Source organism: Spermophilus citellus (assembly GCF_964194105.1).
Source record: "Spermophilus citellus genome assembly, chromosome: 1".
In the NCBI taxonomy this organism is placed as follows: Eukaryota; Metazoa; Chordata; class Mammalia; order Rodentia; family Sciuridae; genus Spermophilus; species Spermophilus citellus.
This window is the reverse complement of record NC_138182.1, coordinates 131,610,894-131,755,072: the sequence shown is the minus strand read 5'-3', so window position 1 is coordinate 131,755,072 and position 144,179 is coordinate 131,610,894. Positions and strand designations below refer to the sequence as shown.

General features: G+C 35.0%; 1 protein-coding gene across 1 annotated transcript; it reads left to right on the top strand.

Annotated features, from left to right (window-relative positions):
* The first annotated feature begins 40,336 nt into the window (after positions 1–40,336).
* On the top strand, positions 40,337–94,276 carry GABRA1 (gamma-aminobutyric acid type A receptor subunit alpha1). The gene is made up of 10 exons (XM_081308049.1): positions 40,337–40,631; positions 42,934–43,022; positions 46,327–46,439; positions 59,680–59,747; positions 64,689–64,909; positions 67,446–67,528; positions 74,696–74,839; positions 84,505–84,657; positions 89,456–89,658; positions 91,463–94,276. The coding sequence occupies exons 2-10, from the start codon at positions 42,949–42,951 to the stop codon at positions 91,772–91,774; spliced, it is 1,371 nt and encodes a 456-aa protein (XP_081164175.1). The 5' UTR covers positions 40,337–40,631; positions 42,934–42,948; the 3' UTR covers positions 91,775–94,276.
* The last annotated feature ends 49,903 nt before the right edge of the window (positions 94,277–144,179 follow it).

Below are 144,179 nucleotides of genomic sequence, written 5' to 3'. Positions count from 1 at the left end.
CTTAATCAAAACCCCATTCTGATGCAAAATATAACGATGGAGAAAAATTTGGTAGAGAGAAGAAAGAATTTATACCAATAAATGTAAATACTTAAAGGATATTTAGATGTATGCTAAGTTCTGATTCTATTCTCCATTCAGGCTGCTCTTAGCAATATAGATCTGATTTCCTTAGAAAAACAAATGTTTTCCCCCTCAGGCATTTGCTATATTATATTTTTTATCTCCCCAAAGAGAGCTTGGATATTGTGATACATTGCACAAGCCTCTGGCACTCCTGTGTCCTGTGGGGTGCAGTCTCCTGTGCATTCTGGTTGCATTGGGCCCTTACTGACTGTGGGAATGCTTAGTCTGGGCAGAATACCAAAGGGACAAAAGCACAAGCCTGAGCCTTTTCCATAAACTATTCCATCCGTGCAGCCCTGGCACCAAAGAATGAAATATCAATTATTATAAACATATTCTGAGCACTTTAGAGTCATTGCTTATTCTTCGATGTGCAATGGGAATTTGTGTTTTTAGGAGAAGAGAGGAAGTTGGCAGGTGCAATGAGAAGTATTCCAGTCAAAATTTCCTTTTCAAAGAGAGATGATGTGTGTACAGAGCATGTGCAAAACCACTTGCATTATTTAATCCATTCCTCTTGGGGTGGGGAAGCCAGTTTACATTTTCTGGAGAACCATATACATTGACGACCTCTTTGATTTCATTGTACAGGAAACTTAACAAACAGCCGACGGATTTATGTTTTAATGGAAAGCATAGCATAACCTTCAGCAGAAAACCTCCTTCAGAAAGAATCTATGTGCTTAGACTGCCAAGTGCATTTAAATGTTGCAGACAGTATAAGAAAAAAGGACATCTGTGTTGCATGTTCTCAGGCTGAGTGTCCTCTGAATTACCCCCTTGGGGACAAGTCTGTGCACAGCAGCACGCACATGCTCCTCGACCTCAGCTCCTTGAGCATCTCTCTTGTTGGTGCTGTAAAGGCTGGGAGGAGGCTTTTTGATTTTAAGATGTTTTTTTCCCCTCTGAGGGATTAATGCAGTTGAGAGACATTCCTATTCGATTCACATATTTTTTTTTTTCCTGTGGAGGGGAAAAGCAAAAAAATAAAAAATAACTGGTTAATACAACATATCATGTAAAAAGATTACTTTCCCTAATTGTAAAATTGAAATTGTGAGCTATATAAATTGGAAAACTGCAGAAGATTAGGACAAAGAATAGCTATCAAAAAGTTACCTGCAATTTCACTACCACAGATAGTTTTACTTCCTTAATGCATGTGTGCTTGTCTCAAAATTTGTACATTTCTATATAATCTTCTTATATAAAAACACAAGAGTATGTATTTATTAAGACACACCACATTATATCATGCTTACTTTACTTATCCTTATGCCTTGGGCATTTTCTCTTGTTAAGGTATCTGCCAATGTCCTTATGATACTGCATTATATAGTAAGCCCAAATATCTTAACCATAAGTTTTTCCTAGAAGATTCTGGCATTCTCAGTGCCCTTGTTTAAGTGCCCATGGGGGGGGGGGAAGAATGAAAACAGCATGGGAACTGGACATTGGTGGTGAATGCTTGTAATCCTAGCAGCTCTGGAGGCTGAGGCAGGAAGAACCCAGCTTTGAAGCCAGCCTAAGCAACTTAGTGAGGTACTAAGCAAGCAGCAAGACCCTGTTTCAGAATAAAACTTAAGAAGATCTGGGGATGTGATTCAGTGGTTAAGTGCTCTTGGGTTCAATGGTTCAGTGCCCCCATCCCCAAAAGGAAAATAACCAGCATGGGGTTGGGGGAGTTTGGATAAGTTTTGGGTTGCTTTTGTCCAGGAGCTCAGCTTTTTATTTTAAGAGTCCAGGATAAGAGAGAGAGAGAGAGAGAGAGAGAGAGAGAGAGAGAGAAAGAAATAAACAAACAGGAGGGAAAGTAGCCTACCATATGCTTCTCCCCAAATTCTTTTCTAGTAACCAAGGGACTTGAGTTTCTACATTAAATTTTTGACCACCTGTTAAGACATCAATCCATAAAAGAGATACTGTTTGAAGAGCTAATTTATATTTTATCGAGAATGACTTTTCAGGGAGCAGGCTTAGATGCCTATCTCTCAGGTCCGAAAAGGATTAGGGAGAAAGTGAGAGGGGTGTGAAGTTCAGAATCCCAAGCAAAGGCTTCCATGAGAGACTACACAGAAGCTGCAGGCTTTGGTTGACAGAATAGCATGATCTGAAGCTCCGAGCCTCTCGGGGTGTATGGTACTTACTAACTTGCATTAGATACAACCGATTTTTAGTTTAAAGGGTGTTATAAAAAAGAAGCAGAAGGAGTAAATAAAGACCTAGCTTTGTTCAATTTTATAGTGAGAAGAGAAAATTGTTGAAATAACCGCCTGGTTATCTTGTCAACTGAGACTGATGGGATCTTTTGCTTGCTTGTATTATATGGATAGCATCAAAGTGGTCTACTGCATTTTTTAAGCAGGGGTTCCACCTTGGAGCAGTGTTGAGAGCCACAGCCCAAGGGGCCCCAGCAAACTTCCAGCTGCCAGCAAATTTCCAGCTGCCAGCTGATGATTGGCTCACAGTGCCCAAGCAAACTTCTAGCTGCCAACTGATTGGCTCCTCTGCGGTGATGCTCATTGGGCTGTTTCCCTGACTTTTCAGACCACGGAGCTGCTCATTGAGGGACTTTTTTTGGCTCCGCCCATGTGACTCAGCCAATCGGCCTCAAGAGCAGGAGGAGGGGGGGGAGGTTGAGAGGCTTGTGGGAAGCAGGTGGTGGCAGTTGGGCTCTGAGGGTTTTCCTGAAGAGCTGTGTGGTCGTGGTCGTGGTCGTGGTGGGTGTGTTTTCTAAAAATAAAGTTCGTTTCTTTGGACAAGTGGCACCTGAATTGTGCCCAGCCAGACTGCAGCAGAGCAGTACCAAGAAAAACATGTGACCAAATAACAATGCCCGTGAGTCACATTACTTGAATGCAGTATAGATGCAAGAGAAGAAACCTGAAGAAAAGAAACAGAAAATATAAGCTGTTGGTCCTTGATCTAATTTACAAATGCTTGTCTTGTAATTAGGATTTGTAAACTTAATCTGAACTTTACTTCTCCATCAATGGGTGTAAATTAAAAGCCACTTCCCCTATCAACCTAAGACACTTCTGCACAGTAAAGAAAATTATTAACAGAATTAATAGGCAACCTACAGAATGGGAGAAAATATTTGCAAACTGCTCATCTGAAAAAGGGATTGATATCCAAACTATATGTGAAACTCAAAAAGTTGAAAACAAACAAACAAACAAGAAAACCTAAAAACAATTCAAGTAGAAAAAAAAATGGGCTAAAGAACTAATTGTCAGAGAAATGCAAATCAATAAGACAATGAAATATCATCTCACCCTGGTTAGAGTGAAGAGTATCAAAAAGGCAAAAAGTAATTTGGTTTAGTGGAGCAGGCCTAAAAATCCCAGCTACTCTGGAGTTGAAGCTGGAGGATTGAAAGTTTGAAGTCAGCCTTGGCAACCAAGTGAGACCCTGTATTTAAAAAAATAATAATAATGAAGATGTCAATCTGTGCTAGAGTGCTCCTGAGTGTAATCCCCAATACTACAAATAAATAACACATGCTGGTGTGGATGCAGAAACAAACAAACAAACAAAAAGGGAAATTATAACAATATTGGTTGGAATGTAAATTAGTATAGCCATTTTGGAAAACAGTATGGATATTTCTCAGAAAAATAAAAAATAGAATTGCCATAAGATCCAGAAGTTCCACTAGTAGGTATCCATAGTCAATGGAGATGAAATCATTACATCAGGAAAATATGTGAACTACCTTGTTATGATAGCACTATTCACAATAGCCCAAAGATAGAGTCAACCAAGATGCCCTTCAGTAGCTGAATGGATAAAGAAAATGTGGCATATTTACACAATGGGATAATATTCAGTCATAAGAAAGAATTAAATACTGCCGTTTATAGCAACATGTGTGGACCTGGAGGTCATCAGTTTATGTGACTCAGGTCAGACAGAGATAGACAAATATCACTCGTTCTCATTCATTTGTAGAAACTAGTAAGTGAACCTTGCAGAAGAACAAATGGAACAGTCATCACTAGGACTGGAACAGGCAGAGGGAAGAGGGACAGAAAGAAATTAATTAAGGAGCAATAGAACACAGAGTAGAATAATTACTTTTGATTCTTCTTCAGCACAGTTGGGTAACTATTGGTTAAAACAACCTATAATGTATCTAGAAATGACTAGATAACAAAAGCACAAAATTTCCAACACATAAAATGATTAATTATTGAAAAGGTGGAAATGTTTATTATCCTGATTTGACTATTGCACATTGTGTATATGTATTGAATTACTATAATGGAAACCAGAAACATGTACAAATAAAAGTAAATGAATCAATAAAAGTGATTATTCTCTATTCTTGTGGCATTCCAATATAATATTTGGAGATAGCTGTGGGCATCAATGTCATTCTATCTCTAAATATTGTACTATCAAGTGCCACAAGACTTTTTTCCACACTTTAATGTGTGCTCTGATGTCATCTTCTCAATAGGGTCTTATAGCTCTATTTAAAATACCAAGCTCAGCAAGGTGGCACACTCCTATAATCCCAGAACAGGAGGCTGAGGAAGAAGGATCTCAAGTTCAACATGTGTGGACCTGAAGGTCATTAGTTTATGTGACTCAAATCAGACAGAGATAAACAAATATCACTTTGTTCTCATTCATTTGTAGAAACCAGAAAGTGAACCTTGCAGAAGAACAAACGGAATAGTCATCACTAGGTTGAGAGCCCCTGAGTTCAATCCCCAGTGCTCCCCAAAATTAAAAACTAAAATAAATAAATAAATAAAACATCAGGTCCTTATCTGAACTTCCTCTCCCTTATCCTTGCTATATTTTTCATTCTAGCACTTAATACCTTACAACATTGAATTCCATTTTTGTATCATTCATGTGATTCCTTCCATTTGGATAAATTTTCCAAAAAAAAAATGCAAATATTTTCTCCTATATTACCAGCACCTAGTACACAGTCTCACACATAGTAGGAATGCAGACAAATATGTTGAGTGACTGTCACTAATTCAAGGTTATCTATAGATAGCTAACTGAATAAGGTTTAGATTAATTTAGAAAACTGCTCATGATCTGGGACTCTAACAGAAGTGATAAGATAAGGCAATCCTTTCAATCTTATAATATTCTAATTTCAGATTTAGACAATTATTTTAAAATGTACCTGACTGCATTCATGTCAAACTGAGTAATTTGTAGTAGATGTGGCTATCAGTTTCCAAAGCATTTCAAAATTTCTTTTTTTGCAAGATTTATTTATTAGAAAGGATGTTTTTTCTTGCAACATATTTTCTCCATAACAAAGGGATTTTTCCCCTTTTGCTTTAAAAGAACACAAAGGAAATTTTGATAGAGTTTTATCTAGTTTCAGTCTTTCACCAGAAACACCTGAAACAGGAAAATCAAAAACAAAAAGAATTAGATCCTGAGAAAACTACAGCATGTTAATCTCCGATTTCAAGGCTTTCTCTTTTCTTTCTTGGTTTAGCATTCTTTATGCCACCTGTGTTTATCTGCCTGCATTTATTGTCAGTGGGCACAGATTCATAAAATTTGTTTTCAGAGATATTTTATCTACCTTAGCAATCAAAACTGTTGTATGAACTTGTTTTTCACTTCAAATCTGAATAGGAATGAAATGCCAAATAATGGATTGTGCATTTCACTCAGTTATTCATCCTGCATCTTTGTGTGTATGTATTTAGTGAAAGCCCACCATGTAATAAATCTATGCTTAGCTTGCGCCATCTTCAAGGCAAATAAAGAATCTTGGTCCTTAAGTAACCTACAGTCTATAGTAGAGAAGCACTTGAACCTCTGGCTGTGCATGACAGTACCCTGCAAATTCCCTTTGTACCTCTCCTAACACTGCTCTCTCCGTGGAAATACTGGACTATGAAGTCAAGTCGTGACTCTCTGTGGTCCTAAGGGGCAGCTGTGGTGGAAATGATTTTTAAATAAGGCAGGAGACCGTAGGTGCTCTTGGAGAAAACCAATTAATGTGCTGTGGGAGTAATTAACTAGACAAAATCCAAATGGTGGGATGGAAGTGGCAGGAAGTGAAATGATGAGATGTATTTTCTCAAAATTTCAAGAAGATTATTTGGTTTAAGGACACTGTTAAGAGTAATTGGAAAGAAAAAAGTAGAAATATTTTAAGACCATTTCTTCTTCAATATGTTTGTTTTAATTTTTTTTTAGAGAGAGAGAGAGAGAGAGAGAATTTTTTTTAATATTTATTTTTTAGTTTTTCGGCAGACACAACATCTTGTTTGTATGTGGTGCTGAGGATTGAACCCGGGCCACACGCATGCCAGGCGAACGCGCTACCACTTGAGCCACATCCCCAGTCCAATATGTTTGTTTTATTGATCAAGAAACAAAGCTCAAAGGAAAGAAGTGAATGAAGAGCCCATGGCTAGATAAACACAGTACAGAGTTATGACCTCTTTTATTAGCTAATATTTATTATTAGACATTACTTTCAGGAGAGAATTTTTGCTTTACTTTTTTCAACAAAACTCATTTTAAGAACAATTTCTTGATTTTTTTTTTTTGGGGGGGCGGTTACTGGGGATTGAACTCAGGAGCACTCATTGAGCCACATCCCCAGCCCTATTTTGTATTTTATTTAGAGACAGGGTCTCACTGGGTTGCTTAGTGCCTTGCTTTTACTGAGAGGGCTTTGAACTCGAGATCCTCCTGCCTCAGCCTCCTGAGTCTCTGGGATTATAGGAGTAGGCCAGCACACCTGGTCCAATTTCTTGATTATTTAAAGTGGTTTTGGAACATAAGAAAATTATAAGGTGATGTGGTATGAAAAATTTGTAAGTAAAATAACATTTTAAAAATCTGCTCAGGAAAGAAACTATTAAAATAAATCCTTATTCAGTTTTTCTTTACTAAATAACCTATACTAGGATTTTATATTTTTATTATATATATTTTAAAATAATTTAACTAAGGCAGAAATTGCATACCATATCAATACTGGGGGAAATCATTTTAGTTATATAAAGAGAGTGAAAAACTGTTTATTTTTAATACAAATAGACATTACTTTAAAAACGTTGTGTCTGCTGTGACAAAAAAGAATCAGAGCCAGAAAAGTTTTTCTCACTATATTTACAGCAATGATTAGAAAGCATACGGCTTCCATTTATTTCCATGTCTTATTTCTTCCTACCTCCCTGTCCCCCATATGGCAGAAGTCTACAGGGGAAAATATTTTATTTCAATATCTCATCATTTAAAAGCCAAAGAACATTTAAGTCACTTTTTGAATACCAAAAATAAATAAATATATAGATAGAAAAAAATAAAACAAAAAAACACCTCAGTTCTTCAATCTTGAATTTACCTTGGCTATGTGTGTAGAATTCCAGAGGACTTTTTCTACGCACAGGAATTTTATTTTAAAAACTTCATTATCTCAATACCAATAATATTCATGGATGCTGCGTATCCATTTTTGTTCTCATGACCATATAAATCACAAATCCGACTCATTGATTCATTCAAGAAACACCTTGAGCCCCCCACCCCCACTAAGGAGCAGGGAGAGAGCAATTTGCTCCTACAGGTGGGCTCTCGAACAGCCTATACCTGCGGTGCTTGCTCAATTTCCACTCACTTGACTCCACACCCCACTTCAACTCACCCTTTTAAAGATAGTAATGTGTTGGGAAATTATGTGTTTTTTTCTTTTCACACAGAAATACAATAGAGTCCTGTGAATAATGCCTCTTCTTTGGAGACTATCACTGGCTGCAGGCAAAACAATTCCCACTTTCAATCTCAGCAATACAGTGTATGAATTACTGTAGGTAAATGAAGTGACCAGGTTTGTGTTTCGCTTATTTATTTTTTTACCAAAGCTTAGCAATTTTCTGTTATTTCACTGCTTTGTTGGCACCTAGCTTGCCTTGCCCACAATGTTATAGACTTATAAGAAAAAAACAGATCATGTTTTATATTTAATTTGTATCTTCTTGGGAAGCAGGTAGAATTCATCTATTAAATGGAATCAAGAATGCTATTTGAAACAAATGTTAAATGGGAGATTTTATAGTTGTTTTATTGTTACATGGTTTTCAACTTTTAGATTTCCAAAATTTTCATTAATTTAGGTTAGGTCAGTTTGTATTTATTATTTAGAGAAACAATCATGACTGAAAAATAGACAAAACAACAACAATTAAGACAAAAGAAAACTCACAGATTTTTTTTAACTACATGTGATTCAGAACCAGATAGGAAAGGACTGAGGATAAACAGTAGCAGAAAAATGTCAAAATATTTTAAAATGATTAATTTAATATAATAATTGTTAAAGACAACAAGTTTGATGTCCTAACTGTACACTGAAAGAACCCCCATGTTCCATCAGGTCTTTGAGCTTTGTGAGATTCTAAGTATCCCACATCTTATTCTTCCTGTTTTTCTTAATTTCTTTTTTTTAATTTAATTTGTTCTAATTAGTTATACATGACAGTAGAATGCATATGGACACTGGACACATCATGCATAAATGGAATATAACTTCTCATTCTTCTGGTTGGGCGTGATACAGAATCAGACCAGTTCTGTAATCATATATACATAGGATAATAATGTCCGAATCATTCTAATACCCTTTCCACCACCATACCTCCTCCTCTCCCTTCACTCCCCTCTATCTAATCCAAAGTAACTCTATTTTTTTCTAACCACCCCCTTTATTGTGAATTAGCATCTGCATATCAGAGAAAACATTTGGCCTTTGGCTTTTTGGGAAGGACCTACCCCACTTAGCATTATATTCTCCAGCTCCATCCATTTACCTGCAAGTGCCATAATTTCATTCTTCTTTAAGGCTGAGTAATATTTCATTGTGTATACATACCACATTTTCTTTATCTATTCATGTGTTAAAAGGTTGGTTTCATAGTTTGGCTATTGTGAATTGAGCTGCTATAAACATTGAGATGGCTACGTCAGCTATACTATGCTGATCTTAAGTCCTTTGGGTATAACTGAGGAGTGCGATAGCTGGGTCAAATGGTGGTTCCGTTCCAAGTTTCTGAAGAATCTCCATACTGCTTTCCACAATGATTTCAACAATTTGCAGCAATGTATGAGTGTACCTTTTCCCCCACATCCTCACCAACATTTGATTTGCGTTTCTCTAATTGCTAGAGATGTTAAACATTTTTTTCATATATTTGTTGATCATTCGTATTTCTTCTTCTGTGAAGTGTCTGTTCAATTCCTTAGCCCATTTACTGATTGGATTATTTGTGTTTTTTTGGTGTTAAGTTATTCTTTCTTATGATACTAACTCAACTTCTCATCATGAAGATGAACCAAAGAAATTGATATTCTTGAAGTAAAGTTATGAATCTTTAATGTCAATGATAGTAAAAAGACTGCAGTTCTGACTTGTCCTTAAAAATATAAAGATATTTTGAAACTATCAATTAATTATAAATTTTCATTAAATTGCCACATATCTCAAAAATATGTTTCTTGTTTATGGGATATTGAATTAATTTTAAAGGAAAATTACTACATTGCTTATTAACTTAGTTCTGGATTTACAGAAGTGCCCATTATTTTAAGATATTTAAAAACAGGGAAAGAGATTATTTGTGTACATTGGTATTTATTTTGCTGTTTGCAGAAAACATTAAAGAAAACAAGAAATAAAATATTAATGGAAAACATACTTCAACTGTGAGATTATTGTTACATGTTTTTCAAGTTTTAGATTTTCAAAAGTTTCATGATTTTAGATTAAGTATGTTTATATTTATTATTTGGAAAAACAACCATGACTGAAAAGAAGATAAAACAACAATTAATAAAAAAGCTAACTCAGCAATTTTTGGGGGGTTACAATGAATTGAATCCAGGGGCACTCAACCACTGAGCCACATCCCCAGCTGTTTTTTTTTTTTAATTTTTCACTTAAAGATGGGGTCTCACTAAGTTGCTGAGAATGGCTTTGGACTTGCAATTCTCCTGCTTCAGCCTCCTGAGTCACTGGGATTATAAGTGTGCACCACTGTACCCGGAATCAACAGATTCTTTTTTTTTAGACTGGGTGTGATTTAGAACCACATAGTAAAGGACTGAGGATGAATTGTAAAAGAAAAATATTGAAAAACATTTAAAACTATTTAATTTAATAAAACAATTGTTAAAGTTGACATGTTTAATGCCTAAATGTTCACTGAAAGAATTCCTGGCTCATCATGATTTTGAGCTTTGTGAAACTCAAAGGTACCACACAATCTTATTCTATCATTGGCAGTCTCTATATATTAATCTGAAAAAAATAATATGAATTAGCACTAATTCAGCTGACGGCACTCATGTCCTTAGGTCTATTCTTGAGTCCACTCTCTCAAGATGTTATCCTCACACTCACATATGGAATTCATGCTCTAAAATGATCCATTGTAATACCAGCAAGGGCTGCAAGTATTCTTGAAGGTGGGGTGGAGAAATGGGATGAACAAGATCAAATGATTTTCAATGAAGAAATGCTTTGGTTAAAAGTATAAATGACCCCGAGTCTAAGGATGTTGCATAAACTGTCAGGAACATCCTTCACAACTCTCTCTGCAAAGCTGGCAATTATCATCATAGAATAAGTACAGTTCCCTGTGGTTCAAAACATTTTTCAAGATGTTGACACTTTCAGATTCACACTTCATCTTATTTCTCCTGAGATACTCCACAAGTACATATTTGTGGCAGTATCCATACAGGGTGATATTGTTGGGATAGAATAGACCTAAGGACAATGCTTGTTTTTACTCCATCAATCTTATACACTAACAAAACTTCTCATCACATGGTTGGAAGCTATAGGAAGATCCTGAGGGAGAAAATCAGAATTCACGCTATTTCTAAAATAAATGTTTTGTTTTGCTAAAGCACAGTAATAACTATTCCTCTGCTTTGGGTTTCAGAAATTGCATCGAGTTTTAGATTATTTGGTCAGAATAAAATTTAAAGCTTTCTTATTCATGATGTGCCAGTGTAAAGCTGTTAATACACACAATTTGCTAAGGGATTGTGTTCTAAAAACACTCCAATAACTCTGAAATTTCAAAGTCAGAAAAGCTTTTAAAAAGCACATTTTCTTTCTGCACCTTATGCCATTCAAATTTACTAAATGCTAATGAAATCATTTCAGGAGTTGAGAATTGTATTTATATTCTAACAAAATACCAAGTAGCATCATTCAAAATTTTAGTCACATAAAGGTTTTGACTGTACAATACCCAGTAAATTGGAAAGACTAGAACACATAGTCAAGATTCTGTTTGAAGGAGAGAAATCTTCCTCACTCAAGGAAAGAAAAAGGAGCCAAGAGTGTACTTGTACAGCGAATGAGAGTCCAACAGAGGTTGTAACTATGAGGCTATTCTATACTCATGGAATCCACATTTAGAATCTTTATGAAGTGACCATATGAACTTCATAAAAATATTGGTCTCAGATGTATGGATCATGTTATTACATATGTGGTGTGGAAGACATCATAACATAGTGGTCAAGAGCTTAACCTCATGTTCTGAACCTTTAGAATCTGGTTGAGCTAGACATAGCTATGTGACCAAGGGGAAGTTAAATTTCCTCTCTGTGCCTCAGTTTCCTTAGCTGTGAAGTGGGATCATTTCACCATAGTGTTGACATGGAATATTTAAAAAGTTAATATTTATCAAGTTTTGAACACTTTGCCTATACATAGTCATTTTGCATTAATTTGCTAAATAAAATACAATGGAACAAAGTTCATATAGCAGCTCCCTCCTCAATGTCATAATGTATGAGTGTACTTATTAAAAGTTAAAAAACAACATAACAACTCTGTTGTGATAATAAACAATGAAAAGTATCAAGAGTTTTCAACATCACTTATTTTCCACTCATGTTATATGTAGGATGGCTTCCAATTTTGGTTCTGACACTTATCAGAAAAATGGCCTTGGGCAAGTGACTTAAGTCATCAGGTTCCTCACCTGTACCCTCGGAATAATGACAGCTCACGTGAATCAGAAAGTGATTACAAGGAACACGTGCCAGCACATGCAACATCCTTAACACAGTGACTGGGACACTCTAAGAACCCCGCAAGTTAACTTTAGGATGAAAATCCTTTTCTCATTTTACAAATGAAGAAACTGAGTCTTAAAAAGTTGAGGTGACTGAAACAAATGTCACACAGCTAACAAATGATGAATCATAGACTTACAATAAGATTGGATTGAATTCAATTCTCTTTGTTTTGCTTTGTTGGACCATGCATTGCATTTTGGGAACATTCTAACTCTGAGCAACACCTACCATTATGCCATTAGAAAATGTGATCAAGAATATGGGAAGAATTGGCTTTTCCCCTAATGTGTATGTCTCAGTGAGACTTTTAACTGACCACATTCACGTGCACAGAAACAGTGTGAGAGAATGAGTTTGCAAAAGGTAGCAATGCTGGTCAATACCAGTGAGCTTTTATCTATTCCTCAGTTCTCTTTAATCTTAGGCAGTAGGATGGAGAAAAGAAAAGCAGGGTAGGAGACTAATATTTTCAAGTGCTAAGCTCCCTGAATTGTACAGCATACCCTACACTTCACTTATTCTCCAGAACAGCAACTCTGAAAAATAGGTCTCAGTATCTACACATTTTAATCTTTAAGTATGCCAATATTGTTCCTGGACTGATCATCACTGATGTTTTCTCTATAAATCTTTCAGTTTACACTGTAGTAGAAGCAAAAAATGCTATTTTCCACTTTGCTAAAATGCCATTTCCTAAGAAAGACCTTTCTTATTCAAAATATGCAAAAGACGCTCCTTCCTGCTCATCTCATCCATCACTCCTTGAAATTGTAACAGATATCTACAACTTGCATCCTGAAAGCATTGTAAATGCAGGGTTACTATTTTTCTTGTTCACTGTTTGTTCCCTGATGTCTAGAACAGAGCCTGAGTGAAGGAATGAAGGAACGAGTGTAAGATTTTTCAGGAATGTATCCAAGCACTCACAGCTTGCATGTTGTATAACTGGAATTTGATTCCAAACCCTGTGGGTATCCCATTGTGTTAACTGTTCCCACCTTGCTTCCAATAGTTCATGTCATTGGGACCATGGAGTGCAGCATGATAGTATTAAGTTGAACCATATGGAATGTTTTTCTGAGTTGAGTGGCATTTAATCTATAACATGAAGTCTATAAAGGAGCTACCCTGCTAATGGGAAGGATATTTTTGTGCAGAAGAGTCAGTAAGTTCAAAGGTTCATATGTTAGATAAGAACAATGGTTATTCTAGAAACTGTTTTAGTCAGTTTTTCCATCAATGTGACCAAAAGCCCTGAAGATAACAACTTTAGAGGAGAAAAAAAAATAATTTGGTGCTCATGGTTTTAGAGGTCTCAGTCCATAGACAGCTGACTCCATTGCTCTGGGTCCAAGGTGAGGCAGAACATCAAGATAGAAGAGTGTGGAGGAGAAAAACAGCTCAGGACATGACAATCAGGAAGCAGAAAACCAGATTACCCTCACCAGGGACAAAATATAAACCCCAAAGTCATGCCCCCAGTGACTCATCTCTTGTAGTCACATCCTGCCAGCCTGCAGTCACCACCCAGTTAACCCATTCAAGTGGATCACACCAATTTTGTTAAAGCTCTCATAACCCAATCATTTCACCTTTAAACTTCCTTGCATTGCCTCACATAAGATCTTATATTTAAACCATAACATTGACTGAAGGCCAATATTGTCAGAAGTTAGCAAGTGACTAAGAAAGGGTTTGAAATGAGATTGAAGAAACTGGCAAGCTGGGCCATGTAAGGAACTCAGGTTTTATTCTACATGAAGAAGGAAGGCATTGGGGATCTTCAATAGAACAATAACATAATTGGATATGAATTTTTGAAAGGTCACTCTGGCTATTGGACAGAAAATGGCAAATATAAATACAACAATTATGTATATGTGCATACACCTTTGTACCACACACACTGCTGTTGCAGGAATATGCAGAATAGGAAAAGGAAGTATCTTGTATATCTAGGCATGGTAACAGGGAATTTGGCCATCACGGGATAGCATCTCAAATCTCTGACAGCAGATGTTATTGTCTCCTTCTATCACTGCCCCCCTGCCTGCCCTCTGAAGTAGTGTGAATGACTTCACATTGAAAGCCACCTCGCCTGCAGACAGTAACTGCAATGTGAGTGGAACTCTACTTTAGCAATAATTTTGTATGTTAAACAGAGTCAACAGCAACTTGTATACTTCCTATGGTTAAAATGCAACTTTTCCTGTATGATACTGTCCTGTTGCTAATGATGGCTTTCATCAGCAATTGCTACTCATCACACACACACACACACACACACACACACACACACACACACACACACAAACACATGCACACAGTACTGAGGCAATAATGAATGTATTTACCACATTCTATGATTTTTCCCTGTGATTTTGGATCATTTGAGACTTTTCTTTCTTTTTAAATTTTGTTTGGCAAACTTTCTTAAAGTCTTAAAACGGGTCATCATCCTCTTCCTGAGAAAGCCATTCCTGGTACTTTCTTTGATGGAGGCAATCCTGCTTTCCTCTAAATTTTCTCTATACCTTAATCATAGATATATCAATGCACCTGTTTATTGAATTATGTTTACACAATACAAAAGTGAGCCTTCTGTGGAGGAACTGCATTTCTTTTGTTTTATGTTTCATGTGGGCTCCAGGTGGTCTAGCCATTAAACAAACTTATTCTAAGCCAGGTGCAATGGTATAAACCTATAATCCCAACCACTTAGGAGGCTGAGGCAGGAGGATCACAAGTTTGAGACTAGCCTGGACACTACTTAATGAGACCCTTTCTCACAATAAAAAAGGTGATTGGGAGCTGGATAGATAGCTAAGAGGTAGAGTGTTTGTCTAGCTCATATGAGGTCCTAGGTTCAGTTCCTGATAACCAGGAAAAAAATATATACACATACATACATATACATGTGTGTGTATTTGTGTTTTTTAGGTTAAATTCCTAAATCTAGATATTCTAAATAAGTAATATACACAGGGAACTAAAACAAATTCATATTATGCATGAAGAGTGAAGCCAAATTAACTATTTTTAGTCTTTTGTCAAATCCCTGTTATAAAAAAGGAACTGGATCTTCACAAAACAAAACCCAGATTCTCAGCTGAATTGCTACATTTTTTTGTAGCTTTTAGAGTTCACATTTCTGGCATGTATAAGATAAAGGATAAATTTCATAAAAAAAAAGGTTTATTGTTTTAAAGAGAGAGTTGGGAAGCAACGTGCCAATGTCCTGTGGATACTTCCTTCTTTATTGCTTTGGTTTAAGCAATTTAAAAATACCATTTCTACTGAGGGCCCCCACCACAATTTATAAGGGTTTGGTCTTTATTCTTTTATTCAGAAGGCTGCTGACCTTTGAAATTTAAGAAACTATGAGTTGAAAGGAAGAAAATGCAGTATTTATGATTTGAGAAAGCAGAGTGCTATCAGAATGCTTGCAGCTCTCATAAATGAGATCCTCCTTGTGAAAGTACTTGGGAAAGATCTTTTAAAAATCTCCATTCATAATCCAGGTTATAGGAAATACCTCTTAGGCTCAAGTTCCAAGGAATTAGGAAATAGCATAGGTTTGCCATAAACAGCTTGAGTTAATGTATTTATTATTCAATTGAAGGTTGTTATTTCTTTTCAGATTTCCTCACCTCTTTTCTTGAGGCCACAAAAATGTCTTAAAATAATAAAATGAACATAGTGTTCTAATGACTTAATTACTTTAGAAAATAACTAAAAGAATTTGACTGTGATTATGTGAATTCTGCTAGAGACTTAGATATGTGTAGGCCGTGTGATTGAATTGTTCTTCTCTGTTCAATTCTGCATCTAAAACATTGGAGCAACCCTAGTGAAATCTCAGCATTCATTGGGGGTAATGAATGATGTGCTATATACCAACTTAAATTAAACGCAAGAGACTATAATCTTATTAATAACTATGTTACCTTAAGTTTCAGTATATGCACATACATACTTCATTCTAAGTTTTTTTTTAAATTCCAATAACCACTTCTATTTATCCTATCCAGATCCTTCAATTGTTAGAATTTTTGTAACCACTATCTCTTATTTTTTCTTCACCTTTTCAAGAGTAAAATGTAGACACAACATTTACTTATCTTAAATAGTATGGTCTACATGTTTCTCACCAAAATACTCTTTTGGACAATTATGCAATAATCCCCCATATCAGGAAATCAAAATTGGCACAGTAGGACCATTCATCCCAAAGTTTCCATTCCAACAGTGTCAATTGCTCCAACAGTAATTTTTCTCTTGGTGGTTTTTGTTCTACCCAGGAAACAACGTTGCATTTGATTGTCCAGTGTTCTTAAATTACTGCCTGCTGAAGGAGTCCCTCAGGATTTCCCTGCTTCTCATGTCCTTGGCAGGTTCAAAGGGAACAGGCCTTAGCTTCTGGATCCCATCTTTCATCCTGGGTCCATCTGACTTTTCTTCCTGTCCTGACTAAGGTTAAGTTTCTCTGGTAGGAGTTTCATAAAAATTATATCGTTCCCTTCTTAACTCAGTTCCATTAGGAGGCAGAGGATGCGGCGCCAATGCTTTCTCTGGTGACTTTAGCATGAATTACTTAGTGGTACTAGACTCTGCCAAGAGCTTACCTCTTCCAGTCTCCAGTTTCTCATTTTAATGGACTAGTATTTTGAAGTAAAGAATTCTATAATTATGTTATTAAACAGTTCCTTATCAAATCACCACCAAATGGCTTTAATATCCATTGATAAGCAGCTGCCTTAATTAACCGTTATTTTTCATAGTTACCTAAATGGCAACTCTCTTATTTCCATTATTCCTTCTAAATTCATTGCTAGTCTATGTAAGAATTTTTTTCTCTACTTTTTAATTTATCTATCCATTTATAATAACACTAGATTATATCCATCTGTGATGAAAGCCACGAGGCTATTAAGTCACTCATTTATTATATAAGTCTGTATAAAAGTCACAGTTTCCTATTTTATTAATAAGGCCACAATCCATTGCTATTGTTATTGATTTTGATGCCCAAGTCATCCTATTCAAACTAGCACCAGTTTCATTTTGACGTGTCCCAGTATTTACTGTATGCTACTTTAATGGCAGGTACAATGTGATGTATAAAACTCATGTCATACATTCCCAGCTTTTCATCAGCTTTTCATCCCTGAACAGGGACAAATATACCTGAGAAAAACACTCAGAGGAGGAAAGACTTAGTTCCATGCCTGGCTGACTCCACAGCTTTGTGCCTGAGGTGAGGCAAAACCTCATAGAAGAAGGGTGTGGTGGAAGATGGAGAGAGGCATCCAGGGACAAGATAAATAATTCCAGGTACAGTCCCAGCAATCTACCTACTCCAGCTAAGCCCCCATGTGTTGTTAATCCACTGATGTGGCTGGAGTCCTCATGATCCAGTTACTCTAACTCTGAACCTTGCTGCATTGGTGATTGCAGAAACACAAAACCTGGAAGGTGGTGAGCCCCACTCTCACAGGGAAATGCAGAGAGCCAGATGACACCATCCATGGTCATCTGTAATGGGATCCATTTTCTTTCCCCTAAACTTCATCTTTACCATACTGAACAGCCCTTTGTTCCAGAAGGAGACATTGTACCTGTGAAACCCATTTATTATACATGCATCCTTGTAAGGATCATGAGAAAAAAAATTTTCTAAAAAATCTTATGGCTGCAGCACTTAGAGTAATTCACTAACCATTAGGAAAATGAACAAAACTACCTGCACTTGAATTTCAGTGTTGATTTAGCAAATCAGTAATATCATCATGGACCCAGAGACAATATTTTTGTACTCTGTTCTCCTCAGCAATTTTTTTTTTAGTGTTTTTACTTATGGTTGCAAGATGTTTGCATCAGTTTTTTAAATATAATATTGGCTTACGTGCATGTATCAGTCAGCTTTTGTGTTGCTAAAACATAACACAACTTATAAAGAAAACAGGTTTATTTAGCTCACAGTTTTAGAGGCTCAAAGTTTATGATCAAGTGGGGAAGGCCTTGGTTTAGCTTCTGGTGAGGGTAGTGGACTGCAGCACATGGTATGAGGGCATGTTTGTGGAAGAGTGTGCAGTGGCAAACAGAGAGAGAGAGAGAGAGAGAGAGAGAGAGAGAGAGAGAGAGAGACAGAGAGAGAGAGAGAGAGAGAGAGAGAGAGAGACACACTAGTGTCCCACTAGTGTCCCACATTCACTTTTTTTTAACAAAATAATTTTACTTTATTTTTATTGATTTTTTAAAAATACACAGCAGTGGAATGCATTACAATTCTTATTACACATATAGAGCACAATTTTTCATATTTTTGTATATAAAGTATGTTCATGCCAATTCATGTCTTTATACGTGTACTTTTTGTTTGTTTGTTTGTTTTTTGCATTATATACCACAATCACTTATCACTTTTGAGGGCCCATTTCCTGACCTTAAGATATCTCACTGGGCTATACTTCTCAAATGTTCCAGTATCTCCACAGAGGACCAGCCTGGTGTCTAAAACTTTAACCACAAGGGACCCTGGAGGACACTCAGCTATACCCAAACTATAGCAGCCTATACCTCTTGAAAAAGAGAGCATTTCTTCTCCTGCTTACATGTTCTTGTGAACCCATGTTGGTAGATTTTCCCTCCTGTCCCTCTAGTGGGGATCGGGTCATACATATCATGCCTTATCACTCTATTCAAAAGTGAAACTGGGGCTGGGGATGTGGCTCAAGCGGTAGCCAGCTCCCCTGGCTTGCGCGCAGCGCTGGGTTCGATCCTCAGCACCACATACAAAGATGTTGTGTCCGCCGAAAACTAAAAAATAAATATTAAAAAAATTCTCTCTCTCTCTCTAAAAAAAAAAAAAAAAGTGAAACTGACCATAAACCTCCCCCTCTTCCCAGCTCTATGTTGGTGATCATGCAAACTGATTGAGGTTCTGCAGCTAAGAAGTCAGCAGATCAGATAACCTCCTGAGGCTGCGGACTGGAGTCATGGATTCCAGAAGCATTCTGAATTCTCTGCTCTACAAAATGCATACATTTATTTTCCATCACAGCAGTAGAAAGTAGATCAGTATATAAGGTTAGAGTTCAACTTTTACCCTAAAAGACCAAAAGACCAGGAATGTCACATTATTTTCTCTTTAAGGAACTCCTATCTAGATTCCGTGCTAAGTGCTTCTTATTTATATCCTTAAAAAAAAAAAAAAAAAAAAAAAAACATGAGTGGGACTGCTTTTCCTTACCTTCCCTTGAGAGCTTGTCATTATCTTCCTCATCAAGAAGTCATCTCTTGAATTGCCAGAGAGCCAATTAGCATGATTCTGAGAGCAATTTGTCTTTGCATGGTCTCTAAAAATGTGCTTTATGAAAGAAAAGTGAAAAATATCCATTTGATTAATTTAATTACTAAAGGTGAAACTTGGAAAAAAAAATGTGAATGCTTTTCTTCCAGTAGATTGGCTTTTTTCCCCCTGAGGCAAAACTTTTACATCCAAGAGTTCTCAAACAAGTACCCTGCTGTGATATAATGGGATCTTATGAAACTGGGTTACTAAGTATTGCTAGAAACAGAGAGAAGATTCTTTAATCTTTTAACCAGCAGAGGCTCAACTGAATATGATAAAGGACACTTTTACTATTTGAAATATTGTATCCTCATATCTCCCTACCTTAAGTGAAGTAACTGTGTAAAGTATGCTGTCTGGTTCTAAAAATCTGATTTGAACTTCTTTGCATTTAATTTCTAAGTAGATGACCTTTCAGTCTTTGATCTGGGACAATGGTTCAAATGTTGTTTCTTTAGCTGGTTTTGGTTAGATTTTTAGAAATCAGAATTAGATCTTCAACTAAAAAGTAAAAAAAAAAAGTGTCCTATTTCATTTAGTCATCTATCTACTTTGTAGAAGGGGCACAAGGGGAATTATAGCACAGGACATTGGCCTAGAATCAGTTACCCATGAGTACATTGCTCACTAGTAATTTGGAAATTGATTCAGAGAGCCTCAGTTAGCCTCTGCTACTATGTGACATTGAAAGGTTAATTAACCACTCTGAGATGTTTGTTGCCTACTCTGAAAGGTGTAGTCAATGAATTACATTTTCGGTAAAAATCATCATTACATAAACTGATTCATTTCAAGATATAACAGATTTTATGACTTTTACTTATTCTAAGCCTAAAGTCAGGATGTGTCTTAGACATGACAGAATTCCTATATTTCTTGAAAAGCTTTGTTCTATAAATTTCTTAAATTTTCTTAAATTTCCATGATTTTTTATACTACTGTTTTCTTCTCCATTTGTGAAAAACAAAAATTGTTTTTCATGGTTCCTTCCCTTTTGTCTCATGCATTTTATGGAAATAACAAATTGCATTTAATAAGACTAAGAGAAAAAAGACTTCTACCATTTTTAGTAGTGTTTTTTTTTTAAATTGGATTTGTACTATAGGAGGCCAATACACAACATTTACTAGAATAATAATATTAAAGCTCAAGTAGGGTGCACCACTAGCCACTTTTAATTCTCTCTGGAAATAAGCTGAAGGCAAAATAAAAATAAGTGAAAATATACTTAAAAAAAAAAAAGGCCATTACAGAGAATTATGTTTCTAAGACACCTACCTAATCATTATTTCCTAATTAAAATATTTATGTATTAAGCTCACCAGGTATACAAAACAATCACACACCCACATCTATTTATTCAGTAGCTGCTATAATCTGATGCAGGTGGTGCTACTTAATGCCCAATTTTCCTTGAGTTCTTGGGTATATTCTCTATCATGAAAGGATGGCATCTCATGGACTTGAAAGAAAAAGCATCCCTAGAGTCAAAGGCAAGTCTTTACCAAAGAATGTGCAAGGTGGGCAAAGCATGATGGATGCACCTGAGAACTTCCTTCTCACACTGACTGATTTCTCCCAGAAATCCTTCTGGTAACATGGAGATACTAAGGTCTGTGGATAGGATAGGGTATAAGTGATAGCAAAACACCACCCCTACAATAATGAAAATGATCTCCAACCATCCCTGCAGGAAGCCCCTGAGGCAATGGAACTCTTCAGCTGCAGACCTCACTCAGAAGTATTTTCCAGTCCTTCTTAAAAGGTTACAAAGTAAACATTACACAATGCAGAGCTGGAATTGTACAGAACCTCAGGAGCACTCAGATTTTGATGGTAGGACTCTAGTGCCAAAGAGCTAGTGAATCTGGACATGGATTTAAATCATTTCAGAGATGCCAATGGATTTTAAGGCTGTGGTTATATCTCAATGAAATGATTTCCTTTGAAATAAGAACTATGCAAATTTTCACGGGTGCTGTCATCATTAGATCTTCAGTGTAAGTTATAGGACTCCAGTGACAATCTTGGCTTCAGTCAGAATGCCCGAGAGGGCATGGTGATAAATGCCACAATAAAATGACATGCACCAGCTTCTAAATGCCAAGAACAGGGGCTCTGGGAAGATGGAAGCCTTCTTGATTACATGTTATGTGCTCTTACATGGGGGTAGTGACAGATCTCCAAAGCAGCAGAGAAGTTACCACTTTCTCAGCATGGGAGCTGCTGAATGTTTGTGGGAATACCAGATTAGATCAAAATGGTGCCTGCATTTTTGTGCACTTAAAAACCATTGATTCTGCCAGCAACCTGGGAATGTTAAGGAGGATATTTTTTAAACTTTCAAGTTATGAAATAAATTTCTTCAAATATAGGCTTGCTTTGAGTTAGTCAGTGTCCTCTTATTTCCGACAACTATTGATTAGGTTCATGGAAATGGCATTGTCGCATGAATAAGATCATGTGGTCCTTTATTAGTCAGTCAAAGCAGTTGCTTTGGCAGAGGCTTCCATCCTCTTGATATTTGCAACTTCAGCCGACTCCATCTAGGTTCCTTGCATCCGATTTCCTTCCAAACTCACCCACCTATCACAAACAGCCTCCCTTACCCATCCTCCACATCTATGCCAGAAAGGTCACTCAAGAACTCACATTCAATCTTGATTCTCTTTGTCTGAAGCTCTTAATGGTGCCTACTGACTAGAGCCCCGTGCCTAAGTTCCTTAGACAGATATAAAAAGCCTTCCACACTGTGGCTTTTATCTATCTCATTAAACTTCATCTCTGTTCCAGGATCAGGCACCCAGCCACAAGATCAACTCTGTTGTAATCTCCAGCTCTATCAGAATGATGAAATTCTTGGGAAGCATCTCATCTATGTCTCTTTTTCATTTACTATATTTTCTACTTGAGTTGTATTTTCATTTTTCTCTTTTTAGAAAACTCCTATCAACCCTTCAAACCCTAACTAACCTCCTAGAAAGTCTTCCTTTTATAACAGATTCAGAGTAGATCTGCTTCTTCTGTCTGATCATATCCTCAGCATCCAGCATAATGTCTGGCACATAGGAATCACTGAACAGTTCTTTTAGTTACCTACATATTATTTATGACTGTGCTTTTCAAGATCTCTAATCATCAAATGTGCCTCAAATTTTTGAGAAAAAAAATGGAATATATAAAATCTATCAGAAACTGTGTCCAATTCCTGGTAAGTGCCAGAGACTTGGCTAAACACCCTAGGATTTTAATTCTGAGTAAAACTGAATTCTGGCAGAGGTGCATCACAGCAGATATGGTAATGCCACAAAATCAATCCAAGTTTCATTTATAAGTTTTATTATGCTAACTTGTGGGTTTTATCCTAAAAACAATGTAATGTAATCCAATGGCTGGAGCTCCACACACAATTTGCACACAGAAAAACCAAATGCAAGCAGCAAGATGGTATCCCTCCAAGCCATAGAGAGCCCTTTAGAGAACCTTTCTCATAGTATAGACCAAAATTTTATTTTAATGCCTCATACAATGAAATGTAGGCTGAGAAATGCAGATACATAGACAGCATAGATTCAACAACACTCCTTCCCTAAATAAAACTAAATATGGTCCTGCCGATAAGAAAAGAGGGTATAGACAAATAAATCCTGCTAAATGTTTCTCAAACTATGAAATTTTACACTGCCCTCTCTAGAAACCTGCATTCCTTTCAACACAGGTATGGAACCAATGTCTAGACTATCTTTTTAAGATTTCTAGTGTAGCAACCTGTCATGGGTTACTAAATTTTCAAGGTATGAATTTCAGGTTTCCATGGATTTGTTATTCTGTTAGATAAATATCTGCTTTTTTCTGGTAATTTTATATGTCCCCTTTGACTTTGTGTATTTATGAAGTATTTTTTTAGGATTAGAATAATCCTTTCTCTTAAGAGATATATTCTAGAAATTCATCATTTTCCTTTAAAAGACTGAAGTCTAGAAGCACCTGGAATAAAGCATGGGTCAGCTATAACCCATGCTAGAGAATGGATTTAGGCCTTTCTGCCCATCTTATTATAAGACATTTTACATCTGTTTTCTGCTATGGCATCCACTGAGGGAAAAAAAATGTGCTGTATTTCAGCCACTGTATAGAGCCAGACATTTCAAACAATGTAGATAAAAACCACCAATCATTTTGTCCCAGGATGGAACCTAACAATCTTTGCAGTACTGCAATTCTCTATCAACTGAAGACAAAGCTGCCTGCCTTGTAAGGGAAGGAACATCTGCAGCACAAAGATGCCACATTAGAATAGGGGATGCATGTTGTGCAAATATTCTGGCTCCAGAGCCAGAGAGTTTCAAGGTTCCAATCCTGGCACAGACATTGGCTAGCTGGGGGAATCTCAAGCAATGAGCTTTACTCCTGGGATCCTGGATTTTCATCTCTGCAAAAAACATCAAGGCACTTTACGGAGCGATTTTGAAACTTGGGAAAAGTATGCAATACTTTGGACCTAGTTCTTTTTGTTTTTGAAATAATAACTTTTTAGTTGTAGTTGAACATAATACCTTTATTTTATTTATTTATTTTTATATGGTGCTGAGGATCGAACACAGGGTCTTACACATGCTAGGTAAGCACTCTACCACTGAGCCACAACCCCAGCCCTGGTCTTAATTCTTGACATGGAAGTGTCTCTTTATAATTTGTGGGGTTTGTTGGTTTTCTCCTTATTTCCTTCTACTTCCTCCTCTGCCTTATCTTTATGTTGTCATTTTTAGTAGTATTGGGATTATAGAAGTTTTAGTAGTAACAGTAACAGTACTGGTTAATTGCAATTATTCTTAGTTCCATTCTCCAGATGTTTCTAGGTAAAAGCTTTTTTCCCCCTAATTTTGTCCTCGAAATCAATACACCTGCATTCTGCAATGGAAATACTTTTCTTACTTTTAAAATGCTCATGTAATCAATAAGCTTTGTGTCTGTTTAAAAATAATGAGGAAAGAGAGCCAATTTAACTTCATAAAGGAAAAGAGACAGAAGCTTCCCTATCTGATTGTCTATAATTTTCTATATGATCTGATTCCTGCAGAAATAGCTGCATTCATCCAATATCCCTTTTCCTCTCACGTCCTCTATTCCAGCCACTGTACTTTTTATTCTCTCTATGGAAAAGAATTAAAATTGTTCAGTCCTCAGGGTCTCCACAATTGCTGTTTCTTTCTGTCTCCCTCCCCCTCCTTTATCATAAGGAATGCTCTTTCCCCAAAATTCTACATCAAAGACATTATATCAAATGCTATCACTTCAAAGAGACCTTCACTGAATACCCTAATGAATGAAAATTTCCCTCATTGCACAAAGTTGTATTTAGCTTCATATCATTTATAATCATATGGAGTTAAAATAGATGTTTGTTAGGAGATATGGATTTTACTCTGCTGAATAGTACCTATGTAGCACAAGAGGAGGGGGATTATCAGCCATAGTTAGTACTATATTCCTGGTATGTAGAATAACATCTGCAGTATGGAAAGTGACCAATGTATGTATAAATGAATTAATTCCAAGTAGGCCTTCACTAAACATAAAGGAAGGGAATCTCAGCCTATCTTTTTTAAAATCCTTTTCCTTTCTAGATTTCTTTTAATTCCTGTATCACTTTATTTAACTGTGTTTCTGTCAAGAACTATGAAATCTCCAAGATACTTAACCCTATTCATCCTGCTTCAGTTTCCTCTGTGCTGGCTGAAGGTAGAAGATTCCTGGGTCCAAGACACAAGATTGTGTTATTCCAGGGACAGCAAGCAGCACCTACGTCAGTTCCCCTCCCTCACTTCCCACAAGGTGACATGGAAGGTCTTGATTGCACTTCCACCTGGAGAAGTACACACCAGGAGAGGAACTCTCCACTTTGGGAATCCACATTCTTTTTTAGAAGAGCAACTTACCTTCCTTTTGTTCCAGAAGGAAACACTATCTCTGCATTCCAAGGCTGTAAGCAAATGTGTTCTTTGTTCTGGAGAGAAATATGATCTCCGCAGAAACATCCACAGCAAAAGATAACCTGGAGTAAAGGAAGTCAATGCTCTGCTCATGAGATGTACAGAAATGCCAGACACAATATTCTCCAAACAGGTTCCTCTAACCCTAAAACTTCAGCCCAGTGTCTACGGTACTCTTCAGGACGATTCTTTCAATTCACTTGTTTGCTCCTGGGCCTCATAGAACTGACAGTCTCACATTAATGAGCAAACATAAAAGGTCCAGCTCAGTTCCCTGCTCTAACCCAACACTAGGAGCACAGCTCCTTAAGTAGTTTAATTTGCTGCCACTCTTTTTCTGTCTCCCTATGTATAGCAGAAAGGAGGTAGTTTTCTCTATTGGATGAAAATGGAAAACTGGTTATACTCTGAAGCCATTAGAAGTATTAAACACAGCAGAAATTAGAGCATGAAGGCATTGGGAAAGAACTTTATGCAAACGATTAGTATTGGTATTTATAATATTCAGAATGTCCCCAATTAGCAAAGCTCCGATACCTTAGTGTTGGAAATGTGCCTCTGACATTAGAGCACAGTCACATTTTATATTTATTAAGTCAAGCTTAGAAGAAGAAAGTTTTCGGTTCAGTGGAAACTTAGGCACCAATATCTGAGCTGTGAAGTTTTTGAAACTGTATGTTAAGGCCTTTTGTTTTATTCATAAGAAATATATGGACTGATGTGTACAGAATCTTTTTTGTCCCACTAAATTTCTGCAATGATAATCACAATCATTCTTACTCTACAAAGAAACGAGGAAGGAGAGGGAGACATATTCGTTTGCAAACTGCAATATTAGGATATATTTTGCCTATACAGGGATTCATGGGGTCCAAAATTAGAAATGATTTTGCATTCTGACTGATATAACATCAGTGTCTTATACTTGGATCTTTCTAAGCCCTAGTGACTATAGTGTATGGTTTTTAAGATAGGATTATCTGGAGCCCATAATGGCTATTCATGCTAATATGGAGCCCATAATGGCTGTTCATGCTAATATAGATTGGCATCATTTCTCCTAGAACATCATCTTAAATACATCCATTCAATCCTAAATTGCATCATAATTAATAATTGAAGTAGCTGAAATCCTAAATAGAATTGCCATGTATTCAGAGAGATGTGTCTTCCTTGGCGCACAGTATTTACACAGTTGTTTTGCACATTCTCATATGATGGTGGCATAATGTATTCCCTAAAGAAAAAAATACTGTGATTTCAAGAGTCCTCCACAGTGGTGACCTCAGTGAGATTTCCCTTGGACTACCGAGGAAGAACTATTTACCCACCAACAGATTTAGAAACTGAGTGTCACAAAGGTTTCCTTGCAGTAGTGACAATAGTATTAATAAGAATAGTTATATCATCAGAAACAATTTAGAACACTGGTATTGAGCATTTATCTTGTGACACACATTATGCTAAGCACCTTATATTATTTACACTTTATAAGAAAACATTTGAAGTGGTAATTGTTATTAATTTCTAGTGAAAATAATCAGGGATACAGAAAGGTTAAGTAGTTTATCTCAGTTCAGTAATTAGCTGAGCAAGGATATAAACCCACGCTTGCCTGAAATTGCTTTGCTATACTTCTACTTCCACATTTTTTAAATTGCAGGAGTCTTGAATAAAATCTCTCTGGTATTTTTATGTCTATCCAAGGCTAGACATCCAGTCCCTTCCTCCAAAATGTACCTCATTGAATCTCAAGAGCAAAAGAAAACCCCCTTTATAGCCAGACTGCAGACTGACATATGACATACTTCATGGGACCATAATCAAGTTAATCTTAATTTACCTATACTTCTGAAATGCAAACCTACTTAATCTGACTGACAGTAAGAAATGCTAATTTCATCGACTAACCTCATAGTAAAATGTAATGATCCAAAGTTTTCACTTAGAAGTGTCTCAATAAAATCCTGATAATATTGATTATTCATTGTGCCTGATCTTTTCATCCTTGAGACAACAACACTTTCAACACAGAAAATAGAAGCCCAAAATGTTTATTCATAAATGGAAGAATTGTCTCAGTACAATGATGCAAGAATAATTGTACTTTCTTCTTGACTCTGAGATTAACTGTTTATGCCTCTGAAAGCACTTAATTGATGTGGCATGGTTTCTAGAGGCAAAAATACAGGAAAGTGAGACTTTTAAATTTATACTCTATTTTGAAACATATTCTCCTCACTGAGGATGTGTGGGACAAGTACTTGTCAGTGAGAGAAAAGAACATTCTTGATAGAATTTTGGAGCTATTTATTTAAAAAATGTTGTGCAAAATCACAAAACTAAACTCATATGTCTTTTATTGTAGAACATAAAAGGTGATTCATTTAACTATTAGACTATGAGAATTATGTGACTAGTGAAGGATTCCCAAGGGTGTAGACAGGGAAGTAGGCTAAGAACTCTGGTTCCCATCAATGTGATGTTAACGTACTTAAACATATGCTCCCTAGGGTATTTGCAGGCATAAAATGATTTCTCCCTAAAACCAAAAAAAAAAAAAAAAAAAGAAGTGACTGCAAGTCACCATACTAGTAATGTAATGCTGCAAAAATGAGCTGATATTTATAGTATGCAGCAGAGATTCTTAGACTCAAGTATATCTATTCCACTGATTGACAGTTTCTATTTTCAATCATTTGTTGTTGAATTTACAGTGAGCCTATAAGCACATTATTTGGAGGAGTGACTAAGTATCTTATTTCTGAAGGAAAGTGTTACTCCTGGATGACTATATAATTAAGAAGACAAAGTGAGTATGAGCTTCTAGCACTAAGCTGCCACTTCCTCCTCAACTATCAGAAGTGCATGAAATCTCAGCAATTTTGAGAATTCAACTCTTCCTGGGTGATAATTATAACAAACCTGTCTCTGCAAAAAGTTACTTTTGGGATTTTTAAGTGAACCCTGGGTGTCATTGAGTCATTTCTTCTGCATCCAGGAAACTAAATCACATTCTTTTCCTTTGTGTTTGTTATTGTCTTATAAAAAGAATTCATAAACTATACATACTCATTTCAAGAATCATGCTAAATGGAAAGGGTAAAATAAAAACTGATGACCCTGTCAACATTTTTACGTATGTGATACCTGAAATGTGTGTATTTCAGACCTACATTTTATCTTCATATACATGATTTTAAAAAAAAATCAAACTATTTATATCATTGCTTTTTTTTAAAGAGAGAGTGAGAGAGGAGAGAGAGTGAGAGAGAGAGAGAGAGAATTTTTAATATTTATTTTTTAGTTCTCGGCGGACACAACATCTTTGTTGATATGTGGTGCTGAGGATCCAACCCAGGCCGCACGCATGCGAGGCGAGCGCGCTACCGCTTGAGCCACATCCCCAGCCCTTGCTTTTTGAATAAACAATACATTGCACATCTTTTACAAAAAGGTATATATATATATATACATACACACACACACATATATGTGTATATGTGTGTCTGTATATATATGGTATAGATACTCAATCTTATATTTTGGGTAGAAATTTGCTTCCTTTTTTAATATGGTATATAGAATTTCATGATGTGAATATATCAGACCTTATTTAACCATTCTTCTAATTTTAGATATTAAATATGCCAATAATTTTAGAAGTATTTATGGATAACCTTACTTTCAACCTCCATCCAGACATATCTTTTCACACTGCATTAGCTACCTATATTATAGATTCCTAGAAATAGGAAACTAGTTCCATTTTTGTATGTATTTGTCCTTGGATGTGCACTAACAGATTGCCAATTTTATTACAAATGAAATGACTCAGATGAATATTGAATGCTATCAATTCTTTACAATTTTTTTATTAATTAGACAACTATTACATCAAATTGTTTTAGTTTGCATTACCCTGATCACAGGTGCAGTCCAATGTCTGTTCCCATGTTTATTGGACATGAAAAGAAACTTTGTATTGACCTACCATTTCAACCTGTTTATTATTATTACTATTAATGAATGGATAGAGTATTTGTAGATTTCTTCTTTCACCAGGAATCCATTTTTCTTTCCAGCATCAATCTAATTTTAAAAGTTTTTTTTGCTCTTACATATTTTATTTAAACATATGGTCTATAATTCATTCTATGTGTTACTTAATAATAAAATTTGCACTGATTTGGAATATATTTTTTCATATAAAATTCTCACAGTTGGATGGATCTGTTTCTCAATTCTTTATTCGTTTTCAGCAGTGCAAATCTTTCTGTACCAATGACTATTGAGTTCTATTTACTATAGCCTCATGTATATTATTATATCTGGCAGAAAAAAATTCTATGCTTCACTTTCTTTACAAAATTTCTTCATCTTTTAGTTCACTATATCCTTCAAAGAACTTTTTAATCAACTTAATTAGTCTGAAAAATTTAAAAAAATCTGAGTAAAGTTTTCTATTATTATTATTAATAGTAGTAGTATTAGGGATTGAACCCAGGGGTGCTTAACCACTGAGTCACATCTCCATCCCATATACATATATATTTGTAGATAGACACAATGCATTTAGATTGAACCCAGTGTCCCTTATATGTGAGGCAAGCACTCGGCCACTGAGCCACAATCCCAAACCTCCAGCCCTTTTTAATATTTCATTTAGAGACAAGTATAAAGCTTTGCTAAGTTGCTGAGTCTGGCTGTGAACTTGAGAACCTCCTACCTCAGCCTCATGAACCACTAGGATTACAGGTGTGCATCATCACCCCCTGCAATATTTTTTAAAACGGTATGAAACAGCGTTTGGAAATCCCAAGGCAGTAAACACATATGCAGGTATGAATTGTGCCAAGGGACACGAGAAAGTGCCACAACCATGGGATCAGGCATCTTCTCTCATTTTCCTGAGGCTAGATAAGGAACATTCAAGTTTGGGCTGAGATTTGGAAACTAAAGAAATGATCAGTATAAAGATTACTGAGGCTTCTTTCAAATAAAAATGAAATGAACAGCCATCATGGTGGTGCACGCCTGCAGTCCCAGCAGCTTAGAAGGCTGAGACAGGAGGATCACAAGTTCAAAGCCAGCCTCAGCAATGGTGAGGTGCTAAGCAACTCAGTGAAACCTTGTCTCTAAATAAAATAAAATAATAGAGCTGAGCATGTGGCTCAGTGGTCAAGTGCCCCTGAGGTCAATCCCTGACTAAAAAAAAAAAAAAAATAGAGATGAACAGATAACTACTTATATTGTCATGTAAACCCTGTTTTTAGATTTTACATGAAAATGTTTTTCCTTAGTATTTGCCCTAATGAAATCTGAGAAGTGTATTCCCATTTGTCTGAGTTGATGTTCAGAAAGAGAAAAAAAAAATAGAGTAAGAATAACATTTCAGAGGGAGAAGAAAACAAAAACAAGAAAATTTAGGACCATAATTTTAAATTTTATAAACACATTTGCTGGGTGCACCCATAATGGTAGTAGGAGAGTCTCAAAAAAATCTGTTCCTAAAATTTTTATTTTCTCCCTTCTACCATTACCTAGTACCTGACAAGGTCCTACCCAAGAATATATTAGCCTATCTTCTGTTTCTTTTCTTTACTTTTCCTTTTTTATGTTTATATAATGCTCAGAGTCAAATTACACACTGATTTTAGGAAATCTTAGGAGATATTTTATAATGAATTTTTTTTTTCATTTTTGATAATCTATGGAGCCTTCCTTGAGCATGTGCATGAGAAACAGATGCCATTCTGTCTGAATGCGGGGTTTGATGGGAGCTCTCCTTTAGCTTTTGACAAAGGCTTTTTGAACCTTGACTGACCTTCCCCTTCTTGAAGCCACAGGGCAACTCTACTGAATTCGCTGACTTGTTTGGGAGCCTAAAAAAAATAAAAATTCTTTAGGCACTGAAATCATGATTTAAACATATGACTGTCAGACTAACTTAAGATGGTTCAATCTGTAAAATAGCTAGTTTTCCTAGAGGTATGAAAATCTCTCAAGGTCACCAGAAGACTAACTACAGTATTTTAGCATGGCTCACAGAGCTAGTGATGATCGATAAGAACAGAACTGCAGTCTGGTTATGCGGCTTTATGGACACCTGTCTTCATTCTACATTCTGTCTTCATTCCACTATGATATTTAAAAGAAATATCAACAAACTTTTAATTCAAGTGGTTCTAAATAAAGAAAGCTAAAACAAAACAAAATGTTTTGTGTGATTTTTCAATGCATTCCCAGTTGATGTTTGTGTTTAATTTGAATTTCAGAACATCAATATGATTCATTTGGTTCATCATTGTTTGAACTTCTCTGATAAAATATTTCCACACCACTTAAATAAGGATATGGTGTAAAAATGGACCAATAGTTTTTCTAGATTCTACATTGTCTCACAAAAGTTGCCTTCCGATTTCAGAATTTGCTGAATTCAAACTTAATAGCTTGTCTTTCAGTGTTTCCTTCTGGAGTTTTGTGAATTGTTTCTGACTGCAGCATCATCTACTTCAATTGTCAGTAAAAGTGTATCACATAGCAAGAGTGAGTTATATCCCTTAGACGCTGATTGATTCATTACATTGTAGCCCATTTATTTTTGTTCCATTTTTAAAATATTAATATTAAGCAATTTTCCCCATTAAACCTACATTGTCTTATTGGTAAATCAGTTGAAAGAAGTTAGAGAAATTTTCTCCTCCTTCTAGGGCATCATTGAATTTTGCCATGGTTTCAATCTTAAGTGTTTTATGTCTTGTGTTCCACCACCTCCTGATTGGAGTTTCTCTGAAATAATGAGTTCACTTTTCTTGCAAAGGATAAGCCTTCCTTCTTCCAGGCTACCACTATATGATAATGAGACCAAATGGTCAATCCTGTATTTGTTAAATTTTACCTGATTGTGTTGATTCAACTGAAACCTCAGTGAATTGATTACTATGTCCAAAGACTTAATTTAAGTATTGGAAAGCTAAGAAATATCTCAGAAAAAATAACTTGTTATCACAGACTGTTAAACTGTAAGGATTTTATTACAATAACCAGAGCTAAGGATTGTTTAGAGTTTTTAATGTATATAATCACTTTGCAGATATCATTTTGTAAATATTCCACATCATATGAAAATATGAACACCCCCAGTCTCAATAAAGAAACCGAAGCTCAGAGATGTGGGCAAACAGTTAATTTATTCACAAATATAAAAGTAACTTATTTGCAGACAGAAAAGTTGTACCTGACAATTTCTTTCTTAAATATTGTTTAAATATTGTGCAAGACTGCTTCCCTAAACTCAATGTTTTTAACTTCATAAAAATTACATTTTGCTGTTTCAAATGTTTGTGACCAAAAAAGGTTTCAGCCATCTCTCATAACTGTTCCACCTCTGTGCTATAGGAAAGAAATGTATCTTCACTGAATTATAATTATGAATTTTTGGAACCAACAAAATTTATGACTGTATTCAAATTCAAGATTGATTGACAAGGCAATCTGTGGCAAAGTAGTTTATTCTTTCCAAACCTATTGTCTCCATCTACAAACAGCACTATTGTGAAAATGAAATTAAACTAGAATGATGACTGGTATATTCTCTTTACTAAATAAGAATTGATTTCTTCTATGAGGGAAGGGAATATTATTTTAAAATTCCTTCTGTCATCGCCTTAAGAGTTTAAGAATGATCTACATTATGTTGAATTCTGATATAGAATTTGAGTAGCAACAGGCAATAAGTCCACTTAATTGCTTTGAAAAATCTCATTTTATCAAAGGTAATTAGGTGCTGACACCTTATAAGCAAATTATAGGATAAGTAAATATATCTTCATTTGTCTTTTGTAATCTTAACTCTATATGTTAAATTGGCCTTGAGCTATATTTTTTTTAATTTTTGTAGTTGCCAATGGATAGAATGCCTTTTTATTTTATTTTGTTTACTTTTATGTGGTGCTAAGGATCTAACCCAGTGCCTCACACATGTTAATCAAGTGTTCTGCCACTGAGCTACAGCCCCAGCCTGAGCTATATGGTTTTGATATTTCTTTGTCCATTTATTTATTTATTTTGCAAGGTTTTTTTTTTCCCCTGAAACATATCCCAAGTTCCCATGGGGAACAGTCTATTTTATTTTGAAATTTGCATGAACTAGTCATTGTTTTGTGAGTAATCATGAAAAAGCAATTGGCATTCATCTTTAAAACTCTTTAGTTCTCTGCTTCCCTGTCTACAATTTTATATATGTAATTATGTGCGCGTGTGTGTGTGTGTATACACAGAGGTTTTTTTTGAATTTTTCTCTAAAGAGAAATCTTGGTCAGTGTTATTATAGGCAAAAGTGAAAAAGCATTAGGTTAAGATAAGTTATTTTGTGTACTTATAAATTATAGTATATAAATTCTTTTTTTCCATTTTCTACATTGAACACAGGGCACATTAATATTTGGATATATTTATGTACCATTATAATAAAAAAGCATCCATATTCAGAGACTCGTTTTTATTTTATTCCACAAAACACAATTACTGTAAACATTAAGAATTGGGAGCTATTGAACAGATGGAGCATTAGTGTCTTAATTCTTGATCTTTGTTCTAGTAAATCCTTCTGTTTCATATCCTTTCCACAAATCCAGTGGCCATTTAAAGAATAATGAATGATTTTTTAAATGCTGTTTTAATGGTAGTATCATTTTTGTATGTGTTTTATGACTTTAAACAAATATGTAAATGCAAATGTCCAACAGAATAAGGAAACTACATTAAAATCTTCAAAATTTTTATTTTTTATTTTTTTTAATTTTTTTAAGAGAGAGTGAGACAGGAGAGAGAGAGAGAATTTTTTTAATATTTATTTTTTAGTTCCCGGCGGACACAACATCTTTGTTGGTATGTGGTGCTGAGGATTGAACCCGGGCTGCACGCACGCCAGGTGAGCGCGCTACCGCTTGAGCCACACCTCCAGCCCCCTTCAAAATTTTTAAACTAATCATGGCAGAAGATCCTGCACATACTAAATTAAGTCTCTTGGTACTAACATATTTTTTTTTATTATTTCTGATAATCTCTCCAAATTGTTTCCTTAACTCAGATCATTTTTTCCTGCATGCTTGACACTTAAAAATTATCACTTATTGTCTATTCATACCATATTTATTATAAAACAAAAACAGAAGAATTATACATCCTATATTTTAAAATGAGTTTACATGCAAGCACACACGCACACAACACACACACACTTTAACAAAATACACACATATCATGAAAGCTATAATTTTGTTGTAAAAATAGGGAATGCTCATTGCTTTAACCAAGTGTTATAGGAACTAGAATTTTAAAATATCTAAATTAGTGACAGAATTTTAACAATTTTATCTTTCTCCTGATTTATGGTACAATTTTCAAGTTACCAATTGAATCTACATAGTCAAAACACCCCTCTTCAAAATGTGGAATATGATTGATTTTTGTTTATTTCAAAAAGAAATTGCAGCTAGCCATTCACTTATTATCACTTTCCCTAATTCTGAATAAATATGCATTTATCTGCTTGAGTTGGTGGATTTGACATTTGTGAAAAGAGACGTCTTTGGAAGAAAATGGCTGAATCTGGGTTACATATGAGTTGCTGATAAGCTGAAAAATGCCAACAGAGGAAAAATTAGATAGTGTCCTACTTACATAACTATTAAATAGACTCTGACATACAGGTACTTCTCCGCTTTTTCTTAAATTTTGTGTACAAAATAATGTTGTAAATATGTCTTTGCGGGTGTCTAGGGTTGACTGTAGCAGCTACAGAGTGTTTGCTGTGGTTGGCTTTCCATGGCATTGTACCCTAATCTAATCTTCCTGGACTGGGGTGTATGTAGAACACTCTATGCCTAAGGCAGATGTACTGGGAATCATTCTTTTTCTCAGAACACCTTAGAAATGAGAACATAGTCCTAGGACCAAAGTGGCATGGGAGCTAGCTGTCAGAGTGCCTTGTCTAATAACTAAAAAAATTGTGTTTTAGTTATATCTTAAGCAAAATATGGATAACACCATCACTACTACTGGGTTATATGAACATTTCATAAATAAGGCACTAAAATTCTGAGAAAAGAATAAATCTATGGGGCTGGGGCTGTAGCTCAGTCATACAGTGCTTGCCTAGCTTCTGTGAAACACTGGGCTGGATCCTCAGCACCTCATAAAAATAAATAAATAATTAAGAGGTATTGCATCTATCTACAACTAATAATATTTTTTAAAAGGTCATGGCTTTACAAAAAATAATAATGAATCCACGGTGAGGCAAAAGAAAGGGAAAAAACTAGTATTCAATAGCTGCCTCTCAAGTTTTAACATTGGAAGACTAAATGATTAACATGCCTTTTCCCATGTAACATCTCATCTAGAATTTGAGGTGTAATTACCTCATTTTAGTACTCACAAAATAAGGTTCAGCAAAGCTCAGGAAGGTACCCATAGCCATACTACTGAGTATCAGTGATTCGGAGTAGATGTCCTTGCTTGATCACTGCTGTGCTCTGGTAAACCCAGTTTTTCTTCCACAAAGATTGCAGCACTCAAATTCTTTATGATCTGGGGTAAATAATCTCTATTTCCCAAGAGTGCCAAATATTTGTGACTCAAATCTAAATAATTTTTACATTATATTTACTGTGTCTCTCCATACACAGAAATGCCCAAATTGCCCTCCAGTCTGAGAAATATGATTTGTCTGCATGATCCAGATGCCAAAGGTATTTAGATTAAGGTACAAAAAGTGACCTAATTTCCTAAATCACATTTTCTTGCCCCCCCCATCGGAGCTATATTTCAACAACAATTATAAAGGAAGGGATATCCCTCTGGATATACTAACACAGTTCATTGAACAAGATGGTGTGTATAATACAGGAAAATTAGAAAAGTGGGACTAATTGTCTGAATATAATGGAATACTCCAGATGTATATAAACATAGGTGCTCAACTGCAAACTTCACATTGTTGTTGCAGATTGGTAATGGTGTTTCACGATATGTTAACACTAAGAAATATTTTCAGTTCATTTATCTGAGCCATGCTAATATGTTTATTATTATTATTATTATTATTTAGTTCTCGGCAGACACAACATCTTTGTTGGTATGTGGTGCTGAGGATCGAACCCAGGCTGCACGCATGCCAGGCGAGCGCACTACCGCTTGAGCCACATCCCCAGCCCACTAATATGTTTTAAAAGATCAGTTTATTCTACATTTCAACTGAAATTTATTTCAAATTTCATTATTCCTAATCACTTTTCTTCTTTACCCCAAATTATTTTGTAAATGATAAAAAGCTCCACTGCATAACTGGAAATTCTCTTGCTATTTTTTTTTTCTCATTTGATTCATATTTAATTGGAGAAAGTAAAAACATTTTTCCATTGAATAGAATCAGCACCACTTCTTCAATTAGGTCAGGGCTTCCTGCCATTTAAAATTGACAGAAAAAGCAAAATGTACCAGATGCAACACTGGAGATAGAGTTATTAGGCCTCTCAGGATCTCTGTTCCTAGATTTGACCTCAAATTCCTGCTGTCAAGAACTAATAACTAGTAGGAGGGTCTTGGTCACTGGCTTGATGGAATGAAGGGGAAATAGCAGAAACATCTGAAATACAAATGTAAGCCTACACGTATGTTGCAGATGGACACACTAAAATATCAAAGGAAAGATTCTTACTATTAATAAATAATAAAAAATTGCCAGAGAAGATTTTATGTGACTTATACAAAAATGGTCAAGCATGAATATATAATGAATAAAAAGGTTTTAATATAAACTCATAGCCTTATAGTGGGGAAGCAGAGTGATCTAAAATGTGGTTAAGAGAATAAGCTTTGAAGTCAGAAGATTTGGATTTGCATTCTAGCATGGATACTCACTAGTTGTGTTAAATTGGCAAGTCTTTTTGCTTTCTCTAATCCATAATTTATTGAATATTTTGTAAAAAGGAATATTAAGACTATTTCTCACATAGACTTTTTCTTGAGAATTAAATTGAATGATTTATGCAAAGTGGTTAGTACATTATTTGAAACCACATAGCTCTTAGTGAATATTAGCCATCATGTTTATTATTACTTCAATAACTTATATCATCAAGAGCACACACTTTGAAGACATGTATTCTGAGTATAAGAGAAAAAATAAATGTTAGCAAAATGTTATCTGAAAGAGTCAAAATAACAAGACAATACAAAGCCATTTGTTTTTAAATTAATCGGCTGTTTTGTATTCTCTGTCTATGTGGTAATGATGTCTCAGATGGGGAATAACAAATACACTCATAGTCGGGAATAGTGATTACTGTTTTGGAAATAGTAAGATTATCAGTACTTAAATATTTGTATTTTATTTAGTAAAAATATGGATTCCCCAAAGCAAATGTATATAAAGATGATATCCATGGGAAGTCATCTAGTAAATTCCACATTGTCAATATTGTATTTTAAAGGGCTTTTCCATTTCCATTTAAATGCTGTATTTCATAAATGTTTATTTTTATGGGTATGAAAATAAATTTTATCCGACTGCATAGTCACTTAATATTTTTAGTCTGAACCAGATGTTATTGGCATTGTTCTTAGAGACTATAGTTCAAATGATAAAGTTACGGGGACTGAGTTAAAAATAATAATAATAATCAGTAGAATGATTTGGTTGTGTGGTAGTAGATAGTGGGTATAAAGTTGTTCTCAATTTGTAGAGGAAGGTATAAGGAGGTGTAAGAGGAAGGTATGAGGAGTTATAAGAATTTAGTAAGGAGAAGAAAAGAATAAAATAACACATTTTATGAATACTGATTTTTTTAAAAAAGCACAAAAAACTATAAATTTTTTTTATAATATGTGGGAAGTTTAAAAAACAATGTCTTCTAATGTTTACCCCAGGGTTCCAAGACCTCATTAAAGTCAGTTCTGTTCTTAAAATTGCTCAATAGACAAATAAATTAATTAATGGTTAAGTAAATAAACAAAAATTGGGTAATGCCACAAAGGGAAGTTGTGATGTTCCTTCAGTCTATATCTTTAAGGAAACTTTTGAATTTGTCATGTCATTCATTGACAACTAACTACTGCTTATAGAAAGGATCATCCTAAGATCTGCAAACCTCTCTTCCAAAAATTTATCTCTAAAACCATTTGCTAGTAATACTTAACCTCAAAACTCAGAAGGTACCTAAGCCCCCCTCTGAACTTGCTCTTCAATTTTGTGTCCCTTATCACCTTTCAATCACCTTACTTAAGTTTATTCCTGCAAGTTGATCATTGCAGCACAGGGTCAAGGAGCACTTGTAGAATCAAAACCCCAGAAGTGATATGGACTGTTTAAGTATTTTCTTAGCCATGCTCAGCCCCATCTCAAACGTCTCTTCTGCTAGAAGCGTACTCAGGGAAAGTGGCGGGTGAGCTTTCCAAAAGCTTGGACCTTTCCTCCAGATGTATTACACAGGGACTTCCCATCTTTTCAGCACCGCCTACCGAATCTGGACGAAAGTGCTGAAAGGACAGCTCCTGGTGGTGTGGGTCTTTTCAGTAAGCACTCCCAAGAAGACAGCACCCATCCACTCTGCTAAAAACAGCCATTCACAAAACCCGAACCACAATCATCCCTGATTCCTTGAAAATTTAGTTAGGCTGTTGAAGCACACACCCCTTCCCTGAGTGTATAATTATTCGTGGGTGGAGAGCTACCAGGGAGTGTAATAGAATAGGACAGGGTGTGTGTTGGGGGGGGGGGGGAAGAGGGGAAGCGAGTTTTGTTCTGACTTCTAAAAATCCCTCCATCCTTTTCCCATTTTCCCATTCCAAGAAATGATGGAGTTCAAGGCAAAAAAAAAAAAAAAAAAAAAAAAAAAGAAAAGAAAGAAAAGAAAGAAAAGAAAAGGATTCCAGAAATAGAGATATGCCTCTCAAACCTAGAAATGATCAGAATGATGTGTTTAAAGTTAAATATTGCTTCTTCAGGGAACCCAACACAATTCAGAGTTAACGACGCCTGTGTTTTCTTCGTGATCACGTACACAAGCAGTTGCCTACAGGAAAATAAAATAATAATAAAAAAAAAACAGGTTCAGGAGCGTGTTCCTGCTGTCCTCTAAGCTACCAACGAAGGTGGGCTGGAAAGCGCTCCAAACCTGCCAAAGTGCGAATGACTCCTACCCCAGTGGCCAATTCCCTACCGGCCAGAACTCTTCCCTACCGTCACTCTCCAATCATGACTCTGCAAGACACAGAGACTTAGACATACGTGTGGGAGTGTGTGTGAGCCAGAGAGGCGAGAGGACCGTGCGCTCTCCACACGTGTAACCCTGCGTCTCCCTGTTTCATGGCTTGCTTTCATTCATATGTATGCAGTGATTAAATATTTGATCTAAAGTGGAACAGTTATACTGATCCGTTGTATTTCTAATGGGCACACCTTAAAACAGGGTGTTCGTCAATTGCAAGTGTGAAAAGATCCAAAGTGTTTTCCCCACGTCTCCAAACCTCTCTACCCTTCCCTTCCCCATTTCCACTGCCCCCAAACGGAATGCATGCAGCAGATTGTGGAAGGATTTGAGTCTGCAGCTATAGAGAAGGGGATTAGGGCCAGAGCGGTGCAAGTTAAATTGTGCTGCATATAAAAAATGGGCGGATTGGTCTCCAGATCCAGAGGCTGGTACCACCTTCCTTTCTAAAATAAAATCTCTCTGGCATGAAGTCACCGCCTATTTCACATCCGGTTTGCCCTGGGACGTATTACTACTGTCTTGGTAAAGAGAAATCTTTTGTTGTATAGCTGCAGATTGGATATTGGGAAGCAAATTTGGGTGTGAAATCTTCAGCTCTGGAGCACGCAGAGTCCATGATGGCTCAGACCGAGTGAGTGAGAGGCAGCGAGCGAGGACGCCCCTCAGCTCGCGGCGCGCCTGGACTCGCAGACTCGCGCCGGCTCCGGCTCTCCACGATTTTCTCTCGCAGACTTTTCCCCCGGTCTTGAGCGATCCGGTGCCCAGAGGGGGCCCGAGGTAAGTGCGCCTTCGGACCGCGACCCACAGCGCTTTGAACATGGCTTTTCCTAACCTGGGAGACAGAAATGCTATAGTGGTGGGAAAACAGGAAAGCAAGAGGGAGCCGGACAGGAGCCTGAGCCTGTAGCAGGTAGCAGCAACGAATGTTTTTCTTCAGGGCGAAAACTGCAGCGATCTAGGAGCTTTATTTTCTCCCTCTCTTTTCTCTCTTGCTTTCTTAGGCAGATTTGAATTTATTCCGCGGGGTGGGTGGTGACATGTTGTTTTGGTCTTTTTTTTTTTTTTTTCCTCCCTGCCAGGGGGAGCTGGGGTGAGTTTGGGAGGGGCGTTGGGGGGCAAGGTCTAAAGTTAAGACGCTGGGACAGAAATCCTCTCTCCCTCTTCCATCTCAGGGAAGGCACACTTAATTCTGGATGAAAAATTGCCTCTTTTCTCCTTTCTAGTGGACGCTGCTAAAATGCCCTCTGGTGTAGGGGTCTCTCCCATTCTGAACATGAAAAACTCAACTTGTTATTTGAAATGGGTGGCAGGGGATATTAAGGGTGTTTGGAGTGTCTGGAAGGGGAAGGTTGGAGGTGGAAAGGGGTAAGGAGGCAGTTTAGCGTTTCTTTTAAACTATTATGTTTGTATTTGCAGGAAACTTTCTTACCCAACAACTGAAGCGTTGTTTTTCTGTTTTAAAAAATACCAGAGGAAAGCAAAAAGCTATGGTGTCTTGCCTTGGGGTTTTGTTTTGTTTTTGTGTTTATTCCTTCAGGAATTCCCCCTTTTTATAAAGATCAAAGAAAATTAATAGGGCTAAGAGAAGTTGTTTTTCCCTTCCTAACATTAATGAAGATTAATGAAAGGGTGAATAATAATTGTGCCATTTAGATGCAATATTTTAACATAATAATGTTTATACAAGATTTCTTGTCACATTCTACTCATCTATGTCAAAACCAGGCACTAAATTAAGTAAAAGCTATGATGTGGCTCACAGTTCTTATCTCTACACCATTTCACTCCAAACACATTAATTATATTTCACTGCTTACTTGCCTGTTTGTAATGGTTTTTACTGATTTAAATGATCCCCAAGAGTGTGGAAAGCATTTTGTAGCTATAATTAAAGGTATACTACATTAAACTATAGACTGGTTAATGAAAAAATATGCTTTAAAATACTTGCAATTCATTAATCACGGGATCCTACTGAAGAGTAGAGATGGAGGGAAGTGCTAACATACTTCTAACATTTCTCATATTATTGCTGGAATTAATGACAGTTCACTGAAATAAAATGTAACTATCTGCTCCTTAACCAGGTAGGGCACTGAATTTCTGAAATGCACTCCATAAATAGGTTATGTATATTTTTAATTCTGTAAGCCTTCTGCACTCCTCCATTCCTCCAGCATCCCACTACCAGGTCTAAATTCAACAATCAATAGTGATGGATTGCACTTTACCTAACAGGGAAAAAAGATCCCCCTTTTCATGCAAAGCAAAGCACTCCAGCTTCCATCTGTTTGGAATGAAACATTTTTCAGCACCAACCTGGCAGAATTGGAAAGGGATTAAAAGATATGTGTGGGCATGTTTGTGTGCATTTGTGTGTGTGTGGTTGGTATGTGAGAGAGATCAGTACATGGCTTGACTATAAAGTGTGTCCTTTAGCTTCACAGAAACATTTGTGAGCTTATTTAACAAGGCAATCACAGACACAGAATAGAAGCACGACTTTGGCATTCAACAGTGTGTTTCCAATGGGCTTTATAAAGAGATAAATACAGTTGCTTCTAAAATCAAGGTACTATCTAGAATCCAGAGATGAATTCAGTTAACAGAGCAGGTTAACCATCCACATTCCACCCCAAACATTTTTCTCCCTATTAATAATGGAAGCTTAAATTTTTCAATGTGGAGTCCAGTCATGGGGACTCAAATCAGAAAGGTCAACATTTTCTCATGCAAAACAACAAGAAGAGAAAAAAATCAAATTTTAATAGAAATTTAAAAATCCCAGGGAAAACAACTCACAGTTTTAATATTGAGCAATATTGTCACCTGAAAGCATTTCAACTTGTATTCTTTTACAGGAGAAATTAAGGTACTGATAGATTTCTGAATGGAGAAATGGAAAGAAAAGTGGAGAATGGATGGTCCAGGTTTCTATTGCTTCCAATGAGGTGTCATATTCCAGTGAGGTCATTTCCTGACTTCAAAGCATTCATCTGAACTGCCTCAGTCAGCCCTAGTGGTTATAACCTGATGTTTCTTGCAAGACACATTGATCTCTACTTATTCTACTTTTCAGCTGCTCAAGTCCGCGATGAAGAGAAGTCCAGGTCTCTCTGACTATCTTTGGGCCTGGACCCTCCTTCTGAGCACGTTGACTGGAAGAAGGTGGGGACACTTTATTTTAAATCTGCATGAGAATTTCTGTAACTTTTCATTTATTCCATTAGGGGGAAGACAATTGTCCATGGATGAATTCATGACTAAGGGAATTAAAAACAAAAAACAAAAAACTTAAGTGCAATAAAATTCCAGCTAAGACTAAAGAGTAGTAAGGAAAAATAAACATCTTATTTGCATGTCAGTTAGAATACACTTACTAAGACTTTGTTAAGAAATGTATTAATTTAACATTTGAGTCCTGGATTGAACTTCTCACTATTCGGTTGTAACTGAAAAAAAATTCGGTTTCTTAATTCATAGAAAAAGTTCCCCCAATTAAAGTCTGTATACCATGCACGCTGATTTTCCAAAAAGAAAAATTTTAGCCAATTTAAGGATCATAGGATAATTTGTGAATATATAGAAATGGAAAGTTTAACATAATATTTTTAATTTGAAAATCATGCCTCTATGAATACAGGTGCATACTGTGTTTCAAAACTATATTTATATAACCAACAACGGTGGAATATACTAAATAAATATTTACAAACATTAGGTAAAATCAAACATCTAATTAAGCATAACTATTTTATATAAAAGTTAAAGGAAATATTAATGTTTAAGCATATTCAAAATATGATTAATGATCCAATCAAGACTATAAGATATTATAGTAAAATTATATGACCAAATACTTGAGAGTGATTTTTTGTTTGCTTGAATATTTCTTGTGTACTTTATTCCTGTAGCCCATAAGAACTTATTAAACTAGATCTAAAAACCTGAGTTTCTTCAAATGTAACGGAAAGAGAGAAACAGAGTATCCTGGAAAGATCTGTGAATTTGGAGGAATGTTTTCTAATTGAGAAGTTGTCTATTGTTATTTTTTTTGGCATTTTGTATAGTATATATGACTACCAGATGAACAAGACATACATTACTGTCAGATACTCTTAATTTGAGAAGTTAAATGATCTTGACTGCTTTTGAAAAATTATATGAAGTGTTACTATTGTAATGACCTGTAGATGGAGTTAGTGCACAGTGTTTTATTCTATAGTGCTTCATATGGAATCAAAATCAGGTACTGTAACTGACATTTCTCCTCAAAATATACATTCTGTTTAGGAAACACAGCGGTGGCATGGATAATTTATTACCAGATAAATAATTTTGATATTTTTTTCTAAGGTTTTACTTTGACAATTACAGTTTGTCATAGTCAATTAGAAGCAAAGATGAAGCACCTGATTAGAAAAAAAAATCACACAAAAAAGAGATTTCTATCCTAAAAGGGACAGGGGAGCTAATGTTCTTGGGAGAAGGGGAAATCTCTTTTGGTATTTGCACATCAATGGAAGGAATTGGTGAAAACACTTATAAGACAAAACCAGAGAGAAAAACATTGCCTGAATTGTATATGAGCTATAAAAACTTAGGGAATGCAGGTAAAGGTAATAGACAGCTCTTATTCTAAGGTTTGTGCAAACAACTTAACTGCACTCTGTTTTGTCATCCCATCTCACTGTTTCCTCCTTGCTATTTTATTACTTTCTTCTTTAGAGCTGTCTATCAGGAGCTCATTACAGCTTAAGGTGTGCTAACATTTCTTTTCCATCTTTATCAAGATGACCTTCCAATACCCTTGAAAGATGCAAGCATAGCAGTCAGTTTTGTGACAATGAGTTTTTGTAAATAATTGCATTCAGAAAATTATTTTTTGCCATCTGTCAATGAGACATACTGGAAGATACAGAACTCATTGAAAATTTGATTTAAAAAAAGATGTTTAATTTTACTGAAAAAGAGTAAGCCCTCAATCTGTGTGATATTAATGTTGAATTTAGCAGAATAAAAAAAATTGTTTTATGAGAACACACTTAACATATTTAATATCCTGGTTAACTTTTCATTTTTAATAACTTTATTAAAATAAAACTTTCAGAAAAAAAGGCCTTTGCATTTGACTAATACAAAATCAATTACCTGCAAAACAGTGTTTTCAAAATGATACTTTGTATTTCTTGCTACTGTCAAATAAATTCTTCTTTAAAATGTTAATACTTATTAGTAATAAGAACACACAAGAGTGAAATAAAAAGTGTATTAAGTAGGAAATATGAAAGACAGATTTGTAGAAGTTCCTTAGTTTATACCCTATATTCATGTATTTTTTTACTCAAGGTCAGAGCTATCATTGAAATTTATCAGTGAGTGTGATCCATCCTAAGATAGAAAATGCTTCTCTCAAAGGATTTTGGAAATGTCATGCTAATCATTACATAAAATATGATTCAAGGAGCATAGACAGTAATGCAGTTCATAAAAGAAACAGTATATGAATTGTGGTCAAGACATGGTTGAAAATCAAAGACTGATAATGAGATGAGATACAAGCTACATCCTCAAACAGTACAATTTAAGTAGAAATAATTATTTCTATACAAAAACATGGAGATAAAGTTTTGCTTAAAAGTTGAACAAAGCTGGGTTCTAGAATGAGCTTTGCTTACAAATTGCTGTCTTCTTAAACACTAAAGCTTTGCTACAGTTTATAAACTATAAATTAAGACTATTGAACTTTCTCTTTTTCAAGGACACTTTCATGTCTAAGGCCAGCAATGACAAAAATTCAATTAGGTAACTGATCAGATAATTTTTTTTCAAATTGGAGCATAAATCTTAAGATGAATGAAATTTTGAACATTAGTTAAAATATAATTAATGTAAACATTTTTATCTTCTTCTCATCTAAATATCTTAAAAGAACATGAAAAAAATCAAAACAGATCCTTAGGATCTGGAAGAAAAAATGATAGGTAAAACTTAGGGTTTTGCTACATGTTAAATTAAAAACAAAACCATTTTTATAAATATCTTTTACTGCCTGGCTCTCTTGCTGTCTTTCTCACGAACACACACATTTTAATTTGAGAAGTTTCCCAGTTTTTTTTCTAACATGTGTGAATATTTTTGCTTGCTCAGAGAAGATACACATTATGACATAATATTTTGCTGAGAATTCATAAGTAAGGAGGTAGTATTCATTTCCTCTATTCTCCCTTCCATATTTAGAAAAAAAAAATCAGGGCTGGGAAGGTAGCTCAGTGGTAGAGTGCTTGCCTAGTATGCATGAAGCACTTGGTTCAATCCCCAGTTCTGAAAAAAAAAAAAAAATATCAGGAGGAATTTTCAAAGATTCAATAGAAAGAAAAGTAGGAAAACCTAGGAAAATCTTAATCAGAAAGAAGTTTCAGTGGAAACGTGTATCTAACTCAGACACTACTTATCTTTATGCTACTTCCAGCTTCGGACAGCCCTCACTGCAAGATGAACTTAAAGACAACACCACTGTCTTCACTAGGATTTTGGACCGACTCTTAGATGGCTATGACAATCGCCTGAGACCAGGCTTGGGAGGTGGGTTGTGTTACTGTATTTTTTTACTTTAAAGAATAATATGAAAATCTTTATGATGATAGTCTTGTTTTCCCTTTAAGTGTTAAAATAATGAGAATGGTACCATGTAGTTCAATGATTAATACTAGTTTAATAGATTGCTCAGTGTTAATTCAATTCCCTATGATAGTTGTGTCCACATAACTTTATGGATCAAAAGATGCAAAGTTCTCATAATGATGTGAAAGAGATATTACATCTATTTGGCAAACACAATGTTTTCTTATAATTTGATTATACAGGGAAAGCAATGGGAAGGACACTGTCCCTTCCAGTTTAAAAACTACATCAACCTCACCTGTTTTTGCTAAATCTGCACTGAATTCATACAGGATACACTGAATCTGTCGCCTTAAACGTTTATATATATTGATCCACTATGCTATGCTAGATTACCATCACCTCTAGGATCAAAGGTGAATGAAATAAATGGTAGTGTTTTTTTTAACCATACATTTGAACTTACACCCTAATTTTCTGTAGTGATTTTTTTTAATATCAATTCATTGGTCATACTGAAGAATTTCTTCTAAGGAAGAAAGTAGAACTTATTACTATACATAAATATGTATAACAATAAGAATTAATAGTTCCAAAAATTATACATCTATTTGAATAAAATAATCAAACTATTATACTTGGTTAAACAAAAATTACTGAAACCAAGTCAGAATATTGTAAGAGTAAAACAAGTAAAGCAAGAATATTAATTATCTCGTTTGAAGTCACATAGGATAACAATATTAGAATCTTTGATTCCCAGCTTTAGCTGATATGGCACCTTTTCCAAAGCACCTGTAGAAACTAATAGTAATATTTAAATAGTAACTAATCGTCAATAATAAGAAAGACACCTCTTCACAGATAAACAGCAAGTAAGAAGCTTAAGAGTCAAGCACTGATTTTACAACCAAATAGAGTAGCATGGATTTAGAATCATTTAAAAAATATTTTGTGTAGTGTAATCACAGAGATGTGCATCATGGGTCTATTTTCAAGCTGCTAAATGTCATTACTGTCTTAGAGGTTTAAGAGAAACTGCTTTTTAAAACTCACAACTAAAATATATGTCAAAGGTCTTACCAGGTGTCCATTCTTATCTATTTCAAATGTTCATATTTAGGACATGCTACACAAATGTCATCAGACTTCTTCTTCCCTTAGTTTTCATTCAGTTGAAAAAAAAAAGACATCTTAGGGGCTGGGGTTGTGGTTCAGTGGTAGGGTGCTCATCTCCCATGAGTAAGGCACTGGGTTCTATCCTCAGCACCACATAAAAACAAATAAATAAATAAATAAAGGTATTGTGTCCATCTACAACTAAGAAAAATATTTTTAAAAAAATCCTAAAGGTGCTAGACTCAGGTGAAGGTGACTGTAGTCTCAGCTGATCTGATGGCTGAGGCAGTAGTGTCCCTTGAGCCCAGTAATTTGAGGCCAGACTGTGGAAGATAAGGAGACCCTGTCTCCAAAAAGAAAAACAAACTAGACCTGGGGCATCACAAAATGAGAGAGCATGATAGTGTACATATGTTGATATAATGTCTATGAATACATAACATCAGCATTGGCTCCAAGAAAATTTCTCTTGATGCATAAAATATGAAGTAAATTATAAAGACTGCATATAGAGGAGGTATATACAGAACTAAGGAATGGGTTACTGATGTAAGTTTTTAAAAAGTAAGACTTATGAAAGTTCGTAAAAATGTGTATGATTCCTTCACTGAATCTCGTTCCTGAAGCATATCATTCCCTACAAAATGAGCAGAATTTTATAACATTTATAAGGACTTTCCTTTCATCCTACTTCAGGAAATTCTGTTTAATATTTTAATGTGTGCACATGAATATCCTCTGAAAGATTTGTGTGTAGTTTTCATTTTGTTGGACAATTTTATGTTTATATAATTACCTTCTTCAATGATCAGCTGCATAGTTGTATGATAGTTCTAAATATAAATAACAAGCCGTGATTGTTAATATTTATTTAACTGTATGTAACTTTTTAATAACTGTATGCATTAATTCAGTATTCAAATATAGTCTGAGCAGGAACCATTTCCTTATATGTATACCTAGACCATGAGAACCATGGATTTGTGGAGTTGTAAACCAGGCTAAGCATAGATTGAAAAGCTAATTTTCAGAACTTGCAACACTAGGAGATTTGCTTCCAGAAATGAGTACATTAGTTCATCTTTAACATTACTGTTTTGGAATATATTTTTATTTCCTTGGATTGCCATGCATTTCTTTCAATTTAAGTATGACATGGATTCTGATAAATTCCTGTTGCAAAAAGAATCTCCTTCCTTTTACTTTTTGACATGAATCATTGGCTTTCAGACAAAAACAAAAAAAACAAAACTATTATATACTTGAATAATTATCATTATTTACTAAGAGGGTAAAAGATTCCTTTCAGTTGATTCATGATCACAGCTAGGACAGCCTCATCTTGCTGTCTGCCTTCTTTATTATGACAAAAGTCTGATTTTTATAAAAATAACAAAACTCTTCAAAAAGCATGGATATTTTGTTCTGAAAATCCTCAGAAAATATGAGAACCCGAGACTCCAGAATATTATAAGAAATTGTTGTATGTGCAAATTCATCATGACTCGTTTTCTAGAAACACACTGCATCAGAAGTGTAGTATTGGTCCTTAGGGATGTGCACTGTGGGTACAAACCAGGACCTAAGTACGTAAAGGGGTGGATTCAGATAATAGAAATCAGCTGGCAGATATTACAACAGTATTGGAAAAGGCTATTTTTTTTCAGTGTCAAGAGACAGCCTATGAAGTTGAAAATATAAGGATAACATAAAAAGAGACATCCTGGAAAGTTTTTGGTTTTTTTTGTAATTTTTGTTTTAGTTGTAGATGGACACAGTACCTTCACTTTATTTATTTTAACATGGTGCTGAGGATCGAACTCAGTGCCTCACATGTTCGAGGCAAGTGCTCTACCACAGCTCCACAACCCTAGTGCAGGATTTCTTTTCTTTTTTTCTTTTTTCTTTCTTTCTTTTTTTTAAGGTTGGACAGTTAAAACAGATTAGATTATGTGAAATTTTAAATTTTAATATACTAGGAAAATCTAAAGAGAAAACTCAACCAGGTTTATATTTTAAGCACAAAGTAAATGAAGAAAATTTTAAATAAACTCTAATTAAATAATCATCAGTAGCCAGAAAACACAAATTGGGATTGTGGATCATTGTTTAATTCATTCTCATTTATTATATTCTTCTTTGGTGACAAGATATGAAGGGTTGCTTTCTCTTTGCAACGAGGAGCTGAAAACTATTTTTGAAAAATCTTGTCTAAAACAAGGTCAGCTTATAGAAGAATGATATAGCTGGTTAGAAGTCAGAAAAATGAGAAGATGAGAAAGTAAAAGTTCAGGAAAAAAGGAGAGAAACAGAAAGATAGAAGTAAGGAATCTGAATAAGGCAAATTGAGAGGGGTTGAGGTCTTGGAGAGAAACAGATGAAACTATAAAGCAGAGGAATCCATCCCGTTAGGACAGATAGACGTGAGGGCACAGGGATCATTAAGACTTCTCTTTTTACTTTCAATCATGACCAAACCAAAATTTCTCTGAGTGAACTCATTGTCCCAAGTTTCCTCCTATTACTTGTGATTATAATAAATAGAGGAAGCCTGTGTATGCTCTAGCTTCATGAAAAATTAAATAATACTTCTGCTGAACTGCACACATCGAGGTGAATTTATTTCACTTTCATATGGGTTCCTCCCACACTTTGGGAATAGGAAAAGGTAATCATAAACACACCCAAAGCTTAATCCTGAAGAAACACTGCAGGTCGTCAAGGACAAATAAGACCTTTCCAATGACGTCCTTTCCTTCTTCTTTGTCCTTCTGTATGTACCAGCTGTAGTTTAAGATGTGCCAGAATCCTGGGTGAGCCAGGGTGAGAGCAGTCATCGTCCAGGTCTTGTTACAAAGCTAAGAGTTCCCCTTCCTCCTGTGCATGAGCTCAGTCTCCCTCATCTAGCTCTCAAAGGACATGTTCTTCTATAACCAAATTCATTTCATTTCTCTAAAAACAAATCAGGAAAAAAAATCATCCAGTTTTAGGTGGAGCACAAATAGGATGGACTTGTAGGGATTGTAGAAGAACTTTCCCCCGACTCCATCCCTGTTTATGGTAGTTCCTGGGAAAAACTGTCATTACTGCTAAATTCAATTTTAAATTTGATTTTAGTAAATGATGTATAGAACAATGGATGCCTTTCAAAGTTGTTATCATCAAACCACGTCGATGAAGATGGCCAGGGAAAGAGAGATGAATGTGTAACAGACCCAGAGGGATGGGTGGCCAAGTGGATAAGGAAGTGGATAGGATTGTAAGTAGAGAATGGAACTTACCCTACTGTACACTTCATAATATTTACAGTTTTCTTTTTTGTGTGTGTGCTGTAAGTGTTATAGATTTGACTGTTTTGATTGTTTTTGTTTTAGATTTTGCTTAAGCAAATCTAAACAAATAATTGGGAGAAGGCTCTAGAGCAATTGAAATATAAGCAGTTAATTGAAAGTGTAAGAAGAACATTTGCAGCTGTAATTTCCTCTCAAAGCATTTTAGCACTAAAATATTATTTAAAAAATAATCTATGCCTCCAAACAGACAGTCTCTTTATAATTTACCTCATCTTGGATTATTCATACTCTTATAAAACCTTTTGGCCTAATCTTTAGCCCAATTATTGGAAGAAACCTCCATTTTAAACCACAAGATCCCGCAACTCCTACAATGAGTCAAAGCAGTTGAAAATTCTCTGCAGCTGGCAAATGACTTTTTTTTCTTTTTTTATTTTTAGGTAATTAGTCTGGACCTTGGGTTGTGCTTCTTTATTTAAAAAAAAAGGTTAAAAAATGGAAAGTTGAGAGTGAAAAGATTAATTTTTGAGAATTATTTATTTATTTATTTATTTATTTTTTGCAAATTTGTGAAGCTTGGGTCACTAGAGAATTGGGAAAGAAATATAGCTTTATACTTTTTAAAACTGAAATTTAGTCTACCTCCACTTTATAAAATGTCATTAAAACATTTTTTATTATTATTTTGCATCCAATGTGATATTGAGATCAGAAAGAAGAGTCATATTCATTTTTAATATGTTTTTAGTCATAATGGACCTGTATTTAATTTATTTATTTGTATGTGGTACTGAGAATTGAACCCAGGACCTCACACGTGCCAGGCAAACACTCTACCACTAAGCCACAACCTCAGCCCCTCGAATTCATGTTTAACTAAACTTAAAACATGCATTTTCTGCTTATATTAAAAAGCCAGAATTTCAAAAATAGAGAGGACAAAGATATTTCTGTCATACTATATTACTGTTAGATAAAATAAAAGAATTCCACTTATAATATCTGTAAAAATAAGATATAGACATTTTTGGGTTATCCAATCCCTTTTTCTTGTTGTTATTATAGTTTTTGTTATTATTATTATTATTATTATTATTATTATTATTATCATCATCATCATTATTATTATTATACCAGAAAATAGCCTTCAGTATTCTGTTTTAAAATTCAACTCACAAGCATCCTTCTTTTTGAAACTACTGTATTTTAATATAGGGTGTAGAGCAGCTGCGCACACTTTGGCAAATTCAACCCATTTTCACAAAAATACTATATCAAAACATTTTATAACTCAGTTGTGTTTCACAGAAAAGACAACTACCAAAAACCCAAGAAGAACTGTTAAAATGAACAGAAAGCACCTTTTTAACCTTCCCTGGCCAAGCTCTCTAGCCAGTTCATGAATCTAGCTTGTGCAATATATCCAACTTAGATACCCAAAGGAATGTTCTGGCTTGTGTATGAAACTTTCTACTCTCACCATTTCTGTTGTGTATAAAGAAGCTTCCAAGAATTTCTTGAGATAAAATAAAGCCATTGAGACTACACTCAAGTTTAAAGGCCAGTCTCAGTAAATGGCTATAGTTTCTATTCTCCTGCATCTATTCTGGACCTTTTAATCGTTTCTATTTCCCATCTTGATTCTAGTATCAACATGGGATCTTTAAAACAGTTATTTTTTATATATTCTATTGACTTTTTTCCTGGCATAATCTAAAATCTGTATTTGGAAAACTATGTATGGTACCTAAGACAAGAATGTCATTGCTAAACATCACAGACTGTTATTTGTGGAAAATTTAACAGAAAACAAAGACCTAAAGTGATAGAATATTCCTCCAAGATTTTTATATTATCATTCTCACATCACTAAAATACTATATCAGAAAGCATAATGCTTTAAAACTATAATAACTTGTACAATTTAGGTCAAGGTTGATATAGACCCAAAGAAACCCATCAAGGTTAAGTTTAGCCCTTTCCCAGTAGAAACTGTTCACGTTATAATGTAAGGAGGGAAGGCAGAAATTTCTCAGTGAAAATGGAATAAATGCCTATGATAAAATTGACCTTTCTTCCTTGAGATGCTTGTATCATCTGTGTTCTTAGAATTCAAAAACACAAAAGGCAGGATTGATGAGGCATCTTGAAGCTTCACTATCTGTCTCATATCCCAACTTAGCAGCTGAGTATTAGAGCCAAAATTAAGTAGCTCTATATATCAATCAGGGAATATATGCCAATATTCTAGGGCATTAAGAGAATAAAAACAAAGAACAGGGAGCAAAAAACATTGCTCCAGGCAGGTTGGCCAGGTGCTAGAACATTGCCCAATCCATTGAAGTATACATTGATGTTTTTGTGGGAGCCCAGGGTACTTTCACTTTCCAAACAAGAATATTTTAAAGTAGGACTTTGAGATAAATTTTATTATGATTATTAACATTAGTCCATTTGGCCTCCATGTGGTGTCTGTCTCTATGGACTAATAGAGTAGCTTAAAGGAGGCAATAGATCTTCCTAAGTTATGGGTCCCTGGAAGCTGGTCTAGTGAATATTACTCTTTGAGTTCCTTAATTAATAGTATTTCCAGTGAAAACACTCCAGTGCCACATTAAAAAAATTGTGGTGATAGGTATTGTTAACATATACCAACTACAATTCTCTCCTCTTTGTTTTCCATTTCACTTCTTTTATTACAGTCTTATCATCCATTATCCACATAGCTTCCTCTGTCTTTCTAAACTGCAAGTAACATCATGTTACTTCAGTACCCAAAGGCTTCCTGCAGCATTAGAATAAAGGTCAGTGGCTTTCTGAAATACGCAAGACTCTTCAAATGTGGTCCCACTTGTCTCAAGAGCATCATCCTGTACCATAATCATTTGCATCACCGCTGCAGATATGGCCCACCTTCTCTTTCTTAAACATGACACATTTATTCTGACGTAAGATCCTTTGTTTTGATTTATCCTCTTTGATGCCATTCCTAGATATGCCCATGAATGACTTTTCCTCATCTTTCAGATCTCAGTTCAAGGACATTCTTTTAGAACACTTTAAAATTATCTGAATTTAATTAGAATAATTTGTGTTTATATGTCTATGCACACCTGTATTTAAAATTACACCTATTTGTATCCACCTACCTACCTACCTACTCAATCTATGGAAAAATATGTTTTCCCTAAGAAACGCTCTGAGGTATGCTAGAGAAGGAGCATATTCACCTTTGTTCATTATTATATCACGGTGACTTAGCATTGTGCCTAGCTGGGACACAGAAAATCCTAAATAAACATTCATTGACTAAATTAATACACCCCAAAAATGCTTCTCAAAGTGTTTTTGGCATTGCAATTTTTTTTTTTTTAGAAATTAGTTGTTGATTAGGTTTATTGACAAATAATTTTCTGATTTTTCAATATTTGTACCTTCACACCCAAACTATGTATTCAACTGTATAGGTATTTAGATATTCAAAGAATGAGAAAATAGATTCGGAGAGATTACAGGATTGTACCTAAAAATCATGCAGCTTGTTCTCAAGGGAAATCAGAGTTAAAAACCTGAGCACTTAGAGTCTTAATCCAATGTGCTTACTACTTACTTTAATATACTGCTTTTCTCATTTATACCTCTGATACTAATCATCTTTCTGAATTATCACTTCAAAACATCTGTTATTTCAATACGTATCAACAGGATATCATCATTGTAGGAAATTCCTAGTAAAAACAGTTCTGTCTAGCAGTTAGAATATATAATATTGTACTTGAGCATATTTATACATATGCTTGTATGTATCTGTACATACACAACATAGCATTGAATGGGTGTGGTTGTTTAAAGACTGAATATGATTGATTTATCATCAGACACTTTACACATTTATTATTTTGAAATATTTCCAACAATTTTAATAGCACTTATCATCATAATTTCATGATCCTATTTTGTATAACTCTTTTCCATATTTTCCCCTTGACAATTTGCACATATGTGTACATTTATACTTATCTGTCATCTTTCATTTATGCTGTACATGGAAAGATTAGCATAAAGAAAATATCATTGAAAAAATTCTTTGATTGATAAGTTCTTTTTTAGTTTTTATTTTACTTGCTATCAATTTTTAAAGAGTTTCCTAGTTACATAAGGAGTTCAGTAATATATAGATTTGGCTATGTCTATAATTATTTTACCTAATTTTCATTTGACTTTCCTGACTCATGTTGTATGCTCTTAAATAGAATACGTAGAAGCACAAAAACATGTTGACTTTTCACCATGTGATCTACAGAAAGGTCTTGAGTACCTTCCAGGTATATCTAATAACACTTTAGAGTCTGGTGCTAAGTCAAACAATTCTTGGTATTAAGAAAACATGATTTAGATTCTAATGTTCATTAAGAGATGGAGATAATGATAGGTGTTAGATAATAGATATTCTGTGGGACTCTTCTTGAAGGTAGCTCATGGAGAGCAGTAAATTTTCCCAGCCCTCGAGAAAAGGAAGATTCCTCAAAAATTTCCGTACATCTCAACTATAGCATATAATATGAGAATATTCTCCTTTTAGAACTGGTCCTGGGCCTAACAAGGTGTTAATTTGAAGCCACCATTTCTTTACCAAGAAGGGAAGCTACCCATGCCGCTGCTATTTGCAATTTTGCTGAAATTCATTCATAATACTCTCTCGAACATTTGCACTTGGGATTGAAAACCTCCTGTCTTAAAGCAGGATGACCTCACAGAGCACTCAGGGAATTCCTGGTGCATTACAGGGAAAGATTTATTTTGGCCGGAACTATCCCTTGTCAATGAAATTATATTGATCTGAGAGAGAATGTGGTTTGAGAAAAATCATGAAGTATAGTTTGAATAAAATGTGAATTTATTTATTTATTATTTACTTATTTATCCAGGGATTTTTTTTCCCACATCTGAGTTTTCAAAACTTACACTATGACTTTTTTGTTTGTTTGTTTTGTTTTTTACCAAAACCATGTTGTATTATATTGTCCTCTAATTTAGTCTAAAGCTTTGATAACATTTTAAAGTAGCATTCCCCAGTAACTTGGGGAAACAGATAAAACAAAACTGACTATATGTTCTTAAAACATAATTTCTTAGAAACATTAAGATGTTAATGTTGAATCCTCCACAGGAAATAGGCAATAAGCAGAGTTTTCCTCTTATGGAAACTTGTTCCAGTGGGCATTCACTGTAACAGCTGATAAAAAAATCAAAGAAAATTGTTTGGGTATGTAACAAGGGAAGTACATTAGAAGGGAGAGCGGGGAAAGTGGTTGCTCTCTTCCAGTAGTTATCCTGGCCCTGCAGGAACAGAGAGGCATGCAGAGCCTTGTTTCACTCTGTTTTTACCCCTCTTCTGCCCTCCCTCACCCCTCCCATTTAGTCATTGACTGGTCACTGCAGTCCCTCACAGACATCCTTAAGTTCTCTGACATGGAATGTTTCTTAATGTTTGGAAGAGGAAGAGAAAAACATGCAGAACAAGAATGCATCTGTTATTAAAGTCCTTGGTGACAAGGTCATTTCAGAGACTTGTGATATAGGGGCTCTGGGTCAGAGTCTTTGCCTTGGAATATTGTAAAGGTGTGTTTTGGAATATCTCAGATGCAAGTGGCTGGTATGAAATAAGATGAAATATCTGAAGGCAGTGAACCAGTATGGTAAATAAGTTTAGGGCCAAGAATAGATAAAAGATGAAAAAAAAAAAGAATTAAAAGTGAAGTTATAGTCATTTATGTAAATTGCTTTCCATTTATGCCTAATCTCTGTATGGCATAGTAACAATTATGCATGGCAATAAATGTTTCTAAACTTAACCATATTCCATGTCCTGTTTGGTTCCATAATCTTTATAAATAGGCTTTTAATTTGCTGCTTTTGTAGTGTGGTCATCTATTAACAATCTAAAAACAATAGAGGGAAAATGACCCATACATTTGCTAACTGGACACTTCACTCCTTCAGGGCACTTTTTCATGCAAAATAATACAAAATAGTTGCTCTAAAATACCTGGTGGGCCAATTTTTTAAAACTAGCTATCCCATTCTTTATAATGTAGAACTGTGCTTTCCCACACTCAAGAAATAGAATGATGAAGTTTTCCAAGAGAGATGCCTCAGGCAACCACGCATGTATAAGTTTGAAGATGGGATCAATAGGTATTTTTTAAATGAGCATGCATCTCAAATAAAAAAATAAAATGAAAAGAATGGACAAAATTTTGATTACATCCATGTTACTAAGTTCCATGGGATATTTAATATTAATCTTATGTTTCATAATCAGGAAAAAACAAAAACTAAACCTTGGAAGCAAAGTGAGGTTGAGTCAACTAATTATAAAAATAGTAAAACAGGAACATTTGATCATATCAAGGTCAGGGGATAATTTTGATATTAATTCTCCCCTTGGTCTGTTTCAGAAGTATTTAATTTCAGGAAGTTGATCTATGAATGATGAGAAACAAACTTATTTCCAATAAGGGGCAGATTTGGTACAAAATAATTTAGCATGAAAATATGCCCACATCATTATTTCTTGTCATGTTTCTGTTCTTTTTCATACCCATAAATGTGTATCTTATTATATCAAAGAAAATTCTAGTGTTGGCTCTTTTGCTTGATCTACAAATGAAAATGCTGAAAGATAAAAGGGAAAAAATGAGTTTATTTAATATGATATATTCTAGCTTTTATGAATAGGTGGCATAGATTTTCTTATTTTTTTAATTGAAAAGTGTTTCTGATATTCTAATACAATGTGAGCTCATGATGAAGTCTTAAGTAATAAAGATGTTTTAACTAGGTAAATGTGTTAGTCTAGTAAAAAAAAAATGTAGAGAGCAAGAGTGTAATATTGAAAGAGGCATCCATACTGAGAGAGAGGTATCTATTGGGGAAATGCTTGAGGGCACAAGAGCAAGGACCTTACTGAGGACAGAGGGTGAGAGAACTGAGACTCACTGTGACAACTGTGCCTCTCAATTCATGCTCAGTTACTGCGGCATGTTGATGTTAAGGTTGGAAGTGAGTTCTAAATAGACAACTCTACTTTCTTTGTCACAAGCTATGTCTTTGACTTGTTTAAAGGGTAAATCCCAGATAATTTCTGTGTCAAGAGGCTTATTTGAACATTTTGGAGTCAGTGAAAGTTTTTGCAGAAAACAAACAAACAAAAAAACATTAGATTCGTTACTAAAGGGAATATCTCCAACTCCAAAAAAGTTTGATCAATTGAGATATGCATAATGTGTAGCATATGACATGACCTCTTTGCTAGGAATTTATGCTAAAAGTCTTAACTTTTCACAAGTGAGTTGAAGGAGACAGGCTATCTTTTAATTTTCAAGGGAATTTATTTTTGCACTTAAAGGATAATGTTTTTTTTTAATTCTTTTTTTTTCAGTTATTGCATCTTCTATTTATTGATTTTTTTGGAGTTTTACAAATGAAAATGGTTTGCTTTAGGTAAATTGGTGAAAAAAAAGCAAAGACATTTAACCACTTATAATTAAAATTATGAAACATTATATCTCATCTCTGATACTGATTATAATTAATATTGTGAAATAACAATACAGCTTGAGTTCCATTGAAGCTAAGAGCCAAATTGTGGTTCCTCTTTTTTTTATTATTTCTTTTTTTTTATTGGTTGTTCACAACTGTATATATTATGTTATGGCAAGCTTTATTAACTCTTTAAGATCTCAAGAGAATGTTTTATAAATGTTTGCTTTCTTGCACTAAATCTTAACCAAATTATCTGAATTCCTCCCTGGGAAAAATATGACAACCTATGTAAATATTTTCAATTTTGAGGATAAGTAGAACATATTATGGCATAGAAAAATTTCATTTAACTCATTCTAATTCATGTTCAATGTAATTTTATTATATGGGCCTCTGATGGCATATATATCAACCAATACAACATATTTATTGTAGTTCTCTGACAAACTCAACACAAACACTTCCAAAGAAATACAGTCACTCATCAAGAAATTGAAAAAAAAAATGTTGCTTGCAAAAAAAGAAACAATTTGATGAGGGGTGAGAATGAGAAATATGACTCTGTAATTTTCACCTTAAATATGTTGTATTGGTTGATATATATGCCATCAGAGGCCCATATAATAAAATTACATTGAACATGAATTAGAATGAGTTAAATGAAATTTTTCTATGCCATAATATGTTCTACTTATCCTCAAAATTGAAAATATTTACATAGGTTGTCATATTTTTTCCCAGGGAGGAATTCAGATAATTTGGTTAAGATTTAGTGCAAGAAAGCAAACATTTATAAAACATTCTCTTGAGATCTTAAAGAGTTAATAAAGCTTGCCACAACATAATATATACTTCCCAAGAGTAGCCTACATACCTGCAGGATCTCTCTAGCTGGGTAACAATATTTAAACTTATGGCATACACCTATGCTAATGGAATAAGAAGTGGTTTAGTATCTTTTAGGCACCTTTGTCCATTCCTGAAGAATTCATTAGGAAGCAGCTGAGTTGTCCATAAAGTCTGCTTCCCAACGTGGCATATTTAGACTCTATTCTCCATTGAAAATATTAACTGTGAAATTTCATGTGTAAGCAGTAAATTATCAGGACTACACAGTGGACCAATTTTAGAAATAGCTAATCAAAGCCAATAAATTTCCCATTTGGGTGTGAGTATGTGGTGGTGAGATCTAATAAGAGCTGTTGATAGACACTCACTGGCCCAATTTCCTGCTTCATCAGAGCGTGTAACTGAAGTGAAGACTGACATCTTCGTCACCAGTTTCGGACCCGTTTCAGACCACGATATGGTAAGTGACACAGCATCTTCGGTATATTTTAAATTTAAGTTTTGAAAAAATGAATTGAATAAGTACTTATGGAGAAAGTTGAAAAGCTTGAATATTTCTTTTTGTCTCTGTGTATATGATATCTAATATTGTGTGTATTTGTATATGTATATATTCTATATAACCATTTTCTTCCCAGATCAGTGCTATTTACATGGTTCTTAACCATATTTGTCTTTGTTTTCCTCCATCCCTGGGGTGACTACTTTGTCTTGATTTGTGTTCTGGGAGTCATGTGCAAGTTCTCTTTCACTTAGGTGCCATGTTGATTCTAGGATATTGTGTTTTTCAGGTAGCTAGTAATGTTTACAGAATAACTATTGCTGTTGTGATTTCTGAATTAATTTTGGCTCTAAAGAGGAAATGCATATAAAAGTTGAGTGACTACTTGACCAGAACTAGGCAGAGAAATAGTTAAAATAAAATACACTAGTGTTTACTATTCAGCTTCATTGCAAAAAAGATTCACCAAATTATTACCAAAAGTGCAAATCAAATGGATATATACCTGTCCTTTCTCTTCTCCATTCAAATAAATTAACATGAATTCCTAGCCCATCTGATCAGAGGTGGTAAGTCAGTAGAGCATTGCAGATGTTATATAATATTCTGAATTCACAACAGCCAAGCTTCTACATAAGGAAAGCATCATAGAGGACAGGAAGATATAACATTATGAATATTTCAAAGACATAGTAACAGGAATTATTTTTTTTTAATGCCTCTTGATTGGTGTTTAGTGTAAAAGTCTTTTGATTTCAAAGTAGCTTAGAGTGAGTCAGGATAAAAGTTACAGAATTATTCAGGTCAAACTCAAACCTTTTCTAGCTATCTTCCACATAATCCACAAATGATTTTGTCATACCTCCTCACCTGTTAACAATTTTCTTCCTATGAGGCAATCAATCTTGGAGGCTGGTAGGGCCAGTTCTAGGATTCAGACTGGCAGAATTCAAATCTCACCACCAGCAGTAGCATGTCCTTGGGCAAATTTCTTAAGCATCTAAGGCATCTCTCAAATGAGATTTTTTTTTCATCTTAGAATAAATGCATACAATAGGATTTTTGATACAACATCAGCCTTATGGTTATTTTGAACATTTTATATACAGCCTTTGGTCAAACATCAAATAGGAATAACACTTTCAAAGCCAGGGTCCTGCCTACTGCTTAAAACTTCTGAATCAGACTACATTTGATTTCTGCTTTCAAAGCATCAAATTGGCCATAGGTTTGCCACTGATTGACTAAGTGACTAGTGGAAATTGTACCTGATCACTTTGCTTTAGGAGATCAATTTTTTAAACCATGTTATGAAAGAATGGTGCATAAAAAGAAGCAGTATGATTTAGAGGCAATCAAAATTAGAAGGCAGAATGACAAAGCTATTTTTCAAAACAGGGAAAGCTTTGTAGGACTTAAAATGAAAACTAATGAAATACCTAATGAATAACAGTAACCACAACAGCATTTACCAACATAGAATGCTCACAATACATTAGGCACTATGCAAAAGCTTTACAAATCATGTTTAATCTAATTCTCATTGCAAACATTTTACCTAAATATTAATCATATTCACATTTTCTAGAGAAGGAAAGTGACCCATTAGCTAACTGTAGCAACTAGATTCCAGCCTATCCACCCCTACGGGAGTCGTGGTTCCCAAGGCATCTGACTTCATCTGGAATAGAAAACAAAATTAGGACAACTCCTTAACTTTATTTTAAAAACCATTAATTGGCCATCAAGCAACACATTCCCAGGGCACTAGGTTGTGACAGAAATATCTAAGCAGCACAATCATGGAGCCTTGTTTTTCGTAGTGCTTAAAATGTATTAACTCAAAGTACACACAGATGGTAATAAAGTGTACAAGCGATAACATTTCAATACAATATTTATTTAGGAACATAGCAGATGTTTTGTCCCAGATCTTCAGAATAAGGCTGATGTTCGCCAGAGACCTACTTTACTGAATGGGGTAACTCAGAGTTTTTACTTGTGTGTGCTGGAACCCAGAAACTTGAAAAAAAAATTCAGCAGACTTGGCTATGTGTTCAGACTCTTTTCCACGGAGTTCCTTCATTTGCATGCTGCTTTATTTTGGCATGATCATGGTCATCACCTACCTTCTCATTTTCTTTAGGATCCCTGATCTATTAAAAAAAAAAAAAAAAAAAAAATATATATATATATATATATATATAAAATTACCAGCTACATAGAAATCTAATAAAATTTTGTGTTGATAAAATAATGAGACAAAGAATAATTTCTAACATATACTGTGAGCTTCCTATATTCTAGAAATTCTATTCACATGTAGTGACTCACTTCTTACAATTGTCAACTTAAATTTTCCTACTTTCATAGGTTAGAACATGGGGACATAGGGTACAAAATTCCTGGAGATAAGTTAGCCAGCAGGTTTAAAATTTATATTTATAATATCTAATTTTATAGATTTTCACCACTCCCCCTTCTTATTCCAAGTTCTGAGTAAGGGGGTTTGTCCATCTTGGTCAAGATACCCAATCTTGAGCTAATGAATTTTGGCGATTGGAACAAGGTTTTGCTATATAAATAGCTACTAGGAGCCACCTACTGCTGCCATGGTAATCATGCAAGGGTAGTTCTTAGAAAATGGGAGGCTAAATATTTACATTCTTGATTAGGCCGGAGCTGATCATCATCAACTGCTTTGATTTCAGTTTTCAATTCTACTTGTAATACAGTGGAAAATGGAAATCAACCTTAGGCAGTTAGTGTTGCTTTGTGTGCATTTATGACTAGTATAGTATTTGAAGACAGCCTATGTGAAATGAAATGTCTGCCACTAACACAGGTAATCAAGCAAAGCTGGCTGTAAACATAATAAACATAAAAACATTAGGCCTTGGGCAAATTTTGATATAATTTTCTTTTCTTTTTTTTGGGGGGGGGCGGTCATTGCATTTGGGTTATACCTTGAATAAATTTGCTTAGAAATTCATTTTAAGTTTATTTAATACTTAGTATTTAATTTATTAAAAATCTCATTGGACCTAGCAAACAAGTGAACCAAATGTTAAAGTTCATGATAATGTGTTCAGCTTAGACATTCTTGGAATTTTCATTTACAAGTGGCCATTCCCTCTATTATTGACAAGTCTTAAAAAGTTCAATCAGATAGATGGAGCTTATGTAGCAGGTTGTGATAAAATAAATATCCTCATCTATTATATTTCTACTTCATATGCTTGTCTGCTGTTCAGAAAGAAGAACATGCTGGACTCAGACTAGAGATTCAGTCTCCTTATTTCCAGGACAACACTGCTTCCCTATATCACTTCCTGCTATAATTCAGTCTCTTCCCCATTTTTTTCTCCATGGAAAATTACCATTGTATGCCCATCCTACTCTTCCATGAGTTTCTCTGACAGTACTGAGCCTAAATCGTTTTCCCTCTGCTGAATTTAGCAATGCTTAACCAGTGTTTAGAGTAAATCCTATCTTGTATCACAATGACATTCACCTGACACTTCCAGATACAGAAAAACCTTACCAGTAAACAAGGTAACTTGTCTTACCCACATCAACAGAACAGCATCATGTTATGGGTCTTTTTTTGTGTCTCAGCCAACAATTAGCAATGCTTTTGTTACATTACAAACCATCCACCAATAATTGTGGGTTTCTTGATCAGCAAGGACTCAGCAATATCAAAAATGTGCTAGAAGGAGGAACTTCCATTCAGGTTTTGCCCAGTCTTGCTTAAATCCTGGGAAAGAGACAGGTGGTTAAATTTGTGCACAAAATGCCTAAAGACACACATTATTTATCTTGTACATCCTAAAGATGATATGTGTAAGGTTTGCAAAACAGCTGCTTGCAGATGTGTCAGGGCTTAGAGGATTAGGAAAATGTAACATGGTGTTTTCAAGTTAGTCCTTCTTCCGGTTTTGAGCATGGGAAGATTAATGGAGAATGTGGTGATCTTTATTTCAAACCATTGAGTTCCAAATTTAGTGCCAGTGTAGCAAGACCTGCAAGGAAGATGAATATTACCCTTTTCAATTTTAGGAGCTGGTAAGTCAAATTGCTTGTTTTCAGATTAGCAGATGTTTGTCTCTGGGTATGGCCCTAAGAAATGCTGTGTTTATTCAAATAAATAGATTCCCTGGCTGTGAATGATGATAAGCCTCACACATTTTTCATGTGACTTAGACACACATACTATCACAAACATACACTTCCAAGCCTGTACATACTCTGTATTCTTCTTCCCTTTTTTGGGAAGTGGAAATGGATTCCTTATTTTTCATAATCTTCTTCATTGTGTAGGACAATAGAAAAACTGAAAGTCTATATACAGAGAATTGGAAGTCTCTATATATTATCTGTGAAAATAAAATGTTTACCTAGCCAAACAGAAGATGGGATCTTCACACCTAAATTAGACCTGTGATTGACAGGTTTGGGTGTGACATTTTCAGAGACCCTGGGAGATTCTCCAAAAGACCACACTTTGTCTATGTGGCTGCAAATATTTAATTTAAATATTTTCCTACACATGATATCCTTTAGCGTTAGATTGTGTTTTAACAGTCTTATGTTCTATTTCTTTCAGTGGTTGGCATAGTGCGGCAGAGTTCACTTCCTTTTGTGTATCTCAGGAGAGAATCGGAAACATTTTCCTATCACAAAGAAATCTATCATATACTATAGGTATTTAAAAAAATATTTTACACCAACCAGTGATTCACCTGACACTAATATGTACATACTACCACAGTTTACTTAAAACATCATCTAGCCCACATTTGTCTTCTAAAGTTAGAAGAATTACGCATTGTTTGTCAGATATTTGCATTGCAGATCACAGCACAGTAAACTCTGCCATTTTTCAAAATTACCTAGGAATATACAATAGATGTGTTTTTCCGTCAAAGCTGGAAGGACGAGAGATTAAAGTTTAAAGGACCCATGACAGTTCTCCGGTTAAATAACCTAATGGCAAGTAAGATCTGGACTCCAGATACCTTTTTTCACAACGGAAAGAAGTCTGTGGCCCATAACATGACAATGCCCAACAAACTACTGCGGATCACAGAGGACGGCACCTTACTGTACACCATGAGGTGAGCCCAGAGGCACTTTAGCCTTGAACTTTCTGCGCTTCCCTTCCACCTGCAGGCGACCCTCAAGCTGAGGTGCCACAGTGGGACGCTGATTTTCCAGTTTTTCAACCTTGAAAATTACTCTTCTCTGAAATCTTAGTCTGCTGAAATATTAGGGAAGCATGAATATGTCAAAAAATGATTATATAAAATAAGAAAAAAATGTTTGTGGTATGGATTAGATAATACAATGCAGAACAATGTATCCCTCTGACCTTCTCTAATTCTATATGAGGGACTGGCTTCCTTTCCTCACTAAAACTTCGTGAAGTTCAACTGTTCAGCAAGGTCTAAATTAAATTTCTAAAAGTGATCTAATGGTGTAGATTGGAAAAATCTTTCTACTCAGAAGAACAAAAAAATAAGAAATAGAGAATGTTAAAGAATTCTTAAAGGAAAATATAAATTTATATGAAAATACATACATGAAATAGCACATGAATTTTCAAGTGGTATTGATAGATATTCTTAATTTTAGGTATATCTATATAGATGGATATTCTTAATTTTGCTTAAGCTGAAGACTATACATATATAATATATTATATAGTACACACACACACACACACACACACACACACACATATATATATTTCTGGTATATAAATATTTCTCCCTCTTCAAGATGATTACAAAATTCAGCATCTAGAATGTGCTCTATGTTTAAGGTTGAATGAAGGAAGCACAAATCAAAAGAAGTTTTCATTATTTTAAAGAAACATCTTAAAGAAATATTTTAAATAAAAACATGAGGTGTTTAAGAATATTCCCTATTTATGGAAAATTCTGAATTGTCCGGGACTCATTCTTGGGAGCAGCAGTATTTCATTTCCAGATGACTTGCTAGAATGATGTTTTCATAGACCTACCTGACCAACATCCAGTTATTCCTTAGGTATAAAAAAGTAATAGAGGCAAAATTCTCAATTTAGCGGGTAGTATTCAGCATGGGAATAGAGTGATATTTTGGCCTTAGAGAAAACTGCTTCCAGGATACCTATCTTTTCAAATACACACATCCAAATGGAAAAGAAAAACTACTTTAAAAGCCAGTTAGATATTGGACCCAACTATTAAAGTGTAATACAACTTCAGAATGAAAAACAAAACAAACAAACAAACAAAAAAAAACCAGACAAACAAAAAACACCCAAAACTAAATATATGTGAAATTTGAGATGTTGTCCATTGGTGACAAAGACAAATGACAATAAAACAAACGAACAAGCAAACAAAACATACATTTGCTTTGGAACCTAATTCCAGTGTTCATTCCTCCCAGGAGATGATTTTCTGGGCAAGGATTTGCAGTGCTGACTAGTTTATGATAATGGTTTTCTGATGAATGTGAAGTTCTTCATCAATAACCAGCATATTACTACCATCTCCTAAATTTCTCACCACCTTTGCTAACAAGTTACTGCTTGAGCAGTTTGATTTAAGAATGCAATTTAGTCATTAACCTATACATTTCATATTTGCTGTAATCAGTGTTATACTCACTTAATAATTTCACTGGCTCTAAAGACATCCCACCACATTTTTTAGTGACTTAATAATATGGGTTATAAAAACTTGCCAAAATCATATAAAGAAAATGAATATAAATTCCTTCATTATTCTACAAATGGAGAGCAAATGTATTTCAGTGAATTTCTTTCCTTGACATACTTTTTTATTCTTTTAAAACATGACTAGAAATTAGTTCCCCAGAACATCCCAGAGATTACAGAGAAGCACAGCTGAGACCTGGCTCCAACTTGGCCATAGGTTTGAAAATAAAACTAACCAACTGGAATATAATGATGTCATGTAGAAATTCTCAAGAAAACTTTAATCTCGGCCTCACGAAACCTGAAGACACTTCCTCCTTCCCCCATTCCTTCTTTGGTTGATGCATTTGATGATACTTAGGGAAGGAGACAGAGCTTCATTTAGGACAGGAGGATTTTACTTCTCTTCCTTGATCTTGATGTCTACTTCCCAACCCAGGATGAATTAGTATTTATGCATGTATTTTTTAAGTTTTATTTTATTTTTTGTTAACACACAATAGTTACATATTTTAGGGGGTTCATTGTGATGTTTCAATACACATACTCATTATGTAATCATCAAATGAGGGTAAATAGCATACCTCATTATGCATATATATCTGCTTATATTTACTTTAATTCTCAAAAATTTTGCTCTAGCCAGGTGGATTAGTGGATGCTATTTATTAGGAGAACTTGGGCAATGCTTGCCCATTGCATAAAACCAAATATTGCCTATTTTCTCAAAGCAAATAAAAAATGAATAGAATTCTGTCATTGTTGTAAATAATTATTTTTAGATGTTAGATCATGAACAAATTAGCGTGATCTATAGTTTATGCCTGTCTCTCCTGTTTTATTCGTATCTCTGCTACTGTTAATAGCATCTCACTCAGATTGTTGGAGAGAGTTTAACCTACAGAGCTTTTGTTTTTGTCCTCTTCTTTCTCTTAATTAACAAGGCTGACGGTGAGAGCTGAGTGCCCGATGCATTTGGAGGACTTCCCCATGGATGCCCACGCCTGCCCGCTGAAATTTGGAAGCTGTGAGTAAATTTACTTCACAGTTTCTTTACTCTTTTTTTTTTGCTTTTTTATTTATCTGTTTTAATTAGTTATACATGACAGTAGAATGCACTTATAAACTTTGATGTATCATACATAGATGGGATATCATTTCTCATTTTTCTGAGAGTTTATTAAGAGATTCCTAATTAGTTATATCTGTTAGGGAGACACATAGGCTTTAAAAAGCAATATGCTGGGCTGGGGATATAGCTCAGCTGGTAGAGTGCTTGCCTAGTGTGCACAAGGCCCTGGGTTCAATCCCCAGCACCACACCCCCCAAAAAAAATATGAAGAAAAAAGCAACCTGCTACAGAGATTTCGTATAAGTAGTAATCCCTGTTTATGTGTTTTTTTTCAAGTTTCATTTTATTTTTAATTGACACATACTAATTTTATATATATATATATATATATATATATATATATATATACACACACATACATATATATATTTAGGGGGCTTACTGTGATGTCTCAGTGCACATACACATTGTGTCATAATCATTCAGGCTAATTAGGATACCTCTCACCTCATAATGCAAGTATTTATTTGCTTTTATCTATTAATTCTCAAAAGTTTTGCTATAGTCAGGTGGACTGGTAGATAACTTTCTAATACTATTTCAGGGCAATTCTCTGTCTATCAGACTATACAGTATAGATTAAGGTATTTAGTGGAAAAATTCTATTTTTGTTGAAAAGGTATTCTTGAGAAAAAGAATGGGATATGAGGCTTGTACCTCATTGATAACATATTCCTTTTAATAAACAGAGATTATTCATTGTGTATCATCACTGGCAGTGTCTGGTCTTAAGAATAATTACAAGTGGAAAATACTACTAGGCAGCAAAGAACAATATGCAAGTTTTTCCTTACTAATGAAGCCTGCCTTTATGGAGATTTCTAGAAAATAATCTATTCTCATAGTTCTTTAATCTTTCTGGATTGGTTGGGACATTGCATAGAATTCATGAATTGCTCATGCTTTTGATGGGCCTCTAGATATATCTCCTTCATAATGACTTTCTGGGTTTCTGCTGTTTGAAGACACTTAGGTGCATCTGAGAGGAGCCAAGAGAACAGTGGCCTGGGGACTGGATTCTCTGGTGTTCTCTCTGCCCTTTTGCTTTTGACTTGCATGAGCACCTGAATTGATTTTCTGCACAGGTGTTGCATACCTGGACTGAGTCCACTCCTGGGACACTGAACCAGCTCTGTGTTCTCACTAGACAGGCATCTGAGCAATTACTTTGGTGAAGATATGATTCATGAAGAAAAATAGCGGGGGCTGGGGATGTGGCTCAAGCGGTAGCGCGCTCGCCTGGCATGCGTGCGGCCCGGGTTCGATCCTCAGCACCACATACCAACAAAGATGTTGTGTCTGCTGAGAACTAGAAATAAATATTGAAAATTCTCTCTCTCTCTCTCTCTCTCTCTCTCTCTCTCTCTCTCTCTCTCTCTCCTCTCTCACTCTCTCTTAAAAAAAAAAAAAAAAGAAAAGAAAAATAGCGGTAGTGTAGGAACCCAGCACTCAAAGGGGCCCTCATGCTCCTAGTAACACTGGTCACAGAGGGACAATGTTCTCTATTTCTGAAGCTCCTTCTATGGAGAAAATTAAGGATAATCTGCCTCAACAATTGTCAGCTAATCAGGCCATTGGTGATAAGTTCTTTCTTCCCACACTTTCCTCAATTTAACATAAATTTTACATCATGGACTAGTATGTGTTATCCTGAATACCAGTTCCATTTTTACTAAATATATATTATGGGTTACCTGTATGCCAGGAAGCATATTAAATGTCTGTGCATCTATAAACTCACATATTATTACAACATATTATTATACTTAGGAAGATTACCGATGGTAGTTTTCCTGAGGCTGTACTGATATACCCCTAATATATCATAGATAATACTGATTTAGTAAAATTGCTAATTATGCCCCTATTTATCTTTAGAAGTGTCCTTACTGGGGCAATGAATTGTATATTCTTTTACATTAGTCAGGATTTTTTTCAGCAGTAAGGATAGGTGAAGAAAAGAAGCATTTTTGTATTCATATATGATTATGGAGGCAAATCATTATTGGTTGATTAGTGGTTATTTCAGCATGTTAACAAACCTGATGTGTTACAGTGTCCCCAGATATTCGTCTAAAGGTGGCTGCTGAAACTCTGCTTTCAAAAATAAGGGAAAGCTAAAAAAGAATTCAGTTTTGCATGAAAAACATAAAAGCTTTTCCTGAAATCCTAAGAATAATCAAATGTGTGTCAGATTGACAGCGTAATTTGCAAAGGAGATTGGAAAGAAAATTTTTTTGTTTGGGCAAATCATTTTCCTGAAAAATATTGGAAGTATTTTAGGAAGAAGGAAATGGGTAATGAGTAGAAAATAGTGTATCACATAGAAAAACTGATATTAAAGAAAAACATATTAGACTCCACCTCAGTGCCTTTGCACATGCTCGTCTGTCTCCCTCGGTTACTCTTCCCTTGATGTTATCATGGCTGGCTTCTTCTATCTTCCCACATCTCCATATAAATGTCATTTCCTCAAGCCTTCCCTGATGACTTTATAGGAGTTTACACACAACCCCATCAGTCTTCTTGATTCCAACACAAGTTTATTTATCACAGCATGAATTATTCGTTTTATTTATTGGTTAGTACTTTTTATTGGCTGAAGACTGGAAACTTCATGAGTTTATATATATATATATATTACTCAGCATTTCCTAGTGCAGAGGTTAATAAAATGAAGCTAGTATTAGTATTACACTAACCAGACTTCAAATGCTCCTTCAATTTTTGGACTTCAGAAAAGAGGGTGTAAAATCTGTGGGGAACTAAACTAAAACAGAGATGGATGTTGAAAGAGGCTCAGACTGTCTTGCTCAGTGGGACAGCCCACCATGACTAGTTTTTATCGCCTGACCTTGTCATGATAGGCAGCAGGAGATCTGTTCCTTGTCTGATCATTTCTGCCCTGGGCTCATTAGTACATTTCAAAGGTGAAGAAAAGGAGGAAAAAGTGAGTGAAAAAAGTATTTGACCCAATATTTGGTGTGGATGTCTCACTCAAATGTCAGAGAAGAGGATAAGCAAGACAAGTTTCCAGAGATTGAGTTGAGTTCTAGACAATGAATGTTTTTGACACTTCTAGAGTAACTTTGTCCTTATGTTAATAAGCATTACACTTGGAAAACCAGATGTTTTCCTTCCTGCTCTCCATTAGATTCCATTTGTCAGTTGCTGAACAATGTTTCTGGCTGGTTGGGGATGAAGACCTCCTCATAAGGCCAGTTAACCCAGAGACAGTGCATGGGTTACAGCTTAACTGTCTTATGAGGAAGATACAAAATAAATCCTTGATTCTAAAAGAAAACATAAAGGTTTTGAATTCTGACACTAAGACCCAAGCAGGTACTAGATCTAGTAAGAAGACCTTCATAAATGAATGTTTCTTAACTGATTGTCAATCTCAGGGCCTTACAAACAAGGAGAGGAGAATGCATAGAAATTTAAATGAATTCTCCAAAGTGCATAACTTTGGACATTATACAGCTTAACTGCTTCATGCTAATGGAAATGCAGAGATCATCAACATGAAACAATAGTATCAATTATCAGTTGCTTCTCTGATACTAAATCTATGTTCCTAGTGTTGAGCCCCACAAAGTTCTTTCATAATCCCAATCAAAATCTTCCTGCCTTTAAAAAAGAAAAACTTAAAAAAAAAACTTTTAGGAGTTTGTATGATTTATTTGATATCATAGCCTAAAATTTTTGATCAAATAATTGAAAATACTTTTTAATCCTTTTTTTTTAATGCTGAAGTTTCAAATCAAGTAAGCTTTCATCTTTTCAGATGCTGGAATTTGAGGAAACAAATAGTACCTATCATCTGTTCTTAGGCCTTATGTATGTTTGTCTTCTCTATCTTAAACATTGTCTTTCATCATGTGAGTTTACACTTCTTTAGTTTGGGAGATTTCTGTGGGCAGATGTGAATAATGAGTTATCTGCACCTTTAGATTGATGGCATGTTGGTAGCAGATGCATATTTTTACCCCCAATGTGGTTTCTAATAAATTGCAGGAAAAGAGTTGTTAAAAATTATATGAAAGGAAAATCAGTCACATTGATGCACCCCTGTAATCCCAGCAACTTTGGAGGATGAAGCAGGAGGATTACAATTTCCAGGACAGCCTCAGCAACTTAGCAAGACCCTAAGTAACTTAGTGAGACACTGTCTCAAACAAATAAACAAACAATAAATAAATAAAGGAAAAGAATGTGGTGGAGGGCTGGGGAGGTGGCTCAGTAATAAAGCACAGCTGGGTTTAATCCCTAGTAACAATAATAATAATAATAAGAAGAAATGAAAAATCAATGGGTGACAGTTTTCTCTCCACAACTATATCAGCATCCAAGTGACAACACATGACAAACCATTATTGCTAATAGGAGCGTCATATAGTAGCAAGGGGTTTAGTTTTTTGTGAAGTGACTTTAGATCTAGAACTGAATGATCACCAACTATCCTTTCTTGGCTTATGAAATATATATATATATATATATATATATATATATATATATATATATATACACACACACACACACACACATACAGCTTTTGCCTAAAAAAAATTTTTAAAACAGAAGTGGAGTAGAATGAATCACATCCTAAGTTGTTAGTTTAGTTTTCTCAATAAATATGATATATGCTTACAAAAGTCACTTAATGTTCTGTGCCTCAATTTACCATCTACATAGTGTGATGAAATCATACGGCCTTCAAGGTCTTTCTGAGTCGAGTATTCAATCACTCCATGCCGCCATCATCTGAGAATGGCTTCTTAGGTAAGAGAACAAGATGCCAGAAAAATATCTTACTAAATGTAGCTTCCTACGAATTGTGTGAAATATGTTCCATCTCAAACTAGTGTGCTCTGCCTTCTTCTAAGAGATTTAAAATATAAGAGACATACATTCTTCCTACTGTCTACAACACCAATGTATATTAGTGAGGACAATCACAATCACAATTAAAAAGTAGAAAAGTAAATAAGGACAGATTCCAAAATATTCATCTGTCACTTTAATCTTTCTCATGAACAGCTAAATCAATTTCCCTTAAACTTCTAGAAAAAAATGTTTTAAGAGATACATGATTGCAAATTGATCCAGAAATGATGACAGGACACTCATGTGGAACCAGGGGACACTGACTCCATTTTCTGAGTCAGTCAACTCAGAGGAACAAGGTCATTTTAAGAAGCTTTCTTTCAGACAGTAAGGCTCAAGGTGTGCGTCCTCCTGAAGGCAACTTCATTTTCAAAAGTCATCCATAATGTTACATTGCATAATGTTTGAGGCTGGGAACACCCATGTTTGGGTGCAAGTCACAGGCCTGATCACCCAGGGATGAGGGTTGGGGCAAGAAGGGCTGCATCATGAATTTTTTTTTTTTTTGGTGCGCGTGCGTGTGTGTGTGTGCATGTGTGTATGTGTGTGTGCATGTGTGTATGTTTTGTGTGTGTGTGTGTGTGTGTGTGTGTGTGTATGCCCTAAGCATCTTTGCCTATGGGGACCATTCCTCCAAAACAAAATTAAAATTTTATTTTACGATTATATTAGTATACAGGTGAATATGAAATTATATTTTATGACTATGTTAGTTAAAGATGAATGTAAGCCAGGTGAGGTTATATTTATTTTATTATCTTTAATCTAAAAAATATTAAAACATTTTATGGCCTTTTGAAACTATTTCAGGGCCTGGGAACTGTGCCCACTGTGTTTAATGGAGAAGATGGCCCTTGGCCAATGAGTCCAGTTTATACATTAAGGCCAACTTTTGCTACCGAGCTCTCCCAGCAAATTCCCCAGACACAGCCTACTGTCTCTAATGGGATTTTCCTTAAATGTTTAACATCACCCTGCATCTGAACAGCAGGGACTATATACTCTCATGTCAGCCTATAGGAAGTTGTGTTCTGCGGAAGTTGTGTTCGTTTTTCCAGAAGAGCTGTGGAATTTCTTCTCCTCTTTTTCTCTTAACCTATGCACTCTCTTCCTCCAACCTGCAGTGGAGTAAAGATTTATGACCAAACCACTTGCCTAGGAGATGGCTAGGTTAAAAGTGACATGGCATATGAAAGCGATTGGGAAAAAAAGCTGTATAATGTAACTCATTATCAGCATTTGCATCCTCTTCATAATGATGGTAAATATCCATAAGAAGCATAATTGATAAAAGGGAGTAATATCAAACTTCCTTTGCAGATAGCTGTGTAGCAAAATTTATAATGTTACTTTTCATATTTATCATAAACTTCCTGTAGCTTAACATAGTATGAAACCAAGCTACTGACTCTGATCTTATTTTATCCCTCATGCCCTTCATTGTAGTCATATTATATTTGTCAAGATTTTACCTTCAATAGAAGAAAAATATCATTAGCCTGCATTGGGTGACCTCCTCCCCATGACCTCACTTGGGTCATTTTTCCATTTCTATCAGATACTAATATAAATGCCACCTCCTCAGAGACTCTCTGAATCCTTTACCTGCCTTAAAATAGTCCCCTCCTCCCATATCACTCTCCATCCCTTTATCCAGTTGTGTATTTTTTTAAATTTTATTTTTGTAGTTGTAGTGGACAGAATGCCTTTATTTTATTTATTATTATGTTGTGCTAAGGATGGAACCCAGTACCTCACACATGCTAGGCAAGTGCTCTCTCACTGCGCTGCAGCACTAGCCCTTGTGTATGGTTTTATTGCACTTAACATGGTTGGAATTTTATGTTTATTTGCTCATCTGCTTTTGTCCCCACCACTAAAGTGCACATCCCCTAAGATTGGCAACCTTGCTCATTACATTCATTACTGTCCCCAGCACAGTACTTTGCTCTTTGTAGATTCTTAACAAGAATTTGCTGGAAGAGTGACCAAATCACTGAAAGAATCAGAAAAAATGTGTTTTGGTGTTCCCAAACTAAGAAATGTGGGTTTTTTTTTTTCCTGTGCTAGCCTTTCCTCTGAAGCTGTGAGAGGAGATATGAAGCTGGTGAAACATTAACTAACAAGAAAATCAAAGTGGTAAATGCATGGATAATTTTACATCCTTTCTTTTAGATGCTTATACCAGAGCAGAAGTTGTCTATGAGTGGACCAGAGAGCCAGCACGCTCCGTGGTTGTAGCAGAAGATGGGTCACGCTTAAACCAGTATGATCTTCTTGGACAAACAGTAGACTCTGGAATTGTCCAGTCCAGCACAGGTAAGCACCATTTGCTTACTCCAGGTATGAGGAAGGGGTAGAAAAATATACTGTGGGGATGTGAGAACTCAGCGATTCCTCCAGAAGATCACACAAAACTCGGGGTGAGCTGAGCTGATATTAGATGTAAACTCTGTAGACCTGTGATGTAAGACCTGTCATTGGATGACAGTTGGCTTCTTGCTATGTTTGCAAAATAAGGAGATGGTTCTGGTTGATCAGTGTAGCATAGCAGGTAAATACATGAACTCTTAGGGATGAATGTCTGGGTTAATTCCTTATTTCTCCACTTTTGCAAGCTGGTTTCATTACCCTGCATGTTTTTGGAAGAAGAAATTAAACCCTTGAAGATTATTTGTCATAGGAAAAAACTTTCCATAAATATTGGCTATTAATATCATCCAGGCTCCATTTCTTGCCATGAATAAATGATTCTCAGTGAAGTTTTGACAATGATGGTTACACATGGGACATCAAAAATCCAATTTGAGTGGGGTGTGGTGGCACATGCCTATAATCCCAGCAGCTTGGGAGACTGAGGCAGGAGGGAGGGTAGCAAGTTCTAAGCCAGTCTCAGCAATAGCAAGGCACTAAGCAACTCAGTAAGACCCTGTCTTTAAATGAAATACAAAATAAGGCTGGGCATGTGGCTCAGTGTTTGAGTGCCTTGGAGTTTAGTTCTCAGTACCAATAAATGAGTAAATAAATAAAACAATTCATTCTATAAATCTATTTGTGGATTTAGCCAAAGATCTTCCACAGCTAAAGTCAATGGAGCTGTAGCCATGGTACTGATCCTCCATGTTGGAACTGAAAGTAGGTAGGGTACCCTCCTTTGGAGTGTTGTGATTCACTAATGATATTCTTGGAACTAGCTTAGATACTATTATAAAGCCATATCTGGGTTCTTAAAGCGTTTCAAACACTAAGGGTTAATTATGTGAATTTACTACCTGAGAATGTGATCTTCAAGCCAGAATAGCTATAACTAAAAGATGGAATTTAAAAATTAAGAAAACTTATACCCACAAAGCTCAATATTTTAAAATGTGTAATTACTGAAATATTTAATATGAACCAACAATTATTTTTATGAATGTCTTATATAATTTACATTTGTCTATTCCTTTTGATTTGGGATTAGTAAAGAAAGATTATTTTGTACAATTTTTTTAATACAATTTTCATCAGAAAAAAAAGTTTTTGTTAGATTTCAGACTTTATCTTGGGACTCTCATAATTCCAACACCTTCAAATAATAGGTTGATATCTCTTAACTGTGATTGTTGGTGAGTTCTGCTTAGTTGGATCTGTCTTTTGTTTCTTTTAAAGCTTCCATAGCTACCTTAGAATCTTACATAGTTATGCTGCTTGTTTAAAAATATATGGGCAAGAATGTTCCTCAGCTTGGCTTTTATTAGAAATGGAGTGGTAGAAGGTCCTGGGTTGAGCTGTAAGATGGAGACTCAAGTCCTGGTCCTATTCCTTAGAAGTCTTGTTACTTTTGACAAATCGTTTATCCAAACAGAAACTGTATTCTCATCTAAGGAATAGGAAAGTCATAGCTTTGCATTAAAGATGAGACAGTATGAAATACTGCAGAATATTACATGGTAGGTGATCAAAATGGCATGTAGTAGCTGTAACTCTAATCCTGAACATATCCCAAACATGGAAAGTGCTGAAGATTTTTCTCTTTCAAAACATTCTATATTGAAAACGATACTAAAAAAAAGTCGGTGTTTACCTCTTAAACATCTAACACTCTTATAACCTGGATGTTATGACAGGCGCTAGAGAGTCAATGACAGACAAGGCACAGGTCTTGCTCTCATGGAATCCAAAGTCTAAGAGCACATGAACACGTACACCATAATTATCCAAATGGATGGTAAGCACTGTGATTAACATTTCTGTGAGAGCAGAGACAATGTCCTCTGTACCTCTATTATTTTCTGTAATAGCGGAGACATAGGAGGCACTGAATAAATATTTTGAATTAATAAAAAAATAGATAAATGAAGATAGACTAGAATATTTAAGGAAGGATTGCTTCAGAAGTTGGCTTTTCATTTTGCTAGTCTACATCTGGTGAGAGACAAATAATCACAGTTCTAAGCCAAGGGCATTTCAAATAATAGATGCAGACATTTTGTGGTACAAAAAGGCCACCTTTATTATTAAAATGGAAGTTGGAGTATGTCAGGAAAAGCATTCAAATTTAAAAGTATGTATGCAACAGTGTGCAAGCCTGGACGTTGGCTCAGAGGAGCAAGGCCTCTACTCTGCTTCTAGCCCTAGCAACCTTCAGCGTGTCACTGTAACCCACTTTAGGCCCCAGTTACCAGGTGTGCAAAATTAATTGGCTTTGTTAGACAGATTCCAAAAGCTCCCTCACAATTCTTTCTTTCTTTCTTCTTTTTTTTATTGTTTTTTTTCAATGCTGGGGATTGAACCCAAGGCCTTGTGCATGCTAGGCAAGCTCTCTACCATTGAGCCACATCCTAATCCATCCCAAGTTCATTTCCTAAGGATCCAAACTAACTGCATTTCAGTTACTCAAAAAAAAAAAAAAAAGAAAGAAAGAAAGAAAGAAAGAAAGAAAGAAAGAGAAAGAAAGAAAAAAGAAAGAAAATTGGGTCTATCAGAAGTGGTCACTCTGTGATGGGACAGCTAATTTGCCTGTATGAAACAGGAACTTTCCCCTGTTATTCCCTTAGGAGTATTGGGGAAGAGGGAGAATAATATCTCAAGGATAGGAGCTCAGTTTGATGCATGTGTTCAACTCCAAATAGGACACTGAATTCAGCTCATCAATAATCCACCCAAGTAGATTTAAAGGGGAAGAAACAAAGAAGCGGTGTAAGGTCTGCAGTGCTCTATGTCACATCTCTTCGTGTAGCCCTGAAAACACTAAGATAACTGGCATTGAGTGAAATACCCCTTCCCTTTTTTTACCAGAAGACTAGAAAATGATGATAAGAGCTAGCCTCCCAATGAGAATGGGTAGATAAGGGACATCTTTGTCTTCCTTGGAGTTCTCCTTGGGGGATGATGAGTTCAGACACCTCTGACAAGGTTAGAGGGTGTCCTGCTCGCCTGCCACCAGCACACATTTGAACACGTAAGCACACAATCCCAGGTCAAAATATCTCCAGTCATTTTTGTTGACACCAAAGGGGAAATGATGGGAATTCTAACACTATATATATTTATTTATTTCAGTGCAAACACATTAGAGATGCAATCCCTTCCTTGGAGTCTGCCATCAAATTTAGGGGAAGAAAATTCATTAGTGTCTCACTTTGAAGAATACTTATTCACCTGGTGGAGCAAAATCATTATATGCACATAGAAAGGATAAATTATCATGGGCTTTCAAATCCAATATAGTTTTCTATTACTCATTCATTTATCCACTTATTCCTTCAATCTGGGTTTTGTGTGTGTGTGTGTGTGCGTGTGTGTGTGTGTTTGTGTGTGTGTATGTTTTATTGCTTCCAACTTGTGATTGAGCCTGGATAGGAGAGATGAAAGACACACAGCCCTTACCCTCAAGAAGCTCCTGGTTGAGTGATATAAGTAGCTAACATCATAGCCAGTATTCTCATCTTTGATCCTCATGAAATCCTAGGGGTTTTGCAGTATTGTTATTCTGGTTTTGTAGATGGGAATTTGAGGCACAGCAGGGTTTAATTAGTTTTCCAAGATCACACAGCTGGGAGGAGGAGGATCTGTGGTTTGGATCTGAGCTGTCTGGCTACAGAGTGTACTTTTCAATTACAAAGCACAAGAGTAAGAGGCAACACAGACATGTGATACAGGGAAGCACAGTTAGGGAGGTGAATTCCGGAATTATGTAACAAGGGCTATATTGTGGGCTTGAGCACTAATGAATTGTTCCTTTTGGCAAATATTCTCGTATCTTTATTCATCTTTACTCATAGTTGGTATATGCTTCATGAACTATTGTGAATTTGAAATGAGAAAATGCATGTCAATCACTAGGAACAAGGTCTGCTGTGTAAAAACCAGGCAGAAAATAGCAGATGTTACTATTTGTGGTCATGGCAGAGCTAGTACAAAAGTTAAGTGGTGAAGAAATGGAGAAGGAGGTCTTTTCTGCTAGAAGTATTGGGGAAGAAAGTTTGGACCCAGATTCTAGGCAAGAACCCTTCTCCTAACATCTCATCACATGACATTTCCTAAGCAAAGTTTTAAGGGGAGTTCATTCAAAAATGACAACAGTGATTCAAGGGCATGAGATGTAACTTACACATTAAAAAATTGATTGGCCACTAGTCATAAGAAAGATACTGGTGTAAAGAAAACAATGAGAATGCAATGACATAAAAGGTTTTTGAAGCACATAATGTTGACTGGAAGCTCTCTGTATTCACCAAAGTAAATTTTTTTAAAGGAAATCATGATTTGTTTGGCAATAAGCTGTTTCTCCTGAATGACGATCATTTATTTATCTTCAGAATAAAATGGCTAAGAAGAATTGTGGAGCCCTTTTTCTGAGCTCAAGAGGCTCCTCTGAATGAGTTGATTTAAGGATGACCTTACAATGTCAAAACAATGAGGACTGCAACTGTCTTTGATCATGAAGTGACAGTGGTGGTCAGCACTCACCACAGGCACCTCAAGGGCTACCATTTATAAAAGCTTCATACATAATCTCCAGGGAAATAATTATAAACTTACAGATCTAGAGGAAAAAAAAAAGACTGTGGTCATCTGGTCAGTCACTTTAGAATTCAAGCGTGAAAAATGGCTCAGAAAGGTGAAGTGACCCAGCACTGTAGACTTATTTCCTTATTTCTCTTTCTCCTTATTTCTGTTTCAGTACCATTTGAAGCAGTTATTAAAATACCTCCAGCCACCCCACCCATCCGTAATATTATGATACATCATTTCTTTTTAAAGAATCGTGTTTATAGAAAAGATTGAATTTTAAAAACTTAGAAGGCACATGATAGCTGTAGAAGGAATCAGTGCCCAATAAAATTTTATTCACTATCTGGACATTTGATTTACCAAGCTGGAGAGAACATATACAGCTGCCTTTTCCATCTTCACATTGTTAATTTGTGTAGGACTTAGGATTTTTGTTTTTTTCTACATCTATTATTTGTTTTTAGCCTTAAAGCATGGCAGGATAGCTAACTACTGTCTCATGAATTCGACATGTCAAGAAACTGAAGCCAAGTAAAGCTAAGCAAGGTAGTAATCTTTTAGTAACTAACATTGGAAGAAGCAAAGATTAGAAGTCAGCTCTACACAAGCCCTTAATAGCATTTTGCAAAATTATATCCCATTATTTTTCTTCCATTTTCCTTAATTTTATATTGTAATATATCAGAAACATTGTCACATATAATTTACAAGCTTCCCTCAGGGATAGATGTTGTGCAAAGATATTTGAATTGCCATTCTTCTAGACCTTTGAATTAGAGGAAAAGAAATTGACATGCTTAGCGCATAAGCCCTTATTGTCTAGACTCTTTCAATCTAATATAGGAGAGTGGGGCTTTCTGATGTTGTCTTTTTTTCCTTTCATATTTAAATGATTACAACTTGATTCTGATGTTGCTATCGTTTCCTCCCCTTATCTAAAAGTTTTGTGCCAATAAATAAACTTCTTAGTTTTCATTTAGTTTAGAAAGAAGGCTTCAAAATACTGAAAGCCCTTCTATTCTTTCTCCAATCTGTTAGGGAATGAAGGTTGTTTATAAAATAAATATGATGTCAAATAATGGCTCTTTAGATATCAAAAAATCATATTCTTTTCACAATCTTCACAAAAATGCCAGATTCCAATAACAAAAGATAATGGAGTAGATGTAGACATTCTTCTTACTGACATTATAGGGAAGATGGAATTTTTTTTTTCTTTGAGCTAATGACATTTTACAGGCCACAAGTGAGTGAATGGTTAGGAATAATAATGTGTACCCTGAGATGGTGAATTATAACATGGATTTGTCCACCCAAGAATACATGTTAGATGAAAACTCTGGGGAAACTGGTTCTCTGCATTTTTTTTCCTCAAACTTGGATCACTTACTTGTCCTTCAAATGACCTTACAGACATCACCAGAAGTACATAAGAAAAAATATAAAAGGCAATTATTAGTTAATGCTTTGTTTTCCTTTCCAGACAGAGACGCTCATAGACTGTGTAGGGATGGAGAGCCCTTAAGCTACCTTTTCACCACTGATAGGAACCAGATACTGACAATCTGTGAGGTCATGGTGTATCCCAAGGAGGTGCCCTGTGCACAGTTAGCTTTCTGTTTGGTGGGAGGAATATACATATAAATAACTAAAACACAAAGTCTGAGATCTTATTGTAAATATAAACAAGAGCTATAAATAAAGCACTTAAGAAGTGCTTGGTTAATAGCCAGTCTGACCATTAATAACAGTGATGAAATAAATAAGTAAATGCACTGGTGACTTGCATCTGTAAACAATGAATCCATCTTTTCTGCCAGTAGCTCCACTGATTCTGATTGATAGTTCCTTCAATTCTGTTTGGGAGGGGGGTGAAGAAAATTAAGAAAGGAACTGAAACTTATTTTAGCATGCTTTGTAGTGTCATCCTAATTAGATCTCTTAGTTTTCATTCTGCTCTATCACAGTTTCCACTATTTTATAGATCAGAAAATAGAGGCTTGCATGAGTTTCCCAAGGCTATATAGCAAGAAAATAGCAGATCTGGATTTTAAACTCAAGTCCATAGCCTTCCAAGCTAATATACTTTTCCGTTAGAACATGTCTTCCTATTTTCACTCACGACCTGGTGTTTGTGTTTGGCCCAAACCACAAATGAACAAATATTCCATCACAGAATATGTGAAGTAGAGTCTTGTAGACCAAGATAGTGAAATGTGAAAATGTGTGTCGAGACAAATCCCTGTAATATGTGTTAGAGGTATGCAGTGGAGAGGTTTGAATTTGGGTTAAGGCATTTGTTCCTTAGTGTGAAAAGAACATAGATAGGGAAAGGGAAAATCATCCTTTGCTACTGGCAACCAGTGAGGAGAAGACAGATATGTGGCTAAACATTGTGCAATATATAAAACACAAGTCTCCTACAACAGTTATCTAGTACAAAATTCCAAGAGTGCAGAGGTCAGGAATCCTTGATGTGAATAGTGGGCATGTTAGTCAGTCTTCTATTACTCTGATAAAATATTTGAGATAAAGAATTTAAAAGTAAGAAAGATATTGGCCCATGGTTTCAGTCCATAGTCAGCTGGCTCCATTGCTTTTGGGCTTGTGGTGACGTAGAACATCATGGCAGGGAGCCTGTGATGGAGCAAAGCTGCTCAGTCCAAAAACCTGGAAGTCTCAGTATAGGTCAGACCAATAATGCAGGTACTGGGGTAAGTCCATATCTGAAGTATGAAGAAGGTAGAGTCTGATATTGGGGGAGTAATAGCAGCAGCAAAAGTGGACCCCTGCAGGACAGTTACTATGCATACCTGCTGTTCCATCCAGGGCCCAGCCTATTAGATGGTGCCACCTACATTCAAGACAGGTTCTCTGCTCAGTTTGCTGACTCATATTCCAATGGTGTCTGGAAACATCCTCAATGACACATGCAGACGTGTACTTTGCCAACTTTCTAGGTGTCTCTCAGTCCACTAGAGATGACAACTAGGATCAACCATCATAATGAGAATACATTAAGATATTTTTGGTGGGAAAAATGAGACTACATGATCACATATAAACAATCACTTTACAGGAAAGTTTAGGGAAACTTATAGTAAATATGCAACTGGAGGCACATATGATAGTTAATAGATTATTATAATAAATTTATAAAGCTAATAAGGGCAGTGACAATGACATATTCAGGGTCAGATTACAAGATACCACACAGGTAACACTGAAATTGTTTGACCAACAGATTCCTTTCTTCCTGTCTTTCCAAAGCACATTCTGTTATTTAAGATTGACTCCTGGTTTTCAGCCTGAGGCAATAGACAGAGATGTGCTGTTCACTGTTTTTGTGAAAAGTTAGCTAATATGAATTTTAAACATAGTTGATGGTGCCAATGAGAAGTCAATATCTGTGAGACAGCTACTGTCTAGCCTTGACTTGGGAGTACAGAAAATTTGAGACTAGTCCTGTTTGGATTTGGGGATATATCTCTTTACTTTGAGAGCCTGTTCACAAGGATGTAGATTTGTCAGCCATCTGTACACCTACATACAGGTAGCAGTAGGAGCAGGGGTGAGATGGAAAATACATTATCAGAGTCAAGCAAACCCAGGAACCCCCACATTTGCTTTTAAGAGATAAGAAAACCAACGTCTGATAAATATGAACAACTCAATAAGAAATTTCTGGTGGAAACTATCAATGAGTTAGCAAAAGAAATTGAGAACGAGAGATAAAAGGAAAGCAGGAATCGAGAGTGTACTATAGTGACAATAGGGACATCACTAATTTCAGCTGTAATGAAGGAAGTCAGCAGCTGGAAGATGAGGAAGAGGTTTTAGTCTTGTAGATTAAAGTTCCTGAGCAGCTGCCCTCCCAGTATAGGGACTGAGATCAGATGCCCATGAACTGAGATAAAGATGCTAACTCAAGAAGGGAGAAGTTTGGAGGGGAAAGAAGGAGAAAGGTGGGGAGGAGTTCTAAATAGAGTGATGCTTTCTTATCCAGAACACATCTATTTCTCTCCTGCCCACCCACAGAGAGCTAAGCATATCTTCTGGGTGAATCAGGCTAAAACACTTCCAAGATTTGTAATTGAAAATATACCACATGAAGGAAAATAAAAGCCTCTTGCAATTTAGGTTGTGTCTACTGCTTAGGTCCTCTAAATGAAGCCAGGATTTGGAGGATAGAAAGACCATGGAATGTACCTACCTATGCTACCATCTCCCAGTTCAGCTTAGGAAGCAGGCCAAGCTCAAAAGCTGGTATAGGGCTGGGGTGTAGCTCAGTGGTAGTCGGAGAGCACCTGCCCAGCAAGTGGATCCCCAGAAGTGGGGGGAAAAACAGATTATAAGTCCAGATTTCCCTGAGAATTCAAAGAGTGGTTTGTAAAAGTAGTAGGACTGGAACAACTGAATCTTTCTAAAGCTTCCCAGGTGATTCCAGGATATAGATTATAAAAAACTATGAAATTCTACCCTGCTCCTCATTTTGCAGATCAGGCGGACTAAATTATTCACCTAAGATCCAAAGAAGTGTTGGAGGTAGAATTCAGCTGTACTGATCTGCCCACCAGAGCAGCTAAGGAGCAGCCTGAGTCTGTTTTGCAAAGGTCACCCTGGATATCTGTTCTGTTTAAAATACCCTAATGCAGGTCACAGAACCTAGCGCATTGCCTTTGTGATCAGGAAAACCAATGTGTGAATATATGCTCAGAGTTTGTCCCTTAAATATGTGACACAGCAGTGTTAGTTGGTAAGGATACCCATGAGACCTCTGGAGCCTCCATCTCATCCACAGAGCCATTTTTGTGTTTGTTTAAAATGTCTCTTTTCTCTCTTGGAAGCTTTTCTCTCCAGGGACTGAATGTCACATGGAGAAAGGATGTGTCTGAGCTCCAGGTCTTTGCTGCTAATAGGAAACCTCAGAATAGGTTCTTTTCAAGGTCAAATTGCTCAACCTCACTGTCTGTTTTACCCTCCAGGAGAATATGTTGTTATGACTACTCACTTCCACTTGAAGAGAAAGATTGGTTATTTTGTTATTCAAACATACCTGCCATGCATAATGACGGTCATTCTGTCACAAGTCTCCTTCTGGCTCAACCGAGAGTCTGTACCAGCAAGAACTGTCTTTGGTAAGTGTCAGTCAAGACATGCATGCCAAGGTTTGGAGGGCAAGTTATGCCATGTCTGTGACCTTTCAAGGAAAAAAAAAAAAGATTGCTATGTGTTCAAATCTAAAGTTATACAATGGAAAGTTTCACGGAAATGCCATCCCTAAGGTAGTGTGGTTAAAAATAACATTGTTAAATAGCAAACTGTTTTACTGCTTGTGAATGGATGGGATTCATGAACATTTGATTTGATAGTTTCACATAGCATTCAGAAAAAACATCATACTCGATGAAACACATGTACACAGAAAACAGTATTTATAATTCATAGCATGTATCTGTGCAGTTTTGGGGGAATCTTAGGAAACATCAACAGAATTTCTTCCTTATGTATATAAAAACAGGATTGCCTTAAGTCCGGAGACTCACTGGTGACCATGTCACTAATGACCTTTACCTAATGTGTGCATGCCTGAAGAGTTATAATTTTTTTTTTAATTGAAAACCTTTATTAGCTTCAATATTCCCAGTTAAGGGTAATCTAGAGAAGAATTATTTAAATTATTTTCTTTTTTTCTAAGGGAAAAACTGATCTAATGTAGCATTTTAGAGCTTGCATTTCATAAAAAGGGTAGTCCCTGACAATTAGCCTGTGATCTTATTGAACCCTAAAAGCATCCTGTATACCACCAAGATCACTATTATACAAACACGACAAACAAGAACACAAGATTAAGTGACCTATCCAAAGTCAGTAACTATTAGGTGAAGGAGTGAGAAGTCAGGCCCGGGCCCTTGGCTCTGGGTCCTGGGCCCTTAATTATGATGCAATATTGTCACCTGTGCGATATCTTGCTGTAATGGCAAGGTTGTGTGGTCAGCATTGTTCATTTAGAAATAATAAGCACATATTCACTAGGGAATGATACAGATATCCAGGCTCACTCCACAAATGCCATCTAGGTACCTGCTGTGTTTAAAACCCAGTGCTACAAAATAAATAGACTTCAGAAGTTCATGATCTAAAGAGAGGATTATCCATGTGCATAGATTCCTGTATCAACCTCCATAACGTATAAGGAGCAAAAAGTCAGTTACCCGAGAAAAAAAGCAGTTCTGCCACATGGGACAGAAAAGAGACTTTCTTCTTAACTTGGAATTCTTCCAGGTGGGAAACCACCAAATCCATGCTCTGGTGTTCCAATGGTAGCCTAAGCCCACAGCTAAATTAAGATGCAGAATGATTTCTAGCAGCAGAGACAAAGAACAGATCATTTCAGATTAATTTTTCTTTATGACCATTTGTCAATATTGACAATGATTGAAGCTACTGAAGACTGACCTCTTGGGAAGATGTTTGCCTCTATTGGTATATACCATTTGAGTCTTTTATTCACCAGGAAATAAAAAACAAATTGGATCACACAACTTATTTATTTTATGTGCTTTGCTTTATTCTATTTTTGAAGAAATAGCCCAGCAATATAGTGAATATATATATTTTTATATTTTTCTTCTTTTTTTCTTTCTCTTTCTTTTTTTAAATGCTGGCCTTTCACACTCTCACTGCAACAAATACTGCCCCTTCTATTTGGAAATTCTCCAAAGCATTTCAGAATGTCTATAAGTCATAAACATTGTTCTCAACATTTTCAACAATCTTACATTTCAATTGACTGGTGCCCTTTTGGTGAACATAAGTACATATCTATAAACTCAGTGGTGACAAGTATTTCTGTGTATCAAGTTATAAGTTTCTAATGTTTAAGTTCAGTGAAATCACAAGTGCAATATTCCTAGACCATTTAGAATGAATGTTTCTTTTCTTTTCTTTCCTTCCTTCCTTCCTTCCTTCCTTCCTTCCTTCCTTCCTTCCTTCCTTCCTTCCTTTCTTTCTTTCTTTCTTTCTTTCTTTCTTTCTTTCTTTCTTTCTTTCTTTCTTCATTGTAGTTGGACACAAGACCCTTATTTTATTTATTTATTTTTATGTGGTGCTGAGGATTGAACCCAGAACCTTGCATGTGCTAGGCAAGCACTGTACCTCTGAGCCACAACCCCAACCCCTCTATTCTTTTTTTTTTTTCTATCTTTTTAATCTGAACTCAGTTGTTGTTCTGATTTCTGTAGATCCCGGAGTGAATCAATGGTTTTCCAAGAAATACTAAAAGGAAAAAAAAAAAAAACTAAAAAATGTTGTACTTTTTTAGCACTGTATTAAAAGGAATCCAGAATTCAACAAAGTTGAAGTCTATTTTATGTCATAAAAGATCATACTTTTGGCTTCATGTGCTCACTTTTAATTGGAGGCAATGTTGTCATATAAATTTTCCTCCAAAAAGATCCAAGTTATAGGTTCAATCTCATCACCTACCAGCACTATGATGTTGACCAAGTTGCTTCATTGTTCTGAGCTTTCACAGTCTCTGAAGGGAAAAGACAAGAAAGTAAAGTAGTGTTACTTAAAGATTTAAATGATGCCAGGCAAACACCTGTGGTGCCAGCGCTTTGAAGGCTGAGGCAGCCAGAATGCTTGAATGCAGGGATTTGAGGTCAACCTGGGCAGCAGAGCAAGAGCCCTTCTCATAAAAAGTAGCAACAATAATAAAATTAAAATAAATAATTAAATTAGGAAAATAAACTATATAAATTGTCAGGCTTAATTCTTGGAATATAAAAGCTGTAAAGTACATTTTTGTTCCTTTCTTTTTCTCTACAGCAGGAATTGCAATACCACAAACATACCCATCCCTCTCTTGATGCTGTTCATGAATGATCTTGATTTATGGATACATTTGGTGAAATACCCATTGTCAAATTAGTTCTGAACACAGCCTACATAAAGCAAAATTTTTTAAAAAATAACTTTACTAGAGATTTATTAAAAAACAAACATTAGTTTTGCCCTTAGTAAGTATCAGAGTAATTACTGAACACTTTATTACATTATCTTATTTCTTATCCACGCCACACTATCCCTCTGCATTAGACTTAATAAAATCAATTAGCAAAGAAAAAAAACAACTCAGAAGCTTAAGATTGTTAGACACTTTTCCCAAGGTCATTCAGCAATTATAGAATTGAGCTTAGAAACTGGATTGTTGTGTTCCCCAAATATACTGACTTTTAATTACCTTGTTATTTGCTCTAGTTAATATCAATATGCAAATTTGGGGGCAGTTCCCCAGCCAATATTTCTTAAACTGTTTGTCAATTACATAAAATTGACATTTCCCCCAGTTTTTCTGAAATACCTCCAGAGCTAAAAAAAGATCTATTTCTTACAACCCTAACCATGTGTCTAAAATAAAAAATAAAAATCTCATTGTTTTTAGTTAATAATTTAACTTCCTAATGTAGTGGAATCCACCTTGAAATCCAAGAAAAACCAAAGAATACTGATCAACTTAAAGCAACCTAAAACATTAGCCACCTAGAAGCTCTATGATCCTACTAATTTTCTATAATGAATCAAAAGAAGGAATCACAAATTTATGTTTTACACACATGGATGACAGTACTTTCCACAGCAATGAGTAATAGAAAATACTTAAAATTATTTTGAATATTGCATTTAATTCTCACAAAAATCTAAAAATCTTGTGAGTGACTGGACAGAAATTTCCCTTGGAGAAATTCAGTGGTGGTGTAGACAATAAAGAGAATGAAGAACTAATCATCCATTTTGCACATGTGGAGACTGGGGTCCCTCTCAGTGTCTACAAACCTACTAAGTACTAAGGTTGGGGCTAGTCATTAGAAAAAGTCTGGCCATTTCCAATGACATGGATTACGATCTCTTATGACTAGGTTATTTTGAATTGTTTTTAAGCATTTTCAAATGCCTTGAAAGGGACGTTATAGTATTGTACGTAGTACCTTATATCTAATACGGTGCATTACATATAGTAGGCTGACATTAACAGCATTGATTTGTTGAATGAACATTAAAGGATATCATCTTTCACATGCCAGTGCATCTGACTATCTAAATAGACTAAAAAGAACTGGCTTGAAAATGCTTTGACCTTAAACATGGGTCATTTTAATCACATGGTTTAAAGTTGCAGAGTAGGAAAGATTAGGCAGCATTAGCAAAAAGGAGAAAAAAAATCTTAGATATTTGAATCAGATAAACACGTTCAAAATTTAGTTTTGCTACCTTTTAGCTGTCTGACCATAAGAAAGGAACAAAACTTTTATTCTGTGAATAAAGGGAACATTTTATATGTATAAGGTTTTATACATATAAACTTATGTAACTTGCTATATATGCATACATTGGTTCCAAGACTTTCTTCAAATGAGTCAATTTTAGAATCAGAACAAAACATTGTAAGAGAAGATGTATTAATGTGGCAAATCTTTATCTAAAATTATTTAATTATCTATCAATTACCAAGATGTCATTGGCTTTCCAGTTTCTACACTTGGGATACAGAATATTAAACAAAACTGAAGAACTCATTTTTTTTAATGAACCCAAGGCATTGAAGATCTATCATTTATATTTCAAGTGTTGGGTACAGTGAAAAATGTTATTTCCTATGCTACCTAAGAAACTGTATAAGGTGCCCATTTAGAGCAATTCATGATCCTGTTAATAAGCTCCCTGACAGACTGTCCCCCTTAGAACTGCTATACCATAAACCACACCCTAAAATGGGGTTAAATTAGTATTCCCTCATCCCAAACCAAACTAGGACGAAAGAAAATCCATGTTTGGTCCTTGATACTATTGATTCCCTTTGCACAAGTAGATTGATTTCCGGGCATGAAATTTTGTAGTAGGAACCCACACACTTAATTTCTTTTCTTATAGGAGTAACAACTGTGCTGACCATGACAACTTTGAGTATCAGCGCCAGGAATTCTCTCCCTAAGGTGGCTTACGCAACAGCTATGGATTGGTTTATTGCCGTGTGCTATGCCTTTGTGTTCTCGGCTCTGATTGAGTTTGCCACAGTAAACTATTTCACCAAGAGAGGTTATGCATGGGATGGCAAAAGTGTGGTTCCAGAGAAGGTAAAGACTTTACTAGTTCACTGTTATGCCTTTTTCAACCTTTAGGTTGGAATACTTGGGCCCAGGGAATTTGATGAAGCATGCAGAGGCGGGTAGTGAGGATTCTTTGTGTGTGTGTGTGTGTGTGTGTGTGTGTGTGTGTGTGTGTGTGTGTGTTAATGACAAAGTGAAGAGATAATTTTAATGTTTAAAGGAGAGGTTGTTTGGGTGAGTAGGAGTGTAGGTAGAGTGAAGGAGAGGTAAGAGAGATAGGAAGGTAAACATTTCTACTTGAATATGCTCATCTATGATCTCTGAGATTTGAGAACAGTTTTAACCAGTCTGACATTAGAAGCAAATGAACTTACCTAAATACCTTCTGCATCAAGTCTACTATAAATTTTATAATGTGAAAATCATTGTCTTTTGGTTGTTTTCCAAGCCTGATCACTTTGATCATAAATTCTTTGCTGTAATGATTTAATTTAATTGAGTTTGCAATATGAACTATCCCCAGTTTTCAATGAAGTCAAAGACAGGTATATTTTCTCTTTATAAATGTTTGCATAATTCAGTGCAAACCAAAGAATGGAAAACACGTTCTCAGAATTGTATTGTCCTACAGAAATATAGTGTAAGCCAAAAAATGTAAGCCACATATGTGATTTAAGATTTTCTAATAGTCTCAATTTAAGAGTATAAACAAACAAGGGAACTTTATTATTGAATTTAATAATATACTTCAGTAAATAAAATATATTAGCTTTATAACATGTAATCCATATGAAACATTATTAAGGAAATCTATTTCATTGTATTGTGTTCATGCTTAGTCTTCAAAATCTTTTGTATATTTTGTATTTATGGTATGTCTCAAGTCAGACTAGTTACATTTCAAGTAGCACATATGGTTAAGTGGTAACTGTGTTGAATTGCATAGTTCTAAATCATGATCACTTTTTAGGACTGTCTCTATGAAAGAAAATGGGGAAGTGCTCTAGATGTCAATCATTGCACAGATGACACTTTTGAGCAGAGATAATTGAATAGGCATTGAATTCAAGATACCCTAAATGACCCTGCTTGCTTTATTTTTTAATTTATCCTTTTATCTATTTATTTACATTTATGGAGATGGAACCCAAAGTCTCACGCATGCTGGGCAAGTAGTCTGCAACTGAGTTGCCTTCCCAGCTCATCCCTGCTGTATTATTTGCTCATTTGGAATATCAAGTTTTCTTCATTCAAATAATAATTGGTTCAGCAATAACAGCAAATTACTTGCTCACGATGCTAGATTTTATCCTAGAAACAACCCTGTGGTATTTCTTTAGTGTGACCTGGGCTTGCTCACATGATTGCAGTCAGCTGGAAACTCCATTCAGGCTAGAAGATCTATGAGGGTCTCTCTCAGAGGCTGATGCCTGATCCTGCTCATCAGCTGGACCTGTCACTGCACATGGGCTCTGGCCATTCAGCCATCTTCTCTGAGGTTCTTCACTTGGCAGTGGCAATTTCCAGAAACTCAAGGCTGACACTGACAAGCCTTTTGAGTTTAGGATCCTCAGGGTGCATAGGAATAAATACTCAAGAGTCACTAGTCCGTTGTATATCCAATGAGCAATGAAATAGATTCCACCTCTTGATAAAAGAGGGTGTAAAATATTATCTACGATTTTAATTTATCCCCAAAGACCGTCATCTGTTATATTCCTAAAATTTTGGATAAAACTCAGCTTTGGGTCCCCAACCAAGGTCCACTTTGCTGAACAGCTGACACTTCTGCTTCTCATGGTTTACTAAACCAAATTCTTCCTTTCTACAGCCAAAGAAGGTGAAAGATCCTCTCATTAAGAAAAACAACACTTACGCTCCAACAGCAACAAGCTACACCCCTAACTTGGCCAGGGGTGACCCCGGCTTAGCCACCATTGCTAAAAGTGCAACCATAGAACCCAAAGAAGTCAAGCCGGAAACGAAACCACCGGAGCCCAAGAAAACCTTTAACAGTGTCAGCAAAATTGACCGCCTGTCAAGAATAGCCTTCCCGCTGCTATTTGGAATCTTTAACTTAGTCTATTGGGCTACATATCTCAACAGAGAGCCTCAGCTAAAAGCTCCCACACCACATCAATAGGTTCTCATAGTTGTGTTCTGTCGTTTAGTCCCCTGAACTGGGAATGGCTTTCTGTTCTTAATGCAGCGATTCCCATCTGCTTTATTGCCTCTGTCTTAAAAGAATTTGAAGGTTTCCTTATTTCCATAATTCACATAAGAACAAGAGACCCCTGTGTGGCAGTCCAGAGCAGAGCAGAATATGCAGCTTGGAGACAGGATTCTGAGAGAAGACGCAGGAGAGCAAAACCATATCAGAAGGAGACAGACGTGAGAGGAAAGGAAGGGGAAGAAGTTCCCATGATAGGAGGAAAAGTTGAAGAAAAATAGAGCTTACCTATAATCCCTAGATCATTTGTAGATATATATTTCCAAATATTATTAAAAAACTACTGTATATGTCAAAAGTATTTTTGTGTGAAGGTGTTTAAAAGAATAAAATATAAATGTTTAATGAAGAAAAAATTTAAAAATCTATGTATTTATTGCACAAATTATGGTGTGCTTATGTTTTTGTTTGTATTTTAAGCTGATGTATAAGCTTTAACATTTTTGTTTCCAAAGCTAAAAAAAAAAAGAAAAAAGAAAAAAAAAGCCCATTCTTTCTCCTTTTAAAAAATCTCTAATGCATTATTTTGCTGTTAAAATGCTATTTTAAAATTTATGGAAATTTCATAGGCAAAGGTGCAATTGCTCATTGTAGAGCACATTTAATCCAGTGGAGAGAAATGCTTTAAATAGGCTCCTTTGCTACCATCTGAGCTTTTACCACTAGACTCTATGAAGCATCCTCTTAACAGATGTTCTCTCAATGGAAACTAAAAATTAATTAGTGATAATTAATTTTTATTTTGCACCCTATTTTCAGATAACACATTCATCCAACAATCACTAGATTCTTATTATGGAGATGTTTTTAGAGGGGCAAAAATATTTTGCAAGCTCTAGAATTGTTGAATGTATTCTTTTATATAACTACATTAAAAGCTTTAGATTGAAATTTATGACTAGAAAACAAAAAAAGAGAATATATAAATTATATCTGTAAATATTCAGCATGAGATTGTACATTTTTTTTTACTTTTTTTAAAGTTATGTTCCTAAAATATCATGTAGGAATCACCACTCTTAGCTGTTAAAATGTTGTTAAATGCTATGGAAATACATTCAGAGCCTGCATTTAAGAACAGAACAGCCTGAAGGAAGCAGATGGTACTTCAAACATATGGGTGTGAAGTCCACTTATGTAGACAAAGCTGATAATTCCAAACTGTTGTCCAGTGTTCAACGGTAGATCAGTTGCTATCTGCTCAAATCCTGCCATACCATATTTTCCTATTTTAGGCTATTGTAAAATAAAAAAAAATGGGAAGCATTAGTTGGAATTAGAAAATCAACTGTATATTCTTGCTATATTTGCTGATACCAACTATTTCAATAAGTGCTGTACCATATGTAGCATTCAATATAAAATACATGAAAGAATGTACAGGAAATAGCTTTTATTGAGTAATATTATTACATTTCATTTATACTGTAGCAATATATTTGTAGGCATACTATGTAAGGGCTTTAAATAAAAGAGGTCCATTAATACTCCCTATAAAAATTCTAGTCTGTTTCATTACTGCCCAGATGTTTTAGAGATAAATATTTATGCAGAAGGTATTTTTGAAGTCTCCTTTGTCTGATAGAGTTTCACAGATATATAAATTTAGTGTTCAGAATCCACAGGTCATGGTCTAAACACATTTATAATAATACAATGTAAAGCTTTTAGCATAATTGCCAAATAGGACAGTTGGGATCCATATCTGAGTTTTGAGCAATGTTTTTCTCAAAAAGCTGCTATCCAATGATGTAGGAAAATATACTGTGTTTTCCTAAACAAACTCTGGTTTTCATTTAAATGTGCTTCATTGTTTAATTTGGTCCTGCCTAAATTTCTTGAGCTAGGCCAATAAAGGCTAAACCAAGGACCTTTCATCCTCTGGTATCATGTGTAGATATTATGTATAGAAAATAAAGATAAATTATGGCTCTAACTTCTGTGCTGTTTATCTTGTTATTTTTGGACATTAACCTAATGTGTTTATTGAGAGCATTTTACCTTCCAGACTCCTCATGGTTAAATTTTGGTCTGTATTTTGCTCACTAGATGTGAATATTTCTTATTAGTCTGCTTCTGCTATGCAATGATTGCATTCCTATCATTTCTTAGTTTGTTAGTATATGTGGGTAATATTCTATTGTATAAATGGATTGCACAGTTATCAGAGACAAATTATTCTATGTAGCTTTTATACCGTGCTTTGCTAAACCATGTAATACTAGTTAAGTCTTCCTTGAAAATAAAGATACACTCTTATAGAGGACAGTTCCTGTTTACTCCCAGGAAATCTTTTTTAAAGATGACACTGAATGTTTATTGCACCTCAGTGCAGTGAAGTGGCAATAAAACCTAATATGAGTCAAGGTTGTTTATGGCAGATGCATGCATTGCTTTACAGAGTTTAGCAGAAGCTCTTAATTTTATGTCACACTGTATTCAATTATGATAATAAAGCTAACATTATTCAATAATAAAATGGAATATTGACTCTCTTTTCACATTATCAAAAGGCCCATCTATTGACCTACGTTAGAAGAACCTGAGAGTACCAAGTATTGTCAGGAACCTCGGCCACTCAGATTTTTGGAGACTTATCAATAGTTAGAGCCTTAACTATCATTATAAAAGAATTCCTTCAAAGATAGAAATTCATTAAACATGTGGTACTTGGTATTAACAGCAGCAATTCAAATTTTGTAAAACATAAATGGGACAGTATAAAAATGCTAAAAACATAGTGAAACTTGTTTGTGTCTATTGTTAATACAGGAAATCGGGGTTTCTGATCTACCTTCCAGGACTCTGGCTCAGTGTTGGGGTGCAGTCTGGGTACTGTAGTTTTAAACGTTTCCCAAGTCACTGGGTGCAGACAAGGTAGAGAATCATTACTCTATCGTGTTTATGTGGAGAATTTTTTAATTTCTGTAATCAGTTTAATCAAAGTATTATCACGTGAAAGACCAAGAGTCATTTCAGCGATAGGTATAAAATGATACCCAATTTCTATAGACCAGACTACAGGGACAAAATCTTTCTGCATCAAATGGTGTCTAGGAGAAAATGAAATAAATTGCATTTTAACAAGTTTAGTATTCAGCTTCCTAAAAATAATTCAGAACTTAGAAGAGTTAACAAGAGAGAGTTAACAAGAACTCCAAGAGAATGACTTATTCAATTAAAAAAAAAAAAAAAAAACCTGCCCATGTAAACGAGCTGAACCAGCACATTCACTGATTTGTGTTTATTCCTGAAAAAAGGGAGGTAGTAAATTATGATTATTTAGCTATCAAAAAAACCCACATCAAGGCTCATCATATAATTATCAAAGGAATCAAAATAAGAGAGGACTTGGCATTATTGCTGACCATCTGTTTGAAATTCACTGTACCAGTTAGTTGTAAGCGTCTGTTGGTATTTTCTAAAATCTATGCAGTTCTTACAGTCAATAAGAACAAACACCTGACTCTGACAACCACAATTCAGTCAAATCACTAAATTCTACCAGTATTTGCAGATTCCCTGCAGTGTGTTAAGGACTGTGCTAGATGATGGCAAGGAGATAAATATTTATTGATATTTTCTGTCCGGATGAAAATATAGTCTTGGGTAGTCCATAATTTTATAGAAAATAAATGTAAACCTAAGGTTATAATACTTCCAATGATAATTGAAATTACAGAATAAATGCACAGGTAGAGGAGATCTATACTTGGGGAATCATATCAGGGACGTTTTTATATGAAAGCATTAATTGAGCTAAGTTTTGAAGGATGTTTGAACATTTATCAGGCATATTAGCAATGGGGATGGCTGCTGGTAAAAAGGGGCAGATCCGTCATTCAAAGATAATAACATGTTAAACAACCTTAGTATCTACTCATGGATGAACAGATGAAGAAAATGTGGACTATATACATAAGGGACTACTCCTTAATCTCCAAAAAGAAAGAAATTCTGTCCATTTACAACAACATGGATGAAAAAAACCCTGGCAAAGAAAGAAAATAATGTAGTATCTTGCTCCTGTCTAGAATCTAAAAAATGTTGAACTCAAAGAAGTTTAAAGTAGATAAATGCTGGCAAGGACGTGGGGGAAAAGGTACATTCATACATTGCTGGTGGGACTGCAAATTGGTAAAACCATTATGGAAAGCAGTATAGAGATTCCTCAGAAAACTATAAATGGAACCACCATTCCTTGGTATATCTCCAAATGATTTTAAATCAGCATACAACAGTGATGCAACCACATCAATGTTTATTGCAGCTCAATTTATAATAGCTAAGCTATAGAACCAATTGAGGTGCCCATCAACAGAGGAATGGGTAAAGAAAATGTGGTATATTTACACAATGGAGTATTACTTTAATGACTTTAATGACATTTTCAAGTAAATGGATGGATCTGGAGACTATGATGCTAAGTGAAATAAGTCAATCCCCAAAAGCCAAAGGTTGAATGTTTTCACTGATACGTGGAAACTAACCCGCAATAAGGAGGAAGGGGCAAAGAATAGATATTCAGTAGGTTAGACAAAGGAAAATGAAGGGAAGGGAGAAGGATAGAAAAGGAAAGACAGTAGAATGAATCTGAAATAATTTTCCCATATTCATATATGAATACACCTTTGTGAATCCCACCATTGTATACATCCATAAAAATGGAAATAAGATATACTTCATTTTTGTGTAATTATATCAAAATGAATTATATTTTCATGTATAATTAAAAAGAACCAATTAAAAAAATTAAAAAGAAGTTGAGAGTAGAAAGGTAGAACCAGTGAGATGTTGGCTAAATGGATACACAATTTCAGTTAGAAGCAACATATTTGAGAGTTCTGTCATACAACATGATATCTACAGTTAAAAATGATGTATTCTTGAAAATTTCTAAGAGTAGATTTTAAGGTGTCAGGCCACAAAAATATGAGTATATGAGGTAATATATATGCTAGTGAACTCAATTTGGCCATTTTACAATGTCTACACATTTCAAAGCAACATGTTGCACATGATAGTTTATATAATTTTCTCAACTAAGAATCAATATTTAAGCCAGGTATGGTGGCCCATGCTTGTAATCCCAGAGGCTCAGGAGACTGAGGCAGGAGGATCGTTGAGTTCAAAGCCAGACTTAGTAAAAGTGAGGTGCTAAACAACTCAGTGAGACCCTGTCTCTAAATAAAGGGCTTGGGATGTGGCTCAGTGGTTGAGTATTCCTGAGTTTAATCCATGGTATTCTCCCTTCCAAAAAATAAATAAATAAATAGATAAATAAATAAATATTTAAAAACAATACAACTTTACAAAGTTAAAAACAAAGAACATCAAAACCAATACAATATCAGAGGAATTAAAATGGCATACCAGGAAACATCTATCAAACACCAATGATACTAATAAAACAGGAATAGAAGAACAAAAATGACACAAGACATATATAAAACTAGACTGATATCTCACACCAAATAAAAAATAAGTCAAATTAAATCATAAGTCAAAATATAGGGACCCCAAACTATAAAATATGTAGAAAATATATAATGCAAAATATGGTTTGAGGTTAAGTCAACAGTTCTTAAATATGCCCAAATTTGTAAGAGAATAGTCATTATACTCAATCAAAATTAAAAATGTCTTTGCTTTAAAAGGCAACATTAGAACAATGAAGAAAATTTTAAAAACCCAAACCGCAGTATAGAAGAAAAAATATTTATGAAAACTAAATCTAAAATGAACATGTTCCCAGAATGTATAAAGGCATCACAAAACTACACGATCTTACCAACAACCAATTTTAAAAGTGGGCTAACACTTGACATTAAAAAATGATCAATAAGCACATATTAAATGATGCCCAATATCATTATGTTACTAGAAAAATGTAAGTTAAGTCCATGATGACATAAAAATTTGTTCCCAAGGAAAGGCCATAATCAAATGATAAACCATCTTCAAAAGAGAATGTGGAGAAATCTGAACCACATACATGAAGCATCTTTTTAGAACAAAGGATGTGTGATAAAATTGCATTTGGATTATAGCAGCACAACTTTATGAATTTACTACAATGTACAGAATGGTACACTTAAAAGGTACTTTAGATGTTTTGTACATTAACCTGCAACAATGTTCTGAAAATGATGAGAGCTAATGGGAAGAACTGCTATGAGGAGTCACAGATATCAACTGTGTGGAGGAGAATCCAGCATGCTGCCTGTTCTCCAGGTTCTTTTGCAATATTGGTTCTTTTTCAAGGCTCTGCCCTCCTTTCCATCAGGCAACAAAGAGCTGTAAATGAGCTAAAAAAGAAGAAAAAGTTACAAATGGGCCAGCTGTATTAAAAAAATTAAATGTAGGCAGGAATTTCTCATCTGTAAATTGAAAGTAGGGTTAAAGAACGGTACGAACCAATCTACATAAATAATCCAATCCGCATGTATGCTTGTACCAACCAACTTGGTCAAAAGATTGATGGAAAGATAAAGATGTAGCCCTTCCCTTCACATTCATGCATGCTTCCATACTCAAACAAAGACTTTTTTTTTTGGGGGGGGGGCAGGGAATAGGAGATTTCAGTACCTGAGTGCTATGCAATGCTATAGACAAGTGGTTCTCAAATTTAATCATGCTTCAAGTTCCCTGGGAGCACTGACACCACACAGATTGCTGAACTCAACCTACAGAATTTCCAATTCAACAAATCTGGGATGTTGTCCATGAATTCACATTTCTAACAAGTCCCCAGAAAACGCTGATGCTGCTGGTTCATGGGACAGATTTCAGGAAATGTATACATCATCACATGATATCAACATATCCCAGTCTATATTTAGGATTAATTGGTTTTATTTTAGAATTTAAGGCAACTGTCCATGGACATGAGGAAAGAGGGAAGGCAGAGGATTCAAGTGATAAAATATTTATTCAGGAAAAACATATATTTCATTGTAAATGACAAGTGACTCAAAGCTATCAAAATAGATGGTGGGGATTTTTGTCTTATTCAATAGAAACCTGGTAACTAGAATAAAATTCCGCCCACAAATGGAAAATTGAGTACCTGTAAAATAAAGAAATAAAATTCAATGAACCTGTTAACACAGAGGTCCTTTTCTTACATACTTAAATTCAAACATTTTCAAAAATCAAATTGCTTTGTTCTTAAAAGGGGAAACTCAATTTCCAACACTATAAATGAGATTATACTCTTCTCTCTACATGACAGCACAGCTATTTGTAGGTCAAACAGTAACATCTGCTCTGGTTCTTGTAGCTCTATTCTTTTGTCCATATAGTTTTCCATTATTTAGGAGAAAGAGAATGTTTATGGATATTTTAATTATTAAATATTTTTATAATCTTGAACTGTGAGGTGTAGAAATATGCTAATAATGTTCTAATTTTGGAGTGTGGTAAATATTACAGAATAATATTCCATGACCCAGAGGTTTATTATTGAAGGTTGAGATACCACATGATTAAATGCAATTTTTTATTTCTGACTTCACAATTATACCAAAGGGACACAATAAGTGCCTCTTCATAATATTGTCAAGTACTTCTTTTTAACAGTTAGTTATTCAATCCCTAAAAGGTAAACAAAAGTTTTTGGTTCATCAGCAGTCATATTTTTTCAGACTATTTGGGGGTTGGGAAATTCACAACTGGAGTCTGAGTTCACATATTTGGACATCAGTTGTCATGTTCATAAGTTTTATTTTATAAATAATAAAAAATCACTGAAGTCATAATGGATAAGTCCTCTGGTAAAAGCAGATCCAGGATTATAATACTCATTTCTCAAATTCTAACAAGAAATTAAAACATGATTATGTTGGCCTTCCCCAGTGCAGCCTTAACCCTTAACTATGTCACATTACAGAGAAGAAGAAAGATATTTAACCCAGATGACATTAAAATAATGTTGAAAGCAATCAAAATGTGGCTTCTGCTGCGAATATTACAGAAAATTCATTAATTGAGCACACAGGTTGTAAGTTGACCTATGTGTCAAGAAATACGCCAGACTTCAGGAAAGAGAAAGATGGCAATAATGTGACCTCTCTCTCCAGGGCCATCTCTCCCTTTAAGAATGCATGGGTAGAATGCAGAATAACAGACCAAAGAAGGTTTTGTGGAACACATGAACACAATTCTATTTATATTGGGTTGAGTTTAGTCTTAAAAATGCATGTCCATGTTGTTCAAACTCCTGAAACCTATCAATGCAAATTTAATGGGGAAAAAAAAGTTCTTGGCAGATATAATTAAGGACATCAAGATGAGATCAGCCTTAATTATCTGGCCTTAAATTTAATGACAAGTCCTTAGAAGTCAAAAACAAATGGCATAAGGAGCTTTGACACAGACATAAGAGGAGACAACACACAGAGAGAAGTCCACATGAAGACAGACACAGATCCCAGGGATACAGCCTTGGGCAACTTCAGAAGCTACTAAGATCTGGAAGACCCAAGAGAGAATCCTCCACTTAGCCTGGGAAAGGGAGTGCATGCCTGATGACATGTGGATTTATGAACTCTGAGAAAAAAAAAATCTGTTGTTTCAAGCCATCAGATTGTGATAATTTGCTATCGCCCCTAAAAAATTAATGTAGGAGCATAAATATATTCTCCTATCCCTGGAAGAATGAGTGTCCTCTCTAAGCAACAACTTTTGGAACAGATCTGTCATTAAGCTCCTTCTAATTTTTCAGTGATGTGAATGCAAATAGGTTTAGACTTTACCTATATATTATGCAGCTAAGAGTCAAAATTTCAAATTTAAAAAATTTACTAGCAATCTTGTCTATTGAAAAGGGACCCTGAGTCTTGAGGTAGTGAGGCATGTGACTTGTGAAGTATGGTATAGGAGTTTTTCATAGAAATACCTAGAGGTTTTGTAGACTATTTATTAGGATCCAATATATTTTTCACATGTCAACATTTGAAACCAAATATTTCATTCTCATAAATCTGAAAAGTACATAAGCAACTATTCTTTACAATAAGTTTAAATATCAAACAAGGGTACAGCAGAAGCAAAAACATTATTTCCTGTATAAAATCGTGTTTTGCTAAGGAGGAAATGACATATTCTGATCAAATGAGCATCCTCGTGATTCTGCTCATGTTCATCATTTTAAGCATTACCCCCAAAACCTTTATTTATTAAAACCCCAGAAGCACTGTTTACCCATAATGGAAAAAAGAACTATAAATAAACTGAAATGGATCATTTTTAAGCATTCAAATACCAGGAATCAGAGCCTCTTATTTGAAGTGTGAAAATTTAGGTAATGGGAATTTGAAAGGTACATACAGGGCAGTAGCCTCATTTTAAAGATGAGGCCACTACAGCACAGGAAAACCAATTACCCAATTTGCACAATTTATTGCAAAGGTGGTGTCTAAAACATGATCTCACCTTCCAAGGCAATGCTATTTCCAGGGTGCTGGATGCACTTGTTTCTGTCTAGGCTTTGTCTTTCTATTGTAAGATCATCAACAAATCTCACATATTTGTGCTTCTAATGCAAATGGTGACCCAAGTTTTACTGTTTCATCAGGAGTGTCCAAGAGTTATTTGCAGGCTTAAAAAAAAATAAAGTCATGTCCCTCAAAGCACTATTTTCTAATTGATTGCATTAGGATATTACTAAAATCACATTTTCTACCTACTTTTAAAAGCCCATAGAAAGATTTCCAGACAAAAGCCCTGGTCCTCTAATCCCTGCCACGTTATTGTGAGATCATTCATTTGGACTTCACATTATTTTCAAACTCACAGAAACAGAGAATACAATGATGATTGCCAGAGACTGGGAAAGAAGGAAGTGGGGAACCATTTTTTTTTTTATTTAAACATGACAGTAGACTATATTTTAGCATATTATATAAACATAGAGTACAACTTCCCATTCTTTTGGTTGTACATGATGTGGAATTACATTGGTCATGTATTTATCTTTGAACATAGTAAAGTGATGTCAGATTCATTCTACTATCTTCCCTATTCCCATTCCCCATCCCTTCCCTTCATTCCTCTTTATCTAATCCAAAGTACTTCTATTCTCCCCCTACCCCATTGTGAGTTAGCATCCATTTTTAATGAATATAAAATTTTTGTTTTACAAGATGAATACATTCTATAGATCTGCTGTACATCATAGTACTTATAGTTTACAATATTGTACAATTTAAAATAAATTAAGTGGGTGGATAAATCTCTTGCTAAGTATTTGATTAAAAATCATGGAAATTTTTGGAGGCGATATATATTTTTAGTATCTTGGTTATAATGATGGTTATAGACGTATAGACGTTTATCTAAATGCATCAAGTGATATATATACATACACTTATGTATACTTAGTGTGTATAAGCTTTTGTACATAATTATACCTCCAAGCTAAAAAAAAAAAAAAGGTGAATTGCTTATTTATTTATTTATTTATTTGGGGGGAGGAGAGAAGGGGAAGTTTTTTAAAATTAATTTTTTATTGATGTTTAAAAAACAAATGACAGTAGAATGCATTACAATTCTTATTACAAATATACAGCACAATTTTTCATATCACTGCTTACATATAAAGTATGTTGACACCAATTCATGTCTTCGTACATGTACTTTAGATAAGCATTTGAAACAGGCTTTGAAGATGGTTAAGTGTCGTGTAATTTACACCTGATTTACTTTTTCCTCCTTCTCAAAAAACCTTTTAAGGAAGGTATAGGGACTTGCATTTGCATAGAAATACTTAGGAGAGTTTATTGCTTAAATAGTTCCAGTTGTCACAATCCTGAAGTCTTCCATTTTTTTGGGGGCAGGATTTTTGCCAATAAATATACAGGTCATATATTTTTAAGTTCAATTTTTATACATATTGGGTGATATTTACTCTTATATGTAGTAGAACTTAGGTTTGAAACACATCCATTATAGTGTGCAAGTAGTCTAGGTTTTGATTGTTTTATTGGTGCTTTATAATACTACATAATAATGGGATTCATTATGCCACATTTATAATAAAAGTTGATAAAATAATCTGATCAATCTCCTTCCCCAGTACCTTCCCTTCAAGCCTTACATTTTTTATTTTGTTCTACTACTTTTATCCCTTGAAAAACTCTATTCTAGGTCACACTGAACTGTTTTGAGTCCCTAGTTTGATTGTAAGATGAGAAATTGAGACAAGGAACTGTTAAGAACATTCATAATGTAATTAAAGATTGATTCAATGACATATTTTATGTATATTATATAGAAGAAAAGCTCCCTTCTGCAGGGTGGATGGCAAAAATCTTCTATATCTCTTTATAAGAAATAAATGTGTATTCATGCAAAAAAATATTAAATGTTCACTCAAGCATCCATTACTCCAGAATCAAGATACTTTATTACCTTAAAATTTCAGGTGGTATACTTGGCAGCCAATCTTTAAGAACTACTTGTTAGCTTTCTTCAAAGTGGTCTAATATTTTAACTGACACTTTTGGAACGGCTCACTTCAGATATGATGATTCTAGTTTCTTTGATATCCCAGTTTTGTCTATTTCATTGAGGAAAACAAAATGAGATTGATTGACACTTTATCAGTGCTAACCAAGATTTGTTTGAATGACTAGAAACAAACTGGGGATTAAGCCATCTGTCCTGCTATGTGTTCAAGTGTTTGGTAATAATATCATATGCTATATGGCCCTCTGGGGTTTTTGTGACCTTTAAGGGTATCTACTTGGTCAAAACCATTTTCACAATGATACTAAGATTTTGGCCTTGTTTCATTGCCTTGATGTTTGCACTAATGATGTAACAGCAATTGTGACTACAAAACTGCTTGTTCTCAAGAACAAATCAGGACAGCTGAAGCCCAAAGTAGTAATAGTTATTGCATTATTTACCACTCCACCTCACAGGGGGAAAAACAGTCAGTTTGACTTAGCGATGTCTTGACAAAGCAATGAAATGATTTATTAAATCTCAGCCACTGAGTTTATCCCTCCTTAATATTCTGTGTGATAAAATGGATAGTAACATAAAACACTTTTGCTGCATGATGAATTTTCACGAGGTCTCAAGGAAAAGCACTTAAATTTTTTTTGAATTCCCATCTGGAGTGTTGTTTTGTGGAATACCATTTTTACTTAAAAATCTACTTACAGACTGAAATTTGGGCATTGGGTAGACATTTTCTCAAAAATGAATGGAATCATCCTCTCTCTTCAAGGAAAACAACTGATAATATTTATTGCCCATGATAGGATATACCCTCTCAAGAGAGACTTACATAACTCATTGAGTGAAACAAGATTTCCCAAATGACTGGTGCATAATATTTAAAAAAAATAAGGCTATGTACCTTTAAAATATCCATTCACTGTGCCACAGAGACTGTTGAATTTTAATGCAGCAGAGTAAAAAAATTTAAGAAATATCATTTTAGCTTCTTCATTGCAGCTACCATTTAAGAAACTACAATTGGTCAAGTTTTTATGTAATAGGAGAAAATAGTTATGACTATCTTCAAAGATGATATAAATACCCTTCCCTTTTCAACTGTATAACCATATGAAACCAGAGTTTCTTCGAATATTTCAACCAGTACAGCACAAGAATGAATGAGAGTAAGATATGAGAATTCAGCCTTCTTCTACTAAGTTCCAAAGAAAATTTGCCAAAAAAAGCAAGCCACTCTTCTTTATATTTCTTGAAAAACAGTTAATTTCCATTAAAATTACTTATTTTAATATTTAATGAGTTCATTACTTTCTATAAAATGAATATCTAATGAAAATAAATAAGTAAACATTAAATATTTAGTAATAAACATTTAAATATTTCCTCATTTAATTATTTTTGGGGGGGAGGTACTGGGGATTGAACTCAGGAGCACTTAACCAACGATCCACATCCCCAGCCCTATGTTGTATTTATTTAGAGACAGGGTCTCACTGAGTTGCTTAGCGTCTGAGGCTGACTTTGAATTCACAATCCTCCTGCCTCAGCCTTCCAGAGCTGCTGGGATTACAAGTGTTCACCATGGCACCCTGCGGATATTTCCTCATTTAATTTTAACAGTAAATATTGATAGGCATAAAAAGTATAAAACATATGTACAAAAATCTGCATATTCAATAATTTATTACATGCCAAAGGTGTCTTGAGACCAAATGCTTGAGAATCAGGTCACAAATAAAAGAAACTGGTTGCTTCTATTACATTTGAATTAGAAAGATGCTTCTTACTCCACGAAGGAGAAGCCCTCGTTCTCCATGTCATCCCTTCAGACCTACACCAGAGATGTCCTGGACATCTTTCTTTTGACATCTTTGTAGGATTGGGGAAATAATAACAGCAGCTTGTCTTTGTTTCCTTACTCTGCTGCCTGAGAACCTGCTGCTGCTTTCCATGGGCAGATCATGAATTCTTACAGCTTAATAAATGGATTCTCATTTACGCTTATTGTGTTTTTTTAAAAAACTGAGGTAGTCATTTTATTAGCCTTCATATACTTTCTGGGAGACAGTGAGAAAGAGGGGAGAGGGAAGAACATTTTTGTTCCCCCATAGGCGGGCACTGTTGTAAGCAATGCAAACATCAAAGTGAACAAGATAATACAGGTTCCTAACCTCATTGACTTTACTTTCAAGTGGAAGAGGCAGATAACAAAAGCATAATTAAAATCATTAAAATAATAAGTACAATTAAGAACATAAACCCACATAAATAAAACACATGCTGGCCAAGGATGATCTCTGGGGAAGTCAACAGAAGTTCTAAGGCGTGAAAGACAAGAAGTCCCAACAATAAGCCGCGTGAATCAAGGAGAAATGTGGAGCTGGTGCTACAGGAGAAATAAAGCACATATTGCTTAAGTCTTGTGGCTGAGAGAAAAGGTTTTAGGAGATACTGGACAGGAATATGGAAGCACCTACTGTAGTAATGAGCTTGGATTTCACTCTAAGTATAACAAGTATAACATTATTGTAGGTAATCAAATGCTAGTGGCCAGGAAGCTTTGTCTGAATTAAGAATTGGTGTCCTTTCCACATTCTAAATACCATACCCCAGAACTGTTTTCATAACAGAGCCAGAAAAAAAATATAGAGAGTTGATTTGAAAAAAAAAAAACATAAGAATTGCTTTAGGGCAAAGAAAAATGATATGTACACCCCAAGTATTTAGGAAAAAGAAAAGAAAATAGTGCCTTCTTCTACAAATGGGAAGGGCAGTTAGAAAAACCAACTCTGAGTTCAGTGAGTCTGCAAATGAAATATAATTTTCTAGGAATCAAAACTTCAATATTTTCTGCTTCAATATGTACTCACATGGGAGGTTTACTCATTCCCTATCTATTGACTACTGCCCGAGGGGTGAGGATGAAACTATGAAAAATTGTAGATATAAATTTGGAAGTTGTAAACTTGTAAACCACATGTAAAGAAGAACTACCAGCAGAGAATTGGAAAGGGATCTTGGATGAGCAATAGATGATGCTGAGTTTGGGCTGGAAAAATTAGAGCGGCACAAATTCTTTAAGGTCGCAATAAATATTATCAGAATTCTGCTACTCTCTAGGATGGGTCAAAAACAAAATAATTCCAATGTCGTAGGGCAGAGATCATTATCAAATGAAGTGAGCTGAATATGGGAGACTCAGAGAATGGGCACAGCATTTTTCCTACCAATGAACTTCAGGTGACCTCAAAAACAAGAAAAGAGCTGGGCATGGTGGTGTATCCCAGCGTCTCAGGAGGCTGAAACAGGAGGATCGAGAGTTCAAAGCCAGCCTCAGCAACAGCAAGGCACTAAGCAACTCAATGAGACCCTGTCTGTAATTCTGTAATAAAAATACAAAATTGGGCTGGGGTATGGCTCAGTGGTGGAGTGCCCCTGAGTTCAATCCCCAGTACCAAAAAAAAAAAAAAAAAGAAAAGAAAGAAAGAAAGAAAGAAAAAAAAAAGAAAAGATTTTGATATATGACATATGAGGAAAATTGTTAAACCTCAGTAAATAGGTTTTGGTTTTATGAAACAAGGAAAATCCATATTCAGAGTAGATGAACAAATACTGTATCAGGGATACTTTGAAGAGATCCTGGATAATAAAAATGTTAAGCACAGAGACTGACCACTCTGACATATATTTTCTAAATATATTGACTTTTGAATCAAGGAATAATACAAATGCATCTTTTAATTCTGTGCTTATTTTACCTTACATCTCCAATCTAAAGGAATAATAGAAGGCTCATTAAAAATTACTTATAATTTTTCAATTTTAAAGATACATTTCAGTAGAAAAGAAAGGGGAAGGAGAATGAAATGAGTGAATTAGAGTCAGTTGAATTTTTTGACCTATAGGATATAAAAAATGACTCGAGAGCAAGATTCAGCTTTCTGGTGTACTTTTGTGCAGAAGGAAATAAAATCTCATTTGTAAGTCAAAAGAACTTGTGTGCACTCTGGTTCATGGGCTTTTTTTGAATAGAAAGAAAATCTGGCAAAACTGGACCTGCATTCTGCACTGTCATAGTGACTGACAGGAGGTGAGTGGTTGCTCACACTTTCAGGCTTGGCATGAAGCTCTCAGTGTTCCACAGCCCCCATCACCCACTCCTCCCGCATCACCCTTTCCAAAACCCAGCACCCTGGCCTGGCCATGTTCAAGGTCATCTTTCTCAACCTGTAGGCATTTGGAGATCCTTGTTGTATAACACTGTGAAGATCTCAACAGAAATGGAACTGTTGAACATTTTGATGAAGTCCCTCATTCATATAATTGAAGAACTGTCTTATATTTGGGGAGATAATAACTATATATTCATAAATCTGTCTGAACTGTCTCTGTATCTGTAGCTGTCTTTGTTTCTCTGTTTCTCTCTCTCTCTGTTTCTCTCTCTCTCTCTCTCTCTCTCTCTCTCTCTCTCTGTATGTGTGTGTGTGTATGTGTGTATACATATGACATATGAGGAAAATAGTTAAACCTCAGTAAATAGGTTTTAGTTTTATAAAAAAAGGGAAAATACATATTCATAGTAGATGAACTATATCATCTATATATCAATACTATATCAGAGATACTTTGAAGAGATCATGGATATACTTACATAGTACTCAAGGTATCTTTATATATAGATACATATGATATATGTATGCATACATATATAGATGAGTATATATGTACCTATATATATTGATATATGTATATATAAAGAGTCCAGGATATCTCTCCTCTCTACATACATACATGTACAAAATGCAAGACATAATTTTATATATATACACATATCTATATATTTTTACTTATATGTATATCTGTATGCAAAGTATTTAAGATTCTTCTCTCTCTCTCTCCACACACAGACACACACAGACACACACAGACACACACACACACAGACACACACAGACACACACACACACAAACACACTCAATATGAATCTAGAGAAAATGATAAATAAGTTGTTGTCTCTGTCAATATTTAAATATCTCTTCTTATTCTCCACTCCTGGTGAAGACAGAGTAAAAAACATAACAAAGGTGGTAACCACATATTTTTTTGGTCTAGAATTATAACAAGCCCAAAGGTGATCTTGATTCTAAAAGAAACTTTAGGACTCTTTGTGGTCTCAATAACATCCCTATTTTTTTAAAATAAAGAAAGGGCAAATCCTCCGTATTGGAATCCCTCAGCCTCCAGGCACCTGTTTGCATTTGCTGTTGCCAAGCGTCACTGGGACACTGCAGAAACGACAGATTGTCTGGAGACCATCAGGCTGTGAGCCACCCAAGGCAGCGCGGGCATCTCTGGGAGCAGCCGTGCACAGGCTGCCAGGCCCCATGCTCCTTCATCAGGGATGCTAGATGGTCCAGGTGGCATGGAATTTGGGTACCTGAGTATAACACAGGAAAAATAAGTGAGTATTGCCTTCCCAACTGTTCCATTGGCTATTCTTCATGAAATACAAATGTCCTCTAGAGTAAAGGGGTCCTGCTTTTAAGGAGTGGTCAAATCTCCTGTCTTTGATCCATTGACAAATCCAGGAGGAAAATGACAACAACCTGTTTATCAAGAGCAGACAAGGGCAGCAATTACCTCAAGTTCAAATATTTCTAAAGACAGAAATGAAATCTGCAAGTTGAATCTTTTATTGTCCTTGACAAGATTGTCTGTTGCATGGATTTAATCAAGTTCCTGCTCTCAGCTCCCTCTGAATGTCTGATTTAGGGGGTGTGCTTCACCCACCCCATGTCTACTGCAACTTCTATGGAAGAGCTTCTGTTTAGATGAATTTCTAATTCTTAAATCCTTCCATTTAGCTGCACCTTTCTCTGTTCTTATTCCCCTATTCACTTCACTGTCAATACAACCTTCAGTTGCCCACGGTCTCAGGTGTTATCTGCCCACTCCTAAACCTATCACTGATCCTGAGACTCCCTCTTACTAGCCAAGTGACCCAGCATGGAGGAACTGGACATGTATCAAACATTTGAACCCAACGTTGCATTGAATGCAATGTTAATGTGCCTCCGCTATCACTTATGACTCCTGATTGACTGCAGAAACTGTACTCTTACAACAACAAAATGTCACTGAAAGCACAAACATCAAATGATGTTACTTACACGTACAAATATGCTGCAATGAAACCCACCAGTCTGTATGATTAATATGCACCAATTTTACATTTTTTTTAAACGAAAGGCACTGAATTGAAGCCACAGAATGTATTGTGAGTTCAGAGGTGGGTGCATCACTGTGAACTTGGAAACTGAGGATGAATGCTAATTCTTTTACCCCAAATAGAAACATAAGGTTTGAATAAGCAGACAAGAAATGCTGGGAGAGATAACCGAAGGACAAAAGTGCCAATTTGGAGACAACTGGGGCATATGGTGATAACACGAGGGAAATGGGCTGTTTAAGCCATTGCATTTTTGAATAGAAAATCAGTAGTTGATGCTGGCCTCTATGGCAAGTCCATGTTCTAACACTTGTGTGTCTATGTGTATGTGTGTGTGTGTGTGTGTGTGTGTGTGTGTGTGTAGCTTGAACCCAGGACCCAGGAGCACTCTATCACTAGTTTTACAATTCTTTTTAGTTTTATAATTCTGAAACAGGGTCTTTCCAAGTTGTCCAGACTGTCCTTGAGGCCTCAAACTGGAGATTCTCCTGCGTCAGTCTGCCAAGTTGGTGCAGTTACAGTTGTACACCACCTCGCCTGGCCAAAATCATGTATCTTATTCTTTGCATTATTTCTATTCACGAAGGTATTGAATAAAGTGCAGTGCTCATGAGTATGGATTCTACTTTAAGGAGACCAAAATTTTGTCTGGACAGGATTAAATCCCATAACCTCTCTAAGCCTCATTTTTCCATATTTTTAAAAAGTGGAAATAACATTCTTTGACTTCTATACACATTGAAAAAAATGAATAAAGCATTATATTGAAAAACTAAATACAAGCATAGCATATAGAACTTTTTTTTCATAGAATAAAATGGCGATTAAATAAGGCAACAAGCATGGAACAGGGAGCTCAGTGCTTGGTATATAGCAGCTGCCTATACTTGCTAACTCTGCTCATCCCTATTTTATTTCTAATAATGTTTTTGGCTTATGAGTGTTGTGTGGAGTTCCAACATTATGACTGCTGCTCTCACCACCTTTGATTTCATAAATAAAATGTAATAAACAATTGATACTCTAGTGAGAAAAGGAAAACTTAACCTTGATAATTGAACACCAGACTATAAGAGATGAAATTGGATACAACCTTACTTAATTAAAATGGGTATTTTGGTTTCTTCTTCACATTTCCTCCTTCCTCAGGCATCCTTCTGTCCCCAGTTGTCCTCTTAACTTCTTTCCACGATCCAAGTCCTACACACGATATTCAAATATTTTAATTCATCAACTACACAAAGTACATGTGTCCGAAATCCCTTAAACATACCTAATTTAACCAGCCTTGAAAACTGACACATTCTTTCGAGGAATTTGGGAGATGAGTCAGTTGAATGTTATACTTGACCATAAAATATCACAATGAAAATATTAGGCAACAATTATTAATTTCTTGCTAGCTGCCAGGTACAGAATTATGCAATCCAATTATAAACATAGTTTACAAATTTTAAGAGGAGCAAAAGTATATTAATTGGGAAAGTCACCACAACTAATAAGTGACTTTTAAAAGTTCAGTGTTTGATTTAAAAAGGAAACTTAAATTGGATTATGTATGTTGAAAACTCTAGACTGCAAAATAGAAAAAAATAAATAATTTTTATTGCTGATGGATTGGTGACAGTCTTGGGCAAACCCTTTTACCTCATCTAGTCCTTGACTTCCATATCAACAATATGAATAACTATGTTCAGGGCAACCCAGGAATTTAATGTTTCTATGATTTTATATCAGTTTTCCAAAGATTTTGTAGTCAGCTTTCTATAGATTTCTCAATCTGGCATTTTCTATGTATCCTTGGGAATTTCCTGAAACAATTTAATTTGAAAGGCAAATAGAGGGTAATGCCTTATACTAGCATATGGACTCTTGTACATACTTCCTGATTTCTCTTCCTAGGCAGCCAATGATGATCAGTCACCACACTCATTCATGCCAAGGATTCATGAGGCCTCATTATTCCACAAAAACTCAGAGTTTACATGAGATAAATTTTATTTGTCAGCATATCTGCATAGTGTTGTGATGTTACCTTAGGACAAAGCACATTTTGAAATGTACAGTTTGCAAGGCTGGGGTCAAAATGTTCTGCTCAACATTTTAGCAACACCTTTGATCCCATCTATAATGAACCAAATCAACCCATGCCCTTTGTGTCTCCTCCCAGAGTAACAGGGCCCAGCACTGATCTTTTTCAATTTTTCTCTTAGGCAGAGGATGGACTTCTTGGACCTTCATTATATTCAGTTTGGAACATGATTATACAATGTCTTATAGAGTTGCATAGGTTTTCCCTCCATGCATTCATGCATTAATTATTTAACAAATATTTGTTAAATTTTTATATAAAAGGCATTGAGTTAAGTACTATGAACAAAATATGAATAATAAAAAACAGACTCTAAACTTATTAGTTTATTTTAATAGAAGATAAGCAACAGCTGACACTGTGCTCAATGGGCCACAGGGGGTCAGAGTAGAAGCAGCTGGGTATGACAGAAGTTGAATTCTGGAGGTTGTATAGGAAGTAGAGAAATGCAGATAAGAAATAAAGTTTCCATGTGAAGGGAACATGAGAAGTCATTCTATAGAGGCAAAGAGAGGATGATGAAATAGTGAAGGACATAAAATTCAGTGGGTCTTAGAGGCATGGTGGGAAATTGTAAGAGAAGAGGAGGAAGTGGTAAAAACTGAATCCATTAACAAAGCAACAAAAGCAAATCAATTCAACTAGAGATATTGTTTTGGAAATCCAAGGAACTTATTTGAACTGGCTAATTCACATAATCAAAGGAGAAGCTCTGTAGCTAAATCACAAGAGATACCGGAACAAAAGAGAGTCCCAGGGATCTCCATAATAGGAATCCACACCATGTTGGGGGGGGGGGGGAGACAATAATTCCATTGACTCAGCTCTGACCACCTTTGATCCTTCTTAGTTATCTATTATGGATTAAAATTCTTGGTAGAGCTTGTCAAGTTTGGCTCATGTACTCCTCCCTGGACAGACACTGTAGTTGACAATCCTAACAGAAGACAATGAAATGGGAGCAGTATCTTCTCCTAAAATAAAAATGTGTGGGAGGAGAGCTGTGGCAAAACAAACCACCACCACCACCATTCTCTTACCATTACCAACAACAACAATAACAAAGGCATCATCCTGGTGAGAAATTTGGATGCTATACTGAAGGCAGTGGTGGGACACTGCACAGTTTTCAAAGTTCATGATGAGAATGATACAAGCATTTTGGCATCAAAGAAAACACCATGAAGTGCTGTGGAGTAGGGGTGGACCACCCCGGAAATCTGCAGGCATAAAGCAGAGAAATGATCGATCAGTGGAAGTCTTAAGGGGGTTTAGTGGTGGGAGGGAGAGACAGAAGGAAAGTGGTTCAAGTGATGGAATCTACTAGAACACAAAGGGAAGTGGGGGAAGTACCCAAGACACTAGTATATTTCCAGGGGAAAAAAAGCAGAAGCCCAGCAAATACCTATTGATATGATTTACATGCAGAACTCCATGGCTGAGAAGGTATTTAGTAAAATTTGACCTTTATCAAAATTCACAACGTTCACAGACATCACAGCATCTAAGTGTTATTTGATGGTATATTTTTCATCCTTTACAATATTTATAATAATTCATTTTAATCCAGCATTTAATAGTTTTGTTGCCTGTTTCGAAGTGCATGCTCATTTGTAGGGAAACAGCAATTGTTTCATTTGGAGGGAAATCTTTATCTTGTTGGGGTATGTGGCTTGGGTGTTTCAAACTTGCCAGTGTTGATTAACATGTGAGAATTTAGAAAACATTGTTAAGTGAACACGTCAAAGAAATAATGATAAAACTCTAAAACTTCGTGTTTGTTAATGACAAGAGATTTTTTTCAAGGCTCCAATTTCAATTTCTCTCTTCTATAACTATAGCATTTTGTTACCCATTTTGATCAAATAAGAATCATTTTCAAAGCACATGGAATTCCACAATAATTCAAAGGAATATATAGATACAAATAAAGCTTGATGAAATTGGACTTAAATGAATTATGTTTTAGAACCCAAGTAAGATGTGCAAGGGAGATAGAAAATCACCAAAAATTTCAAAGAAAAACATTGTAAAGAAAAGATTGCTCTAGCTTACCAACCCGAGGAGGGATTTGGGAGTTACTAATGAAAATCTATAGTTATCACCCCATGCACCACTGTCATAAAAAGGGAAAATGAGAAAGCAGAACCAGAGCTCCAGAGAGTTAGAATTGAAATACAAATTAAATGTAATCATGCAGTGTATTACCACCTATGTTCCTGTGCAGCTCAAAAACCCATTTCAGGATAAACACAGTGATGGACTGTTCCATCTCTAAGAGGTCGACCTCAAAAGAGAAGATAAAATGATCTATTTTCACCACTGAAGCTGACACTTGAGTAAGGGAATATGACTGTGCATCGAGGGCACAGTGCTGCCATTCAAATGAACTCTTCGAGTCTGAAAGAACACCATCAATCCATCTCCAGGCCACTCTCCTTCTCTTACTCTTCTTGCCTCTCTTCTCCTTTTCCATCTTTGAACAATGGAAAAATAAGATGCAAAGCCACAGTTTTGAAAAGCAAATCATTAAGAGAGAAAAGATTCACAATGGACTAGAAACAAGTTTCTCAGTATGAATTTCAGTACAGTGTACATAATCACGTCCTATGTTCTGAAATACAGTTGCAAGTATTCAGACAAAGAAAGGTTGATTCTGCACTTAAATCACCTAAATAGCTTCTAGCACAAACTCATGTGCCTTGGGTACTCAGGGAGGTTGTACCTGGTCAACACCTAGTGCCGGAAAACCAAAATAATTATTTCTTTACTTTGCATAGAAACCTTTGAGGAACTAGGATGTAGCAAATGCTTGCTATTAAAACTTCTTCAGTTCTACATATTGTATTTTATAATGGTTATTATTATTATTATTATTATTATTATTTATGAATGATTTTATAAACCACGAAGTCTTAAACCTTTTGCACCCATTCATTCATTTCATTTTGACAACTCTGGGTGGAAGGTGCAAATAATGTTTTCATTTTAAAGAACAAAATCTGAGGTAAGTTAAGGTTATGACTTCCCCAAGTCATGTAGTCATGAAGTAGGCAGCCAGGATTTAAAATCTGAATCTGACCAGACTATTTGGATCTTAAAACCTTCTTCTTTCTTATATGAAGGCATTGTTCATGCTACTTCAATTATTTTAAGAAGCAACAACTATGTTTTCTATCCAATTTTAGAAAAGTCAAGAATGCCAACACACACACAAAAAAAATAGTTAGCAGAGGTCACCATGATGCTTTGCATAAATATGAAGGAAACACTGATGATTTCTGAGCTGCAGCTACATAAAATCTCAATAACTTCCCCTCTAATTCTATTCTGAGGAATCCTATGCCCATGCAAAATATTGGTGGCAAACTACTGCACCATCTAAAAAAAAGAGAAGTATTTATTCTAGACAAGTTTAGTTTTGTTTCATTTAGCTATTCAGTAAACATGTACTTACATCATTCTATAATTCTAAGCCTCAGTAATAGAAATGCTGATTATATACATTATGCTTAAGTCAGGTAACAGCGGATGTCCCAAATTAACTGATCAATTCTGCTGTGGTGTAAGATATAAGTGTGACATTTTAAAGACTTAAGTTTCTCATAAGTACTGATTAGCTAAATGAATGTTCCCATTGCTCTCCAAATCCTTATTATCTACACAGGAGAAAAAAGTAAATACAAGAAACAGGTTAAATCAAGTACATGAAACAGTTTAAGTGCTGACAAAAAAAATGAACAAAGTTATTAAAGGCTAGTCTAATGACAGAAATGGGATAGGTGGTCATCAAAATCTGATACACTGAAAGAAAGGAGAAAAATGGTAAATCTAAATAATTTTCCCTAATTCTTTACTTTTGGTAACACTTTTGGAAAAATTATGTAAACAGTTATATTTATTTATCCAACAGGGTTAAAGATAATTGTATTTAACATGAAATGTTGTATCAATTTACTCAGCTAGATGTGTTAAATTCTATTTCAATAATGTAAAAAATCAAAAAATGAATCCAAAGACCTCAAAAGAAGACATTAGAGGAGATGTTTAGATAGTAAAGTTCCCAATTGGCACATTGACACTCATGTAGAGTTAAAGATCTTATAAAAAATTTTAGTAGCCCTTGCAATGTGTTTATCCCCTCTTAGAAATAATATAAATGAGAGGAGATGGAGCATTATTAGAGTTAGACAAACTGAAACTATCTAGACACAAAAGTTGCTAGTAAAGAATAAGAAATAAGAAAAACATAGAAGCATCAAATACAAGCGCAATCTGACGGTAGTTGTCAAAGACCAAGCAAAGCCACACAATTTACTCTAAGAATGTCAGTATATTCTAGACTATTATGCCACATGACCTAGTAATCCCTCTGCCAGGCATATACTCAAAGGGAATGAAATTAGCATGTTGTAAAGCTATCTGTGCACCCAGGTTCATTGCAATATTCCACACAAGAGCCAAGATATGTAAACCCGCCCCCCCACACAAACACTGATGGATAAACAGACAAAAAATAAAATCATGGAGAGAGAGAGAGAGAGAGAGAGAGAGAGAGAGAGAGAGAGAGAGAGAATAGTAAAAGAGAAAAATAGTTATGTGTGATGCTAGATATATTATTTGGCTTGGCAGAAATAATCATTCCATTATGTTATGTGTACCAAAACTTCATATTGTATACTTAAATGTATTCAATAAAAAGGAATATTATTATGTACTGTATTCAAGAAGACTTCAAAGTCAATAATGAGATGAATTTATGGACGAACCCGCCACTTAATAAAGTAAATAATTTTGCATAATTTGTATACCCACATCAAATATTCCAAGTAAAAAATGAGAAATCAGAGAAATTGTTATTCCTAATAAGTTAAAGCTATATATATGTATATACACATACCCACACGTAGAACTGATTATTATATATGATTATTAATATGTAGAAGTGATTATTCACCGTTCACGTGTGGACTGGTGGATTGGAGGAGATGGAAATGTTGAAACAATGTGGTACTGAGATGGGAAAAGTGTATTCAGTGCTGCTCCTTCTCCTCAAGGTAAAGGAAGCGTGAATGACTCATGACATCCCCAGGTGACATCTGCAGGTTTGCTACAGTGCTCACATTCTGGTCATGACTGTGACAGGGAACGTCTCATTTTCAACCATGGCACACTGTGGTCACTCATTTATTTTGTTGATGATATATTTAAAAATCAAGTATTCATTTATTGACTTGTTTACCAGAAATACAGCATCTTATGTGGAGAAACTTCCCTATTAGGGATTAGAGAATGTATGAGAAATATTTAAGTGTACACCAATGTGAGCAGGAAAGGTGTGGAAGTCGGAAATTGCTAGAGAGTTACTCCAACACTGAAGCCTGTGGCGCCACACCCTCTCTTGCCATTGGGGGAGTCAGTGGTTTTATTTTCAACCATTCTGATATGTTTATGGTGGTACCTTGTGGTTTTCATCTGCAATTCCTTAAGAGAAACTTATGCTGAGCATTGTTTATATGCTTACTTGGTATCTGTCAGTCCTCTTAGGTAAGACACCTCTTTAGATGTTGGCTCAATTTTTAGATGGTTGCTTCTTATTGTTGAGTTCTAAGAGTTCTTTGTGTGTTTTTGAAACCAGTTTTTATCCATATGAAGCTTTGAAAAGATTTTCTCCAAGTCCATGGCTTGTCTTTTCATTGTCTTAGCTGTATCTTAGAAAGGAAGATTTAAATTTTAATAGAGCAAAACATATTTTTTCTTTCATCAACTGTGCTTCTAATTTCACACCTAAAAATTCATTGCCCTATCAAGATCACCTGGATTTTCTTCAATGACATCTTTTCAAGATTTGATTTTTCAATCTTTTATTTCAAATTTAGGTCCAGGATCCATTTTAAGTTAATTTTTTTGTGAAAGAAGTAAGACCACAGTCTAAACATTTATGGGAAGAAAGGAATTTGGAATTTCCAGTTCTTCATTTAAATATTTGTTAAAAGTACTATACCTTAAAGAAAATGTGGTATATATACACAATGGACTATTACTCAGCAATAAAGAAGAATGAAATTATGACAATTGCGGGTAAGAACTGGAGAATATCATGCTAAGTGAAATAGGCCAATCCCAAAAAAACCAAAGGCCCAGTGTACTCTCTGATTTGTGGATACTGACTCATAATAGGTCAAGGTTAAGGGGGTGGGTAGTGGAGGTTCACTAGATTGGACAGGGGAGTTGGGGGTAAGGGAGAGGGGATGGGAATGGAAAAGAGAGTGGAATAAATTGGACATCACTTTCCTATGTCCATATTTTAATACATAACCAGTGCAACTTTACATAATGTACAACCACAAAAATGGGAAGTTATACTCCAGGTATGTATAATGTGCCCAAATAAATTCTAATGTCATGTGTAACTAAATAAATAAATAAATAAAATGTTTAAGAAAATGCTATCCTTTCTCCAATAAAAAAATTTTTTGCTCTTTTATCAAATATGAATGGACTATATTTGTATAGGACTCTTTTTACATTCTCTATTTCATGATCTGTTGATTTATCTGTCTAGTCTTTCACCAATATCACATGGTCTTGGTTACCTAGAGCAAAGAGTGTCAGTTTTCTGACTTGTATTAATCCAGTTTCTTATTATCACAAGAAAAATATAAAAAAAAACCCTTTTGTTTATAGCACATAAAATACTTATGACTTCCACAATAATGCAAGTAGGAGAAATGAAAGATATATCCTTGTTTTATTCCTTATTATAAGGGAGGATCCAGTTTCTGACACTGACGTAAGCTGATTGTGAACATTTTGTAGATGTTCTTTATAAAGTTGAGTAAGTTCCCTCTCTTCTTAGATTGCATACAGCTTTTATTGTGAATTGGTTTTAGATTTTTGTTAAATATATTTTCTGTGTCTGTTGATACAATCGTATGTTTTCCTTATCCTTAGTTTGTTGATTTTTTACATTTCTTGGTTTTTGAATGTTGAACCAGTCTTGGAATAAATCCAACTTGGCTGTCATAAATGAAACTAAAAATATGCTGAGTAAAAAAGTTAGGTAGAATGGACTGGATGCTGTAAAATTTAATTTACATAAGAAATAAAAAATCTGATAGTAACAGAAAAAAAATTAGTGTCAGATTGGGTCCAAGGATATGATTGATTGAGAGAAAATAGGTTGGACTAGGGGTTAAACAGGACCCTATTCACAGATTTATCTGCCATCCCTTACCAAAGAGTCATTTATCATAATTCACTAAAACTCTGCACTTAAATTCTGGGCATTTTTTTTTTTTGGTTCGCAAATTACACCTTTATATAATTGGTGAAAATTTAATAATTAAAAATCTAGAGAAACATTCTACAGCTTCTAAGCATAGGGAATTATGCTCAAATTTACTGAGATTTAGGGAAAGCCATACTATGCCACAATCAAATTTAAAAAAAATAAAATGTCTAAAAATAATAACTGTAGACAAGGTATATAACCACAAGATCTCATACTTGATTTATGAGGAAGGTCATTGGTAAAATGGTTCTTGGCAACCAGGTTTGAACGTGCTTACTCTGATGTGCTGTATGCACAAGGAAACTCGTAATCACATTGCCTGAATTTAAGTTCTTCTCAGCTACTTATTATAAGCTCTACTTTTAACTTCTTTATTTGTACACTAAGGAAAAATAATTAATACCATTTCATAACGTTTTTATGAGCATTGGACTAGCTAACATATGTAATATGTCTAAAACACTAAGAACAATCTTGTATGATCTGATAAGTGTATACAAGAGATGTATTTTTTTAATTTCAGTAAATAACATCTAAAGAAAATCGAATAAAGTTAAATTTTATAAAGAATATGTTACATTACAAATATTTATTTTTTTAATTTTTAATTATTTTTTTCTAATTAGTTATACCTGATAACAGAAAGCATTTCAATTCATTGCACACAAATGGAGCACAACTTTTCATTTCTCTGGTTGAACCTGATGTAATGATATTCATCTCAATCCACCATTGTTCCTGCCCCCAAGCCCCCTCCCCTTTTACCCCTCCCCTTTTCCCAATCAAAGTTTCTCCATTCTCCTCACACACACACACACATCCATGCACATTATATGGGTGAGCATTTACTTATCAGAGAGAACATTCAGCACTTGGTGTTTTGGGATTGGCTTACTTCCCTTAGCTTGATATTCTATAAATATTTGTTATTTCATCTGAATAAATTATAATAACACTGTCTCCTAAAAATCATTTTTATATCATTTCCACATTAAAAAAAAACTAGTAAATCAAAGGACAGGCAAATAAACCTTGCAGTTTTTCTTATTGTGTTGCAAATTAATTCACTTCTTCACTAGCCCTGATCCTACTTATTTTTATTGTCCTATTCCTAAAATATGAGATATTTTCAGCATAGGTTTAACGCATATTTCACATTAACAGATTCACTTTGCGTACATACATATGTACATATTCTTGCAGTTTTAATCAGATATGAATATCAAAACTGAATTTGCATTACTTACACACTAATATAAAATGCTTAGTTTTATTTATCATATTTAACATCAGTTTCTTTTATAGGATTTTGCCTTCACTATGTTTTGCAGATTCGTTTTGCTTTATTACTCTCTATTTTATCCAGGATTTATAATGGATAGCTTAGACCAAGAATCTGTTGACAAGTTGCATTTTTATGACTTTAAATGTTGATTTTGCTCATTACTTATATTCTCATCAAATTTCCATATACTTTCATTCTTATGCTGGTGCCCTAGTTTCCATTATTGGTTATAATGCTTTGAAAAAGCATTTTATCATTGTATCATAAATCATTTCTGAAACACTTTCCAGAAATCAATGGCCAAAACCATGTAATTTCAATATTTTCCTTGAAGGCAAATAGACTTCTCAGACTGTATGATCTGGGAATTAATAGACTAAAAATTGAAAGTTGCTCAGAGAGAGAGAACAAGAAGGATAGAACTAATAAAATATTTGTTCAGAAAAAAAGTTTTGTAGTATGACCTCTTTAATAAAACTGAACTTCAGAACACTTAAATTCATCATCAAAATGTGCAATACAGAGAGTGGGAAATAAAATCAAATATTGGTTGAATATGGGGATAATGAAAACATGTCTTATTGATATTTTCTAAAATATAAAGTGAGTTGAAATGTTTTTTAGCTACTAGGAAATTATTCTCTTAAAGCACTTTTTCACCCATGGTTACAGTATTTTTTTTCTCCTGAGTAGTGGCCCTATAGTTGATGTTTGTAGTGTTTCAGCTTTATGTTCAACTGTTTATATTCTATTGTTATTTTTAAAAATTCTTTTACTTTTAAAAACTTAACATTTTTTGAAAAGCACAAAGTTTAGACCCAACATTTGTTGTAGTATCATGCTGTACTGAAAAGCTAGGATCATTCTAATTCCTGAATTGAAAGTTTAAGTGAACAAAATTGCAAGGGTTTTTCTACTCATCGTGTATCATGGAAAATCCTGGGTAGCTCAGGTGATCAGTCACACTGGTATAGCACAGTGGTTAAGACTATGCATTCTGTAATTGGTCCTCGTGGTTGGCAGCTTTCCTAGGTTGCATAATCAACTGACAATCACACTTTAGGTAGGCAGAACTGAGGACACCAGAGTTCCTACAAATAATTATTAATTAAGAATAAATGGCAGAAATCAATCGAATAATTTTATGGCTATGGAAATAGAGCTGTTATGGTTTAGATATGAGGGGTTTCCAAAAATTCATGTGTGAGACAGTGGAAGAACACACAAAGGCAAGATGATTAAGTTATGAGATGTAACCTGATCAATGGCTTAACCACTGATATAGATTAACTGGTTGGTAACTTTAGGCAGATGATGTGGCTGGAACAGGAAGGTTTGTTATGTCCAATTCATGGACACTGAATTTGTAGGCAGGTAGGACTGGGGCTTCTATTTTGTCCTTAGTGAGCAGAGTCCTTTGCTTCCTGTTGCCAGGTCCTGTGCTGCTCCCCTGTGCCCCACCTCTTGATGTTCTGCCTCACCTCACCACCAACCCAAATCTATAGAGTCTGCTGCCTATAGATTGAGACCTCTGAAACTGAGATCCCAAATAAACTTTCCCTCCTTTAAAGATTTCTGAAATCCCAAAACCATTGTCATTAGAATGTTGCCACACTGTTCCTTGGTACCCCAGGATGAAGCATATCAGTTTTAATTTATTCAGAGAATAAAATTGCTGACTTCCATTTGGTTGGTGAGTGGCTCCATTTGCAAGTATATGTATTTGTGGGAGAATGAAGATGGATAATGGGATCTGTGAGGTCTTAATGCTTCTCACATAGATTTTCCAGCAATTCTATTTTTGGGTCTAATTCCTCAAGTCCTATTGTCTTAAACATTGTTATGTCCAAATCATGGACACTGAATTTGGGCACACTGGATTCATTCCATTTGCATACGTATTGTTTTTCATTTCTCCATAACTTTTCTTTTCTCCTATCATCGCTGCTGTGAGTATTCTAAACTGTGTCCACCATCGACCTCTATGTGGCTCTGACATAATTCCTCAAAAACAATGTGATAGCTTCCTTAACTGGGATTTGTGCCACCAGAGTGGTTCCTTTCTAAGAACGTTGCCTATTGTAGTTACTGATTCATTCAAAACCAGAACCTGAATCTGCAATTTGCATGGGCTGCCATTTAAGGAAGTACCCAGATGGCCTAAGTTCCTGCATCATTAGTCTCTGCTTGTTCCTTTGCTTTCCTGCTTCATCTGTTTTCCTAATTTCAAAAGGAATGCATATTCGTTACAGAAAAATAAAAGATAACTTATCAAAAAAGTAAAATTACCTAAAATGCAAGCCCCTCTCAGCGCAAGGTGAATCACTTCGTACAATTTGGAAGGCACCTCTTCTGTAAAGCCAAGTTTTGACTTTGCCTTTCAACCAACAGTGATTTGATCATAAAGACCCGTTTAACCATGAGGGCATTTTAATCTGATCAGTCATTTGCCTTTGGTTTTGAAATCAACATGGAAATTTCAGCTACTGAGTCCATAGGGATTAGAAATCTATGAAAAATCCCATTATGGTGACAACATCTACCCTTCTTGAAATATAATTCATGACTATGAAAGTTTGCTTAAATGCTACATAAATTAACCAAGAAATAAATTACAAACAATAAATCTTTTATTAAATGCATAAGCCATGCCACTACTTAAGAACAACCTAAAATATAACTGACAGTAGCTATATGCAGGGCTGTGAAATTCATCACAAATGAGAAAATTAATATTTTTATCATTTAAAAATTATACTGATTGGCACAGCAATATTGACTTTGTAGAAATAATTAACTAAAATGAAGTTTCTAAAACTACTTGATAAAATTATAATTGTCCCAAAATGATATAAAAATCTATTACTAATAACATAATGAATCTGAAAAATTATTTTTTGTGCTTTGTTTCCCTAGGATATTATTACCTTATCAATTTCACCCTTGGAATTTATATTACAATGCATGGAAAAGAAAAAAAATCATGAAAACTGCTACTAGCAAAATTCAGAATAAGCAAAAATCCAGTAATTTCAGCAAATCTTCATTGTAAAAAATATATCAGAAAATAACTCTTCCTGTTGAAAATAATACTTGAATTGCCCCAATCATAATATTTATCTAAAAGACTATATGCTTAGTTAGATTAAGAAAATGAGTGTTCATTATTTCAAATTCAGATCAATTTATTATTTTTTGTATATTATTGGATAATTTGGTTAAAATATTCCCCCAATGAACTAGAATTTAAGTTCTACATAAAAAAGAATACGAATAAATGTTGAGGTGAAAATTACATACATCCTTGTTCCCTATTCATACTGGATTGAAACTTCATGCTGTACTTTCCATTTAGCTTCCAATTTTTAAATTATATACTAAAGATACTTAAAAATCATTAAATGAAATTATGTATCTAATCTATTTGCCTCTGGTCATATTTATACCGAAACAGATTTTTATTAAAATGCCACCATATTTTGCATCTTAAAATATAAGAACCTTTTATAGTTCAAGGAAGAGTCCATGACTAATGCAGTTCGAGGTAATTTGTGTCCTTCTCTGATCACAGTCTCATAGTGTGCTGTAAACCAAAGCTCCTTCATGTTTTAAATATTATTTGTTCCTTTTGTAGCCATTCAACACTTCACAACGAACTTCACTTAATCCTGGCTCTACCATTTATTAGTAGCAGGATCTTTTTTGTAAGCTGCTTAATCCTCATAGTTAAAAGTTTGGAGAAATGATATTACCATCTCCATTGCTCAGCAGTGCAGACCAATGCAAAAACTCATAGAACTATTGGTATGATGGTGGGTACATAGGGCATGTGTAATGAGTATTGAGTTATTATCATACTTTTTAATAAAGTCAGAATTAATACTAAATCCATACGTTGTTCTACCTCTGGGATGGCTTTCAAGTAGGGACTTGAGAGACAAACAGTTGAGGATTTAAGAACAAATATGAAACATTTCAAAAGTCACATTTTAAAAAAGAAAAATAAATGGACCATACAAAGGTTGAAATATTTATATAATGGTAAATAAAGTTCATAATATGTTTTGTAACTTTTTTTGAAAATGCATTAATAATTGACTTCATTTATGGTAGTACAGAAAAAAAAATGTCTTGTCTGAAAGAATGTTATATAATAGAATAAAATATACCCTCTAATATCAACAATGCCTCCATAGCAGACAAGATGATTGATAAGAAATTACATATATATGTACTAAGTTACATATGCATATATGTACTAAGTATATATACACACACATATATATATATACACTGAGTTACATATAGATGTAATATATGTGACGTGTAACATATATATTACATATATATCATAAATATATATGTGTAATATATATATATATATATATATATATATATATATATTACACATACATTACTTAGTACTATGGCCACATACATGAAGAATAAATGACAAATTATAAAGATGTTTGTTCAGGATACATATCTTACTTGGAGTACTGTATTTTGTTTGTTTTTACACATTCTCTATGTTTGCTCAATCTACCTACACCATGTTAATTAAGATTCACATTAAAGAAGAAGTTTTATAAAAAAATAATAAATTGATCTGAATTTGAAATAATGAAAAATGATATTTTAAAGCTTTCCAAATGCAGAATATGTAATTCAGAATATTATCATTCAGTAATTATTATTGTGAAATATGTAATTCAGAATATGAATTCAGAATTATGCATATGTAATTTAGAAATTATTGTTATATAACTATGTTCAGAATCAAGTAAAAAGGGGTTGCAGAACACAAACAGTGTTAAATAAATGTGGCAAAAATATGGACAAAAGTAATTGCACTTGGAAAGAGACAATGTTAAAATATATTTTATGTTAAAAGGACTTGCATTTTCTGAGGAAATGTGAAGTGATAGAAATTATTGTTCAGCTTCAAATTGTTATTGTTTTTTTAGACTTGTCCATAGAAAAAATTTTCATTTAAAAGTCATGTTTAATTTTCAGGGTTATCTTCAAAGGTACCCTTTAAAATTAGGTAATTGCAGATAATATCAGTGATATGCCCAGATGTCATCAAAAACATCTTTAACATCAAAGCACAGCTACAATCAACTCTACTGATGAATGCTTATCTCTTGCTAGGTGGAAGGTCAAAGAAGTGGGAAATAAAAGTAACAGGTAGTAGCATTATTTTCTTCTAGCTGTGTCTTTACAAAGAGCTAGAAGATGTAAAATATCTAAACAAAATATTTTCACAACAATATTTTTATATTAAGTTTATTTTCACAGAGTCCCAATGCACATATTGACTGACACAAATGTTAACAGTATTCTCAACATCTTCCTTTTACAGCATCCTTGATTCCAAAAGTCTCAGTCTAACAACTACTTAATGCCTCAAAGTATTACTTATAGTTGTGTAATATTGTTGCTATTGTGTTTACTATTGCATTTTTATTTCAAAGTCTTCTGCCCCTAAATTTTCTCCCTGATCCCAGACACATTTTGGAGAATATTTCCTTGGTGTAGTTCATGCTGTGCACAGGCATTCTGTCCCACATGTTCTTTCTGAAAATATATATAAATCATATTTATGGTGAGATCCAAAGACTTTTTACATTTTTTAATCTAGTTGACTTTAATATAAGAATATATTCCCTGTCACAAAAATATGTAGGCTTTTGAGCATACTGAAGTTCATAGTGGGATCAAATTCACTGAATGAATTTTATATTGTAAAGCAATTCTGAGAAATAATTATGGGTCAACAAATATCTTGTAGGCATTCTGTAGGAAAAAACAATAAGCAATGTGTGTAGGCCCTATAGGGAATAGAATGTGTACAAACAAGTACATTCCCTACACTGGGAGAGTTTATCATCAGGCTTGTGTGTGTGTGTGTGCGTGTGTGTGTGTGTGTTTGCTGGGGAGTACTGGGAGTAATAGTGAGATATGGACCCAAGAAAAGTTATGCGACGGTGATCCCCTGTAGACTGAGAGGGTTTCTAGCATGTGCTGTAGCTCAGCTGTAAGTGCTCCAGGAATTCAAGGACGAAGCCCGGTAAAATGTTGTTGAAATCTGAACTAGACATTGAACAAGAAGCAGATGTAAGACTTAGGAAAGCAGATAGAATGAAGATAGCCTAAGTAAATAAAATGAGGAGGAATTATTTTTTTAGTCTTAATTCTGGTGCTCAGCTGGGTTGGCTTCATCCCCAGCAGTGAGGTAGGTGTCTGTCATTCTCAGCAGGTTTCCCACATAGGTATCTGCCTTAGCCTCCAAATCCCTGGGATTATAGGCCTGCACCACCATGTGGAGCTTGCCTGTGTACATATTTATCAGTTGAAGATTGTAGGAGAAAGAATGTCTCCTTTCTGACTAACCCTTGCAAACACACCCAAGAATTAGCTCTGACTGGACCATGTGTTTATCTTGAGACCATTAACTGTGCTCAGAGGATGTTGTGCTCTGGTGGTCCTAAACTGGGTCACAAGTAAGTTTAAAGATAGGGGTGGGGCCAGACCTACCTAAATGCTTTCCCAACAAAGGGAAAAGAGAGTGCTGGTGGGAAACAAATGCAAAGCGTTAAATATTCAATATATACAGGCTTATGTGCAATGGTCTGATGCTTAGCATTTGCTTTCAAAGTTTCCAAAATATGCTGGCATATTTAAATTATCAGCCTTTTATGGATTATACCACTGAGGTTGTTGCTAAATAAGTTCCTACCAACTAAGGCCAAATCTAATTCATGGGTTTTATATGTTTTTGATATCTCTCATATGATTCATATTCTGTAGAAAGCTACAAATTCATCCCTTTCATAACATATTTAATTTAGTGAGAGGTCCTGAAAAAGAATGGCAATCTTCTTATCAAAGAATTTTTCCTTATGTCCATTTTGCACTAGATTATATAACGATCAGAGGCATGGGCTCAGGAGTCAGATATTATTTAAAGTTCCTGGCTTGTGTCTAAATGAACATCAGAAAACAGAAGTAGGAGGGATCCTACATGGTGGGCTAGAGGGGGACTGCATTCTGTGTTGCTCTGTGGTGCAGGATTCTAGTAGTGGGAATACTGTTCCTCTGTGAGTTATTACCCACTGCAGACAGCTGTTCCCACTTAGGAATCCCAGCCGCCATGCCTGCACAGGTCTCCAGTTCTCAGTTGGTGCAGGACTCCCAGCTGCTCACACATTCAGGACCTCTGGCCACTGTGCCCAAGAAGCACCACAAGTATCAGTGTTCGCTCAGTAACCCTGGCCACCCACCTGCACAGGAATCTAGGCCTTCACTCCTACACAGAATACCTAGCTGCTATCCACAAGTAGGACCTCCAGCCACCACTCCTGTGTGGACCACCTATCTACCAACATGGAGCTCTCCCAATTGCCTCCATCTTGGGACATTGAAATCACTGCCATAGTCCCCTACATGCAATAGCCTACTCTGGGGACACAAAACAGGGACTGGAGACAGCCACAAGCCACAATCACTGCACACCACAGGGCTGCATCTCTGAACACACCGCCCAATGCCATCACCCAGTTGACCTGACCTGACACCTCATCTCTGAAAGTACCCACCTCCATCTTGGCACACCTTTGTCTCCATCTGTAGTTGGGGCAATTCCCAGCTTGGGACACTATCTGGGAACTAGAAGCAATATCAAGGGTACCTATAGTCTCCAACTCCCCCCTCTCCCCTATAGCCACTAAACTGGCACAGTGATCGGGGCTATGCAGTCAGTTCATAGCTTGCAAAGCCTAGCCCTGAACTGCCCAGTACCAAACATCTCTACATGACAGGTGTGCAGCCCCCCAGGAAACAGCCCACAAGACCTCCAGAGAGAAAGGATCCTGACTGGAAGTATAAAGGGAGAAGGTGATTGAGATATAGTTTACGGAGAAGATCAGGAATGGTGAGGTCTACAGGCGATATAAGGAGATAAGATCAGGTGCCCACATCACATGGGCATGCCCCAAAGGAGATCCTTGGGGTATAGTCTTACACTGGGGACCGGCATGTGCTATACCCCAACTCCAGGAGCTCCGCCTCCAAGACCAACCCTCTGACCCTAATAACCTTCACTATCCTGAGGGCTGAGATACCAGTGCAAAAATGAGACAACCCCACCTATTGAATGAGAAGGAAAGCAGGAAAAATACGGAACACAACAAAAAATACTGAACAAAAACAACATTAAACAGGGATGAGAGGTGGGAGGGAAAGGGAGAGAGAAGGGAAATTGCATGGAAATGGAAGGTGATCCTCAGGGTTATACAAAATTACATATAAGAGGAAATGAGGGGTAAGAGAAGAATAATACAAGTGGAAGTAATGATTTATAGTAGAGGGGGTAGAGAGAGAAAAGGGGAGGGGAGGGGAAGGGAGGGGAGGGGGGATAGTAGAGAATAGGATAGACAGCAGAATACATCAGACACTAGAATGGCAATATGTAAATCAATGGAAGTGTAACTGATGTGATACAGCAATCTGTATACGGGGTAAAAATGGGAGTTCATAACCCACTTGAATCAAACTGTGAAATATGATATATTAAGAACTATGTAATGTTTTGAACGACCAACAATAAAAAAAAAGCTAAGAAAGGAAAAAAAATCTTTGTATTTTTCTTAGAGATTTTTTTTATTATTATTTTTCCTCTCTCTCTCTTCTCTGGCCCTTATATCCCAAACATTTGTGAAACCAAGTACTTTTTCATGAATTAGGCTACTGAGGTCTGAAATGTCTAAATAGTATATTACAACTGGGTTGTATCTTCTATTATCTTTGGTTTTTACATTTTTTATTATTCTTAAATTTTATGTTTGTTTATTTTTGTACTCTTTCTATTATATTTCCCACTTACTTTTCTACCCAAAACCACTTTCTCTCTTTTTCTCCTGCAACTAGTCAACTTCTTCAGATTCCTCTTCATGCTTCCTAAGATCTAATAACTCTATATCCTCACCTCTACCTCTGTCACATATCATCCTACACTTCACCTCCAGTTCTCTCTTTGTCCACCATAGGAAACTATAGACCCTTTTGCAAACCTCTTTATATACTCTTTATATTTTATACTCTTTATATGGTCAATAATATACTCTTTATATTATAGATAATAATTGAACTCATCATTTCTGTATATTGTGACAAAACCATAAATGTCTTACTAGCAGCTGTTTGGTTTAAGGCTGTATATTGTTTGTATTGGGATCAATTAATATTGTTCTCCCCCTTAAAGGAGAGGTATTGGAACCCTGCAAGAACACTATAAGCCTACAGGGTAAAAACTGTAACACAGCGGATCAGCAGCGCCAGAAGGGAAGACACATGAATAACCAAAAAATAAGGGAAGAAAGTCCCCAAAACAAACGAACATACTACATTATTAGAATCCATGGCCAAAACACCAGAAGAAATTACAGATAAGGAGTTTAGGATGTGCATAATTGAAATGTTCTGTGAATTAAAGGATGATATTAGAGAGCAAACACAGGCAGCAAAAGATCATTTCAATAAAGAGCTGCATGAGCAAAAACAGGAAGAAACAGATTACTTCAATAAAGTGATAGATATTAGGAAAAACAAACAAACAAAAAATCCTTGAAATGATGGAAACAATATACCACATTAAAAACACAATAGACAGAACAAGGAACGGATTAGATCACTTGGAAGACAGAGCCTCAGACAATGAGGACAAATATATAATCTTGAAAATAAAGTTGAACACACAGTGAAGATGGTAAATAACCATGAGTAGAATACTCAAGAATTATGATATGACATAAAAAGGCCAAATTTAAGAATTATTGGGATATAGCTGGAGTCATGGCTCAGGGGTGGAGCACTTGCCTAGCATGTGTGAGGCACTGGGTTTCATTCTCAGCACCACATATAAATAAAGAAAATAAAGGTCCATCAACATCTAAAAAAATATTCAAAAATAAAAAGAATTATTGGGGTAGAGGAAGGCACAGAATTACAAACCAAAGTAATGAACCATCTGTTCCGTAAAATAATATCAGAAAGTTTTCCAAACATGAAGAATGAATTGGGAAATCAAATACAAGAGGCTTACAAGACACCAAATGTACAAAGTCATAACAGATATAAAACAAGTAACAATATAATTAAAATGCCTACCTTAAAGAATAAGGAGAGAATTTTAAAAGCCACAAGAGAAAGGAACCATATTACATATAGGGGAAAACAAATTAGGATATCTGCAGATTTTTGAACCCAGACCCTCAAAGCTAGAAGATCGTGGAACAACATACACCAAGCTCTGAAAGAAAATGAATGTCAACCAAGAATATTATATCCAGAAAAATTCAGTTTTAGATTTGATGATGAAATAAAAACCTTCCATGATAAACAAAAGTTAAAAGAATTTACAACTAGAAAGCCTGTGCTACAGAACATCCTTGGCAAATATTCCATGAGGAGGAAATGAAAAACAACATTGAAAATCAGCAAAGGGAGGTATTACACTAAAGGCAAAACCAATCAAAGGAGAAATCAAGTCATGCATGTTAAATTACCAAAAATAAACAAAATGATTGGGAACACAAATCATGTCTCAATAATAACTCTGAATATTAATGGCCTAACCTCACCTATCAAAAGACATAGACTGGCAGATTGGACTTAAAATAAAAGACTCAACAATATACTGTCTTCAAGAGACTCATAGGAAAAGACATCCAAATAATGAAGATGAAAGGTTGGGAAAAACGCATCACTCACATGGACTGTGGAAAGAAGCAGGGGTTTTCATCCTCATATTGAATAAAGTAGACTTCAAGTCAAAGTTAATCAAAAGGGATAAATAAAGATATTACATACTGCTTAAGAGAACAATACATCAACCAGATATAACAATTATAAATATATATCCCCCAAACAATGGAGCATCTAAGTTAATCAAACAAATTCTTCCCAAGCTCAGGAGTCAAATAGACCACACCACAATAATTCTGGGTGACTTCAACACACCTTTTTCACCACTGAGTATATCTTTCAAACAAAAGCTAAACAAAGAAACTATAGAGCTGAATCATATAATCAATAACTTAGAGTTAACAGACATATATAGAATATTTCATCCATCAACGAGTAAATACAATTTCTTCTCAGCAGCACATGGATCCTTCTCTAAAATAGACCACATATTAGGCCACGAAGCAACTCTTAGCAAATATAAAAAAGTAGAGATACTACCCTGCATTCTGTAAGACCATAATATAATGAAATCAGAAATGAATGCAAAAATAAAAAAGAGAAGCTACTCCAACACCTCGAGACTAAATAATATGCTATTTTATAAGCAGTGGATTACAGAAGACATTAAAGGGAGACTTAAAAATTCCTAGAGGTAAATAAGAACACTGATACAACATATGAAAACCTCTGGGACACTATGAAGGAAAGTTCATTGCCTAGTGTTCATTCCTTAAAAGAAGAAAAAGTCAACAAATAAAGTACATAACATTAATACTCAATGCAAAAAAAAATCAACACCAGAGCAATAGAAGATAGAAAATAATTAAAATAAGAAGTGAAATCAATGAAATTGAAACAAAAGGAACAATTGAAAAAATTGACAGAACAAAAAGTTGTCTCTTAAAAAAATAAATAAAATTAATAAACCCTTAGCCATGCTAATGAAAAAAGGAGAGAGAAATCTCAAATTACTAACATAATGATGAAAAAGGAAATATCACAACAGATACTACAGAAATACAAAAGATAATTAGAAATTATTTTGAAAATTTGTACTCCAATAAAACAGAAAATATTGAAGGCCTCAACAAATTTCTAGAGTCATATGATTTGCCCACACTGAATCAGGATGATATACACAAGTTAACAGAAGAATTTCAGGCAATGAAATAGAAGATGCCATCAGAAGCCTACCAATGAAGAAAAGTCCAGGATCAGATGGATACACAGCTGAGTTCTACAAGACCTTCAAAGAAGAACTAATACCAATACTCCTCAAATTATTCTATGAAATAGAAAAAGAGGGAGCACTCCCAAAGTCATTCTATGGGGCCTATATCATCCTGATTCCAAAACCAGACAAAGACATCAAAGAAAGAAAACTTCAGACCAATATCTCTAATAAACATAGATGCAAAATTTCTCAATAAAATCCTGGCAAATTGAATACTAAAACATATTTAAAAGACAGTGCATTACAATCAAGTGGGATTCATCCCAAGGATGCAAGTTTGGTTCAATATACAGAAATAAGTAAATGTAACTCCTCACATCAATAGACTTAATGACAAGAATTAAATAATCATCTCAATAGATGCAGAAAAAGCATTTGTCAAAATATAGCACCCCTTCATGTACAAAACACTAGAAAAATTAGGGATAACAAGAACATATGTCAACATTGTAAAAGCTATCTATGCTAAGCCCAAGGCCAACCTCATTCTAAATGGAGAAGAATTGAAAGCATTCCCTCTAAAAACTGGAGCAAGACAGGGATGCCCTCTGTCACCACTTCAATTTAACATAGTTCTTGAAATTCTAGCCAGAGCAATTAGACAGATGAAAGCAATTAAATGGATACAGCTAGGAAAAGAAGAACTAAAACTATCACTATTTGTGGATGACATGATTCTATACCTAGAGGATCCAAAAAGTTCCACCAGAAAACTTCTAGAACTAATAAATAAATTCAGCAAAGTATCAGGACATAAAATCAACACCCATAAATCAAAGGCATTTCTATACATCAGTGATAAATCCTCTGAAAGAGAAATTAGGAAAACCACCCCATTACAATAGCTTCAAAAAATAAGTAAATAAATAAAATACTTGGGAGTAAACTTACTGAAAGAAGTGAAAAACATCTAAAAGGAAAACTCCAGAACACTAAAGAAAGAAACTAAAGAGGACTTTAGAAGATGGAAAGACTTCCTTTGTTCTTGGATAGACAGAATCAATATTGTGAAAATAACCATATTACCGAAATCACTATACAGATTTAGTGCAATTTCAATCAAAATCCCAATGGTATTCCTCATAGAAATAAAAAAAGCAATCATGAAAAATTCATCTAGAAAAATAAGAGACCCAAAATAGCCAAAGCAATCCTTAGCAATAAGAGTGACGCAGGTGGCATCACTCTACCAGATTTTAAACTATACTTCAGAACAATAGTAGCAAAAATGAAATGGTATTGGCACCAAAATAGACTTGTAGGCCAATGGTACAGAATTAAGGACACAGAGACAAACCCACATAAATATAGTTATCTACAAGGGTACCAAAAATATATATTAGAGAAAAGATAGTCTATTCAACAAATGATGCTGTGAAAACTAGAAATACATGTGCAGCAAAAGGAAATTAAGTCCCTATCTCTCATCTTGCACAAAACTCAACTCAAAGTAGATCAAGGACCTAGGAATTATACCAGAGACCTTGCACTTAATAGAAGAAAAAATAGGCCCAAATCTTCATTGTGTTAGATTAGGCTCCAACTTCTTTAACAAGACTCCTATGACACAAGAAATAAAATCAAGAATCAATAAATGGGGGCTGGGGATGTGGCTCAAGTGGTAGCGCGCTTGCCTGGCATGCGTGCGGCCCGGGTTCGATCCTCAGCACCACATACCAACAAAGATGTTGTGTCCGCCGAGAACTAAAAAATAAATATTAAAAAAAAAATTCTCCCTCTCTCTCTCTCTCTCTCTCTCTCTCTCTCTCTCTCTCTCTCTCTCTCTCTCTCCCCTCTCTCACTCTCTCTTTAAAAAAAAAAAAGAATCAATAAATGGGATGGATTCAAACTTGAAAGCTTCTTCTCAACAAAAGAAACAATCAATGAGGGGGATAAAGAGCCTACAGAATGGGAGAAAATTTTTACCAAATGCACATCAGATAGAGCACTAATCTCTAGGATACATAAAGGACTCAAAAACACCAAAAAAAAAAAAAAAAAACAACTACACACACAAATACCCAGTCAATTAATGGGCCAAGGAACTGAACAGACACTTCTCAGAACATGATATACAATGAGTCAACAAATATATGAAAAAATGTTCAACATCTCTAGCAATCAGAGAAATGCAAATCAAAACTACTCTAAGATTTCATCTTACTCTAGTCAAAATGGCAGTTATTAAGAATACAAACAATAATAAGTGTTGGTGAGAATGTGAGGAAAAAGGCACACTCATACATTGCTGGTGGGACTGCAAATTGGTGCAGCCAATCTGGAAAGCAGTATGGAGATTCCTTGGAAAACTGGGAATAGAACCACAACTTGACCCAGCTGTCCCACTCCTTGGTTTATAACCAAATAATTTAAAAACATCGTACTACAGTGAAGGAGCCACATCAATGTTTATAGCAGCATGATTCACAATAGCTAAACTGTGGAACCAAACTAGATGCCCTTCAATAGATGAATAAATAAAGAAATGTAGTATATATACACAATGGGATACTACTCGGCATTAAAAGAGAATAAAATCATGGCATTTGCAGGTAAATGGATGGAGTTGGAGAATATCATGCTAAGTGAAGTAAGCCAGTTCCAAGAAACCAAAGGCCAAATGTTTTCATTGTGGATGGTGATCCACAATGGAGGTAAGGGGGAATATGGGAAGAATTGAGAAAATTTAGGTAGGGCAAAGGAGAGGGAGGAGAATGCAATGAGATGGACATCATTACCCTAAGTACATGTATGAAGACATGAATGGTGTGACTCTACTTTATGTACAGCCAGAGACATGAAGAATCGAGCTCTATATGTGTGCTGTGAACTAAAATGCATTCTGCTGTCATATATAACAAATTAAAATAAATATTAAAAAAATTAACCCATAAAATAAAGGAAAACAGAAGTAGTAGACAGGGTTGTTTTTTGAAAAAACCCAATTTTAAATTATTTCTTATGTTAGTTTCAAATAGTAATTTTGTTCAAATTTAGGTGATTTTTTCATTACTTTCAAATATTATTTTTATTCTTTTTTTGTGAATTTATAACTGGATTATTATTACTATTATTTTTTGTACTAGGGATTGAACTCAAGGGCACTTAACCACTGAGCCAAAATTCCAGCTCTTTTTATTTTTTTTTTAAAGATGGGATCTCACTAAGTTACTTAGGCCTCAGTAAGTTTTCAAAGCTGGCTTTGAACTTGTGATCCTCTTGCTTTAGCCTCTGGAGCGGCTTGGATTACAAGCATGCACTACTCTGCCCAGCTATAATAGGTCTTCGCTATTGACTTTAGATTACATGAACTTTATCAATGAATTTGATTTCATATCTCTGAGATTTCATTTTCTCATCTGTAAAATGAGTCAGTAATAGTTTTTAAGAACTGTGCTAATTACTTTATGTTTGTTATTTCTCTACATGCCAGTTGTACAAATGAGAATTTGGGGATTCTGAGGGTTAAATAGGAATAGTAAAAGTTACATACAAGGTGAAAGTTTTGTATCAAATTTGAGTTGCAATTATCAAATTCTTGTTTTGGAACTGTTAAGTACTCTTTTTGTTTTGTTTTGTTTTTGTTTTTGTACTGGGGATTGAATTTAGAGGCACTCAACCAAAAGCCACATCTCCAGCCCTGTTTTGTATTTTATTTAGAGACAGGGTATCACTGAGTTGCCTAATTCCTCGCCATTGCTGAGGCTGGCTCTGAACTCACAATCCTCCTGTCTCTGCCTTCTGAGCCACTGAGATTATAGGCGTGTGCCACCACACCCCGCTAAGTACTCTTTTTATAAAGATAGAATCCTAGTTATTTAACATGTCTCAAATATACTAAGAGGGTATTTCAAAAATATGCTTGGTAGCCTTAATCCTGGCTGATGAAATGAGACAGGAAAAAAACAAACAAGCAAATGAACAAAATAAATGAGCAAATGAATGAGTTAAATAAATAAATAAGGGACTATGTGAGAAATGGACTGGGCTATACCTTGCCCCTCTTTCCACCCTCATCAAGGGACAATGTCAGCGCTACCAGTTGTACAAAGGCCAGAGATGCTCACCTGAAGAGGAAGTTGCTGAAGTGTTTGTGATTGTCATTCTGAAAGGTAGCTGGACTGAGAGGATCTAGCCTTTACTCCCTGCAATGCTTTCCCTAAGCGCAAGAAGTACCAATAAACTGAATGAATTATTTCAATTAACAATGATGTTGCCACCTTTATAGTCACTGTATCCAAAATTTATTACATCCTTTGTAAAAGGTGACTGTGATCCCTTGGTTTCCATTTGATGTAATCTATTCAGCATCAAATATCAAAGACCTGATATGATTTTTATTTATTTGTTCTTTCTTAACACTTTTGATATTACAAAATTGAAATATTGCATGAATAGTTATAGATTATTTTTATTATTTAATATTTCTGTATTTTTTCAAATAAAACTTGTAGTAAGATGAAAATATAATAAGTAATATTTTTAAAAAATTTATATTTTGAAATTTTTTTTCTTGGTATTGGGGTTTTAAACCCATGGTTGCTTTACAACTGAACTATGTCCTCAGTTCTTTTCATTTTTACTTTGAGAAAGGGTCTCATTAATTTTTGAGGATTCTGCTAAAATGCGGAGGCTGGCCTTTGATTTGAAGTCCCCTGTCTCAGATTCCTGAGTCACAGGGATTACTGGTATGCACCATCATGCTGGACATTCATGTATTGAGATGGTATCTTTAAAACCTATTGTCGAGAGTGAAAAGAATGAGCATATTGCAACATTATTGATAGAAGATGAATTTATAAAGCTTTGGAGTCCAATTTGCAATAACCTTTACAATTTAATATGCACATATTGACAAAGTAATCTCACTGCTAAGATTTTTTTTCCTAAATTATGTGTATCTAAGCATATTCCTGCAGAATGGTTTGCAAATCACAATTATTGGAAAATCCCAATATCAACTAACAGAAAACTGACTAAATAAGTCATGACATACTATTAAAATAGGACGATATGTCATTAAAATAATAAAAATATATATATGATTGTGAGGTGAATTATTCTCAAATACATATTGTTAAGTAACAAGCAAATACAACAATGTCTGAATCAAATAGTATTGAAATTATTTTAAAAATTACACACACTTATAATAAATTGTAGAGAATATAATAATTCTCTAAAAATAATTGGTGACAGTGGGATGAGAGACTTGTTTTTCACTTTAAGGTTTTTCTAATAATATTTTATGTATAAAAATAAACATCTTTTGGGCTAAAAATTAATATTTTTACTTCAGTTTTTTTTTGGGGGGGGAATCTACACTATCTAAAGAGAAAATGTATCTGGTGAAAACATTGAAGACAATTTTCTAAGCTGAGTAACTTCTACTAAACTTACTGTATAGATATCTGTAAAACACACAGATGAAAAGTATTCCTCTAACATTGCTAAAGAAATGAGTTCTTGAGGTAAAGTTAGAAAATTTGGAATGCCAGCTATAAAATAGTGCGATATTTCAGCTGTTTTATTGATAAATTTGGTTATTCATATTGAAAGTCTACCATATGCAATCCATTCATTTTATACAAGGCAGGCGAGGATGTAGCCAAGAAGTTCCAATATGCTGACATGACCCAATTTACCTAAGGTCACTCAACCAATCTGTGTTAAAGCCAGAAATGAACTACAGTTCATAATGGAGCCCTCTTTTTACTAGGCTACATTGTCTGACAGAAGTGGATGGCATTCATCATGGTGACACATTCTCCTGAGGCTGAACCACTGAAGTGTGATATCCATACTAAAAAAAAAAGTGGTAAAAACCAGGGAAAGGAAATCCATTTGTTCAAGTTCAAGAGCCTACCTCTTCCAAAACACCTCCAAATTTATCAGTAGACCGTTTTTATCCCAAGGGCCACATAACTATGAGTGGAAACCAGATGTGAGAACGATATTTGGGGTGCAGACAGCATGTGGAATGGAAGATAGATTTTATTTTCTGACTCCACCTGCTTTTGCTCCACAGACAAATTTCTGATCCAGTCTAACCACGTGCAAGCATGATTTATAAAGACATACTTTCTCAACTCATGATTTGCTTTCCTCATTTATCATGAATAAAATACATTTTAAAAGGTGGAAATGCATAAAAACTATTCAAGACTGACTTATTGTCTTCTAAATATGGCTCACACCTTCTCATGACATTATCTGCAAAAATCAAATGCAAGTTTATTAAAATAGATGCATATTTCACAGCACACCATATTTAAATATTTGAATAGTAATTATAATTTTCATCAGTCATTTTGGAGGAAATAAAATATGTCTTTGTGACCTTCAACTGCAGGAAAAATGACTTCATTATTATTTTTCTCTGTAATAGAGTATTTATATAACCTTTTACTTTGTCATTATGCAATCTAAAACATTTTTACAAAGTAACGAAAAATAGTTTTTCCTTATGGATACCTTTATAGAATTTCTAAGTTTAGATGAAACACACACACATGCACATATATGTACACACATATATGTACACATCCAGGATAAAACAGTTAAATTAAATAAACATTTGAAATATAGACAAGTTTCTTCTACAAATTCTCTTCTTTTAGAAGTAGTGGCCATTTGTAAAGACATCTCTTTTACCAAATTATCTTAGAATATAATATATACTGCTCAAGGGCAAGGAATTGTTTCTTCTTTGTGCTGACTTTAAATTTTCATTTATTAATAGAAAAAATGACAGCACATCCGTGTTCAAAATTAGCTCATATTGAATTAAAAACACTCTTTTTTACCTTTGTCTTAATGGATAACTGATTTATTATCATGAATTTCCTTTTGGCAAACAAATATAACCTCTTTTTGTTGTCTGATTTATTTTTCCTAAAGTGTAAAATTATTTTAAACTTCTAAATATTTTTTTTTGTATTCAATGTTGTAATTCATCACTTTTGTTTATTTATAATATCTGTGACATCAAAATTATATAGGCAAACTTTAAGTATCATCATCTGGATCATGAACGAAACATTCAAATATGTCAGTGTCAAACAAAAAGCCATAGCATTCCAAGTTGACATTGATAAAGACATTGACATCCATCCATCAAGTGTAGGCTGTGGTTACACCCATCACTGATATTACTTCTCAAATGTTTCTGTACCTGGTCCTGGAGCTCTATCAAGTGTGGTTGCTCTGTGATTTGCAACTGATGAATTTGTATTTTAGGATGGTTTATGCACTTAGACTATGTATAAATTCTTACATCCATGACTGTCACAGTAAAATTTTCACTATTTTTAAGGGAAAAAAAAATTAAAGCATACCTCATGTCCTTCTTATGACCTCTTCATCAACTTATGTTCATGCTCCATCCACTTAGGTTTGTAGCTTGGTCTTATTTCTTTTGCAACAGAATTGTGAATCTCATGGACTAGTTGAAATGAAAATTTGTTATACCAGTACTAATAAATTGCCCATGTTTTATTTTCTAAGAGAACAAAATCAACTTATTTATAATCTCTTTTGTTTAATGAAAGAAATATTTTTCATTAAGAACTGAAGAAAAAAAATCTCAGAATTTTTGTTTAAATTATACAAATGTACTCTTATGAAAACTAAACATTTTTTTCTTCACCAATCCAAAAAACTATTTCTGTACAACACGTTTTGGAAACCACCAGTCTAGACTTTCATGCCTATGAACTGAGAAATAAAGACTGCATTTATTCAAAATGCATACAGAAAAAAATGCTGTGTCAGAAATTGTGCTAGGTAACAGAGGAGTGGAGGGTTTCTTAAGATGTGCTTAACTGAGGGGAAGCAACCACAGGCAAATAAGAGTTCAGTTGCAAAATAGGATGCTGGGAAGTATTGCCACGGGGTGGACATAGGGCACTGGGTGAGTGCTACCACACTGATCCTGAGGACTCCAAGCAAGATGCTAAGTCCTAAGAAATGTATTAGCATATCCATTTTTAAACAGAGGGACTCAGTTACAAGTCTAAGTTTCCTAGAAACAGAAGTTGAGTTTATAGACCTTAACTACTCTTGTTCTATAACTCTCCACTTTATGAAGTCTGTCAGTGCCCACATCTCACTTCTACGACTTATTAACTGTCACCCTGAAAATTGATTTCACCTTCTTATGCATCAGTTTCTTTATTGGTAAAAAAAAAAATCAATAGCAAAATACTTGCCATGCATGGTTTTTGCTAGGAATGAATAATAAGCTTCACGAGAGTAATCCATTATGATGTTATTTTGCACTGCTTCCTGAGTAACAGCTAACTGCAATTATTCATCATGATTACCTAGAAGTTCATAGATTTAGGATCAAAGGAAGATATGTTCTGTTTGTTTTATGAAACCACACCTGAACAGGTTGAACTAGGTAACCGAGCATCCAAACTTCTAGACAATAATTACAATATGAACACTTTTAACACTGTGTTAATCATCAATTTTCTTATATTTTGTTATTAGCAGTTTAGATTTGGGACACTCAGATATTTGTTTTAGCTTAAGGAAAATTTAAAGAGATCACTTGTCTTGATTGCTAAGCCATTTATTTATTTATTTTTATACATATATTTATTTTTGTTGCTAAGTCTTTTAGAGTAGTGGTTTTGTTCTTAGGGGAAAAAAAAACAGTATTCCCAATCAGAACAGTGTCAGTCAGATGAATGATATTTTTGCTGATTTTTAGCAATTAGACACTGCAACTGATGGTATCATTTTTTGTTTGTTTGTTTGTTTGTTTTTAACACTCCTTAAAGAAATAGATAGAATAGAAAGTTGATTATGGCTTGATAAGAAAAGGCAAGGCGAATCCCTTACAATAAATATGAACTTTTAAACTTGGCCAAATTTTAGTTATCATTGTGACATGTATAGGAAGTTTTCTAAACTAGTCTATAAGCTCATAACCCTGTCTTTCATAACATTTGTGTTCAAAAGTACTTCTTGAATGCTTACATGCACCTGGCATTTTTAAACATTTGTTGAAACAATTAGACCACATCATTCTTCAAGATCTAATGGTATAATAATAATTTATTACTTCTGCAGGCTTTTTTCCCAAAGTTTAATTGAGAAATCAGCAAAACTTGGGTTTTCCTGTTAGATCTGAGATAAGCTAGAGGAACTATGTTATATGTTGTTGTAAACACTTATAAAACTATCAAGAAAAGCATAATTGAAATATATCTAAAGTTTATAAAATGTCATCCTTTCTGCTTCACCAAGTGCCTGACCCTTATACAAAACAGGCCCATGTACATTTGGCAAAAGATTATTCTCAGTCTCAGTTTGCTGGGAAAAAGAAAGATAATTCAAGAAATACTAGAAAAACAACACATTATTTGAATAATCAGGAAAGAATATGATGATGACGTTTCTTTTTATTTATTTATTTATTTATTTTTATTGTTGGTTGTTCAAAACATTACATAGTTCTTGATATATCATATTTCACACTTTGATTCAAGTGGGTTATGAACTCCCATTTTTACCCCGTGTACAGATTGCAGAATCACATCAGTTACACTTCCATTGATTTACATATTGCCATACTAGTGTCTGTTGTATTCTGCTGCCTTTCCTATCCTCTACTAACCCCCCTCCCCTCCCCTCCCCTCTCCTCTTCTCTCTCTACCCCTTTACTGTAATTCATTTCTCCCCCTTGTATTATTTTTCCCTTACCCCTCACTTCCTCCTGTATGTAATTTTGTATAACCCTGAGGGTCTCCTTCCATTTCCATGCAATTTCCCTTCTCTCTCCCTTTCCCTCCCACCTCTCATCCCTGTTTAATGTTAATCTTCTTCTCATGCTCTTCGTCCCTACTCTGTTCTTAGTTACTCTCCTTATATCAAAGAAGACATTTGGCATTTGTTTTTTAGGGATTGGCTAGCTTCACTTAGCATAATCTGCTCTAATGCCATCCATTTCCCTCCAAATTCTATGATTTTGTCATTTTTTAATGCAGAGTAATACTCCATTGTATATAAATGCCACATTTTTTTTATCCATTCGTCTATTGAAGGGCATCTAGGTTGGTTCCACAGTCTTGCTATTGTGAATTGTGCTGCTATGAACATCAATGTAGCAGTGTCCCTGTAGCATGCTCTTTTTAGGTCTTTAGGGAATAGACTGAGAAGGGGAATAGCTGGGTCAAATGGTGGTTCCATTCCCAGCTTTCCAAGAAATCTCCATACTGCTTTCCAATTTGGCTACACCAATTTGCAGTCCCACCAACAATGAACAAGTGTACCCTTTTCCTCACATCCTTGCCAGCACTTGTTGTTGTTTGACTTCATAATGGCTGCCAGTCTTACTGGAGTGAGATGGTATCTTAGGGTGGTTTTGATTTGCATTTCTCTGACTACTAGGGATGGTGAGCATTTTTTCATGTACTTGTTGATTGATTGTATGTCCTCCTCTGAGAAGTGTCTGTTCAGGTCTTTGGCCCATTTGTTGATTGGGTTGTTATCTTATTGTCTAATTTTTTGAGTTCTTTGTATACTCTGGATATTAGGGCTCTATCTGAAGTGTGAGGAGTAAAGATTTGTTCCCAGGATGTAGGCTCCCTATTTACCTCTCTTATTGTTTCTTTTGCTGAGAAAAAACTTTTTAGTTTGAGTAAGTCCCATTTGTTGATTCTAGTTATTAACTCTTGTGCTATGGGTGTCCTGTTGAGGAATTTGGAGCCCGACCCCACAGTATGTAGATCGTAGCCAACTTTTTCTTCTATCAGACGTAGTGTCTCTGATTTGATATCAAGTTCCTTGATCCATTTTTAGTTAACTTTTGTGCATGGTGAGAGAAAGGGATTCAGTTTCATTTTGTTACATATGGATTTCCAGTTTTCCCAGCACCATTTGTTGAAGATGCTATCCTTCCTCCATTGCATGCTTTTAGCCCCTTTATCAAATATAAGATAGTTGTAGTTTTGTGGATTGGTTTCTGTGTCCTCTATTCTGTACCATTGGTCCACCCACCTGTTTTGGTACCAGTACCATGCTGTTTTTGTTACTATTGCTCTGTAGTATAGTTTGAAGTCTGGTATCGCTATACTGCCTGATTCACACTTCCTGCTTAGCATTGTTTTTGCTATTCTGGGTCTTTTATTTTTCCATATGAATTTCATGATTGCTTTCTCTATTTCTACAAGAAATGCCATTGGGATTTTGATTGGCATTGCGTTAAACCTATAGAGAACTCTTAATGGTCTAATCTCCAAAAACTGAAAAGAGTGAAAATAAAGTACATCTAATTCGAATCCATCCATCCATTTAATCAATCTTTATATAACATTCATTATATGGTAGGTATATAGTAGACACCAATGATACACAGAACAATAAGAAATGAATCCTGCCTTGAAGAAACATTTATATTACAGCTATTTTATAATTCTAAATTTTAAATAACATTGCATAATTATATACTTAATTCAACAGTAATGTTCAAAATATTTACTTGTTTATATCAATTTCTAATTAATATCTTTTCTCTTATAATAGTACAGAAGAACATGCTTATATAAATCCATTGAAAATATTTTCATGAATATTATCTCTTTTTCAATTTCACACAGAGGCATTGAAAAAGTCGGCTTCAGTAGCTTTCTTTCTTCCTTGGATCTAGAATTAATTAATATTCATCTTTGTTGATATGATTCTTGGCTAATGAGGAAACAGATTGTCACATTTTTGTATGGGTAGATGTTTTCTTAGAAAGGAAACCTCACTCTCAGAACCAGTCATGTAAGTCCTCTCCAAGGTGAGTACACTATGTACCATTCAATAGTGTTTCAGTCAAAGTCCTTTCTCCTAAATACAGTGCTTTTTTTTTCTTTCTGCACTGAGGAAAATATTTCTTTTTTATGCATAAAAAAATAAAATAGCAATTATCATGATATTTTGGGTAAATTTTTTTTTGGTCATCATGTAC

Bases quoted from the DNA above. Each gene is read 5' to 3' on its own strand.
- GABRA1 (XM_081308049.1), top strand. From the start codon at position 42,949: ATGAAGAGAAGTCCAGGTCTCTCTGACTATCTTTGGGCCTGGACCCTC. The intron at 64,910-67,445 runs GTGAGCCCAGAG...TTAATTAACAAG, and splicing joins ACCTTACTGTACACCATGAG to GCTGACGGTGAGAGCTGAGT. The intron at 89,659-91,462 runs GTAAAGACTTTA...TCCTTTCTACAG, and splicing joins AAAGTGTGGTTCCAGAGAAG to CCAAAGAAGGTGAAAGATCC.